This window comes from Diabrotica virgifera, chromosome 2 (genome assembly GCF_917563875.1).
Source record: "Diabrotica virgifera virgifera chromosome 2, PGI_DIABVI_V3a".
Taxonomy (NCBI): Eukaryota; Metazoa; Arthropoda; class Insecta; order Coleoptera; family Chrysomelidae; genus Diabrotica; species Diabrotica virgifera.
In genome coordinates this window covers 280,312,931-280,434,826 of record NC_065444.1, presented here as the reverse complement: position 1 = coordinate 280,434,826, position 121,896 = coordinate 280,312,931, and the positions used below count along the sequence as shown (strand labels likewise).

At 31.7% G+C, this 121,896-nt stretch overlaps 4 protein-coding genes across 5 annotated transcripts; 2 read left to right on the top strand and 2 right to left on the bottom strand.

Moving 5' to 3' along the window:
• Positions 1 to 7,753: 7,753 nt before the first annotated feature.
• LOC126879890 (peroxisomal membrane protein 11C) lies at positions 7,754 to 36,210 on the bottom strand. Its single transcript, XM_050643232.1, has 5 exons — positions 35,971 to 36,210; positions 35,734 to 35,910; positions 20,594 to 20,775; positions 20,440 to 20,499; positions 7,754 to 13,331 (listed from the first exon to the last, which is right to left on the bottom strand). Exons 1-5 carry the CDS (start codon positions 36,031 to 36,033, stop codon positions 13,124 to 13,126), a joined length of 690 nt encoding a protein of 229 aa, XP_050499189.1. The 5' UTR covers positions 36,034 to 36,210; the 3' UTR covers positions 7,754 to 13,123.
• Positions 36,211 to 37,728: 1,518 nt separating this feature from the next.
• LOC126879887 (FAST kinase domain-containing protein 4) lies at positions 37,729 to 69,318 on the top strand. Its single transcript, XM_050643229.1, has 8 exons — positions 37,729 to 38,202; positions 39,935 to 40,165; positions 40,486 to 40,753; positions 47,685 to 47,815; positions 49,321 to 49,465; positions 59,360 to 59,599; positions 63,108 to 63,183; positions 68,985 to 69,318. Exons 1-8 carry the CDS (start codon positions 37,858 to 37,860, stop codon positions 69,184 to 69,186), a joined length of 1,638 nt encoding a protein of 545 aa, XP_050499186.1. The 5' UTR covers positions 37,729 to 37,857; the 3' UTR covers positions 69,187 to 69,318.
• A 6,458-nt stretch (positions 69,319 to 75,776) lies between these two features.
• On the bottom strand, positions 75,777 to 81,886 carry LOC126880656 (anaphase-promoting complex subunit 4). The gene is made up of 5 exons (XM_050644708.1): positions 81,697 to 81,886; positions 80,397 to 80,689; positions 79,579 to 80,301; positions 78,725 to 78,968; positions 75,777 to 77,540 (listed from the first exon to the last, which is right to left on the bottom strand). The coding sequence occupies exons 1-5, from the start codon at positions 81,806 to 81,808 to the stop codon at positions 76,675 to 76,677; spliced, it is 2,238 nt and encodes a 745-aa protein (XP_050500665.1). The 5' UTR covers positions 81,809 to 81,886; the 3' UTR covers positions 75,777 to 76,674.
• Positions 81,887 to 82,233: 347 nt separating this feature from the next.
• Positions 82,234 to 108,543, top strand: LOC126880657 (cleavage stimulation factor subunit 2). Of its 2 annotated transcripts, XM_050644709.1 has the most exons (10): positions 82,234 to 82,441; positions 82,494 to 82,572; positions 85,106 to 85,421; positions 89,440 to 89,547; positions 89,606 to 89,798; positions 92,948 to 93,077; positions 93,133 to 93,165; positions 106,089 to 106,171; positions 106,230 to 106,408; positions 107,911 to 108,543. In XM_050644709.1, exons 1-10 carry the CDS (start codon positions 82,390 to 82,392, stop codon positions 108,031 to 108,033), a joined length of 1,296 nt encoding a protein of 431 aa, XP_050500666.1. In that variant the 5' UTR covers positions 82,234 to 82,389; the 3' UTR covers positions 108,034 to 108,543. The 2 variants fall into 2 exon arrangements, with proteins under 2 accessions (XP_050500666.1, XP_050500667.1); XM_050644710.1 differs by lacking the exon at positions 93,133 to 93,165 and having other exon boundaries at positions 82,235 to 82,441.
• The last annotated feature ends 13,353 nt before the right edge of the window (positions 108,544 to 121,896 follow it).

The following is a 121,896-nucleotide window of genomic DNA, read 5'->3' as shown; positions in this document are numbered from 1 at the left end:
TAAGGTATACAATAATTTATTGATGTTCTTTTCATTCCCATCACTAATTCTTTTCCTACAGTAATTATTGTTTAACTCTTCTTCGATTTTTCAGAATACATTTTGCTAAGAAAACAAACTGATGATCATAACCATAATTTTAAATATCCAGATTTTTATCAATATAATAAATAATAAATTTAAATTACTGGCCCATCTAATCAGTACCAATTGATTGCAAATACTGTTTGGAAAACAATGTCATAACTAAATTATTGTGCCAATTCTCAATTATTTTTAAAGGGGAAATTTTATGCCATATTTTAAGTTACAATTTTAAATGCTTAAAAATATATTTCAAACTTACCAGTGTACCTTTAAATATGACATAAGTGACGCTTTCGTAGATTAATACAGGTACTTGTTTTTGTTTTTTCAAAATTTACAGTATTAGTACTGATATTAAAACTTAAATTTTAAATAAAGCTTATGGCTCGCTGTAGAGGTGTTTTTATTTCAAAAAGGTAAGTAGCAACTGAACATTTATAGCAGTAAGTAACACTGATAAAAGTTATATTGAACTAAATATACAGAATGGACAATCAGAATACCTACTTGCAAAAGGTGATTGGTGGAGAAGAAAGTTCCTGTAAAATATTAGATTGAGCGACAATGCAAGAAGTTGAAAATCCTCTTAAAACCTTTGTATTTTTTATCTCCCTTACAATCCTCCTTTCTCTTGAACAATAAATAAACAATTAATTAAATAATAATAATAAATAAATCTACCAACAGTAGTCCTGTCGCCAGGGGGGGTACAACGGCCTCCTTAATTCAGATGGACTTACCCAAGTTTTTTTTATATATTTTGACCCGTAGAATACGAATTTTTTGGGTAACAGTTGATCCGGATGTCGATAAGATAGACAAAGAATTTGAGGAATTACATAACAGCGATTTCTCGCAAAACAAAACATCTTTTTGTATTTTTTGGGTCATTTTAAGCAAAAAATATTCCTACAAGTTTTTTCGTAGAATGCATAGTTTTCTAGATAACCGCGGTTGAACTTTCAAAAAATCGAAAAATTGCAATTTTTGAACCCGAATAACTTTTGATTAAAAAATAAAGTAGCAATTCTACTTACCGCATTTGAAAGTTTAAGTCAAATTATATCGGTTTTGATTATTTGCATTGCTATAAATTATTTTTTTTATTGTTAAACTAATCTATAAACACATAGTGTTTCCCGTGCCTAATACATGCGTTTTAACGCATGCTACGTAGAAATTGCCTCGCTTGCACTCGTAGCTACTCTACCTACTCGTTCGATTTTAAATGAGAAATCATTGAAAACATCACTCACATACTAGGTGTTTATAGCTTTGTTTAACAATAAAATAATAAATTTCCAGCAATGCAAATAATCAAAACCGATATAATTTGACTTAAACTTTCAAATGCGGTAAGCAGAATTGCTACTTTATTTTTTAATCAAAAGTTATTCGTGTTCAAAAATTACAATTTTTCGATTTTTTGAAAGTTCAACCGCGGTTATCTCGAAAACTATGCATTCTACGAAAAAACTTGTAGGAATATTTTTTGCTTAAAATGACCCAAAAAATACAAAAAGATGTTTTGTTTTGCGAGAAATCGCTGTTATGTAATTCCTCAAGTTCTTTGTCTATAACAATCTTATCGACATCCGGATCAACTGTTACCCAAAAAATTCGTATTCTGCGGGTCAAAATATATAAAAAAAACTTGGGTAAGTCCATCTGAATTAAGGAGGCCGTTGTACCCCCCCCCCTGGCGACAGGACTACAGATCATATACGGTAAGTATGATTGTTTCTGTTCAAAAGACTAAACCTATTTGTACGCCTGTCAATGAGAACAAGAACAGGATATTACCTCCGAATTCTATCCTACTGCATGGATTTTAATGAAATTTCGGGAATAGCCTCTACTTATCTCATAATTCAAAAACTACCCTATGCCGATGTGCGCTTTTATCTTGGGGGCGGTTCCCACCCCTGCTCGGGGGTGGAAAATTTTTTGGTTGAAATAACCACGGAAGTGCTAGAAAACCTAATTCTAAGCAAAAACTGTAATATAATTTTTTTTTGAAAACTCAATACTTGTTAGTTATTCATGGTTGAAAATTGGCCATTTTCATTGAAAAATGACACCTTTTCGGACGGATTTTTGCGAATACCTTAAAAACTATGTATCTAACAAAAAAACTATATAAACCATTTTTATAGCTTATACAAAAATAAAGAAATTCGTTCCTTGATAAATCTTCTAATTATAATACAAAAGAGATATGGTAGGTGAAAAGAGTTTGGTTTTTTTTGGTGCATGCTCAAATCGGTATATTCAACTTGAAATAACAGAGAAACGGTCGATTTTAGGTGTATAATGCTTGCTACCAATACCTTTTGTAGTGCTGGAAAAGACCTATAAAATGAGCAATATTAAATGTCGACTACATTCAAACTAAGCGAGATATGGTGCAATAAGAATTGATGATTAATGTATTTTGAGAAAAAATGAGAACTATATTTAACCCCTCATCCACCAGATTTTAAATGCATCGTTTTCCTTCTACAATGCATTTTATTATAGTTATATTTCTACGTTAAAAAAGTTGAACGGGTTTAGAATGAATGATTTTTGAAAAAAATAAGATCAAATTACAGAGAGCATTTTTAAATTTCCTTAAAAATCTTCCTTTTTCTCCATGTAACTTGAAAATGATAAGAGATACTCAAACTAAGCGAGATATGGTGCAATAAAAATTGATGATTAATGTATTTTGAGAAAAAATGAGAACTATATTTAACCCCTCATCCACCAGATTTTAAATGCATCGTTTTCCTTCTACAATGCATTTTATTATAGTTATATTTCTACGTTAAAAAAGTTGGACGGGTTTAGAATGAATGGTTTTTGAAAAAAATAAGATCAAATTACAGAGCGCATTTATAAATTTCTCTTAAAATCTTTCTTTTTCTCCATGTAACTTAAAAATGATAAGAGATACAGTAATAAATAATAACAACAAAATTTTTATCTAAAAAAACCTACATTTTTATATGATATCTTTTTTCGTATCTCTTATCATTTTCAAGTTACATGGAGAAAAAGGAAGATTTTTAAGAAAATTTAAAAATGCGCTCTATAATTTCATCTTCTTTATTCAAAAACCGTTCATTTTAATCCCGTCTAACTTTTTGAACATAGAAATAATACTATAATAAAAGGTATTGTAGAAGGAAAACGATGCATTTAAATTCTGGTGGATGAGGGGTTAAATGTACTTCTCATTTTTTCTTAAAATACATTAATCAATGTTTTTGCAGCCTATCTCGCTTAGTTTGACTGCAATCGAAATTTATTGTTTAAAAAAAAATTTAAAAAAAAAAATATTGCTCACTTTAAAGCTCTTTTCAAGCACTATAAAAGATATTAATAGCATTATACACCTAAAATCAACCGTTTCTCTGTTATTTAAAGTTAAATACACCGATTTGAGCATGCACCAAAAAACAAACTCTTTTCACCTACCATATCTCTTTTTGTATTATAACTAGAAGATTTATGAAGAAACGAATCTTTTTATTTTTTTATAAGCTACAAAAATGTTTTATATGTTTTTTTTAGTTAGATGCATAATTTTCAATGGCCAATTTTCAACCACGAATATCTCAAAAGGTATTGAGTTTTCAAAAAAAATTATAGAACAATTTTTGCTTAGAATTAGGTTCTCTAGCCAATAGGGATGTTCACTAATTTTTAAATATAGTTAAATTCAATAGATTACAAGGTATATAAAAACGTAACAATCATAAAACTGTTTAAAATTGTATATTTTTTAAGATAAATGAGTTCATAATGTTGATTTTCTTGGAGGCTAGAAAAACGGTACCCTGCAGCGAGGCTACGGTCTGTGACGTCAGCAGTCGTAACGTCTTTGATCGACGACTAGTTTTGTATACTTATTTACTCAGTGTATTTGAATGTGCGCAGTTTTTTACGTATTTGATTATTAAAAATGAAGCCAAATAAGTGGTGTTTTGTTTCTGGGTGTGTAAATACATCAAAAAACAGTTCTGACAAGATGTTTATGACCGTTCCAGCCAATTTAAAAGAGAAAAAGAAATGGTTTGCTGCAGCTAGAACTTAAAATAACTAACTTAAAGAACTAACTTAGAGACTTTCGGCCCTTGATAATAATGTAACTGTTCTTTCTGCATTTACATTTTTCAAAAATACTTATTAGTTTTCTCAGAATTCGAAAAAAAAATTAACTTAAATAGCATTAGACCAAGCTTTTGCACCTACCCCCTTAAGGAGTAAATGAAAAAGTTTCGGGACCTCAAATTTGTATTCCTTAAACTGGGATATTCCTAAAAACGAGATTCTAATAATACATACAGTAAAAGTAAACCTTGAAATAACTACATGTGGATGTAGGTATGACTTTATATTAAATTAAAATCATTAATAATTTAGTGAAAAGATTGCTTGAAATGAAAATGTATAATACCCAAGTTCAAAAATATTTTTACCTTGGATCTAGAGTTGAAAAGGACAGAGCAACATTTAGCAACATGCATGAGAAATATTTTCACCCATTGCGACATAATTATCTCTCTCACTAAAAATGCGGCTGCTAAAATGTTATTATTTCCGGTCTTGCTATAAGGCGCAGAGGCCTGGACAATAATGGAAACATTAATGAAAAAGCTAGAGGTATTCGAGATGTGGGTGTACCCAAGTATCCTCAGAATATCCTGGCGACCCACACCAACGTACAGGTATTGCGTCGAATGGGAAAACAAAAAGAAATCTCTTTTACAATTGAGAAACGAAATCTTAAATATTTCGGTCATCTCATGGGGCATGATAAATATCGTATACTCCAACTGATAACGCAAGGTAAAATAGAGAGCAAACGCGGACCCGGAAGAAAAGACACTCATGACTTAAAAACTTACGCCAATGATTTGGACAAAAATCGATCGAGTTATTCAGAAACGCCGCAATGAAATTAAAATTGCCATGATGATAGCCAACGTCCACAACGGACAAGGCACATGAAGAAGAATAAAAATATTTTTAATACACCTAACCAAGGTAAGGTAATAACCAGCCAATGTATGTATACAATATGCATGCATACAGCTTTCTCTATTTTTTTTTGTGGAGTATTAAGCATCTATTTTTTTAGCTTAAAGAAGACATGGAAAATTATATGGAATATACACTCAGTAAAGCTGTGGTAGATTTATTTTTTTACAAGATGCCAATAAATCATACACCATTGTTACATCTACACTACAGTCGGTAGTTGATACCAATCGGCTTTCTGAAAACCTTCTTCCATTTTATTTGTTTATTTTTGTACCACCCAAAACATGTCCTTTCAAACAGTCTATCCACTTTAAACTAAACAAATTCACTATAAAACTCCACTTTAACCCTGATAAAACAAGAAGAGAACAAAATAAAATGACCTGAAACGTCAAACAGGTAAACAGTAACACTATGAGAATGGCGCGCGCTTGGGGTATGCAACTAGTGACGTCAGGCCAATAGAGAGGCGTTCTTGCAATTTAAAATAATGCTAGATTTCTAATAAGGATTTTTTATAGAAAGGCTTTTTCAATTTTGTTGAAATTTTGGACAATTATTCCTAGGGTGTTTCTTAATCGTTTTACATGTTTGAAATGACTTTTTAATTTTTTGTGAACATCCCTATTCCATGGTTACTTTAACCAAAAAATAAAGCGCCATATTATATAGGGTAGATTTTGTTTCTTGAGCTATTCCCTACTTACTGTAAAAATATCAAGTAAATCGACGTAGTAAGATGGAATTCGGAGCCAAATACCCTCATTGACTGCCCTATTGTTATCTTTTTCCATATTTTTTTTATTTTTTTTACGAATCCTTTAATGTCTATTATAGAATCCTGGAATTTTGCTTGTCGTTCAGAGAAAAGATAAAGTTAATTATACATCTTATGTCATTATCTGGATCTAGTTAATCGATAATACAGCAATCTCTTCTCTTCTATCATCTGTGTACTGCCCATTTATGTTTGTACACCAAGTTGTCCTAATTTCTTCACTATTATTATTTATTGTCCTTATTTAGTCAATTAGTGTTTGAAGATAATCTTATGATACAGACCAGTTATTTCTCTAGCTGTTATGTCTTCTATCCTCCATCCATTTTTCTTTAATCACTTTTATTTTTTGCCTTATTCTTTTCTGTTTTGTTTTATATTCTTAGCCATTATTTCGAAATCGAAAAATGTCTTATCTGGGACATATAGTGAGGGCAAGTCGATATAAAATTTTACAACTGATCCTTAAAGGCAAAATACAGGGCCGTAGAGGTGTAGAAAGAAAACAAGTTTCTTGTTTAAAAAACATTCGTGAATGGACTCAGATATCAAATGCAGGACAATTATTCCATATTGCAGAAGATCGAGAAACCTTCGCAATGGTCATCGCCAACGTCGGATAATTCTGATATGGCACGTGAAGAAGAAGACCCATTATTTTCCAGTTGTCTTCTAATAACCGTTATGTAATATTGGGAATCGACAAGAAACGTAAGAGTCAAGACGAAAACGGCGGGTTCGTTGGAAAAATTGTTCCCATGAGATTTGTTTGCATAATCACATTCGTGAGACACCCCAGAATAAGGTTCAAGAAGTCGCCCACGCGAAAAGTGGTCCAAATTTTTTTTAACAATTTTTTTTTTATTCAAATTGCAAAAATCAATATTTTTGGCCCGGGCAATTTGTTTTGGGTTTATTGGTCCATTATGGACAAAAATGGTCTAGTAATTTTTCTCTAAAGTTGATCGTTTTCGAGTTATAAGCAATTTAAAAGTTAAAAAGTGCGAAAATAGCCATTTTTAAGACTTAATAACTCGGTTCAAAATTATTATTGTGAAAGTCATATAGTGACTAAACCAAAGTTTAAAGCCTCCCCCCCCCCCTACATGATCCTGAAGAAATTTGTGTCATTAATTTATTTCTAAGCTGTTATTTTTAATTATTAACAATGAGCGGTAAGATCGTATTGACGCGGCTGTAAATGTGAGTGCGATTGAGATGCGCCATTGGACTGCCGGAATGGCATCTCTTTCGCACTCACCATTGACGGCCGCCTAATACGTGTATGGCGCTCATTATTATTACTTAAAAATAACAGATTAGTAATAAAATAATGACAAAAATTTCTTCAGAATCTTGTAGGGGGCTTTAAACTTTGATTTAGTCACTATCTGACTTCATAATATAACTTTTAACCGAGTTATTAAGCCTTGAAAATCGCCATTTTTCGTTTTTTTTTCAATTTTAAATTGCTTATAACTCGAAAACGATTAACTTTAGAGAAAAATTATAAGAACCTTTTTTGTCCAGAATGGTCCACAAAACCTAAAAAATTGTCCTGGCCAAAAGCATTGATTTTTGCAATTTGATTAAAAAAAATTTGGACCACTTTTCGCATGGGCGACTTCTTGAACCTTATTCTGGGATGTCTCACGAATCTGATTATGCAAAAAATCTCATGGGAATATTTTTTCCAACGAAACCGCCGTTTTCGCCTTATCTATAATCAATTTTAAATTTATACTTCAACTGTGTAAAATGCCAGTTTCCAGACTATATTTCTGTCATATTATTATTGGAGACAAAAGTGCGAAACACCAGATTACTTGAAAGTATAATAACCTAGGAATGAAACAGTTTTTAGCCAGATTTTTGATTTTTGTAGATATATTAAAAATAATCTATATAAAATAATTTTATAAAATCTTCATATAATAATAGAATAATAACGGATAACAATATCTTCGCGCTTTAGTGATCACAACCATATAAAAGTATTTTTAATACACCTCGAATATACATTATAGCAAATAGGAACCAAAATATACAGAGATTTCAATAATATACTTATTGTAGATAAATATAATGAATAATTACAATTGTTACATCACTAGCTTCAAATAGTTCCAAACAGGTTTTATTGTCAAAAATTTTTCATGTGCAGCCATGACTTATCTTAATTAGAATAATAAAGTAAGTCTTAAAACAGATTGTTGAACATTTGTTTATAAATCGTATTTTTAAACAAATTTCACGTTTCTAGATATCACGGAATTTTTGTAACTGTCTTATAAGAAAGAGATATTAGTGGCCCTCCATTATCACACTTTTTTTCAACATATTGAATTGATGACGACATAAATTTTTACATCTTACATTACACAAAACTAACAGAACTACGCAATTTTGAAGTCTGTAGACTTTTTAATGATGCAGACATTGTCAAAACTATCAAAACGAATCATCATGCGAATGATAGAAGTGATGTAGAGGAAGATATTGAGAGATATAATTATAAAATTCTTAATTTTATGTCAAAAAATCCGCAAACGAAACATTTGCGGACATATGTTTATAAAGCTAACTGTCATTATTTTTTCATGCAGAATTACCCCTTAAAGTTTGTCGCACTTATTTAGAAACACAGTGTATTGATGAAGAACATGTCTAGTTGTTAAAGTACCTAACTTTTTTATTATCCAACATAAACGAATGAGTCAAAAAACAGAATGTTAAGAAAAGCTGAGGCTATAGTTCGGTTTTAATTTCAGTATTTTATAAATGCTAGAATATTCCACAGGTTGATGCGAACTTTGAGAAAAAAACACAGTTTGATTGGTACACCTGGTATACAATGAAAATTTACCTGTTTAGTAACAATATTATTGCAGTGATGTTAAAGAATCAGGCTATAACATGTTCAAAAAATCACTTAAATCGGCCAACAGGTTTAGGAAATATGAGACATCAAAAATGACCATACACCTATGCACGTAAGTTTATGTAGTCTATTATATCTGAGTTAATTCTTATTCTTCTCTTGATCTCTGTTATTTATTCTATCTCTTAATGTTACTCTGCAACTTCTCCTTAGGAATTCCATCTCTAGTTTTAAATACAAAAATATCACAATTTATTTATAGTTCTGTGTAGTTTATGTATTAATGATTTTTTTTGTTGTAAATACTGTTATGGTAATTACTGCTATTAAGATTTACTGCTATTAATATTACTGCTATTAAGGCATTTAAATACAATGTTGCTCTGATTAACATGAAATTATTGATGTAATTTACGTTATTTTAATGTTTGTAACTATTTTACTGTTTAAATTGTCTGGTTAATTAAAACATGAAAATGAATAAAAATTGTATAAAACAGATTAGTTCGATAGAGTAGTTGTTAAAGGATTGGTCGATCATCAAAATGAAGTACCACAACCAAGAAGGGAAGGTATTTTTAAATAAAATGTGGCACATATTTGTACATCAGTGGCGAACTGAGCATGGTTCCGCGGATTCCGTGGAACCAGGGCCCGTGGGGCCCGCTCTAGCGCCCTTTTTGCTTCTTTTGTTTCTAACTCGATATGGACATTTTGAACCACACAAGTACACAGTACACACTAAGAAATCTAACTGCTTAATAAATTTTAATTTTTGTGTAGGTACTTATAAATAAAAACGAAGAATACCTTCCTACCAATATCAAAATTAAAAAATTTAAAAACAAAATTTATTAAGAGGAAACAGTAGCGATCAACAGGTAGCGAAAACGCGTTCCAAGATTGCGGCTGTAATTTTGAATATTTTTTCGAGATATTTGGCACACGTATTCGTAATATAATAAAGAATGGCGGTACAGAGCCCAATTTGAAAAATATAGTAATATGTGGAAATTACTCTGTAATTAAATACAATATTAAAAAAAGAGCCTGTACCGCCATTAAGAAGAACAAAAAAATACACTTTATTCAAATAAACTTTTTTATCCGATGCCTAGATTTTGTGTAATTTTGGAACTACTAAAATTTTTTATTTCATTAGTAGTTCCAAAATGACACAAAATCTAGCCATCGGATAAAAAAGTTTATTTGAAGAAAGTGTATTTTTTTGTTCTTCTTAATGGCGGTACAGGCTCGTTTTTTTAATATTGTATTTAATTACAGAGTAATTTCCACATATTAATATATTTTTCAAATTGGGCTCTGTACCGCCATTCTTTATTATATTACGAATACGTGTGCCAAATATCTCGAAAAAATATTCAAAATTACAGCCGCAATCTTGGAACGCGTTTTGGCTACCTGTTGATCGCTACTGTATCACCTTAAGAAACACAGGGACTGGATAAGTCCGGAATTGAATGAACTAACTATAATTCTAAGCAACTTTTTTTCTATACCGTTTTTTGAAGTTATACTTCTTTACCGGCGATAGAGGGTGATTTTTTTATATGTTAAAACCTATCAGCCAGGCGCATGCGCATTATAACTTTGTTCTGATTGGATGTTCAAATGACATGTCAAAAATTATCCGATATGGCAGCTGTGGTTTGGAGGTAAAGGTAAACAAATGTATAATATATTAGTTTTATCGTTGTGAGGACAGAAACAAAAAAGTTTATAATATTGTAGTGACTTTTAAATAGTTTTTAAAAGCAACAGGTACGTAATAATTGTTAATGTATCATGGGTATAAACCTACCTATTTGATCTGCCAAAATACATAGTATGTAATACTTTTAGGGCCGGTTGTTCGAACGCTAATCAACAATGATCACTATCAAATATTTAATTACTGTCACCAAAACTGTCAATGTCAACTTCTATTGGGTTGCTGAAAACATAATTGATTATAATTATGAGATTAGTTAATCAATTAACATAACAATTATTAACATAATTGATTAAGTAATTTCATAATAGTAATCAATTATGTTTTCAGCAACCCAAACAAAGTAGACATTGACAGTTGTGACATTAATTAAATATTTGATAGTGATCATTGTTGATTAGCGTTCGAACAACCGGCCCTTATTTATATAATTTGATTACCATCAAAATTTCTATCAATATTCACCTAATATATTGGTTTTTTGCTCTATGTTTTGTTGTATTTTTTCAATTCTAAATCATTTCAATTCAAAATTAAAATAATTTGATCAATTTTCAAAATATCAAAATATCACAAGTTTAATCCGTTTAGTTAGTCGATCTTCGTAAATAATGACACATAGTGTCCGTGGCTACGCGGAGAAGGCGAGTGAATTCCAATACCAACCGCTCGTATCAGCGCTGGTTCGAGTCCCAATAGAAACTTTCTTTTTTGTTTTTTTTTAATACATTTTATGATTGTAAGTATATTTATTATATAATTGTATTTTCAGAAAATACGTATTTAGTTAAAAAAATTTTCGACAATTAATTTTCAGACATCATTTGTGGCTTGTTTAATGTGTTTGTGTGTGTTTTATTCTTTTATTATTTTAATTTTTGGCACTGTTCTAATAAAAATGTTTGAGAAGTAGTAAGTATAAATTAGTTTAATATTTAAACAAAATATAAATAAAAAGTATATTAATTTCGTTTAAATCATATAATAGAAGTATAACTTCTTACGTGCGTACAAAGTACACACACATTCTTTTTTTTTTCACTAAGTCAATACTTTTCGAGTTATTTGCGAGTGAAAATGTTTATTTTTCAACAAAAAACCACGTTGCAGACGGTTTTTCGCAAATACCTCAAAAAGTAAGTATTTTATCAAAAAAATATTATTAGCAAAAATATAGCTTATAAAAAAGTGAAAAAAATGGTGAATGTATAAGGTCTTTAGACCCAGTAGAAGCACAGTTGTAGCTAATGAAAAGTGAGTTCTTACTAGTCAAATTCCAAATCAAATATTTTAACGTGAAATAACCAAAAAAATCAAGCACTTTTCGGGGAAAACTCAGATTTTTTAAAGTATTTGAAAAAAGCTTTTTTGTATTAAAAAAAATTTCTAACATCAAAAGTAAGTAAGTTACGATCAAAAGAATGTTGGTCCATTTTTTTGTTGGTAAAAAAAAATCGTGAAAATCACTCCCAATTAGCATCCAAAATTAAATTAATCATTACCACTTCAAAAATTACTTTACATTTTATTGTTTATAACATCTGTAAGATTAATGGGTTTAAAGTGCTTATTTTTGAAAAGGCTGCAGTTAAATGGGCTTAAACTAGTAACTAATCACGAGCGTATGCAAATTTTGAACAGCCATATCTTAACCAATTTTTGTTTTTAGGAAAATAAAAAGTCCAAAATACAATAGCAAAACCTATAATATAATTACTTAAAAAATATTATTTTTTTACTAGGTACTTGAGATTTTTGGTATCACCAATAACTTACCTACAAGGGACCAAATTTATTTTGAGCGCTACATACTTAATTTTAATGCTAGAAACTTTCATAAAAAAAAAACAAAAATAAAGCTTTTTTAAACACTTTCAAAAAGTTGCGATGAGTTTTTCCCTAAAAGTGCTTCATTTTTTGGTTATTTCAAGTTGAAATATTCGATTTGAAATTTGACGAATAAAAACCTTCTTTTTATTACCTACAACTCTGCTCAACTAAAGTTGCTTAGAATTATTAGTCGGTTTATTAATTCCGGACTTATCTTAAACGTATGCTTTTCCATCCCCGAGAAGAGGTAAAACTCACCCCCAGGGTAAAAGTACACATCGGCACAATATCACTTTTTTCTTTGACATGTTAGCCATGTGTACGCCAAATTGCATGTCAATCCAAGCGGTTTTTTTTTAAATTACAGTAAAAGTTCTGAGTAAATGGACTATAAATTAGCTTGAGTTTTTATAAATATGTATATGATATCTATATTTTATGATATATGCTGATTTATATTTAATGTTTATTAAAAACTTTGATATACAATGTGTGTTTTTATTGGGCGAGCGGGCCCGCATCCCAACTGGAACCAGGTCCCGCTGATCTATCAGTACGCCACTGTTGTACATAATCTTTTATGTCTGTTAAAACATACCAACTTTTTTGGTTGACTATTTTAAAATTACAAATTAAAAGTCATATCTTCAATGTCAGTTTAGGTGATCACGTAATTATATAATAAAACCTATTTTTAACTTTACATCACTTAAGTAGTTCACATAAGTTCGTTTCATCACATATGAAACCTCTATACATATTGTCTCCTGAGAGATTATTTAGTTTACTTCAATGATCTTTTATAAAAAATTTGATAAATTCCTAATAAAGACGACAAAGTACCTATAAATCCAACGTGCCACACTTTCAGTTTTGACGACCATAAGAATCCTGGAGGTAATGTGTTTACTGCATGAATAAAGTCCAAGCACAGTCTTATAGCAGTCAGGATTTCATACTTTTGAGTCATTAGTACTTTTTCTATAGGAATGCTGAAAAGAAAATATAAAATACACTAAGCATAAAAATTAACGCACCACCTTAAAAATGGGACATTTTTGATGTATCGTATTTCCTAAACCTGTAGTCCGATTTGAGTGATTTTTTATTATGTTATTGTTGTAGCTTTATTATTCAAGAATATCGTTGTAATAATATTGTTGCTAAACAGGTAAGTGTCATTGTATACCAGGTGTAACAATGTTAGTGTGTTTTTTCCTCAAAGTTCGAAACACCCTGTGGAATATTCCAGCGTATATAAAATATTGATATTAAAACTCAACTGTAGCCTTAGGCTTTCTCAACATTTTGCTTTTTGATTCATTCACTTATGTTGGATAATAAAAAAGTTAGGTACTTTAACAACTAGCAACGTTCTTCATCAATACAGGGTGTTTCTAAATAAGTGCGACAAAGTTTAAAGAGTAATTCTGCATGAAAAAATAATGACCGTTTGCTTTATAAACATATGTCCGCAAATGCTTCGCTTTCGAGATACAGGATGTTGAATTTTTTCTTACAAACTGATTATTTGTTTATTGCTCTAAAATCGGTTGAGGTATGCAAATAAAATTTAGAAGGATTTAAGAGGTAGTTATTGCGCATTTTTTGACATACAACTAAGAATTTTATACTTACCGTTGGCGTGCATACGGGTCATATTACCGGTATGCACGCCAATGGTGAATATAAAATTCTTAGTTGTAAGTTAAAAAATGCGCAATAACTACCTCTTAAAACCTACCAAATTTCATTTGCATATTAGTCCAGGGCGCATCTGTTTTGAGAGGGACGTTGAGAGGTGACTCAAATTTTTTTGCAGAAATTGCTTGAAAATAAAACAAATAATAATATTTGAGTTATCCTCCCTCTCAAAAAGGTCCGGAACATTGTTTAAATAATCAAAATGTCAAAAAATTAAGGAAAAATTCGATTTTTTTTTTCGTTTTTTGATTATAACTGTAAAAGTATCCATTTCCGAGAAAAGTTTTACTGACATAAAAGTTGCGTAATTAAATTTCCTATAACATAGAATTGGTAAAATTTTTTAAAAATAGTCCCCCTTGCTGCAAAATAGCAATAATTGCGAACAAACAATACAAAAACAAGTATTCGCATTTTACGTTTTTCAACCATTTATGCTATACTTAGAACCTTCATATTTCACCCAGAAAAACTCTATGATACAATAAAACAATACTGTAAATTTAATTAAGATCGGTTCAATAGATTTTGCAAAATAAATTTTGAAATCCAGCTTTCGCAAAAAAAATTTATTTTTTCAAAATGTTACAGAACTGAAAATAAAGCAGATAGCAAGTTGAATTTTTTTTGCTTATACAAATGTACTGTACCTTTCATTTGCAATTTGCAAAATTAAAATCGATTAATTACCACGGCGTCAGGAAATTTTTTAAATAAACTTTCATTTTTGGTGCTACGCGCAGGACAGCGGTGTTCGATTCACACAAGTTGATTTCCACCTAAATTTCTTCTAATCTTTATCTAATATATTATTTTCTTACACTATATTTTGTTGTATTTTAATATTTTAATTCCACAAAAATCAAACTAATTTTATTATTGTTTGTGAAATATTGTTTAAACAATTGCATATGTTTAAAAATAATAAACTTTTATTCTCTAAGTTAAAATATATAAACAATAAAGTTTTTGCTAATAAAAGTGTTATTTCAAAGGATAGAGTATGTGTATTTATTTTGCAATAAACAAATTTATTTATTTATACCAAAATTTAATAAAAATTAAAATGTATCAATCATTATCAAAGGTCATTGGAATGCCCAATAAGAGCAAACTATCCGCTGTCCTGCGCGTAGCACCAATAATGAATGTTTATTTAAAAAAATTCCTGACGCCGTGATAGTTAATAGATTTTAATTTTGCAAAATTGCAAATGAAAGGTACAGTAAACTTCTATACGCAAAAAAAAATTTCAACTTGTTATCTGCTTTATTTTCAGTCCTGTAACATTTTGAAAAAATGAATTTTTTTTGCAAAAGCTGGATTGCAAAATTTATTTTGCAAAATCTATTCAACCGATCTTAATTAAATTTACAGTATTATTTTACTGTATCATAAAGTTTTTCTGGGTGAAATATGAAGGTCCTAAGTGTAGCATAAATGGTTGAAAAACGTAAAATGCGAATACTTGTTTTTGTATGTTTTTTTCGCAATTATTGCTATTTTGCAACAAAGGTGACTATTTTTTTAAATTTTAACCAATTCTATATTGTAGCAAATTTAATTACGCAACTTTTATGTCAGTACAACTTTTCTCGGAAATGAATACTTTATAAGTTATAATCAAAAAACCAAGAAAACAATCGAATTTTTCCTTCATTTTTTGACATTTTGATTATTTAAACAATGTTCCAGACCTTTTTGAGAGGGAGGATAACTCAAATATGATTATTCGATTTATTTTCAAGCAATTTCTGCAAAAAAATTTGAGACACCTCTCAACGTCCAAATGTGCTAATATTTTTACAGATGAGCCCTGGTCTATATCTCAACCGGTTTTAGAGCAATTAATAAATGTTCGGTTTGTAAGAAAAAATTCAACATCACGTATCTCGGAAACGAAGCATTTGCGGAAATATGTTTATAAAGCAAACGGTCATTATTTTTTCATGCAGAATTACCCCTTAAAGTTTGTAGCACTTATTTAGAAACACCCTGTATTGATGAAGAACGTTGCCAGTTGTTAAAGTACTCAACTCTTTTATTATCCAACATAAGCGAATGAATCAAAAAGCAAAATATTAAAAAAGCCTAAGGCTACAGTTGAGTTTTAATTTCAATATTTTATATACGCTAGAGTATTTTACAGGGTGTTCCGAACTTTGAGGAAAAAACACACTATCATTGTTACACCCGGTATACAATGACACTTACCTGTTTAGCAACAATATTATTACATCGATATTCTTGAATAATAAAGCTATAACACTTTAAAAAAATCACTCAAATCGGACAACAGGTTTAGGAAATACGACACATCAAAAATGTCCCACTTTTAGGGTGGTGCTTTAATTTTGACGCTTAATGTAATTAGAATTTTGTAATAGAAGGGGAAAAAATAAATTAAGTGAAACACATCTAGTATTAAGGTGGTTTTCTTCTTAGGGTGTTTGTCCGTTCCGAACGTTGGCGACCATTCTGGCTATGATGATTTTGTTGGTTGCTATACGGAATAGTTGTGTTGAGGTCTTTCTATACCATGCTCTCAGGTTAGCAAGCCAGGATATTCTTCTTTCTTCTGGGGCCATTTTTCCTTCAATTTTACATTGAAAAATGCATTGGAGTAGCTCGTATCTGCCTTGATTTCTCATTATATGTCCCAAGTACTGCTGACCAAATCTGCGGTTGTGTTCATCCTCGGTAGCACTTCTTCATTTGGTGACTTTAAGTATCCTTCTGTACAACCATAGCTCAAAAGCCTGAAGTTTCGATAGAGTTTTCGCCTTCAATGTCCACGTTTCTACTCCGTATAGAAGCACTGAGTACACGTAATATTTAAGGAGCCTTATTTTTGTTTCTAGGGTGAAGTCATGGCTCTTGAGCACAAAGCTCATAGTCAAGAATTCACTTTTTGCCTTTCCGATACGACATTTAATCTCTTGGGTATTGTCCCACGACTCATTGATTATAGTTCCCGAGTAATTGTATTGTGAGACACGTTCAATTCTCATTTGGTTCACATAGATTTGCTCCAGTTATGTTTTCCTTGCTGATGATCATTAGCTTGGTTTTGGTGGTGTTAGTCCTGTCGCCAGGGGGGGTACAACGGCCTTCTTAATTCAGATGGACTTACCCAAGTTTTTTTTATGTATTTTGGCCCGTAGAACACGAATTTTTTGGGTAACAGTTGATCCGGCTGTCGATAAGATTGTTATAAACAAAGAAGTTGAGGAATTACATAACAGCGATTTCTCGCAAAACAAAACAATTTTTTGTATTTTTTGGGTCATTCTAACCAAAAAATGTTCCTACAAGGTTTTTCGTAGGATGCATAGTTTTCGAGATAAACGCGGTTGAACTTTCAAAAAATCAAAAAATTGCAATTTTTGAACCTGAATAACCTTTGAATAAAAAATAAAATAGCAATTCTGCTTACCGCCTTTAAAAGTTTAAGTCAAATTTTATCTGTTTTGAATATTTGCATTGCTAAAAATTTATTTTTTGATTGTTAAAAAAAGCTATAAACACATACTGTTTCCCGTGCCTAATACATGCGTTTTATTGCATGCTACGTAGAAATAGCCCCGCTTGCACTTTTACCTCCTCTACCTACTCACTCGATTTTAAATGGGAAATTATTGAAAACATCACTCAAGCACTAGGTGTTTATAGCTTTGTTTTAACAATAAAATAATAAATTTTTAGCAATACAAATAATTAAAACCGATATAATTTGACTTGAACTTTCAAATGCGGTAAGCAGAATTGCTATTTTATTTTTTAATCAAAAGTTATTCGGGTTCAAAAATTGCAATTTTTCGATTTTTTGAAAGTTCAACCGCGTTTATCTCGAAAACTATGCATCCTACGAAAAAATTTGTAGGAACATTTTTTGGTTAGAACGGCCCAAAAAATACAAAAAAAATGTTTTCTTTTGCAAGAAATCGCTGTTACGTGATTCCTCAACTTCTTGGTTTATAACAATTTTATCGACATCCGGATCAACTGTTACCCAAAAAATTCGTGTTCTACAGGCCAAAATACATAAAAAAAACTTGGGTAAGTCCATCTGAATACAGGAGGCCGTTGTACCCCCCTGGCGACAGGACTATGTTTATATCAAGTCCATGTGTTCTACTTGTTTCCGTTATTTTGTTCATTAAGGTTTGCAGCCCTTTTATGATATTAGAAAACACTATTATATCGATGCCTCAGAAGCCAATCGGTGTAAGTCAATAAGTGTTTAAAATGAGATACTAAGATGTTTCTGAATGCAGTTGCAGAAATATAAGTAATTATTAAAAACAAGTAAACCGTCTTTATTTATCATAATATGGGTAACAATATTATTTATACAGCAGGATACTGAGCTTTGACTCCATTTATTCAGATGTCTTCATCAATACCTTTTAGAGGCTCTTCAAAAATGTGCTCTGAGCACAGATTGAATATCAGCGGTGAAATTATGCACCCCTGTCTAGAGAATTAACATATCGGAAAAAAACGGGAAAAATTGGGAAAAAACAGGTTTTTTCTGTTTTTTTCCAGATCATTGGAAAAATTGGAAAAAATGGGAAAATTTAAAAATATTTTTTAATTGAGACTTAAGTGTACTTAAACTGAGAGACTTTAATTGTAAGTGTCAAAACCGAAACTTCAAAGGTAGAAAGCACATTGTTTAAACCAAATTGCTCAGTGGTATATTTTTATCTGAGTCTGAATCTGAATCTTCAGACCAAGCATCTAATTCAGACTCGATCTCCGCTTCACCATCCTGAACGGATAACACAAACAACATGATTTTTGTCAGTCTCTTTTAAAAGTGGATCTGGTCTAGTATCGTAAATAAATATCTGTTTTTCGTTTATAACCAAATTTAAATGAATAGCAACAACTTATAAATTTTATACTGTGATAACATATTTTTTTACTTGTATATATGAGGCCGTGTAAAGACCAGTTTCTTTCTGAAGAGACGGAAGATGGAGGTCCATTTAAAATTCGGGAGGCAATTGGCAAAGTGGCTGCGATGTACATAAACCTTGCTACCACATAACGGGATTAGTACCACATATTTACACTATCCCATAAAGAATTTCGAATAAAAAATCCAGTTTTATTCTAAATTGGGCTAGATTTGCCACCACCTTCCCTACATCTAGGTTTAGGCCCAGTCTTTTCACCTCCGAATAAATAGTTATCGGGAAGTTTAATCTGTCAAATAAACCTCACTAGTTATTCGGAGGTGAAAAGACCGGGCCTTAGTGAACAAGCCATTTCAGAAATGAAGTCTATGGCTTCCATTAGTTGGTCTTCATTCAATTAGTCTTCTTTAAAGCGAGCATCAAGAGGCTGCAAAGTGAATCAGCTTTAGAACAAAATTTGTATCCTTTTTCAACATACATATTTTAGCAAGCTTCCGATAACAGAACTAGTCTGGTTAACTGGTTGGGGGATATTTTTTAATATTGTGTCTTTTATATACCTACTTAAAGACAAAAGGCACTTCTGATAATATAGATCTATCGAATTCTACTAAATTTATCGATTTTGATACGGGATGCAGAATTTGTTTAGTATATTGTAACAAATGCCAATTTTTCCGTATTTTTCCTGTTTTTTTCCTGCACCCAATTTTTCCGGAAATTTTAAATCTACCCCTGTCTCACTCCCCTTAAGATTTTGACCGGATCTGTATATTCTCCATCTATTCGGAGTACTGCTGATTGATTCCAATAGGGCTTTTCATCGATTGTCATTTGTTTCGAGCTTCTGTCATGTGTCACATAATATTAATATATCTACGCCATACGTCTTTGGTTTGTATCATTGTTATATACCAATAACGTATGACGTAGATATATTAATATTATGTGACACATGACAGAAGCTCGAAACAAATGACTGTGAATGAAAAGCCTTATACAGGTAAGCTATTATTTTTAGGTCTCTTCCGTCAGACCCTATCCTCTTCAGCACTTCCATCATTTGTTCATACCTGACTCTATCGAAAGCCTTCTTGTAGTCAATTAGTCATGCAAAAACATCACAGCTGAAATCTCTACATTTCTGAAACAACACCTGCATGCTAAATAAAGCCTCTCTCATACCAACTCCGTTCACAAATCCAAACTGATTAAAGTGGTAAAAACTATTTTTATAAAAAATGGAAATTTTCCAAAATGATTAAAATTTCAGAACTTTTTCGGGTTGTTGTTATTACTCTCCTTTTCAGATTACTTTTAACTACTTTTTCTTCCATCCAGTTTCTCTTACCATTCTCTTATTTGTGAATTTTCTCACATGATTGACAAATAAGTTTCCTAATATGGTACAAAAGTAACAAAAAAGAAAAATCGAATTTTACATAATCATGTAAAAATTCTAATTCCTTACCTTTGTAATGGCAATACAGAGTTTTTATGTTTTTCTAATACGGCAATATATCTTAGAGTCCTAAAAAATAAATTTTATATTAGAATATAATAAATTACATTAAAAAAATACAATAATCGTATAATTTCACGAATTTTAATTACTAATAACTTACTTTACAAGAGTTAAGTAGGTAGAAATGACCCAACACACAGAGCTAGCAGTATCCCATTTATTATTGTCTACACCAGTTATAAGTTTATGTTCTGCAAACCATGACATTTTCTCGATGGGGTAGTATAGCTGGTCGATAATATTCGTGAGTACTCCAAGCTGCGACATGAATTTGTCTGGTTCCTAAAAAAGACATAATTGTATACAAATTTTCAATAATTACGACAGCCTGAATAGCTCACGCTAACAACAAAGTGTTCAGCAACCCCAAAAGCACAGGTTGCATCAATTTAGTGCCTAAAACCCTCGAAATTCCAGAACTGATATGCCTTCGCAGTAACCTGAGCACCAGGTGCTCCATAGCTTGGTTCTGATTACGTATTCATGTTCAGCGACCCCAAAAACACACGGTAACAAAAATCGGCCCTTAATATACTGATTTTGACATGTTTATGCACTTTTAAATGCATTTTTGAATTATTCCATTGTAGACATTTTCACAACATAGTGATGAGCGCGCTAATAACCGGCAAAATATCGCAAAAAATGGAAAACACATTAAGTTGTGAGATAAAAAGAAATGAAACTAGTAGAGATGGGAAGTTTAGCGATAAAAACCTATAAATTTACATTCTATTTATAGTTTCCCACCTTAAGACGTATCGAAGGAATATGTCAACTAAAACTGTCACTGTCACAGTGGCAGTTGCCAAACTCGTCCGACACGTCTAAAGGTGGGAAAAAATAAATAGAATATAAATGTATAGGCTTTTATCGCTAAACTTCCCACCTCTGATAGTTTCATTTCTTTTTATCTCACAATCTTCATATATTTTTCATCTTGTGCGTTATTTTATCGGTTATTAGTGCGCTCATCACTGTATGTATATATAACACAATTCAAAAAGTTGCAAGCCAATATGTAAGTGCTGTATTTAAAAATTGATTTATTCCAATGTTTTTTTTTCTTCTAACTAAATGCCCTGAGCTAGATCACATATTGTTTTATTTTTATTTGACCACTGTATCTGAACAATTTCCGATTAGAAAACACAAACATTAGATTTAGTTTTATTTTTCCTGATTACATTATGTACTTTCATAGAATACTGCAAAATCTATGAAACAGCAGTATGAAAAAAGTGAATTAAATAATAAAAATATACGATCATTGAAAAGTCAAGGTGTTCTCCCATTGTTCAAAGTGCAAGTCATTTTTTGTTTCAACACAAATTACCAAAAAACTTGTTTGAATTAAGTGGATATTTAATAACTAAAAATGCTAAGTTAGTTGATTCTAAAGTGGTTTCATAATAACCATAAAATGTGCCATTAAACCATTAAACTTACTAATAATTAGTAAGTATATTATTACATAATAATTATTACAGTACAGCGTCGATAATCCGAACCCTGGTAATCCGAACGATCGCTAATCCGAACGCAAATAAAAATTATAAAATTAAAAAATATGATCACGCACCGAATTTTTGAATTTGATATGACAATATGGGCAAAATATGACCGCGGATTTTTGTTTTGTTTATGCAGAAATACATACAATAATATATTTGTTTATTATGCAGGTGTTTTATTCATTGTAACTAAAGCGTATGTACATAATGTGTATTATGTTTATGAGCTTTGTATGTATTTTGAACATATGTTCGATAATCCGAACTACCCCTGTACCAATTAGTTCGGATTATCGACGCTCTACTGTATTATGAAAAAACTATTTAAGTATGTAGTTATTATTATTTATACTTTAATACGCTGCACGAGTACGATCATTACTACGTTTCAGGATAAAGTTAACGAACCTTTAATATTTTTTAAAAAGGTTCGAAGATTGGGATAACTTTAAATGTACAGTGACGCTGACGCTACATATCGACGATGTTTTAATGAAACATTTTTTTGAAAATGCGTTCGAAATATTTTTTTAGAAAACGAAAAAACTCGTGCTCTGATTTAAATTTAAATCACAATTCTGTTTTAAATTTTAAATTTTAAATTTTAAATCACAGGAACGCAACTCATCAATATTGGCAATATCATTTTAAAGTCGTCTACTTTAAAATGTATAATACGTGTCTGAATTGCCGATATAAATGAGTCAGATTAAATAAATTATTAGAAGAATTTTTTACTAAGCAACAACATTTTTGTTTATTTAGTATTATTTTGAATTTTGACTACGACACCCGACCTGGGCGTCGAAACGTTAATAAAATCATTTTTAGGTAAAATTGTGGCTTATTTCCCATTTGAATATACTTGATTAAAAAAATGCCACAAGAAAATAGCTTCAGAACACAATCCTGTTGTACCCAAGATAGAAATACAAATATAAATAGAAGAAATGAAAATAAAGAGATAGTTCAAAAAATTCAAAAACGCCAAATCGGATATCTACCGTAAGGCGAAATAACAACAAATATGAAATGTTAAAAGTACTGATCAAAAGAAAAATATCGAGAACAGGAAGAATCTTCTAACTGAAGAGAAACATGCTTTCAAACAAATTAAAACATCAAATCATAGGATATATTATGTGTTTAGATTTTAACATTTTTATGACTTGAATTTCAAAGATACAACACTACATGCCCCATTGTTGACATTTTTTTAAAAATTAATTCAACAAATTAAAATCCATTCGCCATATTGACTATTTTTACAAATCAAACAAAATTATGAAGTTACTACTTCAGAAAACTACAATTATTATTTTTATTTCAATGCAGGGTTAACTCATTATTATTAGATGTTATCAATGTAATGCAAGGCTAACAAGGGCGTGGCAAACCAATAAGTATTTATCTACATTCTAATATACCTGCCTAAAGGAGAAAGTAAACTTGATACAAATTTATTATGTTGAATACATGACTGGTTTTAATATTACAAAAATTTCAGTTTAGAAGAAGTATTTATTTCTATAAAGAAATAAGATAAATAAATACACTAATCACAAAAAATATCGCATAATTTTTGAAACAGAAAAAAGTTTAAAAATAATTTTTAATTTTTAGCAGAATGTTATTTAATACTCGTCTATTGTCCTTTTCATGAGCATTTTTCAGTGCGTAACAAATGATAGGAAAAAGGGTAAGTCCGTGATAATACACATTTATGACATTTATTCTAACATGACACTTTAGTTGAATCTGACAGTTGTCACATTTTATTTTCAATTTGGAATAAAAACAAATCAAATGTGTTTCTTGCATTTATAAAATGGTATTTTCTTTGATTTGTATAGTCTTATAAATTATACAGATTATATTTGTAATATTATTATCTAATTAAAAAAAATTATTTTTTTATTATGGCGCCATCTATCGACAACTAGAATCATCATCATCATTCTCTTTGCCTTATCCCTATGCGGGGTCGGCTTCCCTAATTGCATTTCTCCACACAATTCTGTCTTGGGTCATATCACTGTTAATCCCCTTTACCAACATGTCCTGCCTTATCGTCTCCCCCCAGGTCTTCTTTGGTCTTCCTCTCCTACTCCTTCCAGGAATTTGCACTTCAGCTATTCTTCGTATTGGGTGATTAACGTCTCGACGTTGAACATGACCAAACCATCTTAACCTATGCTCTCTCATTTTGGCATCAATTGGTGCCACGCCTAGACTTCCCCTAATATACTCATTTCTAATTTTATCCTTCTTTGTCACTCCACTCATCCATCTAAGCATTCTCATTTCCGCCACATGCATTCGTTGTTCCTCTTTCTTTTTCACTGCCCAACATTCAGTTCCGTACATCATAGCCGGTCTTATGGCTGTTTTATAGAATTTTCCCTTCAGCTTCATTGGAATTTTTCTGTCACACAACACACCACTCGCTTCTTTCCACTTCATCCATCCAGCCCTAATTCTACTGCATGCATCTCCATCTATTTCTCCATTACTCTGTAATACCGATCCTAGGTACTTAAAACTATTGCTTTTCACAATCATTTCACCATCCAAAGATACCATTTTATTTGTAGTAGCTCCATCTTTAAATGAACATTCCAAATACTCTGTTTTTGTCCTACTAAGTTTTAAACCTTTTTCCTCCAGAGCTTGTCTCCACTGTTCCAGTTTTTGTTCTAGGTCTCTTTCACTATTTCCTACTAACACGACATCATCAGCATACATTAAGCACCATGGAATGTTACCCTGTAGTTTCGTTGTTATCTGGTCCACAACTAATGAGAATAAATACGGACTAAGCACAGAACCTTGGTGCAATCCTACTTTCACATGAAATTTATCAGTCTCTCCCACACCTGTCCTAACACTAGTCGTTACTCCCTCATACATATCCCTCACAATCTTTACATATTCACCAGGGACTCCTTTCTTATTGAGTGCCCACCACAGAATCTCTCGAGGAACTCTATCATATGCTTTCTCAAGATCAATGAATACCATATGAGCGTTTGTTTCTTTACTCCTGTATTTTTCCATCAATTGCCTTATAATGAAAATTGCATCTGTTGTTGATCTACCCTGCATAAAGCCAAATTGATTCTCGGATATTTCGGTCTCTTCACGTATCCGTCTGTCAATTACTCTTTCCCATATTTTCATGGTGTGGCTAAGCAGTTTTATAGCCCTGTAGTTTGTACATTGTTGTATATCTCCCTTGTTTTTGTAAACAGGTACCAGTATACTGCTTCTCCATTCGTCTGGCATTTGTCCGACTTCCATAATTCTATTAAATAGACCTGCTAGCCACCTTGTTCCTGTCTCTCCCAATGCTCTCCATACTTCCCCAGGAATATCATCTGGTCCTACCGCTTTTCCCTTCTTTATTTTTTGAAGCGCTTGAGCCACTTCCTCGTTGGTTATTTTGGTGACCATTGCTGCTACTGTCTCCGTTGACTCTACAGGCTGTCTGTCAAATTCTTCATTTAATAAGCTGTCAAAGTACTTTCTCCATCTCTTTTTGACTTCCCTTTCGTGAACTAGTATTTTATTATTTTCATCTCGGATACATCTAATCTGATTAAAATCTTTTGCTTTCTTTGCTCTCTGTTTGGCTATTTTATATATCTTCGTTTCGCCTTCCCTGGTATCAAGTTGATCGTATAGGTTTGAATACGCTTCTGCTTTGGCTTTTGCTACTGCTACTTTCGCTTCCTTTTTCGCCACCATATAGTTTTGAAGATCTATGTCGGATCTGGTTTCTTGCCACTTTTTATATAATATTCTCTTCTCTTTTATTTTTCCTTGTACTTCGTTTGACCACCACCAAGTCTCTTTATCCTCAAACTTTTTTCCTGACGTTTTCCCAAGTATTTCAATAGCAGTCTCTCTAATACTACTGGCCATTTTTCTCCAAATTGTATTAGGGCTTCCTTTCATGTTCCAACATATTTTTTCTACTATTCTTCTCCTGAATAGACCTTCTTTCTCATCTTTCAGCAGCCACCACTTGATTTTTTGTGGTCCTCTCCGATATTTTTCTTTAGTTTCGCTTTTTACTTCGATGTCCAGAAGAAGCAGCTTATGTTGTTGGCTTACTGTCTCACTCACTATTACCTTGCAGTCCTTACATTCACGTATGTCTTCTTTCCTTATCATGAAGTAGTCTATTTGGGATTGATGTTGTCCACTTTTGTAGGTAATAAGTTGAGTTTCTCTCTTTTTAAAGAATGTGTTAACAATCGCCATATCCAATGCTGTTGCTAATTCAAGCATGTCATCTCCAGCTTCATTTCTAGTTCCAAAGCCTAATCCCCCATGTATTGTTTCATATCCTGTCTTGGTTTGGCCCACATGTGCATTGAAATCACCTCCTATTATAACTTTCTCCTCTGCTGGAATATCACTCAGTACGTCTCCTAATTGATCATAGAAAGCTCTTCTTTCATTCTCACCCAGACCTGTTTGGGGAGCATACACACACACAACATTCAATACCTCTTTATCAATTACAAATTTCACTGACATCATTCTATCACTCGTTCTTACAACTTCTACTACGTTATCTTTCATTTCACTATCAGCAATTATACCAACTCCATTTCTAGTGTTACTACTCCCTACGTACCACAATTTGTATCCTTCACCTAGTTCTTTCGCCCTTTGTCCTTTCCACCTAGTTTCTTGAATACAAGCAATTTGAACTCTTCTTCGTTTGAGCGCATCCACTAACTCCAGACTCTTACCTGTAAGACTACCAAGATTCCAAGACCCTATCCTAATTTTTCTAACCTGTAATGGTGTTCCCCCTGAGATAGTCCTCACCCGGAGATCCGAACGGAGGCTCATTTTACTTCCGGAACATTTTACCTCAGGAGATGCCATCATTTCAGTATAAGTTTTTATTGCGTTTGGAGACAACTATTCTATCGACAACTAGAATAACTAGAATAAATGTTTTAAATGTCTGTAATCACGGACGTTACTTTTTTTCTGTCACATACAATTTAATTCGTTAGAAAGAAATCGAAAAACTGTGACGCACTGAAATATGATCATGAGAAAAAGAATATCGTCTCTTTTAGGTGTCTACAAACTCATAACATTTCAAGTTGAAGAGTGTTTTTGCTGAAAAAAGAAACAGTAAACAAATGTTGTTAAAGAATTTTTCCGAGAATTTGATCTGTGCACTATGTATGTCTGCTTGAGTTCTCAATGTGGAGATGTATTCTTACAAAAAATGAGTAATATAACGTCAGAACAAGCAGCCCAAATTGTAGGTTTATTTGGAGATGGACGATCGCAGCAATATCTTGCTGATGTTATGGAAATCCACCAATCCAGCATTTTAACTGCTTTAAGAAGGTATAGAGGAAGTGGAGGATACACAAGAAGAAAAGTTCCAGGACTTCCCAGATGCACGAACCCCGCAGATGAACGTTAGTTAGAACAAATTCATAAAAAAATATCATTTTTTAATAATTAATTAATTATAATTAGAACAAGATTAAATCGGGCAACCCTTGTTTTTTGTACTTGTTAACATGCCAAATTACATATCCAATAATTTTTATTTATTAAACAGATCGGTGCATATCGACCTTATATCGGATCTTCTACTATAAACTGTTTACTCTGGGCTAATTAGCAAAATTCATGGAAAAGTTATTTACCAGCAATTTTATTGCTGGAATCGAATTATAAGATCCTATATATTAATAATATAGGTATGCAAAGTCCGCAGATAGTGTGCTACTTTTTTTATAAACAAAATGGCGCCGACAAATCGTATTTTTTTCAATTATTGCTCTATAACTCCGAAGATTTTAACTTTACAACAAAAACACCCAAATAAAAATTCACCGCAATTAAATTCTGCATAGAGATATGTTTTTCACGATTTGCTCCGACGAAAATTTTCCTCGGAAAATGCAGGTTTTCCTAACAAAAACTATAATTTTCAAATAAAGTTTTAGGTAAGTAATTATTAATCAATAATTAACTAACTTAAAGACATCAAAGATTTTTTGGTATAGATTGTAATTCCAGAAGCTGGTGAAAATTAAACGAATATTTTAGCAACAATTCAATTGTTACTTAACAATTTACGATCGCAATAATAACCAAAATAATCATGATACATTGATCAAACTTATAAAGATTATAAAGATGAGATGCTTGTTTAATATTTTATCGACAAAATATAAATTTTTCTTTTTTTTGCATAATCTTTAAATTTTGAAAAAAAAATAGTTATAATACGTTGGTCTAATTAGTAAAGTATAAAGAAAGGTAATTTACCAGCAATTTTATTGCTTTAATCGAATTATAAGATCCTATATATTATTAATATAGGTATGCAAAGTCCACAGATAGTGTGCTACTTTTTTTATACACAAAATGGCGCCGACAAATCGTATTTTTTTCAATTATTGCTCTATAACTCCGAAGATTTGAACTTTACACCAAAAATACTCAAATAAAAATTCACCCCAATTTAATTTTACATAGAGGCATGTTTTTCCAGATTTGCTCCGACGAAAATTTTCCTCGGAAAACGTGGGTTTTCCCAACAAAATCTCGAATCTTTAAATAAATTTTTTGGGTCAGTAATTATTTATCAATAATTCAGAAGCCACTTAAAATGAAACGAATATTTTAGCAACAATTCAATTGTTAATTAACAATTTACAGTCGCAATAACAACCAAAATAATCATGAGACATTGATCAAACTTAGAAAGATTATAAAGGTGTGATGCCTATTTAATATTTTGTCGACAAAATATAAATTTTTAATTTTTTTGCATAATCTTTAAATGTTTAAAAAAAATTGTTATAAACAAATTAACATTTCTTAGAAATTGTTTATTATATTCTAATTTTAAAAAATACTTAAAATGCGTATTTCATAGGTCTTGAAAATGAATGATTTAAAAAAATTTCCAACCATTTGCAAAAAAGTTAGGAAACAGCAAAATAAATATATGATATCTCCATTGTTTATAATTTGTTTTAATTGTTTCAAAGCTTAAAAGTGAGTCTATGGTACAATCTAATTACTCACAAAGAATGTCAAAAATTAGTGCAATGGTTATATTTAAATCAAAGATAAAAAATACTTTTTTTTGTAATTTTTAGCGCGAAAGTAGGCTTGATACAGAGCCGGAGATAAAATGTTCACTCGAAGCGACTGACAGGCATAAACTCGCGCGAGTTGTGTATGTGCCATAATGTGTAATATAACCATTAAGCTGATAATCGATATTGTTTTATAAATAATTAGCTTGTACTTTAAACTCACTTCTACGCTTTGAAAGAATTAAAAAAATATATTAACACCGTAGTAATCGTATGTTTACTTTGCTGTTTCATAACTTTTTTGAAAATGGTTGCAAAAAGTTTTAAAGCATTCATTTTCAAGATATTTGAAATGCGCATTTTAGCTATTTTGTAAAATTATAATGTAATAAAAACTTTCTGAGAAACGTTAATTTGTTTATAACTATTTTTTTGAACATTTAAAGATTGTGCAAAAAAATAAAAAATTTATATTTTGTCGACAAAATGTTAAATAGGCATCTCATCTTTATAAGATTTCAAAGTTTGATCAGTGTGTCATAATTATTTTGGTGATTATTGCGACCGTAAATTATTAATTAACAATTGAATTGTTGCTAAAATATTCGTTTAATTTTCACCAGCTTCTGGAACTATAATCTAAACCAAGAAGGCTTTTAAGTGGCCAAATTTTTTAATTATTGGTAAATAATTACTTATCTAAAACTTTATTTGAAAATTAAAGATTTTGTTGGGAAAACCCGCACTTTCCGAGGAAAATTTTCATCGGAGCAGATCGGGAAAAACACGTCTCTATGCAGAATTTAATCACGGTGAATTTTTATTTGAATGTTTTTGTTGTAAAGTTAAAATCTTCGGAGTTCTAGGGCAATAATTGAAAAAAAACACGATTTTCGGGCGCCATTTTGTTTATAAAAAAAGTAGCACACTATCTGAGGACTTTGCATACCTATATTATTAATATATAGGATCTTATAATTCGATTCCAGCAATAAAATTGCTGGTAAATAACTTTTCCCAAAAATGGCCTATTCTCCGATAATCAGCCCAGACTAGTTTTAATTTTTCACAGCTTTTAATATTGTTAGGTAATGTGTTGTAATATTCACTATAATAAAGATTATTTTGGCTGTACCTAATTAGTATTTACTTTTGGATCTAAAAATTATTTCTTGACCTAGTTTCGTAAATATGAATTTTCTATAGTTTTGTAGAAGGTAAATGTTGTGGAGCTAGCCGATGTATTATTTTGAAAATGAAAATTTACAAAATAATACTGCGGATTGTAATCATTCGATTTTAATGTTTCGTTTTTAATTGGGGGTCTTGTTAGTAAAAAAAGACATACATATGTTCATAACAACATCAAATGTTAATAACAATTAGTACTAATGAACTAATAATTTTAATAAGGCTATAAAAATCGTATTCTTTAGGGACCTTGTGCGATTATTGGATAGGGGAAAAAGCATTGAATTCGCGACCGTCATCGCTTATGCTATATATTATTTGTATGTATATTTTAATTGTATAGAAGTATTTAAATTTAAAATAAATGTAAAACTTATATTAGGATGGGGAAAAAAAGATTTATTTCTCGACCGTCATCACGACTGTCATCTCTTCAGCGGAATAAATTTTGTACTTATCTATATTATGTGTATGTATACATAAATTGTATATAAGTATTTAAATTTAAAATAAATGTAAAACCTATTTTTGCATGTGAAAAAGGATTTATTTCGCGACCGTCATCGCGACCATCATCTCTTCGACGAAATAAATTTTGTACGTATATTTATTGAAATGAAAATGTCTTTAGGGACGCTGTGCACTTTTTGGATGGAAAAAAGTATTAAATTAGCGACCGTCATCGCTTCGACGAAATAAATTTTTGAACTGAAAATTTCTTTAGGGACGTTGTGCACTTTTTGGATGGGAAAAAGTATTAAATTAGCGACCGTCATCGCGACCATCATCGCTTCGATGAAATAAATATTTGAAGTGAAAACTTCTTGAGGGACGTTGTGCACTTTTTGGATGGGGAAAAAGTATTAAATTAGCGACCGTCATCGCGACCATCATCGCTTCGATGAAATAAATATTTGAAGTGAAAACTTCTTGAGGGACGTTTGGACTTTTTGGATGGGAAAAAGTATTAAATTAGCGACCGTCATCGCGACCATCATCGCTTCGACGAAATAAATATTTGAAGTGAAAATTTCTTGAGGGATGTTGTGCACTTTTTGGATGGGGTAAAAGTATTAAATTAGGGAACGTCATCGCTTCGACGAAATAAATTTTTCAATTGAAAATTTCTTTAGGGACGTTGTGCACTTCTTGGATGGGGAAAAAGTATTGAATTTGCGACCGTCATCATGTCGCTGAAATAAATTTTTTACGTATATAAATTATGTGTATGTATACATAAATTGCATAGGGCATACGCATCGCGTATATGATATAGGTATAGCACTTCTTTTTGGATGGGGAAAAAGCATTGAGCTCGTAATTTATTTACTATAAGTTTTCACTTCTGTCGGCACTCACACAAGTGCCTTCAATTTTTTTGTTAAATCTTGTTTTTAAAATGAAAATATTATTAAATTGCTAAAAAATCTTTAAATAAGTATTGTTTAACGAACATACAAGTTTAAATTTTTGAAGATATTCTTCTTTAGCGGCGATTCGATTGAGGGTAAAATTGTAGATAAATCTGCGCGCCTGCGCACACAGACAGCATGTAGTTCATTGCTAATATTTCAAGATAGGTATGTATGTATTTGTAACCGTGCAAATAAGTCATTAAAAGAATATATTAGTGTTTTTAGTAAATGTATTATTTATTATAATTCTTGTGTTTTTGGATTTGTGTTTCTCTGTAGTAAAATAATGAAATATTATGTAGGCATAACATTTTTACACTATTTGTCGCCGTGTTGTGTAATTATATCCGAAACTTACACGTCAATTACAAGGACCTCGCTGGGGTAGTTGGTAGGGCGTTAGCTCCGAGATTGGAAGGACGCGGGTTCGAATCCTGGGCGATTCATTTTTTTTTTAATTATTTTTGGTTGTTTTAATAAAAATTTTTGAAAGTGATACATAAGAAAGTTAGTTTAATTTTTAAATAAAATACAAATAACCTGTTAAGTATATTTACTTCGTTTAAATTACCTATATAATAGAAGAATATCTTCTTACGTGCGTACAAAGTACACACATTCTTTTTTTTAACCGTTTTGTTGTTTATTTGGATTTATATGACTGCGGACCTAAGTCTGGATTTAAAGAGTAAAAATTATTGGGTCGTCTATAAAATTTCATCTTGTAGATTTTGAATTTTATTAAATGAAAAACTCAAGATATTATATTTCTTTATAATCAAAAATATTAACAATAACTTTTAAAAACCCTTGCAGCTAATTAAGTATTAATTGTCACTTTTGTACACTGAAAAATTTTGTTTTATAATTTCACAAGCATATCTTGGTAGGAAATTTCAATGCATACAATTTCACTCCTATTTTTTGTGAAAATATTAACTCTTTGATATATGTAGAACATAAAGTTAAAGAATATGAGCCTATAACATCTACTGTTCATTCTAAAATTATTTATTATCTTCAATTATTTTTTTTATAATTGGAATTTTGAAATTCTAATTTCAAATAGCTTTCCCTGAAACATTTTAGCAAATATCTAAGTTTTGCTCACAACTAACAATTTAAACTATTCTTTCTGTATACACATCCTGGATCTTCTTCTTCTTATATTGTCCATTTTTTGACATAGACTTCTCCCTATTCCTTCTATTGATCTCTATCCTCAGCAACCTACTTCCAATTTGTTCAGGCTATTGTTTTTATGTCATCGGTCCATTCCATCTGTGGTTTTCTTCTTGGTCATCTACCTTTGTAAGGTCTCGAATGTTGTGTTATGGCATTCCAACGTAGGATGCAAAGCTCCATTTGAGTTTGGACTGGATGAACTTTTTTGAAGTTATACTTCGTTAGGCGCGATTGAGAGTACAATTTCATAATACTGCGCGCATGCGCACACAGACAGTATGCCGTTGAGTTGCTGAATCTTTCAAGTTATGTATAAATATATCAGTGCAAGAAAAGGTGTGAAAAGAATATATTAGTGTTTTTAGTAGGTAAATGTATTATTTATTATAATTTTTGTGTCTTTAGATTTGTCTTCCTTAGGAATAAGATATTTTATAATAATAGTAAGTATATTTAAAGTATTCTTGTATTAAATTTGTCAGTATGTATGAGAAATCTTGTAACCTGTCAAAGCAAAAGGGATATAGCTAGTGGTAGGGCGTGTGACCGGAGATCAAGAGGTCCCGGGTTCAAATCCCGGACGATTCATATTTTTTTTATATTTTTGGTATCGTTTTAATAATTTTTTTTTAAAGTGGTAGGTAAAGAAAGTTAGTTTAATATTTAAATAAAATACAAATAACCTGTTAAGTATATTAATTTGGTTGAAATCATAATAATAGAAGTATAACTTCTTACGTGCATACAAAGTACACACACATTTTTTTTTTAATTTCCAAGCTTTAATCATACTTTTGTTGCTGTGATATAAATAGATTTATAATTTTCTCATGTAAAAAATGTTAATGGAAACATTTAAAGAACACAATGGTTGTACATTCAATCCATCTAGTTTCAGGAAGTTAATTTAGTAATGTAAAAAAATTTGTATTGTAATAACGAACCTAATAAAGTTATTATTTAGCTGTGGCTATGTAATTGTTGAATAAAACTTGATATTGTAGTATGTTTATCAAAATGCTACGTCTGGTCGACTCTTCTCTATGTAGTTGAGACCTGGACTCTTAAAATGTCAACTGTGAATAAATTGGAGATCTTGGAGAAAAATTGGAGAAATCTGGACCTATTAGAGAATCCTCAAAATTTCATAAACACAACATACCTCAGAAGGAGTGTTGTATAGAATGGGAACGAGAACTTTTTAACACAATGAAAGTTAGAAAAACATCATAAGTACCTAGGCAACATTCTGAGAAATAATAAGTAGGTACCAATATGCTCAACTAATAGTGAAAGGAATGATCTAGGGAAAGATATGACTAGAAAGAAAAAGACCATCATGGCTAAGAAACTTACAGGGCTAAATTTTGAATAGCTTATAAGAACAGCTGAAAATAGAGAAGAGTTTGCAATAATTGTAGTATGGGCCATTCCACGAACATACGCCTGTTTTGGATTACTTCGACAACGAATATTTTACTGTGCAACATAAGAAGTACGAAAGTAAATGGCACTAATAATTATTCCAATAAACAACAATGTAATTTGCAATTTACTTTCGTTCCTTCTTATTTTGCACAGTAAAATATTTGTTGTCGAAGTAATCAAAAACAGGCGTATGTTCGTGGAATAGGGTATAGCAGTCAACCTTTATTAAGGGGAGAGCACTTTAAGAATAAGAAGAAGCTGAGGCAGATAATTTTTATTTTTCTATGTGAACAAAGCTATTATAATCATAGCTATCTATAAATTTAAATACTTAAGCAATATTTTAGAACAGCGCCTATTAAAAAACTATGTACTTTGCCTTAGTAGAATCTAGATTATGCTATGGGATTCTTGGGTGGGGCGGGGCGTATGGCAACCATTTGGAACAACTAAATGTCGTCCAAAGAAAAATTTTAAAATCAATTTATCGCAAGCCCAAGCTTTACTCCACTGAATTATTATACAAGGAAACTAATATTTTTGATATTAGGCAGCTTTATTTTAAAGCGGTTACTGTATATCAATATAAAAATAAACAAACACTACAGTTTCCCTTGCATGAATACTCCACCAGAAACAGGAATAAAGTGATACCCCCGAAAAGTGAAAAAACAATTGGACAGCGTTGTTTCACTTACCTAGGACCTAGGTCCTTTAACGTTTTACCCATAAATGTTCAGAATGTCAAGAATATAAAACAATTTAAAAATAAATTAAAGAAATATATTATAGATACACCTCTTTCAGTAATACATGATTTAATTGAAGTTAGAAAATAAAATAAGTGTTTGAATATTGGACTCATAGTTGTTGTACCTAATTGTGTTTTTTTTTCTCATTTGTTGCTGTTATTTTTTGATAAATACATCGTAGGGATGCTGTATTTTTAATTTTTTTCCAGATTTTGAAATAGAATTATTTTCTTTAATTATTTATATTCAAAAAACAATGTTATCCTCTTTGCTTTTTCTTTGTTCTCTTATTATTAAGTAATAGATATTATATTATCGTATTGCCTATGAAAAGATAGTGTGTACCTACTCAGGATATTTTTGTTACATTACAATGAACCAAATTAACCACTGCACAAGCATTCTGCTTCAAGTGGTATTTTTGTGTTTATTTATAGGGAATTCTAATGATTTTAATGTATTACCATTGTATGTATTGTATCTTTTCTCTGAATAAACATTATTTTATTTTTATTTTTATAAGGCACTAGGTACTTTCTGTTATACTATCTAAAAATCTAATATTGCATAGATTGTATTTATGATATGAAAATCCATGGCAATGAAAAATCTAAATAATTATCTACAAAACAGTAGGTAATTAAAAGTAATGACTTACATTTTTTCCAGTTCCATACTGAAGATTGTACTGTATCATTGGCAGATCATCAAGCAGTCGAAGGGTAGCTCTAGCCCCAGACATTTGGGAGCTAAAGATAAAAAATTTCTTGGCCAAAGCCTCATTTTTCTGTACTCCACCAATTAGCTTTGTCACATAGCTCAACGTCCTTAAAATCTAAAATTTCAGTATTAATAAAAATCACTATTTTCGCCAAATATTTTTATTGTATTTTACCTTATCTCTGCCTTTATATGTTTCGAGAAGGGTACATGTTTCATTCAATACGTTGATCCACATGATTTACGGTTGAAACTTATCATGATTATGTAGCCTAGCTTAGTGAAAGGTTTGTTCATGTAAATAATTTATAAACTATTTAAATAATAAAATGTAACCTTTACCCCTAACCTGCAAATTTACTGTCACTGTCATATGGGCCATGGCCTCACCTGGCTGTATTTTTTACAAGCGGATACCTATACATTCTCAGCCATCGTCCCGGCACAGGGCGCGTGCGCGAAAACTATGTATATTTGTAATTTTATTAATTATTCTCGACAATGATTATCAAATTTCAAATTATTGGTTAAAATAAGAAATAATATTGTTTTTCTATTTTACTAGTCCATTATAATTAACGGGTTGCCAGAGTTGTAGCTAATATGATTCAGACTAGGTATTATTTACTTTTTTGACGATAAAATGAAAAATACAGTCTCTAATAATAATTATTCCTTGAAGTAGAGGATCCGATGTAAGGTCGATTTAAGTAATTAGCATGTTAGCAATTACAAAAAACAAGGGTTGCCCTATCTAATCTTGTTCTTAACTATAATTAATTAATAATTAAAAAAACACATTTTTTTATGAATTTAAAAAAAATTCGACCCGGGCAGATATATTATTTAAGATTTTTTGGATCATTCTAAGCAAAAAAGGTCTTTTGTAATTTTTCTCTAAAGTTGATCGTTTTCGAGTTATAAACAATTTAAAACTGAAAAAAGAAGGAAAGATGACAATTTTCAAGGCTCAAAATCACAAGTAAAAAATATCATTTTTGTATTCATCAAGAAAGAACATAAATTCAAATTCAAGCCTTATTATATCAGTTCTTGATAAGTCTTTTGGACTTTCATTACATTGTTTTTTAGTTGTTAATGCCCGCCTCCCCATAAGAAACCTTTCTCATATGAACAATTAAAAAAATATGTTTTGAGGATAAAACATGGCTAAAATTCTTATCGAGACCTGATAGAAAAAGGTTTGAACTTGAATTTAGGTACTCGATGATGATGATTACAAAAATGATACATATTTTTTATTTGTGTTTTTGAGCCTTGAAAATTGTCATCTTTCGTTCTTTTTCAGTTTTAAATTGTTTATAACTCGAAAACGATCAACTTTAGAGAAAAATTACATAAAACCTTTTTTGTTTAGAATGATCCAAAAAACCTAAAATAGTATCTGCCCGGGTCGAATTTTTTTTAATTCATAAAAAATGTCACTTTTAATTATGAATTAATTATAGTTAGAACAAGATTAGATCGGGCAACCCTGCTTGTTTTTGTAATTGTTAACATGCTACATATGCAATAGTTTTTATCCATTAAACAGATCGGTGCAAATCGACCTTATATCAGATCCTCATCTACTCTTCTGCAAGGTATAATTTTATCGTCAGAAAAGTAGGTAAATAATACGTATTATTTAGGTACTAGGTACCTAGTCTGAATCATATTGGCTACAACGCTGACAACCCATTAATTATAATAGACTAGTAAAATAGAAAAATAATATTATTTCTTATTGTAACCAATAATTTGAAATTTGATAATCATTGTCGAGAATTATTAAAATTACAAATATACATAGTTTTCGCGCACGCGCTCCTGTGCCGGGACGATGGCTGAGAATGTATAGGTATCCGCTTGTGTATTTTTTCCTCTGTTTTGTGGTTCAGAACATCTGTCACTTAGCAACTTGTACGACTTGCGACTTGTACCTATCTTCTCTGCCTTGTCAATAAAAAGTGTGGTTACGTATAGCCCCAAAAAATATTAAAAATATCCAAAATAAAATGTAATTTAACTTTAATATAAACAAATATTCTCCCTGGACAAAATGTTTAAGTTAACGAACGTATTTCAAAAGAGTTGTAGCAGAAGTAATGGACTAGTGCCATTTATAAGATTCAATTTTGCCTCCTCCTCATCACCACAATTAAAGAAAACGAATACAGAAAGTGAAGATGTTAGTGAAAAGGCGGAAAATCGTAAAAGGCTCGTGAGGGCACCTCAGCCGCATAAGTCAATGGTGGCAGCAGCATTTGCATCATTAAATTCTGAGGAAGTTAATTCAGCAATTAAAACACCACAAACAGATGGGAAACTCTCGAAAGCTACCAATATTGAAGAATTACTGTCTGTGTCAGAAGGTACAGGAGTATCTAGACGACATGCTCTTAAAGTGAGTAGTATTATTATGTTCAATTTTGATTTTTCCACTAGTCTTCACCAATACATTTGATCACTTCATTTTCTTATGTAATCTTTTTACATTCCTCGGGCCCTTGTCAGAACGTGGTGACGCTTTAAATATTGTTAGCTTGCTGTCTCCATTGGTGTGCCTGGACAGCTTCATGTAGGAATTTTCCCACCAGAGTCTTCATTGGATCTGCCCATTGTGTTGAAGATCATTCTCTTGGTCTTTGGCCTTCTACTACCAATAGTTCTATGGTCTCTATATTCCTGGCTTTATAGCCTATATAATTTAGAATTTAGGTATGCGTGGTTGACTTTTTATTGGCCTGCCTTTAATCATAGACATATTATATATTATCGTACACTGAGCCTACCCCCTGCGCTTCCTGATGACAAGAGTGGTTTGTGGTATCTCTTTCTAGCCCATTGTATCGAGAAACTAAACTAACATGAAACATTTATGTTATCATAAACAATACAATACAAAAAGTTATCTATATCTATTACTCAAGCCAAGGGTACACAAAACCTGATGCAGGAATGAGTAAAAGGTTGCAAAGAAATCCATATTGTCATATTGATTGGCTAGTCTGGCAGTTCTTGATATGAAGTTGTTAAATCCATAGTTAGTGCAATGTATAGGGTAATGGAAACTAGCTATAGATCTGGTATGTCTAAATGGAACACATAATATTAATTTTATTGAGCAAAGAAGAAGCAGCAGCTCTACCATGCAGAATATTGCAAAAAGTAATAAGATCTCTCTTCTTATGACGCATAGAAATGGGTGGCATATTTAATATAGCAAGTAAATCTGCATCATTGTAGTTGTCCAAAATGTTTAATTTGAAAGCAATCTGTTTTAGAAATTTATGTTCAATATGACACAATGTCTCAATATGCACACCATAAAAAAGTGAACATACACAGAACACATACTCAAGATGGGGATGGACAAGAGAGCAATAAAGAGTTTTTAAGGCAGTAATCCCAGTAAAATCCTGTGTGCTTCTTCTGATAAAGCCAAGTACAGTCGAACCCGCTTATTGGAATATCTGTTAAAAGAATATCCCGCTTTAAAGAATATAAATTTGATGTACCGAAAAGTTCCTGCTAGCCACTAATGATCGTTTATTAGAATATCCCGCTTATAGGAATACTTTTGCTTGGCACGAAGGCTATTCTGATCTAAGTGATCGGAAAGTTGTAGAGTTTTGTTCAAAGTGACACCTAGATCCTTGATGAAAGGTACAGTATCAAGGCATTGCTGGCCAATCTTGTATTCAGAATTGGTTGGGATCTAGATCGAGAAAACATAATAGCTTTACATTTAGATGGATTCAGATTCATCCCATTTCTTGTACACCAATCCAACAAGTTTATTAGCTCATATTGAAGTTTATCACAGTCATTGAGAAATCTAATCGGACAGCTTAACTTTAAGTCATCAGCAATCAGCAAAAAAAGGGAAGAAGAAAAACATTTGTGACTATCGTTTATAAAAATTTTAAACAGAAGAGGCCCAAGATGTGAGCCTTGAGGAACCCCTGAAGGAACAAGAATTGTTCCCTAGCATTTATCCACAATAATTGTATAATTGCAAATCCTTCTATTACTTTTATTTATTTATTACGGGAAAACCCCATTAACAGTTACAGTTAACAAACAATATGCACTCTGTAGTGCATTTGTAATTAAACGATATTTAATTGTTGTAGGTTGTTTCAATACTATCCGAATGGTCATCTACGGGTAAAGTAACTATATCAGAGTTTGAGAATGATCCAAGGTTCATTAAATTGTGCCACATTCTAACAAAATCAAATATATCCATAAAGAATATAAAGACAAATTCACGCAGTGAAGATTTGTCAACAGTCCTAAGTGTCACAGCTGATGATGAAGCTGCTAAAATGGTTGCAAACATTACTCTCCCTCAGATGGTGAAAGTAAGTATAAAAACTAGTTTTAAATGTGCACACATTCATACAGCACAAAAGATAGAATATCAACTTGATTCGAGTTATGTCATTCATTCCTAGCCATCAGAGTAGATGGCACTATTGTAGCTATTCACCTGAGGTGCAAAGTTTGAAGACACATTCATTGAACCATTTGCTCATGAATTTGTACTTGCCCGGATATCTGACTAGCTAGGGCATAGCAAACCATGTAATATCCTATTAGTACTGATTCATATATAGAGGGTTTAACAAATTGTGCTCTTACGCTGTTTATTTGGTTTTTAATTACACTTATCTATCTCTAGGTAATGTCAACATTGTCACTAAAGAAAAGAAGATCTACGTTGCTGTTAAGATCCTTATCATATAATATAACTAGAAGTACTGATCAATTGAATTTGAAACAGTGCAGTGATTTGCTATTTTCTATGGCTACTCTAAATTTCCTTGATGATAATTTGTTGTCAAGAGTGGCAGGTGATATTACAGTTGAACTTGAGAAGAATATTAAGAGGAGTTCAGTAATAGGTTCTATTTTGACAAGTATAGGCCTCCTTAAGTATAAAAATCCAGGTAAGTTAAAAGATTCCTTCCACCAATGTCTTCTATATCTGTAATATGCATAGTGATGTTAGAAGAGAATATTCTTAAGAGAATATTCTCGAGAACGAGAATATTCTCGGCCAGAAAATTCTCTCGAGAATATACTCGGCAAAAATTTTCTATATTTTCAAAAACCCAAACAAAAATAAAAACTAGATACGGGTCAGATTATTATAATTTAAAAAATATGTAGATATATTGTTTTTGCCAATCCCATGAACCTCTAGAAAGGGTGTTTACAGTGTCAATATTTATTGTTTTGGTGCAATATTAACGTGCAAATATTTAGAATGGTGTTCATTTAAGCAGAGAAGAACAAGTTGAGGAAACTGAGTTTGTAGATAATTTAGCAACTTTAAAATATGATGATGAGTCGGCTGAAATAATGGCAGATTTGGCACTTTATCGGTCTAAGGAGTGATTTTTTGGAAAACCATACGTTGTAAAATCAATTGAAAATCTAGACCCAATCATATGGTGAAAAGGTACATGTTTTCTGAACAAAATTCACTAAAATAGCGGTTGATATATTAAGCATGCCTTCATCCAGACTGGATGAAGGCATGCTGAAAAAAGCTACACACTTCGGAAATTGTTGACAAACAGTTCCGAACACACGGGATTTTGCTGGCGTCACTGAGGCATAAGTTCAGGCAATGTGACGAGCAGTGGGTGTACACAGCTTTGGGGTATTCTTTTTTGATCAGAGCCTGTACTCCTGTAAAAGCTCCGCGCATTGCTGAAGCACCGTCGTATCCTTGGCCTCTTATATTGTTCAAATCCAATCCAAACTTCTTAAGCTGACTTTTAATTGTTTCTGCAAGCCCAGCTCCAGTCAAATCAAATACTGGAACAAACGTGATAAAATCTTCTCTAAGTTCCAGAATGGTACTGTCAACATATCGAAAACAAAGTGAAAACTGCTCTACTCTCGAAATGTCTGTGGTTTCGTCTGCAAGGACAGAAAAGAATTTAGCTTGGTTTACTCTTTTCAAAATTGATTCTTGCATTTGATTACCGATCAATTCTAACAATTCATTTTGCACTGTAGGACTGTAATACATGGCATTTCCTACTGAAGACTCAATGTGTTCTGCAAGTACAGCGTCTCCATGAGCAGCTCGATATCTCAATAAAGCTCTGAAATTTCCATCATTTGAATTAGGTTCTTCAATCATAATGCAGCCAGAATCTCTGTGTCCACGGAATGACAATTCTTGTCGTCCAAGAAAAACTGCATTTTCTACCATACATTTTAAAACTAACCTGTTTTTTTCAATGTCTTTCTTATCCTTAATAATCATCTGTTCGCTCATTTTCCTGTCAAAGATTTTAAAAAATTCGTCTCTTGATGTGCACGAATTGGCATGGTACTTGCTTTTTTTGTGCTTTTCAAAAACCTCAATAGCATCTTTCCAGTTTCTAAAAGGTTTTGTTACCAAGCTCTGTGGCTGTTCGTGTGAACCTTTTCCAACGGCAGGAGAAAAAATTACACAAGCCTTACAAAATGCGCCATTCAGTTTGCCTGAATACGCTAACCAAGGGTACCTCTGTATCCATTTATTTTGAAATGAACGCTTCTTGACCCCTATGTGTTGAATATAGCCTCTGAATGTGTTAGAAGGCTCCCATGTTCTTCTTAGTACCGTTTCTTTGTCTATGTCAGAAAGAGACGTATTATTCATACCAACAAAGTGCCCATTATCATTTTTCGGATACAACTCATCATTTTGTAGTGTTGAAATTGTTGGAAGGTTCTAAAAAGAAAAAAAAAATTAGGGCCTAAGCCTAAAAAAAGTAAAGGTACCGTAGAGGATAGACGTCCAGTTACCGTACATGCGTTGGGTGACAGGCAGTGTCGTCATGCCATGTGTTTCACTTCACGGCTTGGTCCGAATTACATCGTTCATCATTCGCGGCGCCGTGGTCCAGGCAGTAAGGCGAGCGCTTAGAAAATATAAGGTCCCGGGATCGAATCCCACTCTGACCTGATTTTTGTTTAACATACATAAGGGTCCAGGGCCTGATGGAATCCCACCCAAGTTACTGAAATACTGTAGTTTTAATCTTGCTCGTCCCTTATTCTTTATTTTTCAAAAATCATTACAAACGAGTGAATTCCCTCCCGTTTGGAAAGTTAGTTTTATATCACCGATATTCAAGAATGGAGATAGAAGCGGGGTACAGAGCTACAGACCTATTAGTATCCTTAATACTATACCTAAACTATTCGAGAGTTTAATATGTGACAAAATTAAGCCTACTATACAAAATGTAATCATTGAACAACAGTATGGTTTTGTTATGGGGAGATCAACTGAAATGAACTTGTTAAATTATACCTCCTTCTTAAATGAAGCATTGGAAAGTAAACAACAGGTAGATGCGATTTATACAGATTTTTCCAAGGCATTCGATAGAGTCAACCATACGTTATTGTTACATAAGATCGAACAGTTGGGTTTCTCTGATCCTCTGCTTAGTTGGATTCGAAATTATCTATTAGATAGAAGGCAGATAGTTCGTATTAAGAATTATTTCTCTAATGAAATTATAGTTACATCGGGTGTACCTCAAGGCTCCCACTTAGGACCTATCCTTTTTAATTTATTTATAAATGACATAAATAATAATAATAAATAACTTCAATTTTGCTCAATTTCTTCTATTTGCTGATGACCTTAAATTATTTCACATAATTACCTCTGATTTGGATCACTACAATTTGCAATCAGATCTTAATGGTCTTGTGGAACGGTGCTCACTTAATGGTATGGACTTAAATGCAAACAAATGCCATGCTATAACTTTTACTCGACTAAGACACTTTGAGAATAATTCTTACTTTATACGGGACACTAGGTTACAATTAGTTGACTCAGTTATAGATCTGGGTGTTATTCTTGATACTAACTTAAATTTCAACCTACACATTAATAGCATGGTTTCTAAGTCATTAAAGATGCTTGGCTTTGTTAAAAGATGCAGCTATGACTTTACGACTGGTCGTTCTTTAAAATTTCTTTATTGTTCTTTGGTTAGACCACATTTAGATTATGCATCATGTGTTTGGTCACCTCAATATAACTGTCATATTAATAAAATCGAACAAGTTCAGCGTAAATTCTTACGTTATTATGCTTATAAGATGCATCTCACTGGTCAAAGTTATGAGTCTTTACTGCAAATTATTCGACTTGACTCATTACAGAGTCGTCGTCAACATAAAGATCTTTGCTTCTTATATAACTTAATTCATGGTCATAAATTCTGTATCCCACTTTTAAATAAAATTGGTCTACATGTACCTTCAAGAACCACCCGTTCTGTGACCACCTTCCACGAGGTCATTAACCGCACAAATTATAGTTCAAGTTCCTATCTCTCTAAAACTCTTAAATTAGCAAACACATTATCTCCGCAAATTGATTTCTTTGTGAACGACTTTACTGCGTTTTCCACACAATTATATTTATACTTAACTTAATGTTCTAATTTCAAGACTGATTTGTCAACTACTGTTATTGTCTTTGTTCTAGGATAAGTTGTATTTGTCAATTTCAAAATGTTCTAGCTCTCAATTGTTGAATGAGAGCAAGTAAGTTTATTCTTTATTATTGTTTGTTATGTATTTACCAATTTTGTATCTACTAGATCTTATTTTTCTAATTTGTGTGACATTTTAATTGTAAAAAATTTTAATTGTATCATGTACTAATGGACTTCGGTCCGTAAATGAATAATAAATAAATAAATAAATAAAATTTTATAAATTTCGGGGGGGGGGGGGCCGGCCCCCTTGGGCCCCTTCCCTGGCTACGCCACTGCGTAGCGACTGACGCAGCGACTGAAAGAAGTTTCAGTACTTACAGTCCCTGGCCATATTATTATGACCACCTATGAATTTTTACAAAAATCAACTATTCCACTAGGTACGTTTTGTTTAAAATATGATTTTTAAATTTAATTTTGTTATGCAATGTTAATGTTATGCATTAACTATAATATATTTAATAATAAACAGCAATAAAATATTTGAAAATATTACATATTTATATTTTTTTAATATTTTGTTCAACTTCTGACCTTAATCAGATGGAAAATATTTGGGAGCTTTTAAAACGTGAAATTTCCGATGAAACGGTCACTAACGAAATTGTTTTGATTAAAGGACTAATATATCGTTGAAATCACAATGACAAATTGAAGCAAAAAAAATTTAACTGCATTCAAAGTATGCCAAGACGGGTACTAGCGGTAATCAAAGTTAGAGGGGGCTCAGCAAAATATTGAAAAAATAAAAATGTGTGATATGTTTAAATGTTTTATTGGTGTTTATTATTAAGTATAATACATTTAATAATAAACAGCAATGAACCATTTGAAAATATCACATATTTGTATTTTTTTAATATTTTGCTGAGCCCCCTCTAACTTTGATTACCACTAGCACCCGTCTTGTCATATTTTAAATACAGTTAAATTTTTTTGGTTCAATTTGTCATTGTGATTTCAACGATATATTAGTTCTTTAATCAAAACAATTTCGATAGTGACCTTTTCATCGGAAATTTCACGTTTTAAAAGCTCCCAAATATTTTCCATCTGATTAAGGTCAGAAGTTGAACAAAATATTAAAAAAATATAAATATGTAATATTTTCAAATATTTTATTGCTGTTTATTATTAAATATATTATAGTTAATAAATAACATTAACATTGCATAACAAAATTAAATTTAAAAATCATATTTTTAAACAAAACGTACTTAGTGGCATAGTTGATTTTTGTAAAAATTCATAGGTGGTCATAATAATATGGCCAGGGACTGTATGGTTTTTTTATCCACTCCTCTAAAAGAAACCGGCTCAATGCTGAACGGGCTCGTAAGGTAACTTTTATTGCTCACCATTTAAAATTGTTAGACGTAGACCAAGCTGAGCTGGCTACTCGTGAAAGACAAAATCCCACAACTTTTCATTACTACATTGAAATTCAGAATGTAGGTGACTAGGATGAGCTAATGATAGAAATAGATTCTGAATCTGAGGCCTCATCTTTTATCATACCACATTGATTATTTGCTGTTAAGAAGAAAATTTAATTTTTTATCAAAGAAATGTTGTGTTTTCTGTTGTTTTTGTATTTTTTTATATACAAATAACACTGTTGTTTCGTCTCATAATTTTGTATATAAGATCATGATTGTTAATACCCCATTTTCCATCTTCAACAATATTCTTAAGCGCGTCATGGGGTTCATTCTCAGAAAATTCTCCATATCGAGAATATTCTGCGATTTTTCATTCTCGAGAATTTTCCAACACTAAATATGCATCTGCAACAAAGATACTTCAATACTTTTTGTGTCAGTTTTTTATTAAATAAATATTAGATATTTATTTACTTAGGTCCCTATTTATTTATTTATAACGTTCAACAGGCCTTGAAGGCCCAGTGCAGAAAAGTTTTATTTTCCATACATTTCTCCATACATAACCACCCGTTCTGTGACCACCTTCCACGAGGTCATTAACCGCACAAATTATAGTTCAAGTTCCTATCTCTCTAAAACTCTTAAATTAGCAAACACATTATCTCCGCAAATTGATTTCTTTGTGAACGACTTTACTGCGTTTTCCACACAATTACATTTATACTTAACTTAATGTTCTAATTTCAAGACTGATTTGTCAACTACTGTTATTGTCTTTGTTCTAGGATAAGTTGTATTTGTCAATTTCAAAATGTTCTAGCTCTCAATTGTTGAATGAGAGCAAGTAAGTTTATTCTTTATTATTGTTTGTTATGTATTTACCAATTTTGTATCTACTAGATCTTATTTTTCTAATTTGTGTGACATTTTAATTGTAAAAATTTTAATTGTATCATGTACTAATGGACTTCGGTCCGTAAATAAATAATAAATAATAAATAAATTTCTTAACCACTTCCTTTCATTGATTTCTGTCTGGTGCTTTTTCTTTCCAATTCTCAATATTAGTTTTTTCTAAGTCTTCATATCCTTCAGTCCTTTCAAGATACGCCATCTCTTTCTTAGTCTACCTTTCTTCTATTTTGTATAGGCTTTCGTGATAATGCCATTTTCGGCATTCTTTCCTTTCCTATTCTTTCAATGTGTCATACATATCGTATTCTCTCTGCTTTGATTATCAGTAGTAATTGCACAAGAGCTCTAAAATTATTGAATTTTTCCCGAGTGACACTTTGACAGTTTTAATTTCACGAGCCGAAGGCGAATGAAATTATGTCAAAGTGTCACGAGGGCAAAAATTCTATATTAATTTTAGAGTTCGAGTGCAATTTGTTGTGATTATTTCATGAATAAAACTGTTCAAAACCAAAATTTTATTGTAATTTATATATGTAAGTACCAATTAGTGAAATTAAACACACAGTTGTTATAAATATGTATTTGACGGTTGAAAGTCATCACTTTTATAATTTTTAAAACATTTGTCATTAATGTCACTGAATGTATTTTTTCGTAGCAACGAAGGGCATCTGACGTAATATGCTTAACGACGGGAGATTATAAAAAATTATCACCTTAATTTGCATGTCTGTAGCTTTCTATTGGTCAGAATCTCCTATGAATGAAATAATCATTGTTATTTTTGGGTCGTTATATTATAGCTCTGTACTATAGTTAGAATAAATTATAGTTCATTCACTATACGAACTATATTATAGTTCATAAAGTTCTTTATTATTTCTTCTTCTCCATTGGGCAGATACTTTCACACCTGCATATATTGCCTTTTGTATTTTCCTCTCCTCTCTTTCTAAGAGGTCTAATTCTGATCTTTCAGCATATTCAACCATATCATACACCAAATACTTATTTGGTAACAAGTATTTTTTTTTTGTATTTTGTAGCGTTGTTGGATATTCTTAGTGAATGGATACTTGGTAATCAATCAATTTGTAGACCTCAAGATGTCTTTAGCTTATTAATGACGTTAGCTGTTGTAAACTACAAACCAAACAATTCAGAAAATTTATTTAAGGTACGTTTTATATTTATTTATTGTTTTATCAAAAATTTGAACTCGTATACAGTGTCAGAAACCACAGAAGTGAGATTTAATGCTATTTTTCCAATGAAACAAGAAGTGTTCTTTTTGTTGTTTACCAAAGAAACCAATACAACCACAGATATCTTTCTGTAGATACGAAGAGATCAGCAGACTTTGTGAGCAGTATTTGGGTATTCGAGCATTATGAAAATTTTGGTTAAGTTTTTTTAGAATCCCATGTTTTTTACAAATAAAAGACAGATAGAATAGAATAGAAATATGCTTTATTGTCATGAAAAATTTAACAATTTTATGGACAAAGCTTACAAGAATCATAAATAAGAACAATAACAAATAACAAATACAATTTACTAAAATGATATAAATCGTCAATATACATAAAATATAATGAAGTGAAACAAAAAACAGTAACAATCTATTGCAAAATTTAAAAAAAAATTGCAAATTGCATAATCTACCTTAAGAAATTTAATAAGTTAAGTTAAGCTGCTGCATATGACACTCAAACTTGGGGAAAGCTGTTGAAGATTTAAGTTGTAGAGGAAGATGGTTGTAAAGTTTTTTTTGCAGAATATAATATAGATTTCTTTACTAACTCACTGGACGGTATCGGTAAATAGATGTCAAAGGTAGAATTTCTGGTGGAATAGTCATGTCTAGGTCTTGCTGGAAAGACATGTAGATGTTTACGAATTAAGCAAACAGTTTCTAAAATATATAAAGAAGGTAGTGTTAGAATCCTGTGATCTTTGAAGTAGCTTCTGCAATGTGTTGTTCTGCTGAGGCCAAACAGATATCGTATTGCTCTTTTTTGTAATTTAAAAATAACATCGGATTGGGCAGCCATACCAGAACCCCAAAAAGGGAGACCATATCGAAGATGGGACTCGAACAAAGAAAAATATGTTATTTTGGAAGAGGCTAAATTAATTTCCTTCGAAACAGATTTTATTGCAAAGCAAGCTGAGGATAGCTTCTTGCTTAACACATCAATATGAAGGGACCATTTAAGGTTGCTATCTAAAAAAATACCAAGAAACTTTACAGAATCAACGATACTGATCTGGTTGTTATGAAGAGGTAAGGGTTGAAGAGCTCCTTTATAGGATAATGCTACTGTTTTATCTACGTCAAAAGAGAGTAAATTTGAATAGGACCAGGATTTTATTGTGAGTAGATCAGAAGTTATAGTAGCATGAAGAGTTACGATATTTGAGTTGCTCCAAGTGATACTGGTATCATCAGCAAAAAGAAAAACCTTTCCCTCGATTTTTAAGCTAGTGATGTCATGTCATGATATGGAGCAGTTATTTAGCATAAGTACTTTCGTTCTTAGAGCATCTTCAGGGGGCAAGAAGGGTAATAGAGTTTTATTGAAGCTTAAATATTTTCAATTAGCACTGGGCAAATATTTAAAATATTGTAATGGAATTTTTATATTACGTAAATTATATAAAGTCTTAACAAAATTACAGGTTCTGTTACCACAGTTGACATTGTCTGAGGCAGGGAAACCACAAGTTTGGTTAGATATTGTCTGGTCATTAACTCTACTAAATAAAGCCAACAGCAGTCATGTGTCCAGTGTTTTAGATAAGTCGTTTTTAGATCAATTAGAAGGTAAGTTTACTCGTTAAAATGATATATAAACATCTGTGACAATGTCCATTAAATCTGTTATTACAAGAGTAAAAAAGTAATTAACAAAAATGGAAGGTAATCGTTCTTCTTTTTCTTTGAGTACCTTGCCCAAATTTTAGTCGTGGGTAACTTTCATGACAATTTGCTGATATTGTTCTCGATCTTGCGCGGCATGTACCAATTCATCTGCTGATAATCCAGTGTGTAGGTGAAAGGCTTGAGGAACCATGAATATGTCTTCCTACCAATTCCCCGTTTTCCCTTAATTTTTCAGTTGAGTATTAACTGCAGAATGCACTATTAGACCAGTAAGGATCTGTTTTTAGGTGGATGTGAGAGGTGGCATTCAGATTTTTGCGGATAAAGTTAGGTGATAACTTCGTTAATAATAATTAATTTATGCTCCTCAAATATGGCCGGAACATTAATAAAATAAATAAAATATTTAAAAATTTCAAAGAATTTCGTTTTTTTTTTCTACTTTTTTTGCTTATAACTTTAAAACGATTCATTTTGGAACAAAGTCGTATAGGAATAAAACAAAGATAATTAAATTTTCTATCAGATGCGATTGGTTAAAAATGTCTTAATTTGTCACCCTTGCTGCAGAATAGCAATAAATATAAAATAAGGGTGCAAAACAAGTCTGTCCTTATTCAATGATTTTCCATCACTTAGATTACACTTGGAACCTTCCTAATTCGCTTAGAAAATTTTTGTAATGTGCTAAAACCGTACACCAAATTTAATTAAAATTGACTTACTAGATTTTGAATAATAATTTTGCAATCTAAACTTTTTTAACAAATTAAAATTTTTTAAAATCTTGCACAACAAAAACTAGAACATACAAAGATTTGTCAATTTTTTACATATAAAGAAGCATTCCACCTATCTAATACACTTTACAGAATTGAAATCGGATTATTTAAGCAGCCTCAGCAATATTTTAAAGTTATAAACAATTTTTTGGCTTATAAACAAATTAGTGCTGTGGCCAGGAGGGTGTGCTACGGGTTCCTTTATTTAGATGGGCTTACCCAAGATTTTTATGTATTTTTTGACCCGTAGAACACGATTTTTTTGGATAACAGTTGATCCGGATGTCGATAAGATTGTTATAAACAAAGAACTTGAGGAATTACATAACATCGATTTTTCGCAAAATAATATATTTTTTTGTATTTCTTGGGTAAATTCTAAGCAAAAAATGTTCTTACAAGTTTTTTCGTAGCATGCATAGTTTTCGAGATAAACGCAGTGAAACTTTCAAAAAATCGAAAAATTGCAATTTTTGAACGCGAATAACTTTTGATTAAAAAATAAATTAGCAATTCTGCTGACAGCATTTGAAAGTTTAAGTCAAATTATACCGGTTTTAACTATTTGCATTGCTAAATTTTTTTTTTTTTTTTTTATTAAACAAAGCTATTTGTTTATAAGCCAAAAAATTGTTTATAAGTTTAAAACATTGCTGAGGCCCCTTAAATAATCCGATTTTAATTCTGTAAAGTGTATTAGACAGGTAGAGCATCTCTATATATGTAAACAAATTAGCCAACTTCTAAATGGTCTACTTTTTGTTCAGAAAGATTTTAAAAAATTTGAACTTTTTTAAAAACATTTAGATTGCAAATTTATTATGCAAAATCTATTAGGTCAATTTTAATGAAATTTGGTACACGGTTTAAGTATGTTACAAAGAATTTCCTAAGCGAATTACTAAGGTTCTAAGTGCCACCAAAGTGGTTAAGAAACATTGAATAGCAGGCGTATTTTGCCCCCTTATTTTGTATTTATTGCTATATTGCAGAAAAGGTAATACATTAAGACATTTTTGACCAGTCGTATATCATACAAAATTCAATTATTTTTTATTTTATTTCTCTACGACTTTGTTCCAAAACGAATCGTTTTAAAGTTATAAGCAAAGAAAGCAGAAAAAATCGACATTTTTCGAAATTTTTAAATATTTTAATTTTTTTATTAATGTTCCGGGTATATTTGAGAAGGAGCATAAGTCAATTATTATTACTGAAGGTGTCACCTAACTTTATCTGCAAAAATCCGAATGCCACCTCTCACATCCAAAGATAGACGTTTTTCACAGATCCTTACTGGACTATATCTGCTACCTCTTATTATATACTCCAGATATTCCAGTTTTCTCTTTTTTATCATTTTCGTCAAGTCACCTTCGTATTGACCTATTCTGCTCAACACTTCTATGAAATTTGTTGAACCAATGATATTTTAAGCATTCTACGATATGACCACATCTTTAAGGCTTCTAATTTGCTCATTATATTAACCTTCATCATCTAGGTTTCACATCCATATACTAATACAGGTTACACATGACATTTTGAGAACTTCATTGTTAGTTGTAAGTTCATCTGAGAATTGCACAGTATAGATTTAATTTTCATAAATGCTCTCCTTGCAAGTTCTATACGAGTTTTAATTTCTTCATCCGGATTTAGTGTTTCGTTTATCCAACATCCTAGGTATTTCAACAGTGCAATGACAAAAGCATTATTTTCTAACATAGTTAAAACATGTTATTTAAACTCACATTTACCGCCAAATATGTTTGATATACTTATTAGAGAAAAATGGTTAAATTTTCAGTACATATTTACCGATGGGTCAAAAGACGCAAATGGAACGGGCTGTGCAGTATTCCACGAAAATAAAAATTACCATCATCAATATAGCCTACCTATTGAATGCTCAATATACACAGTAGAAATGATAGCAGTAATGTTTGCTGTTCAGTATGTACTACTGAATCCAACTAGCAATTATGTTATATTTACTGACAGTAAAAGCGTGGTGGACAGATTGAGTAACATTCAAACAGTCCAAACACATAAACCACATTGAATTGAATATTCTTAAAATTCTGTTTGAAATTATACAATTAGGAGTAAATGTAACAATTGCTTGGATTAAGGGTCATTCGGGAATAAAAGGCAATGAAATAGTTGACAATTTTGCTAAATCAGCTTATGTGATCGGAGAAAAAATAAACAAAAATTTAATTCCAGCTTCAGATATTGATACTTTTAGCAGACAAAAACTTAAAAATAATTGGCAATTGCATTACAGAGAATGTAATACTGGCTCAAATTTGGCTCATTATAACCCACCCTAGGATATTCTCAAAAAGATGGTTTTACACAGAATATAACAGACATTTTATAAAGACCATTAATCGGTTGAGAGCCAATCTTACGCCATCTTACATGCATAGAATCGGCTTGGCAGATACTCCCAATTGTACTTGTGGCAAAATCGAAGATCTAACACATGTCATATTAGAATGTCATTTAAACATAAATAACATAAACGACCTTTATAAGGAATCAAAAGATTTAAAATGTTTTTTCCCAATAAACCTAAATACTTTAATATTTACAAATGATATGGAAATTCTTCATCTCATTTATAAACATGTTAAATTATGTAAATACAAGTTGTAAACGTAATATGTAATAAATAGGCATAATTTGTTAATGTGGTTTGAAAAAATTAAAAAAAAAATAATATTTAAAAAAACACATAATAAAATAATAACAAAAAAAAATAATAAATAAAAAAAGAAAAAAAAAGGAACAAAAATAAAAAAGAATAGAAAAAAAAGAAGTAAAAAAAGTGTTTCGCACAAATTAAAATATATATTAAAAAAACACAGTAAAATAATTTAAAAAAAAAACAAAATAAAAAAAAGCTACACAATGTACCAATGTATCTATAAAAATAATATTGTAGAATGTACTTATGTTATAAGAAATTTATAACTATGAATCTGCAATCAATCAGAAACAAGTCTGGCTAATTGGCTCTGCCAAAGCCATTTTTCAAAAAAAAAGGTATTTCAAATTGTTAACTTTTGTAATCGGCTCATTGTTGTTAATTAGTTGCTAGGTACAACATCTTGTTTACTAACCACAAGTAACTTTGTCTTTGATGTATTTATGCAAAGTCTGTTATTGCAGCATTCTCTACTTAGTGGCTCGATCTATAAAGAACTAAGGACCTTCGATGCTTTAAGCCACGATCGCTGTGTCATCTACATATCTGATGCTCTTAATAGCTTCTCCCCTAATTCGAACTCCACATTTGCCCTTCCAAGTCTTCGTTAAATATTATTTCTGAGTACATGTTAAACAAAGTTGAGCATAACACACAACCCCATGATACAAAGAATACAGACGTTCAGTCGTACTCATTGTATCATGACACAACCCTGTCTAATACTAAGGTAATTGTAAGAATCACATTTTAAAATTAGTTACAAATATACAGGGTCTTCCATAACACTGTATCACATCAAAGATATGTTTTTTTAATGAAGCACCCTGTATTTTACCAAATTTAAATCCGCTTAAAATTCACTTCCTCGTTACAAAAATATGAACTTGTTTTGTACAAGGTATTATACAGGACATTTAAAAAGATTAAATACAAACATTTCAATGAATTAAAAAGTGATACATTCTGTTGTAGCCATCATAATCATCATCCAGCTTCTTCTCTTGTCCACTGCAGGACATAAACCTCCTCAGCACGTCTCTAGGAAGTTCGATCTTGTGCTAATTGCATCCATCTACCATCTATTCTTTTTATGTCGTCTGTCCAGCGTGTTGGTGGTCTGCATCTGCTTCTCTTGTCCATACGAGGTCTCCATTCTAACAGTCTTTTTGTCCACCTGTCAGCCTGCAGTGTCGCCATATGTCCGGCGAAACTCCACTTTAATCTGGTAATTTTTTCTATGATATATTGCACACCCATTCTTTGCCTTATTTCTAATTTTCTTACTCGATCCTCAAGTCTTATTTCTAAAATGGATCTCTCCATTTTTTGCTGTGCTATTCTAAGCTTTGACACCCTTGCTTTGGTTAATAAACCGGGAGATATTAACAGAAGTTCAACCACGATTTTCTAAGTCCTGCCCTTTGCAATAAAGGAAGGTTAGAGAAGGTACTTACAATTTGTGGAAAAATCCACTGGTTTCCTGTGACATTTTCCTGTGAAAATAAGATTTTCCATGAAAAAAAAATTGGGAGTTACGATGAATTTTTAAGTCCTGCCATATCCATAGAATAACAGGATACTATCTGTTTTATGAAAAACATTTTTTGGGCAGGACGGTTGCAAAAGGACTAAGGGAGTATACAGATATACAAACATGTAATGAAAATAATGAAATTTTCATAATTTTCTAAGTCCTGCCAACTTAATATATTAATCATATTTATTTCAAAATGACCAAAAAAAAATGTTGGCATGACGTCACCTAATGTTTAACTTCACTTGTTTCTTGGAAAATTCTGTATAAAATTTTCACTCTGGTTCCGTGATTTTCTAAGTCATAAAATAAATTTTGTTATAAAATAAATAATTTCAGTAGACATTATTCAAAATGGCAGGATGTTTAGTTACACCTTTTTTACTATATATAGTTAAACAATGTGTAAGAAAATTCGTGGAAAATTACACGATTTTCTAAGTCATGCCATTTGGCACATATCTCAAGAAGGTTAATATAAATCTATTTTCAAAGAGGCAGGATGGTTGTATAGTTATTTCGTATAAAAAAAATTAAATTGTGTGTCTGTAAAATTATTTCAGGGTGTTATACAAACATATTCATATCACCACAATTTTCTGAGTCATGCCATGTCGAGTATGCTTAAAAAACACTAATATAAAACCGTTTAAAACTTGGCAGGATAACCGCAAAGATGAATAATACAAAAAATTAATTTGTATATCATTAAAACAATCGTATCCTATTAAATATTATTTTCTTGAATAATGTCTCGGAATTTTTACACACTTTTCAAATCTAATAGCAAACTGTAACATCTTTATTTTAAGTGATTAGATCATATTTTTATCTAAGTAAACGTAATAAAAGTAAATAAACAATTTTTACAATTTATTGGTTATAGTAGGAAATTTACCTACCCATTATATTATACAGGGTGTCCAGAAACTCTCATAACAAACGAAAACCGGAGATTCCTCAGATAATTTTAAGAAAATTTAACTCAATTCACCTAGTTCAAAAATGCTTCCGTGGAAAGCTAGAGCTCTTTAAAGATGGAGTCTTGTAATTAATCAACGTCATAATTCAACCCTGATCTATCCACTGCTGGATATAGGTCTCCCTCAGTGTTCTCCATGCATTTCTGTCCTGTGCTGTCTGCATCAAGTTTCTGTCGATCCGTTTGATGTCATCAGACCATCTGGTTGGCGGACGACCTCTACTTCGATATGCTTCGTCTAGAAGAAGCATATCGAAGTCTTGTAATTAGTTTCTTTAAAATAGCTCCAGAATACTTTTATTTGGAAAAACGAAAACTGGTACACTTATTGATCTTCCAGAGGTCAATTGTCAAATGTCAATTATCAATTGTCAATTTTTAGTACCGGTCATCATAGAGGTCCGTTTTGGGTACGGAAACGGATATTTTATCGAATACTTTTCTGTCTAACTTTTAAGCATTTCTGACACTGTATTATTAAATTCTGGGATAGTTTTGTACTAAAAGGTATTTTTGCTTTAACTCGGAAGAATACGCAGTTTTCTAGAAAAATCGATTTGAAAAATTTTTCGTTTTTTGGTTTTTTGAGTTTAAAAGAATTTAGAAAAATTCTATTTAAGAAAACGAAAACTGCTACGTTTATTTCTCTTCCAGAGATGAATCGATTTTATCAATTGTGAATTTCTAGTACTGGTCATAGGCATCCGTCTTGGGTAGATCAAGGGATATTTTATCTCATAACTTATTGGTCTTTAAATTTTTAGACATTTTTGAGAGTAGAGTATTAAATTATGAGGTATTCTAGTACTAAAAGTTACTCTTGCTTTGAGTCGGCAAATACACCGTTTTTTTATTTCTTTTAAATTTTTTTCAAATTCAGCAAACGAAAAATTTTAAAATGGATTTTTCCAGAAAACCGTGCATCCTACTGACTTAAAGCAGGAGTACTTTTTAGTACTAGAATACCTCACAATTTAATAATCTAGTGTCAAAAATACCTAAAAGGGAAAGACAAAAAAGATTCCTATGACTGGTACTGGTACTAGAGATTCGCAATTGATGGAATCGATTTATCTCTGGAAGAAAAAAAGGCGGACCAGTTTTTGTCTTTCGAAATGGAAGCGTTCTGGAGATATAAAAAACTAATTACAACGCGCCATCTTTAAAGAGCTTTAGCTCCCTTAGGCAGGCCGCACATCAAAGAAACATGAAACGTAAATCAAGTTTCATGGAAATAAAACACTGCTAAACAAATAGACGTCCCGCCATTTATGCGACTCTCCGAAAATAAAAATGTTTTATGAGCATGAATCACACTCGTTTCATTGGTAGGCGGACTTTAAGATTTGTTTAGCCGTGTTTAATTTTCATGAAACGTTGTTTTTTGTTATCAATATATTTTTGTTGAATAGCAATTTTATCCCGCCTTCTTACTTCCCACAATATACACACGCATGTAACAGGCGCTAAGTTGCCGCACTCAACTGGTTTTCCTGATATTGTAGGATTGTAGATATTGTCCTGATATTGTTTCCTATATTTAATAGCAAAATGTCCTAACACTAACAACACCAGAATAAATCGATTTTTAAATACAGCACCTATCTACTTGCAACTTTTTGCATTGTGTTCAGGATAACATCAGGAAACGGTGTACAATATAAAAATGGGTGGAAATTGCATTTTAGTGCATAACATGCATCCAAAAGTGCATAAACCTCTCAAAATCAGTGTATTAAGGGCAAAATTTTGTTATTTGAGAGGTTTATGGAGTTACGAATACGCAAGCAGAACCGACCTCCGAATCACCTAGTGCCCAGAGTTGCTGCTAAGGCACGTCATCTGGAGTTTCGTAGGATATCGGCAATAAATTAAAGCAAACACATTATTCGAGGGTTTTTGGGGATGGCCAAACACGAATATGACATTACAACCGACCCTCGGAGCACCTGGTGCCCAGGGTGACTGATCACGAATTTAGAGGGTTTTTGGAGGTCGATTCTGATGGCGTATTCATCTTCAGCAACCACAAAACTCCTCGAGTAATCTACTTGCATCACTTTAGTGTCTGAAAGCCTCGAAATTTAAGAATATGGCGTGTATATCAGTCACCCCGAGCACTAGGTAAAGATCTGTTCTAATGTGACATTATTGTTCAGAAACCCCAAAAACCACCTGAGTAATCTGTCTGTATCAATTTACTGCCGAAATTAGTATATAAATATGGTATAGAAAATGCTTAACAAATAAAAAGGTACCATAAAATATCATTTTCTTATAATACTAAAATACAGGGTGTCCTCTTCAGAAAATACTCATTCCGAGTTTCAACCAACCCCGTATACTAAAATTAAACATTTTGGTATACTATTAATAACTGACAATAGTAGACTATATTAAAAATCGTTTAAACATAAATTAATAGAAGTTTGGATATCAAATCACTAACAATATGTATAGGGTGTGAATGTTCCTACAAAATTAACAAAAAAACGTAATTATATTTTAAACTACCTTGTATATTATTCCAAAACACTATATTTCATTAAAGAGAACATCGAGTAGAATTCAAAAATGTAAATATATACAGGGTATTCCATTTAAAAAAACAAAAATTTGTGTCACCCTGTCAAAACGGGTAGCCCTGTATATTAGAAAATACTGTTAAATCATAGTCCTATCTGTGGCCCATGTTTTACCTAAATAACTTTTTTCGTATATCTTACGACAAATGAGTAATTGGACTTTGTCACACTAATGCCCCACCCTGTATACAAAATAACCATAAAACCATCCTGCCTCTTTGTAAATAGACTTATATTAAGATTCTTGAAACATGTGCAAAATGGCATGACTCAGAAAATCGTTGACTTTTTCACGAATTTTCTTACAAATCTAGGACTCCTGCCGTCTTACAAGAACCATTTAACCTTCCTGCCGAGTACCGAAAAGGTATTGATTGTATTTAAGTATTATAACTTTTTAAAGGCAGGACTAAGAAAATCACGGAATCAGGGTAAACATTTTCCGCAGAATTTTCCAAGGGACAAGTGTACTTAAACATTAGGAGACGTCATGCCAATATTTTTTGAGCATTTTGAAATAAATATGTTTAGTTTATTTAGTTGGCAGGACCTAGAAAATCATGAAAATTTCATTATTTTCCTTACTTGTTTGTATACATATATACTCCGTTACCCCGTTTGCAACCCTCCTGTCCAAAAAATTTTCTTTATAAAATCGATAGTATCCTGTCTATCTACGGATATGGCAGGACGTAGAAATTCATCGCAAAACCCTATTTTTATTTTTTGGGAAAATCTCATTTTTACAGGAAAATGTCACAGGAAATTTGTGGATATTTCCACAGATTGTAAGTACATCGTCTACCCTTCCAGTATTGCAAAAGGCAGGACTTAGAAAATCGTGGCTGAACTTCTGTATAATATCTCCCAGTCTATAATGTTAGTGTTTCAGCTCCATACGTAATGACTGCAAAAACACATTGATTGTATACTTTCCCATTAAGGTTTAAAGGAATTTCACTGGTGAATATGTCTTTCAATCTACCATATACTGTCCAGCCTAGACCAATCCCTCTATCTATCTCTTGGGTCTGATTGTCTCTAGAAATTTTGATGTCTTGTCCGAGATAACTTATTTCTTCTATGATATTGTCTTCGAGTGTTATTGATCCTCCTAACACCAAGGTAGTCATCATTTTGGTTTTGTCTTTATTTATTTGCAAACCAAATAATTGTAGTTGTAGCCGTAGTTTTTAGACTATGTTAAAATTCTAAAATAGCTTATTTTACAGAGCCGTTGAGTTTTTCCACAAAATTGAAATTATTAAATATCGATGGTGCTGCACAGTATTTGTTAAATAATTACGACGGCCCGAGATTACCGTCAGATTCAGAAGTGAAGAAATTGGACGTGCCACAGGCAAAGGATAAAACAGAAATGGTGACGTCTATTCTGGATACTTTAAAAAATTTGATTCAGTCAGATCAACTTATTCGAACCAGGGTGAATACAGAATATGGGTTCTGCATTGGTAAGTATTCTGAAATTATATCTATCTAAATAGCCATCACACTTCTACCTTTGATCACATACCTACCATTTATTAAATTTCTTTCTATTCAACGTACTTCGAATCCATTTTGTCTACTTCTGATTTGATATTTTGTATCTTTGATTTACAATTTGTACTTATCAGATTAGATGTATCTGAGATGAAAATCTGAGATGAAAATGTATCTGAGAGATTGTATCTGAGATGAAAATAATAAAATACTAATTCACGAAAAGGATGTCAAAAAGAGATGGAGAAAGTACTTTGACAGTTTATTAAATGATGAATTTGACAGACAGCCTGTGGAGTTAACGGAGACATTAACAGCAATGGTCACCAAAATAACAAACGAGGAAGTGGCTCAAGCGCTTCAAAAAATGAAAAAAAAGGTAAAGCAGTCGGACCAGATGATATTCCTGGGGAAGTATGGAGAGCATTGGTAGAGACAGGAACAAGTTGGCTAGCAGGTTTATTTAATAGAATTATGGAAGTTGGACAAATGCCAGACGAATGGAGAAGCAGTATACTGGTACCTGTCTACAAAAACAAGGGAGGTATACAACAATGTACAAACTACAGAGATATAAGACTGCTTAGTCACACCATGAAAATGTGGGAGAGAGTAATTGATAGACGGATACGTGAAGAAACCGAAATATCCGATAATCAATATGGCTTTATGCAGGGCAGATCAACAACAGATGCAATTTTCATTATAAAGCAGTTAATGGAAAAATACAGGAGTAAAGAAACAAACGCTCATATGGTATTCATTGATCTTGAAAAAGCATATGATAGAGTTCCTCGAGAGATTCTGTGGTGGGCACTCGATAAGAAAAGAGTCCCTGGTGAATATGTAAAGATTGTGAGAGATATGTATGAGGAAGTAACGACTAGTATTAGGACAGGTGTGGGAGTGACTGATAAGTTTCGTGTGAAAGTAGGATTGCACCAGGGCTCGGTGCTTAGTCCGTATTTATTCTCATTAGTTTTGGACCAGATAACTACCAAACTACAGGGTAACACTCCATGGTGCTTAATGTATGCTAATGATGTGTTAGTAGGAAAGAGACTTAGAACAAAAACTGGAACATTGAAGACAAGCTCTGGAGTAAAAAGGTTTAAAACTTAGTAGGACAAAAACAGAGAATTTTTTAGTTACTACAAATAAAATGGTATCTTTGGATGGTGAAATCATTGTGAATAGCAATAGTTTTAACTACCTAGGATCGGTATTACAGAATAATGGGGAAATAGATGAAGGTGCATGTAGTAGAATTAGGGCTGGGCTGGATAGCTGCAACCAAGGGCATTAAATAGATATTTGTGCTTTAGTGAATCAGTTAATACAATTAATTGTAATAAAAATTTACCAGGTTGCGCGAAACCTCTGGTTTTCTTTGATTACGGCCAAACTATGGAGTATACAGGGTGTCCCGGAAAATAGTGCGTTCCTTTAAGGTATGGAGAGAATACACAATTTGGAACAAAAAAGTCCTATACCATTTTTTTCTAAAGTTAACCGTTTCCAAAAAAAAGTTAACATTGTTTTCCATATACCTGTATTTTAATGTTTGGAAATTTTAATAAACTGGCAACATCGTACGCACTACGGAATAATATAACAGATAATAAGAACTCGTTTGATTGTGATTTACAGTATTTAAAATAATCCAACCTAATAGTAGGTAATACTTATGTATTTACTATTTGTTTATTAAAATTATTTTCTTTTGAAATGTATTGAAATACCTATAGCATAATTTTAAACGAATTACACATCTTTTAACGTAAAAACACATCTTTTAACTGAACTAGTATTATGTATTTAGTAAGGTTTAAATGGGTTGAATGCTGAGTATTGCTGAGGGCTTTAACTGAATTACATAGTTTTAATAGTTTACAGTGGAGCTTAAATACACCAGATAATGTCTCAGTAATTTGTTTACTTGTGAACTGAAATAACTAAGTTCTACTTACTTGAAAATAATTATTATACCGAATAGATGTTTCAAGTAACCTTTCACAAACACCATTCATAGGTAATAACATAATAGGTAATACACTCACTATTCGAAAACATTTTCGGCATTGACACTAAACAGGATTCTTTAAAACCCTCTGTTTACTATCTCTATCTATCTTCTATCTATTTACATGGGACTGTCTATGCTTAAATTTGCGTACCGCACATAGTTGTCAGATTTAAATTTTCATACCAAAATGTATTTTAATTTTTTGGTCAAACGGTTGCATTTAGAAAAAAATGTTATAAGAGTTTTTTGTTCTACATGGTGCCTTCTACCTATACCTTTAAGGAACGCACTATTTTCCGGGACACCCTGTATAAAAAAATGTTATAACAAAGCTGATGTATATTAAAGACGTCTGTAATTTAAAATCATTTTCGATTATACAGGGTCAGTCAGAACAACGTAATGAACCAAAAATGTGTTTTTTTAATGGGACACGTATACAGTGATGAGTGCACTAAGAACCGGCAAAATGATGCAAAAGACGGAAAAAACAATATATTGTGAAATAAAAAGAGATGAAACTAGTAGAAGTAGAGAAATTATCAATAGAAACCCATAAATTTACATTATATTGATAGTTTCTCACCTTTATACGTATCGGAGAAGTTTGACAACTGCCACTGTGATTTTATAAAATTCTCCTGTGACCGTTTTACTCCGTTACGTCTAAAGGAGGAAAACTATCAATATAATGGAAGTTATAAGTTTCAATAGATAATTTCCCACCTCTACAAGTTTCATCTCTGTTTCCCGTTGAAATGTTTTCCGGTTTTTAAGCGCACTGATCACTGTATTGGCACTGACAATGGATAATAAATGTATTAAAGTCGATATTAGCAAGGTTTTTTCTTCCAAATGGATATTTTCATTGGAACAGGTATTTTACATTCGTCTTTATGCGAGACTCATTTTGTTAGATATCGATAACGTAAGTGCAGTTTCTACTCAATGTGAAAAAACAGGAATCAGGCAAAGATTGGCATTAAACTCAACCTAGTGTTTCATATTCGATCGATTTCGTATTAGCCATCTCAAAAGACTAGTAGTTTTCTTCTTCCTTAATTTTTATTAAGCGCAAGTACTAGATTTACCATAAATTTGTGATAGTTTTCAAAAAGATTATTAATCAATTAGCAAAATCATTTTTGTCGGTATCTTTTTTAATCACGCAAGGTCAAAGTACACCTCCACTATTATATACTTTGTAATTAAGTAATAAAAACACATTTATGAACTATTAGAGCATTTATTATCCATCATTTCTAAAAAATGGTCGATAGTTATGTAGTATAGTGTTTTCAAACTGTGCTTACATTTATTACATATCATTGTAACAACTGGAAAATACTTAGGTTAATGTTTCAATAACTGATTTCAAATTCTCTAGTTTGATCTGTAAAATTGTTCAATTGCGCTTTTTCTCATATAAATCAGTCATATTTATATTTCAGATGCAGAATGTGTATTAGACAAAAAATGCAGTCCTTTGCCCTTAGACCAAGCTAAAATAAATGAAGATGCTACAAGGTAAGTGTCCTTGTTAATTACAGAATACAGGGTGGGCCAAAGAAAACAGTCCACCTCGATATTTGGCAGTATTTATTAGATTTTAAGGAAATGACGAAACAGGTCGATTTTTATTCTAAGGGGGCCACATTTTTACGGTACATACATCTGTCATTTGTCAATCCCCTCCCTTGCACTTCTCCCGCCCCTTATTTTTAAATAGGGAAAAGGGGTCGTATGCTAGCTCATTTGAAAGGTTATTCAATTCTCTATTCAGTATTATTAACATTGACATAATTATTTGTACAGGGTGTCCAAGAAAAATTATTTTGAATTAAATTAATTGACACAAAAAGAAGAATGTATGTAATTTGTTAAACTCAAAATACATTCTACTGCTGACAGAAGACAGAAAAGAATGTTTATTTGATAAATAAATATTGTTTGTTGCTTAAATTCAATATTCAATTTACCAAGAGGCAGATGGGTGTCAGCTTGAACATTGAAATTAAGCGAAAAGCAATGTTTATTTATCAAAAAATATTTTCCCCTTTTATGACAGCAGTAGAATGTATTTTGAATTAAATAAATTACATAGATACATTCTTCTTTTTGTGTCAATTAATTTAATTAAAATATTTTTTCTTGGACACCCTGTATAAATAATTATGTTAATCTAAAACTAAAAAGGTGTAGTTCCCTGTTGGCTGTATACCATATAGTTAAAAAACTCTAACAAGAAGTAAAATGTTTATATTACTGCATAGAGAATTGAATAACCTTTCAAATGAGCTAGCACACGACCCCATTTCCTATTTAAAAATAATGGGTGAGGGATGTGGAAGGGAGGGGGTTGACAAAAGACAAATGTATGTACCGTAAAAATGTGTCCACCTTAGATCAAAAATCGACCTGTTTCTTCATTTACTTAAAATCTAATAAATACTGCCAAATATCGAGGTGGACTGTTTTCATTGGCCCACTCTGTATAGTTGAAAGTTTATTTTATAAAATGAAAATTACATTTGGAAATTATGTAGAAAACGCCAATATGTACAAAAACGAAACAAACTACTTAGTGAGTACAGTGTGTCCACGGATGGGGTGCCCAAGAGGAAAAACTTTTTTATTTTCAATTTTAGCGAAAAATGTCATTCTTAATAAAAAGTTTTGCTTGTTCTAAAACCCCATAATACGAAATCAAATTCAAGTTTTTCAAAACCTGTTAATTTTGTAGCCTATTCTATGTGTGTGTGTGTGAAAAAATGGCTTGGATGCGAGTCCGGTAGCCACAGATTTTTATTTTATTTTTACCTCAATTTATTAGTTTTGTTATATTTATACGTATTTCACTTAAATGATTATATTTGTTTCTTTCAAGTAGTTTATGGGTAATTTAAATATTTCCATTTTATGACAACTTAGTAGATATTCTATACTAATTGGAAAATGAACTTGTGTGTGTCGTAAATTGTAATATAATTGATTTATATATCTCTCGTTAATTTTGCATTCCAAGAAAATATGGTTTAAATCTCTAATCGAAACATTATCACAAAAACAGACTAATGAATTAATTATTCCTAATTTGTGCAGATGTGCCTCATATTTTCCGTGTCGAGTTTTTAATGTGACAATAGTAGAAATATCTTGCTTTGGCAGGTTATATTTAAATATGTATTCAGGTGGCGGAGGAAGTTCTTGATGTAAAGAAAAATATAAATTTTTGACATGCTTGTAATATTTTTCCATTCTTTTTTCCATATTTTATTTATTTTAACTTTGACGTCATTTATTGCATCTGTCGATAAGATGTGAGTTAGTGTCTCACCTTTTTTTATTGCATCTTTGGCCAACTCATCCATTTTCTCATTACCCAGTATACCGGCATGCCCTTTTGCCCATATAAATACTACTTCCACTTAGCAACACTAGGTTATTAGCCTATTCTATGTAATTCCCTATAAATTTTTGCACTAAGTTCGAAATCGTAACAATAATCTTAGTGTTGCTAAGCTACAATGTAACTTACTAACTGTCCACTCTGATAAATAATTTGCGAATTATCATTTTTTTTTCGACAATTTTAAGCGTTTAACAAAGAATTTATTGTTGGATGCTTAACATTTTCTTGTCGAAAAAGAATGGCAATTCGCAAATTATTTATCAGAGTTGACAGTTACTAAGCTACATTGTAGCTTAGCAACACTAGGTTATTGTTACGATTTCGAACTTAGTGCAAAAATTTATAGGGAATTACATAAAAATAGGCTACAAAATTAAGCAGGTTTTGAAAAACTTGAATTTGATTTCGTTTAATGGGGTTTTAGAACAAGCAAAACTTTTTATCTAGAATGACATTTTTCGCTAAAATTGAAAATAAAAAAGTTTTTCCTCTTGGGCACCCCATCCGTGGACACACTGTATATCTCTATCTCTCCTTCTCCGTATTTTCGTTATTTATCATCAAGGCCTTTCCTTCCCGATGGAATGTTTACCGCTATTATTTAGATGTATTTGATTGGCTCATTGCGGTAAATCACACCGTATTCTTCTTATGTATTTTCAAAGTTTGTTGTATGACTTGTCGTTGCAATTTTGGTTCCACTCCTTTCGATCTATACATAGGTCCCCCCAGTTTCTCACTTTCAGTATTGTGATATCTCTCATGACCTGGTCCTCGCATTGCTCTCTAGGTCTTTCTGTTTCTGGATTCCATCTGGTAGCCTTAATCAGTAGGTCGTTTTTACTTATCTCTATGTGTCCCAGCCATCTCAGTCTCTGTGCTTTAATAAGTCTAACTATATATTCTCCCTTCATTGTGTCTCTTGTTTTCTGGTTCGTTCTTCTTAGTTTCGTTTTCTTCATCTTTATTTGTGAGGCACATTGTTTCAGCTGCGTATGTAACTATTGGTCTGATTGTAACTTGGTATATTTTCAGTTTTGTATTTCTGGATATTGGTTTTCCGATTTAAAATTTTTGTATTTCTGGTATCTCCAGTATTTCTTGTTGGCTGTTTCGTTACTTCTTCAATTCTCTTAATTTTACCATTCACAATAATTACTCAACCCTTTCAGCACCAGTGGACGTACGACGTACGTCCACTTACTATACTTCAGGACGTACGACGTACGTCAAATTTATTTTATTACGTTTGAACTGTTTTTATTTGGATTTTTTGCTTACACTGAAAAAAACGTTTCAAAATAAATAAATAAATAAATACTGTGGAACCTCGATAAGTCGGATTAATCGGGACCGCGGCCGATCCGGGTTATTGAAAATCCGGGTTAGCCGGAGAATATGGTAAAAATTAATAAAATACAGATAAACTTAATTATAATTGCCAAAAAAATGAAATACTTATGTCCAGTACATCTAAATTACGTACAGTTGTATACATTATTGTTTATTTCTTGGTAAAAAAACTCAGTCAAAGTGAAAACATTTTTATTTTATCTGATGAAAATCAATCCAGGTTAGCCGGACTTCCGGGTTATCGGAGGCCGACTTATCGGGGTTCCACTGTAAATAAATATTGAAAATTAGTATCTGTCTTCAATTATTTAGTTCAGTCACAGTTTAGTATATCGTGGGTCGACCCCTTTTCAAACAAACAATTTTGTCCAAAGATTAGACAGGTAGAAAAGACCGTTATATTTAGTAATAGTTAACCAGAATTAGTATTTAAGTACATTTTGGGAAAACCTATTTTATGATTGATAAATGCTGTGTCATTAGATTTCAGGTATATTTACCCAAAATTTGAATAAAAGTAAATAAACTTTCCAACAGGTAAACACTGAATTTATAGTTCCAGATAAGAATGTATATTTTGCAGGTACACAGTTTCTTGAGGATTAAATTAATAATCCGGAGGAAAGTTTATGTTAATTTATGAAAATTTTTATAAAATCAGGGTTTCCAGAGTTACGGAGGGTGAAAAGTGGAGGTTTTCGATACTTTTTATATATTTTGGGCAATTTATAATATTACTAATGAAAGGAATTTTCTTTAACACGATTTTGTTTTGTAAATAAAATTTGCTATTTCAGTGGCCGATGGTGATAAGCCCTTGAAGAAACGTCAACCTCACCACCTAAAATCATCATCAATTGCCAAAAAAATATAAAAAGTATCGAAAACCTCCACTTTTCACCCTCCGTAACTCTGGAACCGTTGATTTTATAACAATTATGCATAGGATCTTTTTTGTTTTAAAATTTATGTAGAACATTTTTGTATAGAACATTGTTTACGCTAAAGCGTAGTTTTAGAAATATTGACGAAAACGTAAAAAACTACTAATTTACCGACTTCTCCCCCATCTTCCCCCCCCCCCCCTAAACCGGACGCTCAAAATGGTGTAACTTTTTACTGAACAATATGTGGACCATATAGAACAATTTGGTATTGGAGGAAAAATTTTACTTTGGATGTCTGGGTTTGGCCTCTTTTTGGACCAATAATTATACCATACTACCTCCGTAACTTTGGAACTGTTCATTTTAGAAGGATTATGCATAGAGCCTTTTTTATTTCAAATTTAATGTGGAACATTTTTGTATAGAAGGTTGTTCATGATAAACCGCATAGTTATAGAAATATTGACGAAAAACGTAAAAAACTACGAATTTACCGATTTCTCCCTCCTCTCCCCCCCCCCCCCCAAACCCGACGCTCAAAATGGTGTGACTTTTTCCTGAAAATTATATGGACCATATAGAACAATTTGGTGTTGGAGGATAACTTTCACTTTGGATGTCTGGGTTATGCCATCTTTTGAATCAATTGTATCATACTATTATAAAACAATACGCCACTGAATCTCTAATCCAAATAAGTAAAAAGTGTGGGAAATCCTGGAGAATCCTGTACAGGTGCCATCTATCCGTGAGAAAAGTTTGGCACAAATTAGTACATTTGGTTGTGTCTCTTTATACTTTTCACTCAACGGTATCATGCATTTTAATAGAAAATATCTTTTTTTGTACACGTTAATACATTTTTCAGTGTAGGTTCGTTCCTATGACGTACAACGTAGGGCCGTTGGTATATAAGCATGGAAACTTAGGCCGTTTGTCCAAACTTAAAATCGCTGGGATTATTGACCTCAAAAAAATTAGTAGCTGGGGGTGAAAGGGTTTTATTTAAATTATTGTTAAACTCTTAAAAGTGAAATTTTCTATTTTGATTTCTTTCGTCTTCTATCTTCTCTTGTAGATCAGATTGCTTTTGCCCTAACCTTCAAAAACAGTGTGCTTTTGAAGGTTATGACTACCGAAATGTCAAATGGAAAATGAGTCACCATCTCGTGGTTAGGCCCGGGACTTATTGGCCGACGTGTCCAGATTTAGCCATACGCCCAACACTCCCTCTAAGGGGGAAAATTCACTCATCTCAGATACCTAGGGTATCAAAAGGATTGAGCTCTGGTGGAACTCTTTCGGTGTTATCGAGCCCTAGGTGACTTGATACGCCGGAGTATCTCCCAAAAATTTTTGCACTCATCTGGCTGGACGTCGAGAGTAACACAGCTTTCTGCACGGTCTTGTAAATATGTTCATTTAGACCCAGCTTTTTGATGTTTTCCATGAGGTTAATCGGAATGACTCCAGTAGTAGAAAGAACAATAGGTATAGACAATATTGTCTGGGCACTTTCCATTCTACATTGTCTTCTTATTTGTATTTCGAGATCTCTATAATTGGCGATCTTTTCATTGTGCTTAACACGCAGACCGACGTATTATTGTTACTACATATTATTATATGTCATATTTCTCGAAAATCAAAATTAATCATTTTTTTTTTAATTTCAGGGTAGCTATATTGGCGTTTGACTACCACGACATGTGCAGGGGGAAAGTAGAACCAACTGGAGTAAACAACTTTGCCATAAGAGTTCTAGAAGCACAAGGTTATAAGATATTGACCATACCTTTCACGGAATTTCGAGCAAGAGATAAATTAGTGAATCGAGTACAATACATAGAGTCCAAGCTTAAAGAAACTGTAAAATAGTCATTGTTTTTGTATAAATAAGTAAACTGTAAATTAATTTCATTAATTGATTATTTATACTGTTCAGTTGTAACTCGAATTTTGAGTTATTAAAACTACAAACAGAAGAAAAGTAAAGTACATTTTTTTCCACCAATTTTTTCATTTTTTTCCTCAGGGAAGCATTGTTTGGTATTAATGTTTTGACAGAAAGGTGTTAGGATGTGAATCCTGTATGTATGCTTTATAGACTTCGAAGACGCATTCGATAAAGTCCAACACCGAAAAACTCAAGAGATACAATTATGAACATTGACAAATAGTCCAGGGCCCATCTGTTTTGAGATGGACGTTGAGAGGTGACTCGAATTTTTTTGCAGAAATTGCTTGAAAATAACTCAAATAATAATATTTGAGTTATCCTCCCTCTCAAAAAGGTCCGGAACATTGTTTAAATAATCAAAATGTCAAAAAATGAAGGAAAAATTCGATTTTTTTCTTCGTTGTTTGATTATAACTTTAAAAGTATTCATTTCCCAGAAAAGATGTACTGACATAAAAGTTGTGTAATTAAATTTCCTACAATATAGAATTAGTTAAAAGTTCAAAAAATAGTCACCCTTGTTGCAAAATAGCAATATTTGCGAAAAAAACCATATAAAAACAAGTATTCGCATTTTACGTTTTTCAACCATTTATGCTACACTAATGACCTTCATATTTTACCCAAAAAAACTTTATGATACAGTAAAACAATACTGTAAATTTCATTAAGATCGGTTCAATAGATTTTGCAAAATAAATTTTGCAATCCAGCTTTCGCAAAAAACAATTCATTTTTTCAAAATGTTACAAGACTGAAAATAAAGCAGATAGCAAGTTGAAATTTTTTTTGCTTATAGAAGTATACTGTACCTTTCATTTGCAAAATTAAAATCGATTAACTACTACGGCGTCAGGAATTTTTTTAAATAAACATTCATTATTGGTGCTACGCGCAGGACAGCGGTGTTCGATTCACATGAAGTTGATTTCCACCAAAATTTCTTCCAATCTTCATCTAATATATTATTTTCTTACTCTATATTTTGTTGTATTTTAATATTTTAATTCCACAAAAATCAAACTAATTTTATTATTGTTTGTGAAATATTGTTTAAACAATTGTATATGTTTAAAAATAATAAACATTTATTCTCAAGTTAAAATATATGAACAAAGAAAGTTTTTGCTAAAAAAAGTGTTATTTCAAAGGATAGAGTATGTGTTTTTATTTTGCAATAAACAAATTTATTTATTTATATCGAAATGTAATAAAAATTAAAATGTATTAATAATTATCAAAGGTCATTGGAATGCCCAATCAGAGCAAACTATCCGGTGTCCTGCGCGCAACACCAATAATTAATGTTTATTTAAAAAAATTCCTGACGCCGTGGTGGTTTATCGATTTTAGTTTTGCAAATCGAAAATGAAAGGTACAGTACACTTCTATAAGCAAAAAAAAATTTTAACTTGCTATCTGCTTTATTTTCAGTCCTGTACCAGTTTGAAAAAATGAATTTTTTTTGCGAAAGCTGGATTGCAAAATCTTTTGAACCGATCTTAATGAAATTTACAGTATTGTTTAACTGTATCATAAAGTTTTTCTGGGTGAAATTTGAAGGTCCTAAGTTTAGCATAAATGGTTGAAAAACGTAAAATGCGAATACTTGTTTTTGTATAGTTTTTTCCCAATTATTGCTATTTTGCAACAAGGGTGACTATTTTTTAAATTTTCAACCAACTCTATATTATAGGAAATTTAATTACACAACTTTTATGTCAATACAACTTTTCTCGGAAATGAATACTCTTAAAGTTATAATCAAAAGACGAAGAAAAAAATCGAATTTTTCCTTCATTTTTTGACATTTTGATTATTTAAACAATGTTCCGGACCTTTTTGAGAGGGAGGATAACTCAAATATTATTAATTGAGTTATTTTCAAGCAATTTCTGCAAAAAAATTTGAGTCACCTCTCAACGTCCACATGTACTAGTATTTTTACAGATGTGCCCTGGTCTAAAAAAGGATATAAGAATCATATCAAATCTTTATTGGAATGATACAATAAAAGTTGTAGTTGATAGAATCTATTTTCCACAAATCTTTGAACGATCGTAGTGAGGGTGTAACTATTAATGGAAAGGTTTTTAACAATATGCGGATGACAGTTATTATGACAGGTAACCAAGGCGATTTAAAAACACTGGTAGAGAATAAACTGCTCATGTAAAACCTATGGATAGAAACAATATTTATACTCTTTACAAGAAAGTTAACGTCACGCGTAAACTTGTCATGAGCAATGAACAAATAGAGAGAGGGACAGATATGAATATCGTTGTAGCTGGTTCCTTTATATGAAATAAAAGTCCGAATAGAAGTAACAAAAGCATCATTTATAAAGATCAAACAATTTCTTTGTTATATCAGCCAGAAGAATGCTGAGATCCTATGTTTTTTGAACTCCTCTTTAGTTATCCTCTTACGGATTAGAAGCTCGGAAACTAAGATGGATAAGCTTGCAGCCTTTGAAAGGTGGTGTTACCACCGCATGTTAAAAATATCATGGACTGACAGAGTAACGAGTGTAGAACTTTTTCAAAGAATGAAAAAAAAAAGCGATAAATAATCAACACCCTGAAAACAAGAAAGCCTGAATACTTTGGACACGTCATTAGAGGACATAAGTACGTAATACTGTAAAACTCTCTCTCTCTCTCTCTCTCTCTAGTTCATTTCCTCCTTGTGGAATATTGAGAGCCTGTCGCACCCTCAGTAATATAAGGGCTCAACTCAAAATTATTACCTGTGATTCTAAATGATAAGGGCACAAAATGAAATTCTCTACCGGTTAGCATTGACAGAGGGAGAAAAAAGAGCATGAATGATTCGGTAAATATATTTGTGCCTCTCTCTCACTCTCCCTGGCTACTTCTGGTTTTTACTGCTACAACGGAGCAATCAGTAACATGTCTTTCTATGACGAAAATCCTGGTGAGTTTGGTTTTTTAACATTTTGTATTATATAGAACAGTTTTTAGCTGAGCTGTTATATTATGCAAAATATAATAAATAAATGGGTTTAACTCATAATAGATCGCTATTTTGCATAAACAGTGACAGCGCATTAATAATATAAGGGATCAAACTTAAACAGTTCGTTTTTTTGTACTAAACTTACGTGCATAGAAATCGGCCCACCTAAAAATTTGGTCATTTTTGAAGTCTCGTATTTCCTAAACCTGTTGGCCGATTTAAGTGATTTCTTTAATATGTTATAGCCTTGTTCTTTAACAATATCGCTGTAATAATATTATTGCTAAACAGGTGTTATTTTATACCGGGTGTAACAATGATAGTGTGTTTTTTCCTCAAAGTTCGGAACACCCTGTGGAATATTCTAGTGCATATAAAATATTAAAATTAAAACTCTACTGTAGCCTTAGGCTTTTTTAACATTTTGCTTTTTGATTCATTCGCTTATGTTGGATAATAAAAAAGTTAGGTATTTTAACAACTAGTAACGTTCTTCATCAATACAGGGTGTTACAAAATAAGTGCGACAAACCTTAAGGGGAAGTTCTGCATGAAAAATAATATCCGTTTCATTTATAAACACATGTCCGCAAATGCTTCGTTTTCGAGATACGGGATGTTGAATTTCTTTTACAAACTGACGATTTATTTACTGCTCTAAAACCGGTTGAGATATGCAAATGAAATTTGGTGGGTTTTAAGAGGTAGTTATTGCGCATATTTGACATACAATTAAGAATTTTATATTCACCATTGGATGATCATTACCTATACCTCGGGAATAAGATAATAAGTAATAATATTTAAAGTATTTTATAATTCACTTCGTCTGTTTGTCACTATGTCTGAGAAATCTTGTAGCCCGGATAAACAAAAGGGTATAGCTCAGTGGTAGAGCGTTGGACTGGAGATCAAGAGGACCTCGGTTCGAATCCTGGTGTTTTCTAATCTTTTTTAATTTTTGGTATTGTTTTAATAAAAATTTTTGGAAAGTAGTAAGTACAAATAAACTATCCGAAAGTATATTTATTTCATTGAAATCATATTTAGAAGTATAACTTCTTACGTGCATACAAAGCACACACACATTCTTTTTTTTTTGTGTTTTCTTCGTTATTCTCTTAATTTTTAGTCTGCTTTTATATAAAAAAAAAACAGTTGTTTTTAGAACTCTTTGGGGACATATTAGTATAATATAATATTTATGCACTACCGTCAAATGCGACATGATCAACCAAAAACGAAGATGTATTTGGTGATTTTTCTAGTAACATTATTGGGTGTGAATCTGAGTGGTGAGTTAATCCTCCTGGTTTAAAAACAGAATATAGTTCTCTACATTCTGTTATATTTCTTGCTCTATTTTTAATCCAATTTGTTCGTGTTCTCTCATTGTAATTCTTTTTCAGCAGTTGTCTGGTTTTCCTCTTTCTTTTCTCCTCTGGGTGGTATTCAAGCGCTTGTCTCACTATGTTGTTTTGATCTTTCCAATCCATCTAAACTTGTTATCCTTGATTGTTGTTTGAAATTCCATAAATTGTTTTGGACGTTTGAATAGTTCGAAATCATATCCCTTTTACCCATGTCGACACCCGTGTTCCTTTCTATGACCGTATCGAAAACACCGCATATCGCGGTGATGACGCTCGGGGTATTACCACTTAAAGCCAGAAATTCTTTCCCCCTGTGATAAGGAATGAGATGCCTTCAAAACTCGAATGTGTACAGACGTGTAATAGTTAGCGAACTCGTTCGTTTGTTTTTTCGATCGTTGTATCTCCAGCCAAACGGGGTAAGCTTAACCTAAATTTAATTACCTTTATTTCCATTGTTTCGTTTTTGAATTATTTAGCAACAAACCAATTTGAATTTGTGTATTATTATTGTATTGCGCTTATGGAAAAAGTCCGCTTTTTTTCAATATTAGAGCTATCAGAAGGGATAAACTTTATAAGCAGGTGTTGTAATTAATGTTTATTGCTTGTTTTTGATGTTATTACTTGTTTCGTTCAATACCTGCTAGTAAACATACAATTGTAGTAGATAATATGTAAGTTTGTTTTGTTCTTCCCCATAGTTATTAGTTATTCTGTTGGGCCAGTATATTTTCAAGATTTTTCACACCAATGAAGGGTTGAGCGCATTTTACCGATAGTCAATAAAATAATGGAAGGTGGTTGATTAGCTAGACCAGTACATAGTCCATAATCTGAAGGTAATAAATTTAATTTATTGAATGTCATCTTAAATGGGCAAATGTGAATGTAGAAGGTGATCACATCACAAGGAGAAGCCATCGTTTAGAAAAATAGGAAACTGATGCGGCATACCTGATGTTAGTACAATAACAAGAGCAGAAACAGGGTACTTACACGTTCGATAACCACCATAAACGCCTATCCGCTCCGAGCTTCGCTAGTATCGCCACCTACCTACAGGATTACTAGTATAACTTTTACCGGAAATTTTCTGGAAAGAAAAAAGTGTTGCCTATATTATGTGAGTTTCGCTGGTATGGCTGCTATCGCCATCTAACGGTTGACTAGTGTTCCTATTTCGGCCGGAATTTTAAAGAGGACAGTAGAAAAGCAAATAATAGTTAAAAATCCACGAGGAAAAATTTCCTGTAGTTGGCTGTATACCATTACAAAAACATAAAATCCTTTATAAAAGGTATATTTGTTAAAATCCCTATACAGGGCTACATCAAAGACAGAACTAGTTTTCGATCGGTTGACCGATCATCATCAGTGCAATCTTAGAATCTACATGCAAGCCACCAAAGTAAAAATAACAGGGTAAAAACCCTTTACAATTGATCCGTCATCGGAACATATGACAAAGATGTGAATTATAACATGGATGATTAAGATATCCAATGTTTTTCGCCCAAGGTACCAATGAGCTCTATCTGACAAGTTCACATCATGACTGTACGGAAGCAAGTCAGACTTGCTCTCGAATTTTGACGGTTTCAATTTTACAATCCAATCCTGAAACAAAATTTGAATGCGTGAAGATAACGACCAATCACAGCAAACGTAGAATGCCGTTAACTGTCATTCATAAGTTAATATTTAAGAAGTATTATACTCTAATAGGTCTGGATCCCGCGTATGAAAAAAAAGTTGATTACTGTTGAAAAGTTGAAACTGATCCTTTAGCTCAAATTTTTCTACCGTTTTAAAATTAAAATTGTGTTTACTTACTTTTTTCTAATTGCATCAATCCATTTTTGTCGTTGAATCACCTTATGCTTAGCGACAGGAAAGTTGTAGAATACACAGTTACTATTGTAACCAGTATTTCGACACTCTTTAATACAACAACTTTCGTATGCGTGAGATTAAAAGCTATAATATGCAACTCTTAATGCAGAACGTCAAAAAGCAAATTTCCAGTAAAGGTTTACAGACTTGTCACTACAGGCGCTCGCAAACTTTTAATTATCCCCTCTACCTACGAGCTCACAGCGTATACCCTAAATAGCGGACTACATTATGCTTGTAGACAATAAAAACACCACTTTTGGATTAATATGTACAATTTATTTAAAAAACGCTTAACAGCTAGTTATGAAATACAATAAACAATTTGACTCATATAAAACTAAAGCGAATTCACATTTTTTTACATTACATTAAAAATAAAAAGGTTTTCTTCCACAAAGTATTAATACAAAAGACAATAAGCAACAAAGGTATGAACAAACAGTAGATAAGTCTTAAAAAATTTATATGAATACAAAATAAATGATAGATTTAGATACCATCATGTAAATCTGTGTTAAAATGTAAGAAAACCATAAATCGCTCGTCAGGAAGAAAAGTGGCACAACTCAAAAAATGCATTTTTCCAGATATCTTGTTAAAATGACTCCAAAAATCCTATACTTTTACCAGGAAAAGTGTCACATAGGCTACTTCTAACTTCGTAAGATGGCTGTACGGTCATTATTCATTTGGCAGTAAAATGAATATTTTTATTCGGAAACAATGACACTTTTGAGGTTATACTCTGATGTTCGACGTGAAAGTATGGTTATTTATTACGAAAACCGTTGTATTTCGAGAAGTGTCCTGGGTATTTTTGTTAATGTTCAAATAAGTGATCAATATTTTAAAAGAAAAGTGACATAACTCAAAATGTGATCTGTTTTTTTTTTGTTAGATCAGATATCACAGCTTTTTGGTTTTTCTTCACTTATCCATATTCTTCGTTTTTGATTTAAAAATTTTACCAGTTGCCGTTTGAAACTGACAGCTAAATTAAGATCTAATAAATCAATTTTTGTCTCTCCCGAAAAAAGTTGTCTTTTAAGTTGTGACACTTTTCTTTCGGATGAGCGAAATATAGAATTGCATCGGTGATCTTATGTTCCTTTGTTTTATTGCGAAAATTTTCCAAAATAACTTCTAATATTTTTATTCAGCTACATTTTCCTGCACACTATCATCTTTCAACATGCTGCTACTGGCATCAGCCTCTTCATCGTCCTCCTCTTCAGCTTCCATTTCGAATAACTTAACTTTCCTCTTATTTTCCGATAAAACAATGCTGACTCTTCTACTACCGGAAACAGCAAAGGACGAAGCTGCCATTTCGACACTTTTGTACAATTTCGGATTGAAACTGGATCCATTGGAAGTGAATACGACTGATTTAGATATTTCTGTGTGAATTTCGATTTCAGTTAATTTTTCCATAGCTAGAGATAAAGAAAATTGTAATAGAGTACCCGATTTATTCCCGGCCTTTTCCTGTAAGAGCAAAGAAAGGATACTATTCGAGTAGAAGGCAAGATCTAATATTTCGTATATGTCAGCCGTCTCCTCTGGCAAGTGAGTGAAATAGAACTTTCCACAACGTGCCTGACACTTCTTCTCATCATTCACGTGAATTTCTAAAACGAAAATGTGACTGCTAGGTTCCAAATACGAAAAAAGCAACACCTCTTTGCTTATATTTATCGAAGTTGTTCTCAGACGAGCTTCCCCAAAATTGAAGCAGTCGAAGGTATGGATATACTTGAATTGTTCCTGTAAAGCGTCTTTTGGAGCTTCAAAAATATCATTCACACTGTTAGATAACTCTTTGAATTGTTGAATTAATGAAGTTGTTTTGTTGTGTTTTAGTATACTTCTGTGTTTTTGAACACATTTACTTTCGTTTAAAAATGTTGTCCAATCGTTGCTGTCCATATTGGGGATGAATACTAAGGGGGCATCTACTAAATATTGTCCCAAACGTTCCATGATAAATCCTTTAGTATTAGAGCCATCTTTGTTACCTAAAACATTGCTTGATTTATTATGGTTGAAATGTGTTGAATGCTATTATACAGAGTGAGTTTTATAATAGAACCTCCCAATTATGTCGGAAACAGCTTACACGATTTTTCTAGATTTTAGTGAGTAAGAGTCTTGTGATGCAGCCGATATTATGGTGGTGTATACATTGTTGTCAGATCTTCCATTTTTCTGGAAATCTAATGAACTTTCTTATTTCAAATGGAACACTCTGTATATTTTTTTCGTTTTGAAGTCCTTAAGATATACTGATTATTTTTTATGTAATGTTACCTATACCTAAATGCCATAATTTTGGAGTTATTGCTACATTTATTTAAACAACGTTTTTAAAACAAATTATAAAACTCAATTTTTTTGACCAGGTCAGATATTATTTCACGTTTTCTTTTATCATTCGCAACAGAAAAGGTATTTTGTAATTTTTCTCTAAAGTTGATCGTTTTCCAGTTATAAATAATTTAAAACTGAAAAGAAAAACGAAAAATGACGATTTTCAAGGCTCAAAAATACAATTAAAAAATATTTTTGAAATTCCAAAGTACCTAAATTCAAGTTCAAACCTTATTCTGTTAGTTCTGAAACATTGTTTTTTAGTTATTAACGCAGCCCGATCGCCTATCCTCTCATTAAGCACGTAATTAACGATTATTAAAAAATAATGTTTTATAACAAAACGTGACAAAACATACCAAAAATTATTATCGGAAACTGATAATAGAAGCTATGAACTTGAATTTAGGTACATCGTAATTTCAAAAATATAATATTTTTTAATTGTGTTTTTGAGCCTTGAAAAACATCATTTTTCGTTTTTTTTTTCAGTTTTAATTTGTTTATAACTCGAAAACGATAAAATTACAACAGACCTTTTTTGTTCCGAATGATGAAAAAAAACCTAAAATAATACCTGCCCGGTCAGAAAAATTGCTTTTATTACTTTGTTTAAAAAAATTGTTTAAATAAATGTGGCAATAACTCAGAAAATATGGCATTCAGTATAGGAAACCTTTAGAGAAAAATAAAGTTCCAGAAAAACGAAAGATCTGACAACAATGTATAGAAGAATGGTAAAGATAGAACTCTTCTCATATCGTTACAATACAGGTGAAAAGTACTAGATAAATAAATACTGCATAAGAACAAATTAAAAATTAATACATACCAATATGATCGAAATTCTGCAAAAACTCTGTAATATATGCCAAATCCTGTTGAGCAATTTTATGAACTTCGGATGGGATTGTTTCGTCCATTAAAAACAAAATGGCGCCATAGAGCCATCTGAAGAATGCTTTATAGTTTATTATAGAGTGATTAATGATTTGTTGTATCTCTCCCGCCTTTATGAGGAAGGATCCTGCTGATTGTACAGAAGCAGTTATTTGTTCTTGCTTTAAACCAATTACCTATGATATAAGGATATATTAGTATCAAAATTTGTTAAAAAACTGTTTAATTTAAGCTTTTTTACTCTCATAATACTCGAATATGAAAACAGGAATAAGCATCCTTTAATGCTACCCTACACCAGGCTCCAAAGAAGTAGAGACGGATCAAACTCTTATGGTATAACATTTTACAACAAGCTGCCTTCTGCAATTACTGAATTAGCAAATTTACAATTTAAAAAAAAACAATCAAGAATTTTCTCATCAGTCAGGCATTTTATAGCAGTGATGAATTTTCAAATTTTAACTTTCATAATCCGCATAAGCACGACAATAGTCGTAGCTGGCTATAAATGCTTGATGAAGAACCCTACATGGGCTGTCTTGAGATGCAAGTTTGCAATGTCACTATTTTTTACTTTGAGGCCGGTTATCTCGACGATGGTTCAAGATATCGAAATATCATTTTCAGATTTGGATTCCAGAGACAAAACTACATGAAAATACATCATAATATCGGCTCCAAGTATTGCAGCGCGGGCAATGTATGAATGAACAGACTTTGCGAATTTATAAACGAAAACAAATATCTCATTGAAAATAAACCGAATAAACAATAAAAAATTACCTCATATCTATGTGCCAGTCTTGACATCCCTCTTAGTTCTGCTAAATGGTAAGTTATATTCTGTCCATATCTAGTAACGTGCCTCATTAGCAATATCTGCATGTTAGCGTAGCTCATTTCAATTGTCTTACCAAATTTTTCTAAACCTTTTTTAGTAAGATCTGTAATCAGAAATTCTTCCAACTCCGGAGAACATATACCAAACATTAAAAGATCAAGAAAATCAGCAGTTACTCCACCTTCTGGTACCTTTTTGGCATATTTCGATAACTTGTTATCAATTTCTAACAGAAAGCTTTCCCAGGTTTCTGTTATATCTGTTATGGTGTTTTTCAGGTATGTAATTAGATCTATCAGCTTCACATATTTAAGAGCTACACAGAACAACTCTTGAGTGTGAGTTTTGAATATCTGGCTCTCTAACACAACCATTTTTACATTAAATTCAGGATCTTTAACAGTTACAAAAATTTTACTAAGGTCTTCACTCATTTGTACATGTTCGATTGAACATGCTGTTTCCAAAAACTCAGTCATGTTCAAAATAACACATGTGAAACATCCAAATATTCTTATATGAAGATGGCCTTTCTTTGTTCCGATTAAAAGTAAATTCAGATCTGTTTGATCTTGCATAAAGTTGGTTTCTTTAACCTCTTCGGCGTTTGAAGTGTCTGCATTAGATATTGGAACAGGATCCTTTAAGTACAATTTTGAAAGATCCTGCAACAAACAAAAATGAAAATAAAATAGGAATGTTTTCAAAAGAACAACGCAGAAGTGTCTAACATCCATGCAAAACAACAATGTGTACTTACTATGTACTCCATATAGTTTTTTGGTCGTTCTTCTTTCAATGTAAATGATTCTTTCGATTTGGCTTCTGTCTTCTCTTGTACCCAAGATAAACATGTTATTTCAGCACCTAAATCTTTGATGTTAAGAGTTTTCTTATTCTCAATACCAACTAAGACAACTTCACCAGAGTTATAGCCAATAGCCAGCACTTTTCCATCTGGCCTCCAGGCCATAGCATTTACTTCGACATTTTCCTTTGGAGGGCTCAAATTCCAAGCTTTCGTCCATGATAATCGATGCAATGCTACCTCTCCTAAAAAATGATTTACAATAATTGCAAGCCTCAGAATGAATCTATAATCTGAATAAAAATTAAAAGATATCCATCATCCTTAAAAATAAAAATATCCACAACATCTTAAGGCCAAGGTATACAATCAATGTGTACTCCCTGTTCTCACTTATGGTTCCCAAACATGGACGTTTACAAAAGCAAACACTGACGAAATCATAAAAACGCAAAGAGCAATGGAAAGAAAAATGTTGCACATAAGACTGATGGATAAGAAGAGAAACGAGTGGATAAGAGAGAAAACAAAAGTTAGGGATGTTAGACAAGAAGTTGCAAAATTGAAATGGAGATTTGCCAGATGCAATATAAAACAAAAAGAAGACCGGTGGAACAAAATTCTTATAAATTGGAGACTGTGGGAATATAAACAAAGCAGAGAAAGGCCATAAATGAAATTGGCAGATGATATCAAGAAGCAAGTAGGCTCTAAATTGATGACTGTAGAGACAGACAGAGAAGACTGGAAAAGGATTGGGGAGGCCTATGTCCAAAGATGGACCAAAGAAGGCTAATTAGATAGATATTTAACAGTGGTACCAAAATGCTGATGGACAGCCGTAGCTTTGCAGCAAGATGCTGGCTCCATAAGCCAAGAGCACAGGAGATCGAATCTTGGCACCAATTACGACATTTTCATTTATAAAATGATACAGAGTCATTCACTGTACTTCGGAGAGTACATTAAGCTGTCAGTCCACCGGGGCTATAAAAAGTGTGCATATATAGTGAGTAAATGTGCATATATAGTGCATACAGTGTGCATTAACACTACTGCATTATAGCTGCTTCCAACAGGGTTAAAGATGCAAGTGGCACTGGAACCTGTCCAAAAGGATCTCCCCAATCTATAAATCTCTATCCAATCTAACAAATATACTGTTAGTCTCGGAGCTGTACAATTGTACTTAATAGTAATCATTACTGGAATCGGATTTTTACAAACTAGTGCAACATTCATTATACTTTACCTTTCATGTTGGAAAGGGCCACAAGGTCCATGCGGTCACTCCAAACCATATTACTAATTTCAACCGGAACATTTTTGTCTTCTAACTGTTTAATTGCATGAAATGTAGACATTTTAGACAAAGGTTTATTTTTCTGTATGTTTATTGAGGTTAGGTTATAATGGGTAAAAAAAATGACATTTATCTTTATTTTTCTTCTTTTTTCATATGAATATATTAGGCATAATCAGTAGCGTACCAATAATAGAAGTGTAAATACTGCAAAATGCATTAATCATAACAAATTTGGAGTCTTTAAATTAGTTTTAGTTTTTTACTTTTTAAATTATGTTATGGACTATATCAATACTTGTATTGTTTTGACTATATGTACTTTAGCATGTTTATATTAGGTTATCCTATTTCAAATAAAGTATTATTATTATTATCTTTTATAAACAAGAATGGTTTTTAAAAATCATTTATAAATCTATAATTTTGTTTTACAACTATTTTATCTTTGTTCTTTAGTTTTGTTATTTTCACACGGCGGTATTTTGACAGTTTTTATCAGAAATAGAAGAAGAACTTTCTAATTTCTAGGTGTTTCTAGGTTATAGTTTTCAGAATCCAGAGAGGCCGACTAGATAGATAAATAAAAATAAGAATAAAAGATTTTCATTTGTGGAAAATTAATAAGTGAAAATCGCCAAAATGGACAACTTAGAAACCAATATTATGGATAAGTCGATGAGATCAGTCTTCGGTGAGAATATAATTTTAAAATGATTTTTAGAAGTTTATAATTATTTTTTTAGTGGGGAATATTCCATATGAAGCAACTGAGGAAAAATTGAAAGATATATTTGGCGAAGTTGGACAAGTACTATCTTTTAAGTAAGTTTTTTGTTTATTAATTCCTTGATCCACACTATTTTGAAATAGTGTGGATCCATTAAGCCATACTTAATGGATCCACACTATTTCAAAAATGTGCCAGTCTTTAAATTGTTGTAAACAAACTAGAGGATACTACAGGGTGTCCAGAAATTCTCCTGACAAACGAAGACTAGAGATTCCTCAGATAATTTTAAGACAATTTAACCCAATTCACCTAGTCCGAAAATGCTTCCTAAGGGACCTAGAGCTCTTGGAAGATGGCTTCTTGTAATTAGTTTTTTTTACCTCCAGAATGCTTCTATTTAGAAAAACGAATACTGGTATGCCTATTTATCTTCTAGAGAAAAATCGCTTCCATCAATTGCGAATTTCTAATAGTAACAATCATAGGCATTTTGGGTAGGGCAATGGTTATTCTATTACATAACTTTTTGTCTTTAACTTTTACGCATTTTTGGCATTATTTTATAAATTGTGAGGTATTCTAGCACTAACTCTTGCTTTAAGTCAGTAGGATAGACCGTTTTCTAGAAAGATCCCTTCGAAAATCTTTCATTTTTTTAATTTGAAAAAATTGACACTTATATTATCGATAGTTATCTTTGTTTCACACTCTTAAGGACAAAGAAAAACAGTGTAGCCGGTAGTTGCTGTGGTAAATAAACTGCACGTCATAGAAAACGGGCACCCTAAAAAATGGGTAATTTTTGAGGTTGCTTATCTCCTAAACCTGTTGTCCGATTTAAGTGATTTTTTGAATATTTTACAGCCTTGTTCTTTGTCAATATCGCTGTAATAATATTTTTGCTAAACAGGTAAATTTTCATTGTATACCGGGTGTACGAATCACACTGTGTTTTTTTCTCAAAGTTCACAACACCCTGTGGAATATCCTAGCATTTATAAAATACTGAAATTAAAACTGAACTATAGCCTCAGGTTTTCTCAACATTTTGTTTTTTGATTCATTCGCTTATGTTGGATAATACAAAAGTTAGGTACTTTAACAATTAGCCATGTTATTTTTCATTACAGGGTGTTTCTAAACAAGTGCGACAAACTTTAAGGGGTAATTCTGCATTAAAAAATAATGACAGTTTGCTTTATAATCGTATGTCCGCAAATGATTCGTTTGCGAGATATGGGATGTTTAATTTTTTCTTACAAACTGACGTTTTATTTATTGCTTTAAAACCGGTTGAGATATGCAAATGAAATTTGGTGTGTTTTAAGACGAAGTTATTGCACATTTTTTGACATACAATTAAGAATTTTATATTCACCATTGGCGTGCATACGGGTAATATGATCGGTCATATTACCCATATGCACGCCAATAGTGAATATACAATTCTTGATCGCAAGTCAAAAAATTCGCAATAACTATCTCTTAAAATCTGCCAAATTTCATGGATATCTCAACCGGTTTTTTGGCAATAAAATAAATCGTCAGTTTTTAAAAAAAAATTAACATCCCTTATCTCGTAAACGAAGCATTTGCGGACATAAGTTTATAAAGCAAACGGTCATTATTTTTTCTCGCAGAATTGCACCTTAAAGTTTGTCGCACTTATTTACAAACAACCTATACTGATGAAGAACATGACTAGTTGTTAGGCGACCCCTTTTCAGGTTATAGGCATAACTTTGATTTTTTTAAATGGTAAGTAAAGTGCATCATGTGACACCTCATTTAACAGCTTTTAAAATACTTATTTCAAAAATGTATAATACTTTAATCCTTTTTGAGATCGCAGGATCAAAATTTCGGTCGAACTCTTTTTAAACGCATTTATTTTTTTCGAATTCTGAGAAAACTAATAACTATTTTTAAAAAATTTAAACGCAGAATGAAAGATTAGATTATTACCGAGGGCGACAGTCCCTTAGAATAAACAAAAATTTCTTTTGAATGATATATTTGAAATTAAAAATCACACTAAGTTTTCTCTTTTTTCCACCACTGTGACTTATTAAAATAAACATTATAGGAGTTCTTAGGGACTTTGGACCATCGAGAATACTGTAATATTTCATTCTGCAGTTAAATTTTTCAAAAATATTTATTGGTTTTTTCAGGATTTGAAAAAAATGATTGCATTTAGATAGAATTCGACCGAAATTTTTCGCCTACGCTCTCAAACAGGATTAAAGTATTATACATTTTTGAACTCAGTATTTTAAGAGCTTTTAAATGAGGTGTCACATGATGTACTTTCCCATTTAAAAAAATCAAAGTTATGGCTGTCACCTGAAGAGGGATCGTGTAAAGTTCGAAACGTTGATGCTATAATATACTATGGTTAGTTTAAAAATCGACCTGTCCGAGCCTTTTGCTTATATTCTTAAAATAAACAAGTTAACAGGGGGGGCAACACTTATTCCACCGCACTGTATGAGGAAAAATTTGTTGAATTTGTTTGCCATCAAGTTTGTACCAGTGGGTTATGATGTCATTAAATCTTGCTTTTGTAGAACTATTAAAAAAGAAAGGGTATTAAACATCATTGATTAATTTATTTTTAAATAGGCTCGTGTTTGATCGTGAAACTGGAAAACCCAAGGGATATGGTTTCTGTGAATATAGAGATCAAGAAACCGCCTTGAGCGCAATGAGGAATTTAAACGGTTACGAAATAGGCGGAAGAAATTTAAGAGTGGACAATGCTTGTACTGAAAAATCTAGAATGGAAATGCAAAATCTCCTCAACCAACCTCCAGTAGAGAATCCCTATGGAGAGGCAGTTCAAGCTGAAAAAGCTCCTGAGGCTATAAGTAAGGCTGTTGCATCTCTACCTCCTGAACAAATGTTTGAATTGATGAAGCAAATGAAGACAACTATTCAGGTAAATTCGTTATTGATAAAAGATAATCTCTCTATGTAGAGAATTATGATAATAGTAAATTAGTTTCTTTCAGGTATTGTTTGCTGATAAATGAAAAGAGAAATCATAATCCCACAAAAACAGATTCATAAATGATTCCTTTCAAATGGAGTATAGGAGTATTTGCAGTTCATTCCTTATATCTGTGTTCCTGATTACAGTAAAACCTCCATTAACCGAAAAATAATTAGGGGGGGAGGCCGTTTCGGATAACAAGAATTTTGGTTAAAAATAACATTGTTTTTTGTATTCTTCTTGTATCAAATTACATAGTATTGGAGAGATACAGCTGCAAAACATCGTTGTCAAAGGAAAACACAAAAGAAAATAGAATATTTCTTTAAAAAAAAAACACTCTAACATGTCCATTTTCCTTAATGTTATTGTTTTTTTTTAAGTTATTCTTTAGGCGCGATTAAGAGTAAAATTTTTCATAAATCTGCGCGCATGCGCACACAGACAGTATGTAGTTTGTTTCTAATCTTTCAAGATAGTACCTGTATCATCGCAAATAAGTCATTAAAAGAATATATTAGTGTTTTTAGTAAATGTAATATTTATTATAATTTTTGTTTGAATTTCTCTTCTTCTGTAGTAAGATAATAAAATATGTAGGTATAACATTTTTATCACGATAACACTCAATCTATTTGTCACCGTGTTGTGTAATTATATCCGAAACTTACGTGTCAATTACAGGAGACTCGTTGGTCTAGTTGTTGAGCGTTCGGTCAGAGATCGAAAGGTCCCGGGTTCCAATCCTGGATGATTCATTTTTTTATCTTTGGTTGTTTTAATAAAAAATTTTTGAAAGTGGTAGATAAGAAAGTTAGTTTAATATTTAAATAGAATACAAATAACCTGTTAAGTATATTTACTTCGTTAAAATTATATAATAGAAGAATAACTTCTTACGTGCGTACAAAGTACACACACATTCTTTTTTTTTTTAATTTACTTTTTATTGACGAAATTATTAAAACTGTCAGCCATTTCGGTTAAAAGATGTTTCGGTTAAAAAGGGTTAGGTTTATGGAGGTTTTACTGTATATCCATTCTCTAATTTTTCTTAAGAACTACACCTCTATAGCCTATTGTTTGCTCTTTTGCAGTTCCGTTAGTACTCATGATTCAATGCCAAGAGTCAGGAAAGGTCTATCAACTGCTTTGAAAACTTTTATATTTGCATTTAGGGATATTTTTTTTCTGCATATAAATGTTTTATTCATTGTAGACACACTTGTAGCGTTTTCTCTATTCTGCTTTTGATTTCTGTTTCTAGAGGTTCTGTTTCTTCAATTATTATAACTCTTAAGGTACTAGTACACTTTAGAAGACCAAAAATAATCATTTTTTTCAAGAATTTTTTTCTCAGAACCCTTATTAGAAATGAACATAAAGTTTTTTTCATATTAATATATAACTCTTACACTGTTACTAATAAACGAAGTATAAAAGTTATACTGAGAATAAGTCAGGTATAGGCAAAATCACTACCAATAAACATGGAATAACTTAGGTATAGGTTATACTTGGTATAAGAATTTAGTCCAAGTTTATACCGACCCACACCCATGTTTAAGTCTGGTATAACCTATTTTATGACTGTCAAAGTCATCAGAGACAAAAATATATTATTTTTTTGATTTGTTTTGTAGATATACAATAAAAAAATGTGTTTAAGAGGTATTGCGGCTAACGAGGAAGTTGATAATTTAATTAACATGATGGAAAATACACGAAAAAGGAAAACTTTCAAAGAAAGCATAAATTCTTTTTCAAACAAAGCAGAATAAAAATCCGGTTTCCTAAAGATGATGTAAGATTTTTAGAAAAATTAGTAGGTGATTCACTTATTGTGAACAAGCGAGGAAGAGGCTTATCCTCCACTCTACAAGAAAAATAAGGTCTTTATTTTCTATAATATGTAGAAAATCTCTCACAATACTCTTCAGAATATGCTGAAATTAACATATATTTACATTGCATTTATAAGTCAAATAAATAAAGTTTACTTTTTCTTCACTTTCCCATTTAATGTAAAGTTCTGTTTTATTTGAAGTCATTTTATGAAATGCTCAAATATAACATACAACATACGAAATAACGATTTATGACAATACAGCAGAAAATACAAAGTTCCTTTTATTCGAAGCCATTTTATGAAATGCTCAAACTCAACATACAATATAAGAAATAACGATTTATTAAAATATAGCAGAGAATACAACGACCATAGTCCATCAAAAAATTATGTAATCTACATATTTTTTGAGTTTATACGACTCATAAAGGGAAAAGCAACTGCGGGTAGTTCATCAAAAAATGACGGAATTTGGTGTATTATTTGTAGAGAAAAGTCAAAATTGACATATTTTACCCAATATATCGTTGTTTTATGCATTTGTGTAGAAGATTGCGTCGTTGCCAAACTAATATTTCGGAATAAAGTGGGAATACTTATAACTAACTTATACGGAGTTTATTGGTAACAAATTATTTTTGTATTATATCTACCTTATACTTAGAATAACTATTCTAGATATAAATACGGAATAACCTTAGAATACGAGTGTTTTATTAGTAAGGCAGTTAGAGAGTACAAAAAATATATATTTTTTCATTTATGCCCGTACACTAATATTGCAGAGGGCGCAAAAGTCGAGGCCTCGAAAAATGATGGCGGACAGTTAATCTCAGGATTGGGATATCTGAAACAAAAAAATCGTACTGCATTTGAAAAAGGAAGGTTTCTTACGTGACAATTTACCACAATTTCATCAAAAAATAAAAAATAATTATTTTTTAACCATGAAAAACTGAAGAAAAACGGGTCATTTTTTCACAAAATTTTTTCAAATTTCCGTAAAATCTTTTCTTTGCGGAATTTTTCACTAACGGTGGTAAATTCTCACGTAAGAAACCTTCCTTTTTCAAATGCCGTATGATTTTTTTGTTTCAGAGATCCCAATCATGAGATTAACTGTCCGCCATCGGAACTACTTTTTTTCGAGGCCTCGATTTTGGCGCCCTCTACAACATTAGTGTACGTGCATAAATGAAAAAAGATATATTTTTTGTATTCTCCAAGAGTCAGATATTAATATGTAAAAAGTTTTGTTCATTTCTAATAAAGGTCCTGAGAAAAAAAAATCTTGAAAAAATGCTTATTTTTGGTCTTCTAAAGTGTACTAGTACCTTAAGAATGTAAAAGATTTAACTTGTTTTTCTCAAATATTTTTGCCATTTCTTTGCTTTTATCGTTTCTGTTTTACTGGTTTTTCCTTTTACTGCACTAGGCTTTCCCTTCTTTTTATTTCTTGTTGTATCTTAGTTACTACCATGTAACAGTTGCAATAGCTATACCTAGGTATTAGGTCTGGATCCCGCGTATTAAAAAAAAGTTGATTAATAGCAAGCTGAAAATTTGCTAATAGCTTAAGGGTGTCTAGTCGGACAAACTTTGATATATGGGAACACTGGAACAGAGGAAGTTTTAATTGTGTAACAGGTTAAAAATTTGGAACAGTCAGACCACGAAAGCGGCACATGTATTTTGTCCGACAAAACAGGCTTAAACTCTCCGAACAGAGATTAAACTCTCATGCAAAAATCAGACTGCTATTTATCACCAACTGGGCGTTTTAATGAGTGGAACATGTAGAATATGTCAAATGACAGGAATTATGACAGGTGATAAATAGCAGTCTGATTTTTGTATGAGAGTTTAATCTCTGTTCGGAGAGTTTAAGTCTGTTCTGTCGGACAAAATAAATGTGCCGTTTTCATGGTCTGACCGTTCCAAATTTTTAACCTGTTCCACAATTAAAACTGCCCCTGTTCCAGTGTTCCCATATATCAAAGTTTATCCAACTAGACACCCTTAAGCTATTAACAAATTTTCAGCTTGCTATTAATCAACTTTTTTTTCATACGCGGGATCCAGACCTATATATTAAATTAATTTTCTATATTTTAGAATAATCCAACAGAAGCAAGGCAGATGCTTTTACAGAATCCGCAGCTTGCCTATGCTCTTTTACAAGCTCAAGTTGTAATGAAAATTATTGACGCAGCTACTGCAGTTGTAAGTATTATCTGTTAATATATTTTAAAGTGATTTAAAATAAAAATATATATTTTAGAGTTTACTTCATCCCGTGAACCAAGTGCCAGCGACACTTATGCCTGGAGACAAGAATGTTCCTGTCCAAGTACCAGTTAATAATCAGTACAGGGAGCCTCCAGCACCTGTTCAACCGCCTGTCCATCCAAGACAAGACTTCCAACCTGTTCCTCCTCCTGTTATGCATCCATCTCAAAATCAAGTATTTCCAAGTAAGTTAATATAAGTTCTTATTCTAGGCTATTCAATAAGTTTTGGGGTTCGATAAGAGAGGACGATGCTACTAGACTATTTTTATTTTGTTATGTTGGTACACTCTTCATATGAACGTATGTGAAGTATCATTTCAATCTGTCAATTCGTTCTTAGTTTACAAACCATTTAGTTTTAAAAACAAAAGATGTAGATCTTTGATACACACTCAGTGATCATTTAGTATCGACGTCACAGTATTTTTTTTACAATGGAAACAATAAGTATAGTGCAGTGATTGAATTTTTATTTTGAGAAGGTTTAAAAGCCAAGGAATTTTATAAACGGATGTTAAAAGTGTACAAGGACTCTAGGACAGTAGAGAGATGGGTTGCTGAATTTAAATGTGGTTGTATAAGATGATCCACATCAAGGACTTCCAAAAACAGCAACAACATCCAAAATGGTAGGAAAAATATTGGAAAATCGTTGAGTGTCTGAAAGAGATTTAGTAGAAACCCTAGGTATCTCATTATAGCCAGTCAATGGCAGCAAGAATAGGATATTACCTCCGAATTCTATCCTACTGCATGGATTTTAATGAAATTTTGGGCGTAGCCTCTACTTATCTCCTAATTCAAAGTCTACCCTATGCCGATGTGTGATTTTATTTTGGGGGTGGTTCCCACCCCTTCTTACGGGTGGAAAATTTTTTGGTTAAAATTACCACGGAATTCGCTAGAGAACCTAATTCTAATCAAAAATTGTTCTATATTTTTTTTTGAAAACTCAATACTTTTTGAGATATTCGTGGTTGAAAATTGGCCATTTTCATTGAAACATAATACACAGTTTTTTGCGAATAGCTCAAAAACTATCAATCTAACTAAAAAAACTATATTAAACATTTTTGTAGGTTATAACAAAAACAAAAAGGCATTTGCCTTCATAAATCTTTCTAGTTATAATACAAAAAGAGATATGGTAGTTGAAAATAGTTTGTTTTTTGGTACATTCTCAAATCGGTGTATTCAACTTGAAATAACAGAGAAACGGTCGATTTTAGGTGTATAATGCTACTAATAATTTTAAATTAAGACTAAGCGAGATAATGCTGCAAAAAAAATTGATAACTAATGTATTTTAAGAAAAAATGAGAAGTAATTTTAACCCCCATCCGCTAAAATGTAACGGCATCGTTTTCCTTTCACAATACCTTTTATTATAGTGCTATTTCTATGTTAAAAAAATTGGACGGGTTTAAAATGAATGGTTTTTGAAAAAAAATATCAAATTATAGAGCGCATTTTTAAATTTTTTTAAAAAGTCTTCCTTTTTCTCCATGTAACTTAAAAATGATAAGAGATGCAGTAATAAAAAAGAAATTTTTATTTAAAAAAGCCCTACATTTTTCTGTGATATCTTTTTTTCGTATCTCTTATCTCCTTCGAGTTACATGAAGGAAAAGGAAGATTTTTAAGAAAATTTAATATTGATCTATAATTTGATCTTATTTTTTTCAAAAACCATTCATTTTAATCCAGTCCAACTTTTTGAACATAGAAATTACACTATACTAAAAAGTATTGTAGAAGGAAAACGATGTATTTAAATTCTGATGGATGAGGGGTTAAATATACTTCTCATTTGTTCTTAAAATACATTAGTCATCAACTTTTTTGCAGAATATCTCGCTTAGTTTGAATGTAATCGACATTTAGTATTGCTCATTTTAAAGGTCTTTTCAAGCACTACAAAAGTTATTAGTATCATTATACACCTAAAATCGACAGTTTCTCTGTTATTTCAAGTTGAATACACCGATTTGAGCATGCACCAAAAAAACAAACTCTTCTTAGCTACCATATCCCTCTTTGTATTTTCACTAGAAGATTTATGAAATAACGAATCTCTTTGTTTTTTTATAACCTACAGAAATATTTTATATAGTTTTTTTGTTAGATGCATAGTTTTTAAAGAATTCGCAAAAATCCGTCCGAAAAGATGTCATTTTTCAATGAAAATGGCTAATTTTCAACCACGAATAACTCAAAAAGTATTGAGTTTTCAAAAAATAATTATAGAACAGTTTTTGCTTAAAATTAGGTTCTCTAGCCTCTTCCGTGGCTATTTTAACCAAAACATTTTTCACCCTCGAGAAGGGGTGGGAACCACCTCCAAGATAAAAGTGCACATCGGCATATGGTAGACTTTTTTTCTTGAGCTATTCCTCACTTACTGTGAAAATATCAAGTAAATCGATTTAGTAGGATGGAATTCGGAGCCAAATACCCTCATTGACTGCCCTATTAGGCAGTGTAAGTTATATTTTGACTGAAGTATTGCATTTCAGAAAGCTGTGTTCAAAATGGGTGCCACATTCGCTAACAACAGAACAAAAACACATTCGAATGCGACTTTCTCAAGTCATTTTTGAAAGGATAAAGTAGTTTTTTGTGTGTCGATTCATCACTATAGATGGGACTTGGATCACCATGATCCTGAATCAAAACAAGAGGCTAAAGTATGGTGTGAACCTGGTTCTTCAGCTCCGAAACTAGTTTGTATCCAGAAATCGGCCAAGAAGGTCTTAGCATCAGTTTTTTGGGATGCGTGAGATATTTTGTTTGTGGCTTACTTGCAAACTGGTAAAACAATAAATTCCGGATATTATTGTAACCTTCTATACCAGCTGAAGGAAAAAATTCGCGAAAAAAGACACGGTTTGCAGAAGAAAAAAATTCTTTTTTTATCAGGACAATGCACTGTGTTATATGAGCATTTTAACAATGGCTCAACTCCATGAGTTAAAGTTTGAATTGTTGGAGCTTCCACCATATTCACCAGATTTGGCTCATAGTGACATCTATTTGTGTCAATACCTTTTAACACTCTAAAAAGTATCCTATTAAAGATTTCATAAAACATACTGTTCAATTCATACATAGTGTAACATTTCAATTCTTCAATGTTAGTTTTCCAGTAACCTTTATTATATTGCATCAGTTATGTCACAACTTGGTTCTAGTGTGAGTGAGAGATGGGTGCTATTATTTAATTGTTACAACACAAATAATTTTTTTTCTTCATCATAGCAAATCTCTATATTTCTCTATATTTTTTATTGTGTAAAAACGAATACAATGTTTTTAAATCATGTGATATTTAGGTCAAGATATAGATCTGAGATCCATTGGTGGTGTGCCAGATCTAAGAAACCTAAGACCCATGGGTGACCAGGATATGAGACAAATGCCATCTGCTATTCAAAATCCCTTACCACCAACTATCGGAGAAAGGTAAGAAACATAACAATTGTAATCTTGCTGTTATTTAAGAATTTTAAATTTACAGTATTCTTAAACAAGGAGATATGAAGGGTGATAGGTATGTGTATCAAATATATTATGGTTTTTTAAGACAACAAATACAATATGTAGAAATTAATTATTAACTGATGTATACTCCATCTAATTTACTTACCGTTGCACGTCATCCGCGTCATAGCCCGTGACGTCACATGATACCAACACGAAATATTTAGGCGGTAGGTGTGTTCTTTTTTAGAATCACTTTGCCGAGTACACTGGCATTACAGCCACTACACATATTTTATTATATACGCGTAGAAATAATATTTCAAGATTTCTATTAATGTTAACTTAACGAAATACACAATAATATAAAAATAAAACGGGATAATACCCGAAGGTTGGCATACATCTTGACCAGTGTTTGGCATTGTGGCTATTTAGGACAGAGAGTTCACTGATAATGGACTGATAAGTCCGAAAAGGTTTTGAACGTAATCCGTTTGATTTTTAAAAAATTTTTAGAATTTTTATTAAATATACCAACTACACTAGGGAGTTTTACTTCATGTTAATTTTATTTTACACAATAATATGTTTCATTTAATTTGTATAAATGGATTATAAAGCGTTTTTATGAAGCACATTTGTTCGGAACACACTGTAACTATAATCGAACGAAGATGATATTTCGGAATAAATTGGTCACAGTTCTTAGACATTACTACGGTTGCCCAGGAGATCGACTAACCAATGAACATTAAGGGTGCGATTACGTCACGAGTATACTGTCATTTAAATCGTAATATGATTTTTTTTGGAATCCTGAGAAAACTAATATGTATTTTAGAAAAATTTAAACGCAGGATGAAAGATTACATTATTACCGAGAGCGGAAAGCCCCTTAGAATAAACAAGCAGTTTCTATTGAATGAAATATTTGAAATTAAATATCACACTTCTCTTTTATTTTCAGCCCTGTAACTTATTAAAATAAACATTATAGAAGTTTTCAGGGACTTTCGGCCTTCGGTAATAATGTAGTCTTTTATTCTGAGTTAAAATTTTCAAAAATATTTATTAGTTTTCTCAGGATTCGAAAAAAATGAATACAATTAAAACAAATTGAGAATTTTGACATGTGTCAAAATTTTGGATTAACTCAATGTAAAATTCTAAACTGTTTAATTCCAGATTCCCTAATTATTTTACATCAAAAGGCATTAGAAACTATTAGTAGAGGATTGAAATCTTTATTGAAAACAACTGTTAGAATTGGTCTACGAATTAAACATATTCCAAAATTTTGTAAAAATGTAATACATTTCAGATTTTCAGCCCAAAATTAGGCCAGACATAACGCAATAATGTTCACATTTTTGAACTGTCAATATTTTTATTTTATCATTTATTGTTTAAAAACAATACAGTTGATAAGATACCCTCAGTTGCGGAGAAAGTATTAATAATAATAAAGATTTTTTATTCAGTCAATGGTGTGAGCACTGTCAGTTAAATAGTAACGTGTGGCCTAACTTTTACACGCATACCTATTGTGGCAAAGGTATCATATTTTTCAAAATTTTGGAATGCATTTAAATCGTAGAACAATTTTAACTTATGATTTTAATACAGATTTTAATTCTCTACAAGTATTCTCTCATGACTTTTGATGTAAAATAATTAGGGAAGCAAGAATTCAACAATTTAGAATTTTACATTGAGTTTCCTATGGCCCGTTTTACGATTCACCACCCGGTATAAGATAAATGATGTATTATTTATCTTATTATTTAATAATAACACAAATAATACACATACAGTCGGAAAAATGAAAGAATACCCATGAACGAACATATAAAACACGCTGTATTTTCCTGTCACCGTGTCACAAAGAAAATTGTCCAGTGCACGTACATGTAACAATAATTATTACATGTACTTGCGCTGGCCAATTTTTTGTGTGACACGGTGACAGGAAAATACAGCGAGTTTTATATGCTCGTTCATGGGTATTCTTTCATTTTTCCTGCTGTATATACACAATAACACACATTCAATGATCGAAAATCATTTAAAAATATGGGATTGTGTATTCCTGTGACGTAAAGTCAAAACTATAAGTCTCCCCACCACCGTCGGTCAAGACAACCGTAATAAAGTCTAATAACCGTGTAAATTGGTAACATTTATTTGACAGTTGCGGTGATGACACTTCATATTTGTTTGTATTGGCGAGGAACTGCAAAGTGGGCGACGCCTGGTGGCGAATTTGAAAAGCATCAACTCAAGGAAAACATTGACTTTGCCATTAATTTGTGTACATATTTGCGGTCAGTTTATGTTCTAATTAACAATAATTTCGACTTAAAAAAACTATTGCAGTGTTCCTCAGTATGCATTCCTATTATACTCTAAGTATTGACCTAAATTAACCAATGCCAAATCACACATTTTGTTAATTTAACGTTTGTATTAAACGTAGTATTTTTTAATGTTTAAGCGACTGTAAAATTAAATAAATAAATAAAATGTAGTATATATTCTGTACATTGTTATGCAAAATATCCCGACCACTTCGTAATTTCCAGAACACAATTATTATAAAATAAATTCACCTACCTACTTAGTTTCCAAGTTTCCAGTTTTTATTTAGTTAAAAATTGTTATCTGTTGGTGTAAAATAAACTGTAGTGCACCTATTAATTAAATTAATAACAAAATTAGAAATCCTAAGATAGATTAATAATTTTTAGAACGCTGTGTGATTATCGGGGGCCAGATTTTTTTATGAAAAAAAGGTAAAAACAAATCAGTAGTTAGCATCAAATTTTAATGAATGCATTCAGATTAAACATAATTTTGAGTCGTCTTTAACTTATAAGATGTCTTAGTTGCAAAACTTAGTTTAGTGGTTACTTTGGCAAAACACTCCTGTAAATGATTTTAATTTAACGTTTTAGAACTGTGAATTCAAATGACAAAATGAATTGTTTTCCTAGCGTTGTCGTCCATCTTTGAAATTTTGAGCGCCCTCTGTTGGAATTTAATTTTGCGAATTCTTTACTATAAGTATCTGTTTCATTATATTTACTGTTTTTATTATGTACCTTCTACTTTAACGTAAGATTATAACTTAATTCTTGTTTTCTATTTCTACAGTTTTTATTTATTTACATTGAATATTAAATTGTTTTGCTGTATTTCCGCAGAAATTGTGTGATGTATTTGATTTAAAATGAATTCAATAATTGTTTGTAATTGGGCAACAATGTCAACTTATATCTCTAACGTAGATAATGACGTGCAACGGTAAGTAAATTAGACGGACTGAACTGAATTAACATTGTGTTGCAAAGTAATAATTCAAATTGTATAGGTTTGTCTATAATATTTTTATTTTATTTAATGTTTTGTTAGAGGAGATAACAATGTTAACATTTTCATATGGTAGGGCGGCTAAATACACTGCAAAGAATTGAATTATATAGTCAAGAATAGGCGAGTATCACGTTTTCCAAAAAGATTGGTTGCCACCACAGTTTTGGATGACATTTAGACTTTGCATAGAACTGATACCATTTTGGATGACATTCCTCAGTGAGAGCCTTTCAAAGCTCTTCACATGTTGGTGAATTATACTGCCGTGCTTAGCAAAAACGCCGTATCTGCAGAGACATCACATTCGAGTAAAATCGAATTTAGTTTAAGAATTCGTATACATTTACGCAGGATACGACATAAGACGCGATGTGTTTAATGTGTTTTGGCTTAACTTACGTTATTTTTAGTAAGCAAATAAGATAGGTATGTACATTTGGGTTAGAAAAAAGTAAAAATTTCATTTTTTCAGATTTTTGCAGATACGGCGTTTTTGCTAAGCACGGCAGTATACGACATGTACATTCTCAATACAGTGTACACATTAGAGTTGTGCATATTGGAATATTTTTAAACATAGCTGTAGACAAACTGCAGCAAAGACGCACATAAAGTTATAAATGACATAGAGGTGTAATCCACCTAATCCAAGAATAGGAGTTGTAATGCTTTAAGAATAAATTAGTAGACAAACTTATACATATTTTGTAGATGTGTTTTTTTTCTAATAGTTGTTCCTAGCCCAATAAATGACCGTTTTGGAGTGTAATTTCCAGGGGCAACTCCGAATTGCATGAAAATTTGGATTTAGGTTCTACTTACCCTCCATTTCAAAGTTGAATTTGTGCCGTCGGTTGCTTTTACTTGGGGGGTGACATTTACCCCTACTCGGGGGGTGAAAAACGGGTCTTTAAAATAAGGCCGGAAATGGATAAATTGACTTATTTTAAGCACCTTTTGTTCTATAAAGTTTTTTACGTAAGTCAATACTTTTCGAGTTATTCGCGATTTAAAATGTTGATTTTTCGACAAAAAAACTACGTTTTCAGACCGTTTTTCCCAAATAACTCAAAAAGTAAATATTTTATCGAAAAAAAATTTTTAGCAAAAGTATAGCCTATAAAAAAACGAAAAAAATGGTGTACCAATAAAATCTACAAATTGAGTAGAAGCAAAGTTATAGCTCATGAAAAATACGTTCTTATTCGTCTAATTCCAAATCGAATAATTCAAATGCGAAATCACCGAAGAAAGAAGAGTTTTTCGGGAAAACGTTATTAACATTTTTAAAGCATCGAAAAAAAGCTTATCATTTGTTTTTTACAAACGTTTACAGCATAAAAAATAAACGAGTTACACTGAAAAAAAAAGTTGGCCCCTTTTTTTTGTAAAAAAAATCATGAAAACCTCCCCCTAATTAGCACCCTAAATGAAATTAATCGTTTGTCTTTACCATCTAGTTTAACTGTATGTGTATTGTTTATATGATCTGTAAGTTTGATTGGTTTGAAGGGCTTATTTTTGAAAACATTTGGTTTTATAGTAAAAAAAAATTTCTAAAAATTTTTGAAAAATTTCGTTTTTTCAATATAACTTAAAAAGTATTAGTGATAAGAAAATGTAGGTTTTGCTATTATAAATATGCTAGTTTCATTTTGTTTCTCCGTAAGACAAAAATTGGTTAAAATATGGCTGTTCAAAATTTGCATACACTCGTGATTAGTGACCCATTCAAGCTTTCTCAATTATAACCCTTTCAAAAATAAACACTTTAAACCGGTGAGACTGACAGATCATATAAAAAATAGATAGGTTAGTAAATTGTTTGTAAAGCGGTAGCGATTAGTTTCATTTGGGGAGCTAAACACGGCGAGATTTTCATGATTTTTTACAAAAAAAAAGAGGGCCAACTTTATTTTGAGCGTAACTCGCTTATTTTTAATGCTAAAACTTTTGTTAACAATTAAAACAAAGCTTTTTATAAACACTTTAAAAAGTTTAAATGGGTTTTTCCCGAAAAGTGCTTAATTTTCCGGTGATTTCACCTTGAAATATTCGATTTGGAATTAGACGAATAAGAACGTATTTTTCATGAGCTACAACTTTGTTTTTATTTGATTGCTAGTCTTTAATGATACACCCGTTTTTGGGTTTTTTTATAAGCTACACTTTTGCTAAGAATATTTTTTTCGATAAAATATTTACTTTTTGAGTTATTTGCGAAAAACCGTCTGAAAACGTAGTTCTTTTGTCGAAAAATCAACATTTTCAATGGCAAATACCTCAAAAAGTATTGACTTAGGTAAAAAACTTTATAGAACAAAAGGTGCTTAAAATCAGTCAATTTATCAATTTCCGGTCTTATCTTGAACGTATGTTTTTTCACCCCCTAGAAGGGGTGACTGTCACCCCCAAGTAAAAGCAACCAACGGCACAATTTCAACTTTGAAGTGGAGGGTAAGTAGAACCTAATCCAAATTTTCATGCAATTCGGAGTTGCCCCTGAAAATTACACGGTATCGCCGAATTTCCCGTTCATTTACTTGGCTATCCATAATAACTAAACATTAATTTGCTGTATTTGTTAACCTTAAATTTTTTATAAATATTTAATGACCAATTTTAATAATTGTATTGTCGATATAATATGTATACTGCCTCAAAGTCTTCAACTACACGTATAAAGTTAAAACATTAAAAACATTTAAAAACTGTTTCACCTTTGAAGGTTCAAAAACAACAAGGGTTTTTCAAAAAATATTTAAACCTATATTTGTATATGATAAATTTCAAATATGGAAATTCTAAACTGTTGAATTCCTTACTTCTCTAATTATTTTACATCAAAAGTCATGAGAAACTATTTGTAGAGGACTGAAATCTGTTTGAAATCAAATCTTAAAATTGTCCTACGAATTATTAGTTATACAGTGTGTCAATTTAAAAAGTTGCCACCCCCTATAATTTAGTCCCTATAGAAAATCTAAAAATATGAAAAAACAAGTCAAATTTATTTGTGATGGGAACATTTTGGAGACCAGTTTTCAACTAAATTACATCAACCCTATAGCGGGGGCGGACACAACCCCCAAAATCTTTAATGGAAAGGGGGGTTGAGTGATACCTCATTTTGAAGGTCATTAAATTACCTTTTCAAAAATACCACATGCCTTATATTTCTTTTCAGTACTTTTGGAAAAATCTTGGACTCAATACTCTAAAAAATTTTGGAGTTCTGAACTCTCTACCTAATATCTTTACGGTTTTACTTGATTTTTCCAAAATTACTTCAAAAAAAATACTCTAAATACTTCAATACCCCAAAAAAATTCAATTTGGAGTTCAATACTCCAAAAACATTTTTAGAGTTCTGAACTCGATATTTAATTATTAAAATTAATTATAAAAAAATTAAAATTACTGAAAAGAAATATAATGTATGTGGTATTTTTGAAAAGATAATCGAACGACCTTTAAAATGAGGTATCACTCAACCCCCCTTTCCATTAAAGATTTTGGGGGTTGTGTCCGCCCCCGCTAGAGGGTTAGTGTAATTTAGTTGAAAACTGGTCTATAAAATGTCCCCCTCACTAATAAATTTGAACTGTTTTTGTATATTTTTAGATTTTCTATAGGCACCAAATTATAGGGGTGGTTACTTTTTAAATTGACACCCTATACTTACTTACTTAGTCCTAAGCCTTTCTACCTTTAGGTGTAAGGCTGGTGGAGTTGAGTTTGGCATTGTAGTCTCCATGCTTTCCGATCTTGCGTTAGGTTGCTTGCATTTTCCAATATCAATTCTTTCTTCTCGACTTCTTTCCTGATTTCATCTACCCACATAACTCTTGGTCTTCCTCTTTTGTTTTTCCCCTGCACTCTCGTTTCGAACACTCGTATTGTAAGCCTCTCGTTCGACATTCTACACACGTGCCCGAACCATCTAAGTTGTCCCTCCACTATTTTTTCATTGATTGGTTCCAGTTTTAGGTTTTGTCTAATTGTTTCGTTTCGTATTTTGTCTGTCCTCTTTCTGTTTGCTATTTTCCTCAGGAACCTCATTTCCATAGCATTGACTCTGGATTTTTGTCTCCCCGTCAATGTCCATGTCTCGCTGCTATACATGTTGGTCTAACTACTGATTTAACGACTGCCGTTTTTACTTTCTCCGGTATCTCTTTTTTCCCCAAAAATGTTTTTTTCATAGCGGTAAATAAGCTTCCTGTTCGTCCCATTCTCTCGTTTATTTCCATGTCTTGTTTACCATTTGCTTCTATTATTACTCCTAGGTATTTAAAATATTCCCCTTGCTCTAGTTGTTTCCCGTCTAATTCTATTGCGTGTGTCTTCTTCGTATTTGAAATTATCATTGTTTTTGTTTTCTCTGTATTAATTTTCATATTTATGTTTGATAGTTCTTCTTCTAGGATTTCAAGATTGTTCTGTAGGTCTTTTCTGTTTTCTGCTATCTATACCATGCAAGGGCGGATCCAGGACCGATTTTCGGGAGGGGCCATGAACTTTTTTTGGGAGGAGTATCAGGGGATCTGGGGGTAATTTTTAAAAATTAGTGTTACAATGACGAGTTTCAAGGTACTTTTCACAGTTTTGAGGGCCATAAAGACATTCAAAACTTAACGTTATTAAAGTGTTATTAAAGTCAGTACCGATTTCTTCGGATCCAAGTGAAGTTCTTTCAATAAGTTTAATACCATTTTTTCCAATGCTTCTCCTGTCAGGCTTCTTTTTCCCCTTTTTTTGATTTTCAATGAACTTGACAAAAGTCTTCAACGAATGTCGTTATTATGTATGTATCTCAAATTTAGAGAAAGCTGTTCCATGTGGGATACGTCGGTCATTTCGTCAAATATGACAGAACAATAATTTGCACGTTGAACCTGATTCATTATTTGTTCAATTATTTCTTCACAACGTGTTATCAATTGATTTTGAATGGTGCTACTAATGTACCTTGCTCAGGAAGATGCTGTGGATTGGTGTTGTTTTAGGGCAGGTTGTTCGAACGCTAATCAACAATGATCATTATCAAATAATTAATTACTGTCAATGTCAATTGTTAAAACATAATTAATTACAATTCTGAGACTATAATAAATTAATATAACAATAATTATTAACATAATTAATAATAAATCTCATAATTGTAAATAATTATGTTTTCAGCAACCCAAACAAAGTTGACATTGACAGTTTTGGTGACAGTAATTAAATATTTAATAATGATCATTGTTGATTAGCGTTCGAACAACCGGCCCTAAGAGTCTTATCTCCTGATTCGATGTTAAACCTTAACAATTTCCCTCATTGTTAGGTCCAGCATCTTCGTCCAGAAGAAGAAGGCCATTATCACCATGGCCTATTAGAGGAATATTTTGTCGACCTAAGAACTCTAGAGACCAGGGGTTTCCAACAAGCGGCCCGCGAGGCACATTTTTGTGGCACGCGAGTGTATTTAAAACACTAACAAATAAACTTTTTTTAAGTTTTAAGCAAACAGGATACATGAACTCTTTTTATGACACATAGTTTCAGACATTAAAGACTGTGTGATTGTTTAAAGATTATTAAAGTGCGGCCCGCACCCAGACCAAAGGTTTTTAGTTTGGCCCTCAATACCTTATAAGTTGGAAACCCCTGCTATGGACTCTACTATTGGTCGTAGTCTTTCTAAATTTTCTTGTTTCTCTTTAGACCTCTTAGAGTATATCTGATTAATGACTGACTTTTGCGGGTTGCGATAACTATGTAGAAAATCCTGCCCAACCTGAATGGACTCCTTGTATTATGATGCTTTTTTATGGGTTTGTATGCCTCAGTATTTGCCCAAGAGCTTGGCGAAAGATGATAAAGGTTTAGTAACAAGTCTTTGGGCTGTCATATCTTTATTGTGACCATATTTTGCATAAGAAAAATAAAACGCAATACTTCCAAAACAATCCATTTTGAATGTGCGAAAGTACCAACCAACTCCTTTGTTCTAAGTGCTGGTGACTCAAGTAACGCTTCATTTTTTTTTTATTCTGTATGTGTACAGAATGTGTAAATTGATACGATTTTAATGGCTGCAAAGATCGTTCTAACAATCGGCACTCTGTAAAATTATCAACATTTTGATTTAAAAAACATCCTACGTCATTCTTGAAGTTTCCGTTATTGTTTTTGTTCGATTCTAGTCCAGAAGACATATTTATCCTCTGTTTTGTACATAATATATAATATGTGTTTGAAACTAAAAACATTAAATTGAAAATATTTAAACTTATATTTTTTAAATCCTCGGAGGGGGCCATGGCCCCCTACCTGGATCCGCCCTTGATACCATGTCGTCTGCGAATAGTAGCTCCGATAGTTGAGTCCGTTTCATTTGCCAGTATCTTAATGTTAGTTTTCTCATTCTTCTCTTGGCTTTCTTTATCGCTTCATCCAGTACCACTGAGAATAGCAGTGGACTCAGCACGCATCCCTGTTTGACGCCTTGACTTGTAGTAAATTCTCTGGATTCCTCGTTATTGGTTCTTATTGTATTTGTATTATTTTTGTACATATCCTTTATTACTTCTATTATGTGTCTGTCGACTCCCCTTTCTTTTAGTGTCTTCCATACGTCCTTTCTTCGGATTCTGTCAAACGCCTTTTCCAGGTCAATGAAGCACATATGTATTTCTCTATTCTTCTTGATTACCTTCTCACTTCTCTTAATGTGAATATTAGGTCTTGCGTGCTTCTGTCCTTCCTGAATCCACACTGTGTGACACCCTATAAACATTCCAAAAGTTTGGAGAAATATTGCCAGAGTATTGTAAAAGTTAATCCACAGGTAGTGCAGAATGTGTATAAGGGGTTGTGTTTAGTTATAATGAAATTAGATATTAGCAATATTTGAATTAGCAATATTTTTACGCTTTATTGTTTAAAATACAATAACGTTGATAAAATGTACTAAGTTGAATAAGTAGCAGTAATAAAGATGTTTTATTCAAACTTTAAAAAAGGGTAAACCTTGTAGTTGGCTGTATACCTTCGATAAAACAACGTGGAATGAAGTAAACACTTCTGTTGTATACAGGGTGTCCAGAAACTCTACCGATAAACGAAGACAGGAGATTCTTCAGATAATTTTAAGTTAATTTAACCCAATTCACTTAGTCCGAAAATGCTTCCTAAGGGAGCTAGAGCTCTTTGAAGATGGCGTCTTGTAATTAGTTTTTCTTAAATACCTCCAGAACGCTTCCATTTAGAAAAACAAAAGTTGGTACGCGTATTTATCTTCAAGAGATAAATCTAATCCATCCATTACAAATTTCTAGTACCGATCATAGGCGTCCGTTTTGGGTAGGGCAACGGTTATTTTATCACATAACTTTTTTATCTTTAACTTTTATGCATTTCTGACACTGGATTATTAAATTATGGAGTATTCTAGTACTAAAAGGTACTCTTGTTTTAAATCTGTAGGACACACCGTTTTCTAGAAAAATCGATTTGAAAATTTTTCGCTCTGAATTAAAAAAAATTTTTTCAAAAAAAAAACTGTTTAGAAAGACCAAAACTGGTACATTTATTTATATTCCAGGGATAAATCGATTTCATTACTTGCGAATTTCTAGTACTGGTCATAGGCGTCCGTTTTGGGTAGGTCAACAGTTATTTTATAGCATAACTTTTTTATCTTGAATTTTTGAGTATTTTTGACACTAGATTATTAAATTATGAGGTATTCGAGTACTAAAAGTTACTCTTACTTTATGTTGGTAAAATACTTCGTTTTTTGTTGAAAAGTTCTTTTCATTTTTTTTTTCAAATTCCAAAAATGAAAAATTTCAAATCGATTTTTCTAGAAAACGGTGTGTCCTACCGACTTAAAGCAAGAGTACCTTTTAGTACTAGAATACCTCACAATTTAATAATACGGTGTCAAAAATGCATAAAAGTTAAGAACAAAAAAGTTATGCGTTAAAATACCCGTTGCTCTACCCAAAACGGACGCCCATGACCGGTACTAGAATTTTGCGATAGATGGAATCGATTCATCTCTGAAAACTAAATATGCATACCAATTTTCGTTTTTCTAAATCTAAGCGTTCTGGAGGTATTTAAGAAAAACTAATTTCATGACGCCATTTTCAAAGAGCTCTAGCTCCCTTAAGAAGCATTTTCGGACTAGGTGAATTGGGTTAAATTGTCTTAAAATTATCTGAGGAATCTCCTGTCTTCGTTTGTCGGTAAAGTTTCTGGACACCCTGTATAGGTATATGAATTTTAAAATTTATCCACGTGGAAATGGAAAATGTACAAAACGTTTTCGGTCAAATTGACTATCATCAGTGTAAACGTCCAGTGAACAAGTAGTTGAAACTAGCCACTTCAATAGGTGTAAAAACCTGTAAATTACATTATTTTTACATTAGACATTAAAAAGCATTCGACATTAAGTCGATGTCTTAGGATTGTTAAGTTAACATGTGGATGTACTTCATCCTTGCTCGAAAATTGCACAAGTTAATGCTCAAGTGAGAGGTTAACGACCAACTCGTGTTGACCAACTGTTAGTTGGTCGTTAACCTCTCACTTGAGCATTACCTCGTGCAATTTTCGTGCAAGGATGAAGTACATCCACAAATTAACTTAAAAATCCTAAGACATCGGCTTAATGTCGACTGCTTTTTAATGTCTAATGTAACAATAATGTAATTTAGAGGTTTTTGAAGTTATACTTCTTTAGGCGCGATTGAGAGTAAAATTTCATAATACTGCACGCATGCGCACACAGACATGTGTGCGTTTAGTTGCTTGCGTGCGTTTAGTTGCTTGCATGCGTTTAGTTGCTAAATCTTTCAAGTTATGTCATGTATAAATATATCAGTGCAAGAAAAGGTGTGAAAAGAATATATTAGTATTTTAAGTAAATATATTTGTTATAATTTTTGTGTCTTTGGATTTTTCTTCCTCAGGAGTAAGATGAGTGTTATTAAAACATTTTATTTTATATTTATTATACTTCACCTTGTCTGTTTGTTACCGTGAATTGTCATTAGGTACGTCCGAACCGATACAGACACAGTCCTCGTAGCGTATTTGGTATAGCATTCGGCCAGAGATCGAGAGGTCTTGAGTTCGAATCCGGAGCAATCCTATACTTTTTTTTTAATTTTTTTGAAAGCGGTAAACACAAAATTAGTTTGGTGTTTAAAAAAAATTAAAACAAACTTTAAAGTATATTGATTTCGTTGAAATCATATAATAGAAGTATAACTTCTTACGTGCGCACAAAGTACACATACATTCTTTTTTTTATACCTATTGAAGTGGCTACTTTCAACTATTTGTACACTGGACGTTTACACTGATGATGGTCAGTTTGACCGAAAACGTTTTGTACATTTTCCACTTCCACGCGGATAAATTTTAAGAATTTTAATAAATTCATATACCTATATACAACAGAAGTGTTTATTTCATTCCACGATGTTTTATTCAGGCAATATGACAACGATTATTTATTACTCTGCTTTTACTGTTTAAAAATATCAATAGCATACCTTCTGACATCATAACTGCATTTAATAAATAGACTAATGTATATTTCATACCGTCTAGCTTTATTCGAGATCCTAGAGCAGCGCAGGCGTTTGCAGGAGATCCAAGACAAGCACGCATGGATCCACGTCAGAAACCCATGGGTAAATATATTACTATTTCAATAGTTGCACTATACATTAAGTACTCTAATTATTCCAGTGCCTCCTCCTCAAAGCCAAATGCCCATACCACCTCCAATCGCAAGACCACCTGTAATGCCGCCTCAGCCTCAAGTTCCTGTGACGAGAGCAGCACCTCCACCTCAACCGTCTCCAGCTCCTACTCCTGCAACGGCCAGTCCAAATGTTGCAAATGCTGGGGCTTCGGATCAAGAAAAGGTAAAACCAAAATTATTTTTCATATTTAAAACTATCCAGAACAGCATCATCAAAGATATTATTCTATTTCTAATTATGAGCTTATCAAATTTTTGGAAGGAAAAATCCATCAACAAATAGAAAGGGAGACTGGGGAGCTCTGTCAAGACCCTTTACCTTGGTGGAGATCAACAAAGTTATCAACTTCAGTAAAAATGGTAAAGCAGTCGACGTTGATGATATAATAACGGAAAAAATAAAGAAATTTGGCAAAATAACAAGGAAAAGGCTAGCAGAAATAATGAGCAATTGCTCTAACTCTGATAAATTGCGAAAAATCTGGCGGAAAGCCAAAGTCATAGCCTTTTGGAAATCTGGTGTCAAGACAGAGATGATCCCAAGAATGATTCTTAACAGGCAGACGGCTAATATTGAACCTCTTCTCATCAAGAAGCTATTTTGACAATAATTCTTTAGAGTAACTAGTTTTGATGGGAAATACGCCACAATTTTGCTAAAAAAAATGATTTTATTAACGTTTCGACGTTAAATCGGATGCCGTTGTCAAAATACAAAAAATATTAATGAATTAAACAGAAATGTTGTTGCTTAGTAAAAAATTCTTCTAATTTATTTAATCTGATGCATTTATATCGGCAATTCAGACATATATTATACATTTTAAAGTAGAATACTTTAGAATGATATTGCCTATGTGTATTTATGAGTTGCGTTCCTGGGACGACTTTACTGAAAGATAGTTCATTCGATTACATTAAATCAACCCCAACTCAAGAATATCCATCACAAAAAAATCATATATGTGATCTGTCTTTAAAAAGACAACCACATGCAACGGTGATAGTAAAATTCTCGCTTTAGAGATTCCATATTCATTTAGTAAATCACGAGGAAAACCAGGAGAAAACCTCGTGATACTATCCCGACATCGTAAGTATTAGGTCTTACTTTAGTTTACTCTCAAAACTAATACCAAATTCTGACCTTAATATGTACATTATGTTATTTTAAATTATACATAATAATAATACATAGATATATAACTAATACTAAAATATAAAATATGTACTAACTCGATATGTTATTGACTTGCTAATCGTGGTATTTTCTTTCTATTGACTTCCTCTTTCAGTATGGGTAACCACATCCTACTACATTCTACCGAGGAATTTGCGACACAATTGGTTTCATTTAGCATAATTAGAGCCGCTTTTTTGATTTTTCTCTTTTTACTGTCCGTTTCTTTCAGGACTATACTTGAATCTCTCCATGTATGTATGTTGATTATCCCATGCGTGTTGACATATTTGAGATCTATTAAATTCTCTATTTTTAATATAAGACTGATGTTCACTTATTCCAACGTTTAATGGTCTTGATGTTTCACCCAAATAAAATTGTTCGCATTCACAAGGTATTTTATAAATACAAGAAAGAACAAAGAATTGTTTCATTGTTCAATTGTTTATCATTTTTAATCATACTTTTTTTTATTTTTTCAGGCCGCACTCATTATGCAAGTATTGCAGCTGTCAGATGAACAGATCTCTATGCTTCCGCCTGAACAGAGGAATAGTATTTTGGTATTAAAGGAACAAATTGCAAAAAGTGCACACACACGTTAAATTTTTTTGGTTCTTTTTATTTTTCAAGTTTTTATAACTATTATGTACGATGCAGACGATACATCTAAAGATCTTAATTCATGCCAGTATATATTTTTATCTCTCACATTCACATATTTAAATCATAAATAATAGCCATGTCATTGTACTTTTTTCATTTCTGGTTGAAAAATTGTTGATTGTTTTTTCAATTGCTATTTTAAACCAAATATTTCTTTCTCTTGTGCATGCCTTACGATACTATAGTAATCACAGTCTTAGTGGTTTCAGGAATTTTAAAATAATATCATTATTCCAAAGTTATATTACTTCCTTTAAAACATATTTCCTTTCAATTTTTTCTCGGTTATGATTAATATTCCCATTGGTATAGTCTGATCATTCATTTTTCTGTGTGTTCTTATGTTATAAATACAATTTTTAAGTTAATAATCAATTAAGTTAATTTTAGCATTTTTATAAAGGTTACTTAAGCAAACTATTAAAGGATTAATAAAGAATAAATATCAATTATTGTAGTTTTTTATACCTACTTTATTCGGTGCACAGAAAAATAAACAAAAAAAAGTTGGACGACAACTTTTTTATGAATTCATTCGTCACTAATAGAGGTCAGTAGTGCTGAACACGGATGAATCCGAATATTATTGCAGCAACAAATAAAGGTTGATGCAGCCCTTACAGGAAGATATCAAATATATGCCACTGCTAAAAAGATGGAAGTAGAAGTGGTGTGGTTTTAAAAATGTTAAGGGGATGGGTACGTATTTTCGGCTGCAATGCTATTCAAATGGGTATTCATTTTTTTTTCGAATCCTGAGAAAACTAATAAGTATTTTTGAAAAATTTAAACGCAGCATGAAAAATTACGTTATTAGCGAGGGCCGAAAGTCCCTGAGAACTTCTATAATGTTTATTTTAATAAGTTACAGGGGTGAAAAACTAAGAGAAAATTTAGTGTGATTTTTAATTTCAAATATCTCATTCAAAATAAACTTTTTGTTTATTCTAAGGGACTTTCGGCCCTCGGTAATAATTTAGTCTTTCATTCTGCGTTTAAATTTTTCAAAAATATTTATTGGTTTTTTCAGGATTCGAAAAAATGAACACAATGCCCGTGGTAATATTTTCCAAATCTATCTTTGTCTTACAATGCATTCAGTCGAATAGAATATTGTCAGTCAGACAGTGACAATCAGTGACAATTTTAAATATTTGAAATGGCATCGGGAATATTTTGAGTTGTTGATTAAATAATATTGATTATGTATTTGATAAATAATTGATTTAAGACGTGAACTTAATAAAAAGTTATTTATTGTGTATTATTTGTGGAAGATCCATCAGGATCATATATTCTGTGATCCAAGTATTTTGTTATTAAAGATGTTCAAAATTGTAAGCGTTCCATAGTAACAATATATTATTAAAAAATCACTTTAACACTTTTCCTCTTTTCTCGATTGAGTATTAGTTTTTTTTGTACATATAAATTATTACAATCACTGAATACATAGTTAGTGAAAAAATTATCACATTAACTGAATTAATAATTTGCAATTATACAAATCACAGTTATCCAAGAATATTCAAAAGCCATCTCTTTAAGTTAATGATGACATTTTCAAGTAGAATGACATTCTAGTAATGTTTACATATCCATACCAGTGTGAATTTTACTACACGTAATTTGCCGTGTAAAGACAGAAAAAGTAGGGATAGCCGTAAAATATTTGCGATTTATGTACCGATGACCTTAAAAGAGGAAATTAAAGTGGCATTAAAAACAGCAGAAATAGCAAAGCAGTAGGTTCAGACTTAATCCCAGTAGAAAGATTAAAATAGGTACATAATAAAAACACACATAGGTAAAAAACAAGACACACATATGCCGAAACTGCACCTTTTGTTCTCAAATTATTCTTGAAAATAATAGATACTTGGTCGTACAAATAAAACACTAAAAGAAGGAATAGATGATAGTCCGTTTAGGTTCAGAAACGTACTAGGAAACAGATAGCAAATAACGGAAGAACTATTAACCACATAAGATATGCAAATGACACCGTGATTACGGCTAGCTGTGCTAAACAACTGAAATAATACCAATTAACAGAAATAAGGGACAGGATAGAAATAACACGAAATGCGTTTGTAAAAATGAAAACAATTCTCTTCAATAGAGACCTTAGATTAGAACTGAGAGTAAGAGTTCTGATATGTTACGTGTTTTCGATACTACAATATGGACTTGAAAGCTGGACACTGAAGCAAGAACACATAAATAAGCTATAATCATTTGAAATATGGTGTTATAGAGGGATTCTTAGAATAACATGAACAGAGAAGAAAACGAACACGGAGTATTGCGCGAGGGGGGCAAAGAATACGAAATAATAAACAGAACAAAAATAAGAAAGATATCTGGGACACGTAACGAGGGGACAGCGATATGAAATGCTAAGACTGATAATTTAGACTTATGCAAATAGCATATTTTGCATATATGTAATGCATAAAAAATGCAAAAATGTCAAATTCTGCATATTTTTATAAAAGTGAGCATAAAGTGCATATAATTTGAAAATTTGGTGTTGACTATATATTTTTATATTCAAACTTACAGATAGCATGCCAATATTTAATTTTGTTTTATAATCACTTGGTATTCAAATTCTTGGTATAGTAACTAATAAAAGACAGCGGCTTATAGTTTTCTCCTAGAATTAAGGGTTTGTATTTGCCAGTTTATGTCTCTAGGTAAAAATTTTTATTTTGAGGGTCAGTTTCACTTTTGTTGTAAAATTGGAGGCGTAAACAACGTGTATTTCTAATTGTGGATAATTATTGTGCTTTGAAAATGCCGAATATAAGCAATGTTTTAACTTAGATAAAACCTTACAAAGAGCTATCTGTGGACATGGATAAAGTTTATTGCTCATGTGGCAAAACCGTAAGTACCTACATACGTATTATTTTTTATTTTATTTTAAAAATTTACACGGTGGTACAAACAAAGGTTTTTTAAAATTGGAGATTATGTTTAAGAAAAGTACCGACATAAGGCTAGTTCGCAATAAATCGATGAATTTTTTCGTTTTTCAGGCATTTTTTAAACTTGCGGTAAAAAATAGGATAGCTACCTATTTAAAATTCAAATCATTCAATAGTCTACTGAACGGTCGCTAACATTTTTTTTTCTAACAATAGCATAGTTTGCTTTAATTTTGCTAAAAACAAAAACATATCATATATTGGACTTAATTAATTAAGTGCTTTTAATTTATGCTCACGGTATTTTTTCTTTAAATGTAAACAGAAGAGACCGAGAGCCTCTTGTAAATATTTGGGGGTTCTTCCTTCTTGCACAGTCATTTCTTAACATTTTTAAGATTACTACACCGATTTTTATTTGATTTAATTTAAATATTTTAATTCTTATGCAAAAACGGTTCATTTTTAGTTTATTTCTACAATCTTAGATCTTAAAAATGGGTACAACTATAGAATATTTATATTCTTTTTTAGATTTCATCTGAAAAAAAATTTCAAATAGATCAGCATGTCAGAACAGCGAAACATTTAGCTAAAAAAGTAAAAACCACATCCGGTGAAAAATATAAACCTTCAGTATCCAAGTGCTTTGAGTCAAGTTTCAAAAAACAAACCGAACAAGAAACTTTTAACGAAGATTTGTGTCGTGCATTAGTATCTTCTAATATACCGCTTTCAAAATTATTTAATGAAAACTTTAGTTCTTTTTTAAAAAATATTGCAAACAAAACATTCCAAGTGAACAAACTCTAAAGAGAAATAATGTCAATAATTACTTTTACATATGTGTGGACGAGACCACTGACTCGTCAGGAAGATACATTGTGCACTTATTGATTGGTGTACTTAGCGATGAAACCTTTCCAAAATCGTATTTAATTTCCTGTAAGCAAGTGGAAAAAACCAAAGCTCTAACAATATCAAGGTTTCTACAAGAAGCATTAGCAAACTTTTTTCTTCCTGCTGCTGTGCCTAATGTAAAATTATTGCTTATTTTATCTGATGCCGCACCATATATGGTGAAAACAGGACAAAATTTAAAAATATTTTATCCAAACTCAATACATGTCACTTGTTTAGCGCATGGAATAAACAGAGTTGCGGAGGAAGTAAGAAAAAAATTTCCACTAGTTAACAGTTTAATAGCGAGCGTCAAAAAGGTATTCCTGAAATCACCTGTAAGAATACAATGTTACAGAGTTATGCTTCCTGCTGTTCCACTGCCACCGCAACCCATTTTAACACTTTGGGGAATATGGTTGAAAGCAGCTAATTTCTATGCTGATCATTTTGTTGATTTAAAAAAATAATTAACTTTTTAACGGATGATAGTTGCCAATCTTTATTGGAAGCTAAGCAAGCCTTCCAAAATAACATCCTCCAACAGCAACTGTCATTCATAAAATAAAATTATAGTTTTGTCCAGAAAACTATAACTCAATTAGAATCCTCCAAATTATCATTATTATCACTAATAGAATTATTGAAAAACAGAGATATAGACAGACGAGACTTACGAATTATGATCAATCTGTATTGGAATCAAAAGGCCAATATAAAGATAGACGAACAAGTGTCCGAGAATATTGATATAAAGAGAGGGGTAAGACAGGGTTGTGTACTGTCGCCGCTACTGTTTAACGTGTACAGTGAAGCCATATTTCAGGAAGCGATAGCGGAACTAAGTGATGGAATCTCTATAAACGGAAGAACAGTAAATAACATAAGATTTGCTGATGACACCGTTATAATGGCAGACACCCTTGAGTCGCTACCAGAATTGTTAAATAGAATTAACGATTATTGCATTCGATATGGACTCAAAATTAACAAGAAAAAAACTAAATTTATGATTGTCTCAAAAACACAACATGGAAATGAAAGGTTAATACTAGAGCAAACCCAAATAGAAATAGTAAAGACATACAAATATCTGGGAACCTGGGTTGATGACAAAAATGACCAAAGCAAAGAAATTAAAGTCCGAATTGAAACTGCAAGGCAAGCATTTATAAAAATGAAGACACTGCTTACAAACAAAGACCTTCAGTTGCCTCTCAGATTGAGGGCTCTAAGATGCTACATATTTTCTATATTACTATACGGAATGGAAGCTTGGACATTGAAAAGGCAACATATAAGAAAAATAGTAGCGTTCGAAATGTGGTGTTACAGAAGAATGTTGAAAATCCAGTGGGTTCAAAGGATTACCAATGTTGAAGTGCTACGACGTTTAAATAAGAAGTTAGAAATTATGAACAGTATAAAAACAAGAAAACTAGAATATTTGGGTCACATTACCAGAGGAGAGAAATATGAAGTGATGAGAGTTATTATGCAAGGAAGGATCCAAGGAAAAAGAAGCATAGGAAGAAGACGCATCTCCTGGCTGAGGAACCTTAGAGAATGGTTTAACTGTAGTTCATTACAACTGTTCAGAGCAGCAGCCAACAAAGTGACCATAGCCATTATGATATCCAACCTCCGCTAGGAGATGGAACTTTAAGAAGAAGAAATTATCATTGTTAGAGAGTACGGTTTTAATAAAAGAATTTGAGTCATTGTGTCAAAACGTTAAAGGTGGAAATTTTTCAAAAATTTAAAGTAACCATAGAAAAAAATAGTGGTTACCAGGTTCTTTCTGAAGTGGTTTAAGTACTAGCTGGGACATTTTCCGAACCACTTAATTTAGAACCATCTATAGTAAATTTGAAAAATTCCCCAGTTACATCAGTTGATGTCGAAAGAAGTTTTTCTGTTTACAAATATATGTATTCAGATAGAAGCTATAAGTTTTTATTAGAACATTTTCAACACCATTTGATAATCTATTGTTAGCACAATTCAAAATAATATTTATATGTTAAAATAATTGTATATGTTATGTAATTATAATATTGTAAGTATTTTTTCAAATAAAAAAATATTTTAAATATTTTTATTACATGCATATTTTCTAGATAAATATGCATATTTTGCATAAAATACTGCATATTTATGCGCATATTTCATACTTTTTTATTTTCATATTTGCCTAAGTCTACTGATAATACAAGGAAAGATACGAGGCGGAAGGAGTATAGGAAGAAGGAGAGTATCATGGTTGAAAATTTTAAGGGATTGGTTTCAACCCAGTTGAATAAAACTCTTCAGAACAGCGGTAGATAGAGTGAAGATAGTGATGATGATAATATTCAACCTCCGATTGGAAAACGGCACTTAAAGTAGAAGTATCCAAGTACATATGAGAAATGATTCAGAACAGAAGGAGAAAGACGAAAAATTTTTTCCTACAGCCTACATTTTGCAGTATAAATTACGTAAGTACTGATAATAATAAACAAAAATATTGATTATTACAATTACTTAGACGTTATTTAGTTTACAAATAACATTTTTCAACCGGAAGGAAAGAAATATCGTCGATTTAAATGTTCAATAAAATATAATTTAACAATAGGCGTGGGCATATAATTTAAGCCAAGAATCCTATTAAATTGTTTATACTTCAAAACCGATCTGATAAGAATCAAGATAAGTTTCGTTAAGTCCGCCTTGGATCTAGAATCTAGACGGTCTATCGATCAGACAGTCGATCTAGACGGTCCAGTTAGCTGAGGCGCAGTCGATCGATAAGTTTAGTGAATTTGCGATCGCTGGTTCGAGCATCAGCTAGGTCATGAAATTAATAAAAGGCCAACGCCGTAGTATAAAACTCAATAGAGTCTACGGCTTGGTCTGGATAAACTGGCGTCGGATCGGCCTATGGAGGAGCGGTACGGCAAGGGATAAAGGCTTGCGGCCTGGTGATACTCCTCCATAGATGGCCCTACCGAAAGGCGTTGACGCCTAAGAACGGTGTATATATTGTTATTATCTGCTTTTTATTACTTTTATATTAATTATTATTTACTTGATCAATTATTTAATTAACGCAAATCATACATAAAAATTAAGAAAGAATCTCAGGGTGCCTTTTTATAATATAAAAAAATGTCTAAATTATCTTATGTTATACTTATCTTCTCTCGTGGTTTCAGTATCTCTTAGTTGATCCTTATCGGGATAAAATAGGAAAAGGAAATAAATAGAAAAATCATAAATAAACACATACAATTACCTTTATTATCAAAAGCAATGTTCTGTAAATTTATCAATTAAATTCTGTGGGCATAACTGTCCAAAAGAAACTTTACCATATAAATTAATCTAATTCAAACAAATATTTATCGCTTGGTTCTTGATACCATTAATTAAACAAGCTAAACAAACAAATTTGGTATTCGCAAATTACTTATACTTCCTATTAAATTTTTGAAATGTTGGAATCTTAAATGCATATGCTTTTACGTAAAAAAAATTAACTTCTGATTATAAAGAAAATCTATCACATAGGTTATTGACTGATCTTTTTGATTCACACACAATGATGTCTCCTCTTGGCCCAAACAGCTCCTCCTTGTTGATTATGTTAAGCTCCCAATCAAAGCCCTCTCCGTTCTCAGCAAACAATCCAGCAGGATACCAGCAACTATTTCTCCAAAACACAAGCCAGGCCTCTTTTTGTCAGTACTCATTCAATAAACTCCAAAACTCTCTCCTCTCTTTCTCTCAACAATAATCTCCTGAGACCCAAAGTATCTTTTTTACTTGGTGTCACAAATAATTTTAATAACGATAATTCTTGTAACTTACTCTCTTGGACTTTACAGAATCAAAGAGGTATTTCTTATCGATTTGATTTGTCTCTCGTTCTACTTTCAGCTACTCTCAATATCAAAAACAACCACTAGTACTTGCTTCTGAACTACTCACGAAAACTTTTGACTGCTCTTCTCGAATGCCCGTAACACAATAATCCCTCTTTCCAAAACTATCTAAAAATTCAAACTTCTCTCCTTCCCATTTCAAATTGCCAAACCAATCAGAGACATTTCTTCTTCCCCATTCTTTTTTTTTTCATTCGAAACACCCACTCATACTTACAAAAATATTCCTACCATCATACTAATTACTTTCGGGAAATTCTACAAAATTTACTCGGGGTTAAACAAAAAGTTTAAAATTCCAAACTTTCTTTACCTTAATTTTCTAAGAACTAATTACGTATGGCTTCTATATTTCCCGTAATAAACAATCGGTTTAAAATACTAATCCTAAATAACTTTCACTTCACTTTTATTTACAAAAATGTTTTTAATATTCTTCATGGAAAAATTCATTAAGGAGAAACCACTTTGCGTTGAAAGCTAACTTCTAATAAATATTTACAAATCAATATACACGGTGTATCAAATTTATGTGCCCGCGTTATATTAAAAAAATTAAAATTTTTATTCTATCTTTGATTGATAAATTGAAACACAATAATATATAAGTCCGCCTTGGACACTATTTAAAAATTTTAATTGGCAGATTATTTGATAGTTTAGGCGTTCTTCTTTTTTTGGCATCATAACCCTGGATGCGTCTTTGCCTGTCTAGCTATATATTTTTATTCATATCTCACTTGTGCCCTTCTACTCCATTGTTTTATATTCATGTTTTTTAGGTCTTCCACGCCACCCAACCATCTCGTTATGGGCCTTCCTTTTTTTGCCTTCCTATCGGCTTCCATTGTAATATTTTCTTTGTTGTTTTTGCATCTTCTTGTCTCTGAACATGTCCCATCCATGACAGTCTTTGACTTTTCACAAATCTTACAGTATCATAATATCATATCATATCTCGTCGTTTCTCCTGATTCTCCATGTGCTGTCTTCCTCTTGCACTGGCGGGCCATATACTTTTCTCAGTATCTTTCTATCGAATGTCCTGAGTTGGGCTTCATCTTTTTTCGTCATTACCCAGATTTCATTTTCGCTCTTTTGTCTAATAATTTTGATGTCATAAATCTTTTATTAGCATAGTATGTACGATTCTCACTGCTAATACGCGTATTAATTTCGCTACTTATGCAATTCTTCTGATTGTTATCTGTGCCTAGATATGTGAAGACATCTACATGTGCAATAGTATAGTTGTGTATTACGATATTATTTTCATTGTCAAGTGTTCTTTGATAATATCTGTTGCATGACAAAAAAGCTAATAGAGGAATACAAGAAATGGGGACAAGAGATCAACATAGGAAAACTCAATATATGAATATCGGTGGAACGCAGCAGGACTTGATAAGTACTTTATTTATTTATTTATAGTACTATACAAATGACCTGGCCTCTTGTAACTAATCCAGGTCGTTTCCTGATGGGATTACAATATTTTACTTTTACATAATTATTACTTTAACAATTTTCTATTTGACTAATTAACAACAGCCCTAATCTACAAATTAATTCTGAAAAACTACAAATTATAAACAATTTTAATAAACAATTCTAATGAACAATTAATAACAATTCGAATAAACAAAATATAATTATGAATTTTTTTTAATTTTAACTATTTTTGTGAACATATAATTTTTATAAAAGTGCTCCCAGCTCTCATTCTCAGATGAGAAATCTATACTACTTGACTATATTTATCTAAAAATATAGTCAAGAATAAATTTCAAGTGCAGGTCTAATCGACTTGTATGTTTTTCCCAATGGTATTTCGGTGAGCCTCAGACCCTTAGCGGAAAATATCCATTAAGTTTTAAAATTTCAGGTTTTTTTTATATTTTTTTTGTTTTATTAATAATTTTTAATTTTTTATTTATTTTATTTCATATTTGATATTAATTTTCAATTTTTTTATACAAATATTTATTTAATTATTCCATTATTTTATTCTATATTTTTATATGTCTAAGATGGTTTGGTCACGCACAAAGAATGCATGAGGACAGAATCTTAAAACAAGTACAAAACTGGAAACCGCAAGGTAGAAGGGAAGAAGAGGCAGACCGAGGAAAAGTTGGCAGGAAGGAATAAACAACGGCATGGATGAAAGAGGTCTGCAAGTAGATCAATGTGCGACAGAGAGGAATGGCGAACGGGTATCGGAAGACGGAGAACGTTGTAAACCGATAGTATACATATATGAAGCGTGTAAATGCAAAACTCGCCTTATGGGACCTATACTTTTCTGAGATAATCAATAAAAACGTTTCTCACGCATATCTTTTAACGTTGTAAAAAGAGAGTTTTGCATATTTCTCTGCACAAAATAGCCGGTAAGGAGACAGTTTTGCAAATATTTGGTAAGTTTTTCTAAATGTATGTTGGTGAATGAATTTTAAAATACAGTCAAGTCATATTTGGTATTTTTCGCAAAAAGCAAGTTTTTCATTTATACACACGCCTCAGATACAGAGAGGGGTTAAATTATGGAATAAATTCATTTTCTCTAAAATAGACGATTTTGGAGAAAAATTTCGAAACAGGAATAATGGTCGTGTGGCAGCTCATTTTAAAGGGTGTTCAATTTTATATTTAATAATATAAACATTAATATCATTATTAATACAGGCGACGAAACAATTTTTTTAAATTAAATTAATTGACTCAAAAAGAAGAATGTATGTAATTTGTTGAACTCAAAATACATTGTAGTGCTATCAGAAAATAGAAAAAAAAATGTTTATTTCGGCAATAAACATTTTTTTTTTTTCGCTTAGGTACATTAAATCACAAGCAGCCTCCCACCTACCTCTTGACAGTTTGAACATTTAATTTAAGCGAAAAAGAAGTTATTTACCTTTATTAACACTTTTTTCTATTTCCTGACAACAATAGAATGTATTTTGAGTTAAATAAATTGCATACATTCTTCTTTTTCCGTCAATTAATTTAATTCAAAAATTATTTCTTTGGCCACCCTGTATAAATAATAGTATTAATGTTTATATTACTGAAGAGAGAAATGAACGCCTTTTTAAATGAGCTCTACCACACGACTCCTATTCCCATTTGAAAAAATCATCTATTACGTCATCACGCTCAGATGGATGACGTCACTAGTATAAAATATATGGCAAAATTTAAAAATAAAAATCGACCTGTTTCGGGATTATTCTCCAAAACCTTCCATTTTAGAGGAAATGAATTTATTCCATAATTTAGCCCCTCTCTGTATACATACATATATAGGTGTTTTTTGGTAGTCATGTATGTACTTCGTTTTTGTTTCCATTAGTCGTTGCTTGCTCATACTAATGATAGCTACATCGCCTGCATATTATGTAGTTATTTGTATTATTTTGGTATTTATATTGAAGTTTACATTGGTTTTCCTGATGTACTGCCTCAAGAACTAGGTTGAAGCATGGTTAATAGTGCGTCTCCCTGTCTCACTCCCACATTTATGTTAAATAGGGGAGACAGTTAGTAGTTCTCCGTCTAGTCTAGGCGCCAGAGGGGTCACCGTGTCATATTCAATTCTGATGGACAAACTCAACGGTTTCTTATGGATTTTGGGCTGCTGATTACGAATTTAGAGGGGGATTTCGATCCGAGTGGTCAAAAAATTGTTATAAACAATTTAATTGTTTATAATGCTCTGGCTCATAAACTAAAAGAGATAAAAAAATGTTTCAAATAAAATTTGTTCCTTAATAAAAAACGAATAAAAAACCGTTTACTAAACTTAAATCTAACAATTAGAACTCAAGATATTGTAAAATTAGTGCACAATGCAAATTGCAAATTGCAAAATAAGTATTTTTCGAAGCTTTATCGATCGTAACTCGGCTTCTACGCAGTAAAATGAGCTTTTCGTGGTCTCATTTTAAAGCTTAATTAACAGACTTCCAAAAAATGTTGTCAAATTACTTTATCTTCATTTGTTCTAAAGTTATACACGTTTGAAGTTATAATTTTCTTAAATAATTTGTACATTAATTTTTGTATAAGGGTTTTTAGTAAATCTAGTTTAGAGCCAATCTTGCGCCTCATAGCGCGCCATTAAAATATCGACATCTTAGCCAAAAATAAACTTACGAACAGTTTCATAAGCTCAAATTGTTCCTTTTGAGTTTTTCTATCATTATTGTTAATTAAAGTATAAATGTTTATAGCTCAAATTTGCTTGAAACCCTTATAAACAAATGAATGTACAATATTTTTAAGAAAATTATAATTTCAAACGGGTATAACCTTAAAACAGATGAAGATCAAATAATTTAGCAAACTTTGTTTGGAAGCCTCTTAATTAATATTTAAAAGGACCCCTTATAAGGCTCATTTGCATGCGTAGAAGCCGAGTTACTGTCGATAAAGCTTCGAAAAATACTTATTTTGCAATTTGCATTGTGCACTAATTTTACAACATCTTGAGTTCTAATTATCGGATTTAAGTTTAGTAAACGGTTGTTTCTTCGTTTTTTATTAAGGAACAAATTTTATTTGAAACATTTTTTTTATCTCTTTTAGTTTATGAGCCAGAGCCTTATAAACAATTTATAAACAATTAAATTGTTTATAACAATTTTTTGACCACTCGGATCGAAATCCCCCCTCGAAATTCGTAATCAGCAGCCAAAAATCCATAAGAAACCGTTGAGTTTGTCCATCAGAATTGAAAATGACACGGTGACCTCTATTTGGCGCCTAGACTAGTCCTTGTCTGGGCATATCGTCAATTTCGGTCTAAGTGACTGTGTGCTTTATTTTATTCTTTTATAGAATTTTCTGCTTTCGTGTCTGTTGTCTCTAGGATTTTTTGTATTTGTTTTTTCAAAGCCTCTATTTTTTTCTTTTGCATATTCCAGTTGCTGGTATTTTCTTGTCGTTATAAATGTCCCTGTAATATAATTTAACAATAGCGTGGGCATATAATTTAAGCCAAGAATCCTATTAAATTGTTTATACAATTCAAAATCGATCTGATAACAATCTTGATAAGCCAGCCTTGGACACTATTTCCAAATTTTAATTGGCAGATTATTTGATTGATTAGGCGTTAATTATCGAAAATGACCAACGTTCGGTGGTTTAGAAGACCACAGAAAAGGAAAAGGGGTGAAAGATGCGGTTAATCAGGCATTACTTAATCTACTAACAGCGGAACAATCTCTACGCGGCTATTTTTTGATAAGAACTTATAACGACCGATATATTTGTTTGAAAAATTCCCAGCACCAATATACCTACTTAACCAGTGACAATAGACTAGGACTGGACTACCTTAAAACCAAAATTTATTCAAAAATTAACTCCGCAAATGTCTCAATTATTAATACATAAAGATTATGATATAGGGTGTCAGGGGGTAATTCTGAATAAAAAATAATAGTCCGGGAGGTAGCGTCATGTTTGACCGGAGCATTTTAGCATGGCTGTTTTTTTCAGGTTATACTTCTTTAGGCGCGATTGAGAGTAAAATTTCATAATTCTGCGCGCATGCGCACACAGACGGTATGATATAAACGTTATACGGGATCTGATTGGGTGTTAAAATCATCTGTCAATAATTGTTCAATATGGAGATAAACAAATTAATGTTGTGTATATTAGTTTTTATTATTATGATGGCAGAGAAAAATGCAAGTTTATAATATTGTAGTGACTTTTTAAATAGTTTTTAAAAGCGACAGGTACGTAATAATTGTAAATTTCAGTATCCTAATAAAAAATTTCATATGTAGGACCTACCTATTTGGAAAATTTAAAAAGAACCTACTAAAATAGTATATGTAATGCTTTGATTTACATAATTAAAATTTTTATCAATATTCACCTAATATATTGTTTTCTTACTCTATGTTTTGTTGTAGGCCCTATTCTAATATTTCTTTCAATTCTAAATAATTTCAATTCAAAATCAAAATAATTTGGTTAAATTCAGAACCGTCAAAAGTTTAATCCGTTTAGTTAGTTGATC

Coding starts and splice junctions, on each gene's coding strand:
- LOC126879890 (XM_050643232.1), bottom strand. CDS start 36,033: ATGTGGATCAACGTATTGAATGAAACATGTACCCTTCTCGAAACATAT. Junction 35,911..35,970: donor CATATAAAGGCAGAGATAAG/GTAAAATACAAT, acceptor CTGAAATTTTAG/ATTTTAAGGACGTTGAGCTA. Junction 20,776..35,733: donor AGTATGGAACTGGAAAAAAT/GTAAGTCATTAC, acceptor TGTCTTTTTTAG/GAACCAGACAAATTCATGTC.
- LOC126879887 (XM_050643229.1), top strand. CDS start 37,858: ATGTTTAAGTTAACGAACGTATTTCAAAAGAGTTGTAGCAGAAGTAAT. Junction 40,166..40,485: donor CTCTCCCTCAGATGGTGAAA/GTAAGTATAAAA, acceptor ATCTATCTCTAG/GTAATGTCAACATTGTCACT. Junction 47,816..49,320: donor ATTCAGAAAATTTATTTAAG/GTACGTTTTATA, acceptor ACAAAATTACAG/GTTCTGTTACCACAGTTGAC.
- LOC126880656 (XM_050644708.1), bottom strand. CDS start 81,808: ATGTCTACATTTCATGCAATTAAACAGTTAGAAGACAAAAATGTTCCG. Junction 80,690..81,696: donor GGCCCTTTCCAACATGAAAG/GTAAAGTATAAT, acceptor ATCATTTTTTAG/GAGAGGTAGCATTGCATCGA. Junction 78,969..79,578: donor GACTGGCACATAGATATGAG/GTAATTTTTTAT, acceptor CTTATATCATAG/GTAATTGGTTTAAAGCAAGA.
- LOC126880657 (XM_050644709.1), top strand. CDS start 82,390: ATGGACAACTTAGAAACCAATATTATGGATAAGTCGATGAGATCAGTC. Junction 85,422..89,439: donor AAATGAAGACAACTATTCAG/GTAAATTCGTTA, acceptor TCTATATTTTAG/AATAATCCAACAGAAGCAAG. Junction 106,409..107,910: donor GGGCTTCGGATCAAGAAAAG/GTAAAACCAAAA, acceptor TTATTTTTTCAG/GCCGCACTCATTATGCAAGT.